This window comes from Emys orbicularis, chromosome 5, assembly GCF_028017835.1.
Source record: "Emys orbicularis isolate rEmyOrb1 chromosome 5, rEmyOrb1.hap1, whole genome shotgun sequence".
NCBI lineage: Eukaryota > Metazoa > Chordata > Testudines > Emydidae > Emys > Emys orbicularis.
In genome coordinates this window covers 99,759,063-99,903,241 of record NC_088687.1, presented here as the reverse complement: position 1 = coordinate 99,903,241, position 144,179 = coordinate 99,759,063, and the positions used below count along the sequence as shown (strand labels likewise).

Here is a 144,179-nt window from a genome sequence, read left to right as displayed (position 1 = left end):
CATATCTGGTTTCTGAAAGATATTTCTTCCTCATTCCTTCTTGGCTGTATGTTGCCTGATTTGTTGGTTCTATGCTGCTGTTGCAGTGGACGGTATGCAGACTTACTCTGATTGTGTCCTTTTCCTTGTTGGGAACTTTTCCCCTTATTTTCTGATGTTACTGATACAGCATACACCTTCTTCTTTTAATGCATGGGAAAAGCTTCCTTCTGTATGTCATAAGACTCTCTTAACTTGTCCTCCAGTTCTTTCAAGGTAACTGCGTTTGGATCAGTAGCTCCCATGGTAATTCACAGAATGGGGAGCAGACCTTGGATCACTGACTCCTTGAATTCCGGTGTGTCACATGAGACTGCTCCTGCCATCCAGTATAACAGTTTCTTGAGGCTTAGGTATACTTCTGGCCATTCCATATTCCGTTGCTTCTCTGAAAAGAACTTCCCAATGATGTTACATTGAGGAAAATAAAACTTCAATACTTCTTCGAACATCTTCATACAGTTATCTATATCTGCAAATTGTATGTTGACAGGTAGTGCCATATAATCTTCATGATGCATACGCTCTCTTAATAGGACTGCCACATCGTCTCTCCCTATACCAGGTAAGGTGTTTACTCTTGCCATCCAATCCATGGCTGCCTCTCTGTTTAAGGGGCCAAGTGTTCATCCCATTGCCTTGGCTTGTTCTGATGTATATGCTTTTATTTCCTGGCAGGTCTCAGGTGGCTTAGATGATCCATAATTCACAATAGTTGTGGTTATTGGAGCCATAGGTACTCCTTGCTGTGTTCTCCTGTCAGTGTTGTCTTCCTCCTCGGTGGGTGCTGACTGTAACACTACAGAAGCAGGAGGTGGCGCTCTGGATGTGGTGCAGCAGTTATCCTTCTCTCCCTGCAACCTTTTTACAGCAGTACAATTGTACTCCTCCTCTGCAGCTTCTAACTCAGAGCTATTGCTCTCTTCCCCACTTCTTAGTGCATCTCCATCAATGGCAGCTAAAAGTCCATGCACTTTCTTTAACGTCTCTCTTAGCGATTCTAATTGCTGGTGGTACTTAGTGTGGTTCACAGGCTGCTGCTGCCTATCCTGTAACTTTTTAACTAGTTCTCTAATAGCAGCCTGAGATTTCTCATGCGGGACACAGAGGGTGTTACACTCCTTTTCCCTTTTGCTAAGGAGGGTGTTAGTCTCCTGCAGTGCAAGCTCTAGTTTGCCTAACTGTGTTACATGACTTAAATTTTGAGCAGACAGCTCTTCTATTTTACTTTCTGCTCTTTCTAGGCTTGTAAGTCTTTCACTAGCCTGGATTTTTTAACTGGGAGAACTCTTGTTCTAACATCCCACATTGCTTAGTTAGTTCCTTAGCCACTAAAGCTAAACCATAGATTAATGCTTGCTTCTTAGTTTTATAACAAGGCTTAGGCTTAGCTGTTAAAAATTCCTTCCATTTTAAACCCAAGGTTTGGTAAGCACCAGTTCCCGCAAACAATCCTGGAACCCACAGAGTTTTCCCTTTTCCAAATAATTCAATAGTCTCTGCCAATTCATCTTTATTTTGCTTCCCATCCACTGGATTCAAATAGTTTACTCATTTCTTTTGTTTCAAAGCCCGACTTACTCCGGACTGAATCTTAATTTTCTTTCGGTGGCACACAGACCACTCACTGCTGGTTTTGTAAACCAGGAGAGACTCCCTTCTGCTTGACTGGTGGGTAACAAAGAAGTACTGCAACTCCTGTCAGGACTACTGCTGCTTGCAGTCAGTTCCTATATCTCACAAGTGTCACCACCTTTTATGCCAGCACTCTGTGAATCATAAACAGGGTAACCGTTCTGTCAGTGCCTATCCCAAAGTTGGAACTGGATATTATCCTCTCCTTGTCACCCGGTTGATCAGACCGGTGTGACTGTGACACCAAGCCACTTGCAGAACTGATCTGTTGTGTCTAAGTCTGCCTGGACTGTTCTCGTCCAGACTCAGTAGGCCGCTAAAGGCCTGCGGTACTGAGTGCGCCTTCCAGCCCGCTACTGGACTCTCATGTCCGCAACCGGTACTCACTCTTCCCGGCACGCTGTCCTCCTGCTAACACTCTTAGGGTATGTCTACACTACGGGATTACTCCGATTTTACAGAATTCGATTTTTGGCAACAGATTGTATAAAGTCGAGTGCATGCGGCCACACTAAGCACATTAATTCGGCGGTGCGCGTCCATGTACCGAGGCTAGTGTCGCCTTCCGGAGTGTTGCACTGTGGGTAGCTATCCGATAGCTATCCCATAGTTCCCGTAGTCTCCCCCGCCCATTGGAATTCTGGGTTGAGATCCCAATGCCTGATGGGGCAAAAAACATTGTCGCGGGTGGTTCTGGGTACATCCTCCCCCTCCCTCCGTGGAAGCATCGGCAGACAACCGTTTCGCGTCTTTTTTCCTGGGTGAACTGTGCAGACGCCATACCACGGCAAGCATGGAGCCCGCTCAGCTCAAGACAACAGTCATGAACGTTGTAAACACCTCGCGCATTATCGTGCAGTCTATGCTGAACCAGAACCTGAAAAACCAGGCGAGGAGGAGGCGGCGACAGCAGCGCGGCGACGAGAGTGATGAGGAAATTGACATGGACACAGAATTCTCTCAAACCGCGGGCCCCGGCGCTTTGGAGATCATGCTGTTAATGGGGCAGGTTATAGCCGTGGAACGCCGATTATGGGCCCGGGAAACAAGCACAGACTGGTGGGACCGCATAGTGTTGCAGGTCTGGGACAATTCCCAGTGGCTGCGTAACTTTCGCATGCGTAAGGGCACTTTCATGGAACTTTGTGACTTGCTTTCCCCTGCCCTGAAGCGCCAGAATACCAAGATGAGAGCAGCCCTCACAGTTGAGAAGCGAGTGGCGATAGCCCTGTGGAAGCTTGCAACGCCAGACAGCTACCGGTCAGTCGGGAATCAATTTGGAGTGGGCAAATCTACTGTGGGGGCTGCTGTGATGCAAGTAGCCAAAGCAATCACTGAGCTGCTGCTACCAAAGGTAGTGACTCTGGGAAATGTTCAGGTCATAGTAGATGGCTTTGCTGCAATGGGATTCCCTAACTGTGGTGGGGCGACAGATGGAACCTATATCCCTATCTCGACACCGGAGCACCAGAGCAGCCAGTTCATAAACCGCAAGGGGTACTTTTCAATGGTGCTGCAAGCACTGGTGGATCACAAGGGATGTTTCACCAACATGAACGTGGGATGGCCGGGAAGGGTTCATGACGCTCGCGTCTTCAGGAACACTGATCTGTTTAAATGGCTGCAGCAAGGGATTTACTTCCCGGACCAGAAAATAACCGTTGGGGATGTTGACATGCCTATAGTTATCCTTGGGGACCCAGCCTGTCTTAATGCCATGGCTCATGAAGGCAGCCTGGACAGTAGTTCAGCTGAGTTCAACTACAGGCTGAGCAAGTGCAGAATGGTGGTAGAATGTGCCTTTGGACGTTTAAAGGGTCGCTGGCGCACTTTACTGACTCACTCAGACCTCAGCCAAACCAATATTCCCATTGTTATTGCTGCTTGCTGTGTGCTCCACAATCTCTGTGAGAGTAAGGGGGAAACCTTTATAGCGGGGTGGGAGGTTGAGGCAAATCGCCTGGCCGCTGATTATGCGCAACCAGACACCAGGGTGATTAGAAGAGCACACCAGGAAGTGCTGCGCATCAGAGAAGCTTTGAAAACCAGTTTCATGACTGGCCAGGCTACGGTGGGAAAGTTCTGTTTCTTTCTCCTTGATGAAAACCCACCCCCTTGATTGACTCATTCCCTGTAAGCAACCCACCCTCCCCCCTTCGATCACAGCTTGCTTTCAAAGGAAATGAAGTCACTATCGTTTAAAAATCATGTATTCTTTATTAATTGATTATAAACATAGGGAGAGAACTGACAAGGTAGCCCGGGTGGGGTTTGGGAGGAGGGAAGGAAAAGGCCACTTCAAAAGTTCAAAATAATGACAGACTTTTGCTTGGGCTGTCCACTGGGGTGGAGTGGCAGGGTGCACGGAGCCTCCCCCCCCCCTGTGTTCTTAGGCGTCTGGGTGAGGAGGCTATGGAACTTGGAGAGGGGGGAGGGCGGTTATATAGGGGCTGCAGCGGCACTCTGTGATGGTGCTGCAGTTCCTGAAGCTCCACCAGACGCCGGAGCATGTCCGTTTGATCCCGCAGTAGCCCCAGCATTGCATCCTGCCTCCTCTGATCTTCCTGCCGCCACCTCTCATCTCGAGCGTCCCTCCTCTCTTCACGTTGGTCCCTCCTGTCCTCACGATGGTCCCTCCTGTCCTCACGTTCATTGGCAGCTTTCCTGTACTTTGATACCGTGTCCTTCCACTCCATTCAGATGAGCTCTTTCATCGTGGGTCGATTGCATGATCTCTGAGAACATTTAATTTCACATGTGGTATTTTTGGCTGCCTTATCTGAGATAGCCTTTGGGACGGAGGAGGGAGGCTTGAAAAATTTGCAGTTGCGGGAGGGAAAAAAGGGAGAGAAGTATTTAAAAAGATACATTTTACAGAACAATGCTTATACTCTTTCACATTACATAGCACACGTGATTTCGGTACAAGGTAGCATTTTGCATCTTAATATAGAGTGCCTGCGGTTTTGGTGTTAGAGATCACAGACGCAGGGCCGGGCAACAGAATTCGGCTTGCATGCGGCCATGGTAAGCCATTGTCTTTCGGCTTCTGCAACCTTCATAAAAGCAGCCCCCTCCTCTCCCATACCAAGCAAAGCCCGTTGAGTGCTGCGGTTTTCGTGTTAACGTGCAGCAGCAGAAACCAAACTAACTCTCCCCCATCCAATTCTCTGGGATGATTGCTTTACCCCTCCCCCCATCGCGTGGCTGGTATCAGGGAAGATCCCTGCTAGCCAAACGCGAAAAGCTCAGCGCCAGTGTCCCCCCCCCCCCCCCCACCGCTTGGCTAACTGCAGGGAAGGATTTCTTTTCAGCCCACAGGCAAACAGCCCAGTAGGAACAGCCACCTCTGTCCCCTTAATTAAATTCTCGTATTTCAACCAGGTTACCATGAACGATATCACTCTCCTGAGGATAACACAGCGAGATAAAGAACAGATGTTGCTTGAATGCCAGCAAACACCGGGACCATACGCTGCCAGGCTTTGTCATGTAATGATACCAGATTACTTGCTACTGGCATGGCGTGGTCAAGTGTCCTACCATGTAGGACGGAATAAGGCTGCATTGCCCAGAAACCTTCTGCAAAGGCTTTTGGAGTACCTCCAGGAGAGCTTCATGGAGATGTCCCTGGAGGATTTCCGCTCCATCCCCAGACACATTAACAGACTTTTCCAGTAGCTATACTGGCCGAGAATGCATCCCAAGTCCTCAGGGCAAATTAATCATTAAAAATGCTTGCTTTTAAACCATGTTTTATATTTACAAAGGTACACTCACCAGAGGTCCCTTCCATGGCTTCATTGTCTGGGATACCGCCTTGGGAGGGTTGGGAGGGTACTTCAGTCAGGCTGAGAAAAAGATCCTGGCTGTTGGGGAGAACGGAGTGCTGTGTGCTCTCCGCAAGCTCGTCCTCCTCCTCCTCAACTTCCCCGTCCGGAAAATCCTCAGGCATGGCTGAGAGTACCCCCTCCTTGGAATCCACAGTCAGGGGTTGTGTAGTGGTGGCGGCCCCCCGAGAATTGCATGCAGCTCAGCGTAGAAGCGGCATGTGTGCGGCTCTGCCCTGGACCTTCCATTTGCTTCTTCGGTTTTCTGGTACGCTTGTCTGAGCTCCTTAACTTTCACGCGGCACTGATATGAGTCCCTATTGTGGCCTCTCTCCATCATGCCCTTGGAGATTTTTTCAAATGTTTTGGCATTTTGTCTTTTGGAACGTAGTTCTGCTAGCACTGAATCCTCTCCCCATACAGCAATCAGATCCAGTACCTCCCGTACGGTCCATGCTGGTGCTCTTTTTCGATTCTCAGACTGCATGGTTACCTGTGCTGATGAGTTCTGTGTGGTCACCTTTGCTCTCCACGCTGGGCAAACAGGAAATGAAATTCAGAAGTTCGCGGGGCTTTTCCTGTCTACCTGGCCAGTGCATCCGAGTTCAGATTGCTGTCCAGAGCGGTCACAATGGTGCACTGTGGGATAGCTCCCGGAGGCCAATACCATTGAATTGCGGCCACACTAACCCTAATTTGAACCGGCAATGTCGATTTCGGCGCTACTCCCCTCGTCGGGGAGGAGTACAGAAATCAATTTTAAGAGCCCTGTATGTCGAAGTAAATGGCTTCATTGTGTGGACGGGTGCAGGGTTAATTCGATTTAACGCTGCTAAATTCGACCTAAACTCGTAGTGTAGACCAGGCCTCCTGGATTCCTTTCCAGAGGGAAACAACAGCTCACTGGCCCGTTGCTAGCAGCCGCACACTGGTCTGCTGCTTTGTGTCCCTTAATCCAACTGGAGGTTACTGATCTGGCTTGGGTGGCTCCTTGCCTAGTGTGCTGGCTTTGTGGATCGCATTCTGAGGCTAGGTCTACACTGCAGCGGGGGTCCGACCTAAGATACGCAACTTCAGCTACGTGAATACCGTAGCTGAAGTTGCGTATTTTAGGTCGGCTTACCTGGCGGTGAGGACGCGGGAAAGTCGACCGCTGCCGCCGACTCCGCTGCCGCCTCTTGCCGAGGTGGATTTCTGGAGTCGACGGCAGAGCGATCAGGGATCGATTTTACCGCGGCTTCACTAGACGCGGTAAGTCGATCCCCGAAAAACCGATTGCTACCCGCCGGATCGGCGGGTAGTGAAGACAAAGCCTAAGACTCCTGTATCTCCCCATTCATTGTGTAGGGATCCTAGGTGCCTAACTCAGGCTTTATGGATCTCAGTATTGCTCTTTTGATTTTTCTAGGTGCCTAAAGTTAGGGCAATGCCTAAGACCCTTTGTGGATCAGGACCTTAGTAATTGGAAACTATTCTGCATGTCATCCAGTTTTAATCTCTGAAGGCTTCTTTCTAAGTAGTGTACAATAAAACCTACTTACACAATCTCTAACGATTAAGTCAACAGTAATAATGAAAGTTTGCTGATCTACATAGCTCATATAAATTGACAACTAACATAGCTTCATGAGTAACTCTTTCATCCCCTGAATTGCACCTCAGGAAAGCTATATTAATGTTTGAAAAGGAAATGTACAGTCAAGAGATGCTCACAAACTTGTCAAAACTTTTCTTACCACTGACATTTGCCATATAAAAAAACCTAAGTAAGAGATATTCCGGATAATCGTGGCAATGAAATGAACATAAATATACAAAAATGGGAGGAAAATTGCAATATACTATATATACACTTATTTTATATTTTGTATTTGAGAAACAGCATGCAATTATGTAAAGACTGCAACAATACATAGCATAACTATTTAGGCTAGGTGGAAGGATGAACAGAGTTAAACTTATGCATGCAATCCTAACTTTGTCATTACCAGGCTGAGACATTTAAATATTCTCTTTAACATAGTTATTTTGATATATTCAAAGTTGTGCAACATACCTACATAAAGGTTTTGATTTTGTTTCCCCTTCCTAATTGCTATAATTTCATACATCCAAACATGAAGGCTTTCTGTGTTTATTATTTGCTGGAAGTAAAAATAATAATGTAGGTTTTTCAATTGGAATGTGCTGGAACTTAAGTCAGTGCACAGAGCCAATTTTTTGCACATAATTTCATGTATTTTTGGACTTGAAATGCTTCTAAAATGATGATAAAAGAAACCTTGCATTAAAGAACTCTGTACTATATTTTATCTAAAATTGGCATGAAAATGTAAACCTATGAATTGGGGGCGGGGAAGAGTTGGGTATCATGTAGCGGCAGCAGAGAGATTTTTGATGTTTATCAAACCCAGAACATAAGATTATTAAAACATATTCTTTGGCAAGTAAGAAGTAGATGTTTAAATTAAAAGGAGTAAAGGAATTTGTTGCTCTTCTCCCAAAGGTCATGAACTGAGCAGGAATGAGTCCTTGGCGGGTGTAACTATTTTGCTTTTTGCTTTTGGGAATTTGGTACAACCGTTACAGCTACTGCCAGACCCTCAGCCCCCACGGGCAGTTTTCTTGCATTTTTTGAGGTCCACCTACAGCAGCTGCAATGGATAGAGTGCGGGCTTGGTGGCAGTCAACTCTGTGGCTGTGTAGCGCAATGGTGCCTGTGGTAGCTGTTTGTTCTCATTGCGCTGAGTATAGTATTAGTGTTGGCCAATCATTGCTATTTATTGGCTTTAAATGAAAGATAACTTTGCTTCATTTGACAGGAAAAAGAAAACACAAGATGTAAAAGAAAAGAGAGAAATAATATAATCACATTAATATCAGCTATGTTTACAAGAAGCTGTGTGAGACTGCCAGCTGGCGACAGTCTGTTCATTTTCAAATGTTTCATGTGGTGCTGATTTTTATTTTTAAATGTCTGTTTCTTTTGCATCCTCATAGTTGAAACTTTTTAAAAAATGCTAAACAAAACTCCAGCTCTTTCTCAATCCTGGGCATATGCTCTTCTGTGTTCAGTTCCCTTAATACAGTGGTGTGCAGCAGAGACTCTGTTTTAACAGTATGTTTTAATAAAGCCTTTTTTTCATTTTTATACAGTGTGGTTAAAATGCATTTCTGTGGTTGAGCAGCAAGACAGCTAATAAAAAACGGGAGGAAATAAAGACCAGGGGTAACTCCAAAACAGTTTAGTTTCTTAGAACAATATTGGGCGGGTGGAGGGCAATTATTGTGTGATGGATTAAACTCACTCTTGTATGCAGTGTTGTTGTAGCCATGTCGGTCCCAGGATATTAGAGAGACAAGATATTATCTCGTCTCTATAAACTCACTCTCTGTATTTTGGAAAAACAACATGAAAGTCTCACTAATTCTTGTTCCCACTGTCCTGGGGCATACACAAGGAGGGGCAAGCAGGGGCATGCCCCCCAATAATTGTTTTGGGGACAGAACTCCTTCAGCTCCTGGGTTGCGGGGGAGGGGTGGCAGGAGAGTAAGCTCCTCCCGGCTCGAGGGCCACAAAGCGGGGGAAGGAAGAGCAAACTCCTGCTGTGCCAGGGCAGGGGAAAGGAAGAACAAGCTCCTGCCAGGGTGGGGTGTAGGGGAAGGGAAGAGTGAGCTCCTCTTGCGGACAGTGCGGGGGGCGGGGAGGAGCAGAGAACATGCCCCCCCAAAAGGTGTCAAAGTTAAATTTCTGCACATGCCCCTGGCACTGTCCCTGTACAATACTTGAAAGCAAAGGGAGAGGGAAGGAGCACTAATAAGGAATTCATAGTGTTGATGCACATTGGAGCTCTTTTTCCAAGTAATCATTTTGAAAAACATATATACAGCACATGTCCAAACTGCTTAGATTAATTGATAGTACAGTACCTTGGCCAAGTAATTACCTCATACAGATTTTTGAAGGCTAGGGGAAGGTGGGTGGTCTTCAGGATTTCCCCTCTTGCTTCCCCTCCCACCCTGAATAACTTATCAGAGAGCAACTTGTTTCAAAAGAAAGATGAAGGTTGTTCCCTGGAGTTAGTCACTGCTGCTCTAGCTAGAGAATAAAGTATTTCTCTCCCCCTGCTTCCAACTACCACTGTTGGAGTGAAGAGTAGAGTGTAGGCTGTTTGCATTCAGGTAACACAATCCACAAGTATCATGTGTGGCGTAAGGGCCCAATGAGTGTTAGATTTGACTGTAAATGTCAGTAGATAAAGTCTATTCCCTATCACACAACCACAATCTAGCACAGAGAGACTGTCTCTCACACACTGCTTCTGACACACAACTGTGCTATAAGTATGGGTTAAGCTGTGGCATAAGTCAATAGAAGCAACATGTAAAGATATATATAGCCATCCTTGATTGCCATCTTTAACGCATGAAAGATTTACAAATGCAATTTGTTTATATTGGAGTTTAAATTATTACTATTGTTTCACTTGAATTATTTTAGGGGCTATACCTTTTTGATCTATGGCTTCAAACATCATTAAATTATATGCAACACCTAAAGTCATTGTTTAAATATATTAGCAATGCATCTTGTAAAAACTGTACTCTAAATTTGAATGCTAAATATATGTCTGACATTTCTTTGGTGGTCCTATTACTCAGTAGTCTCTGATTAATAGGATGTTTGGTTTTTAGTAACATCTACTGTAGTCATTTATGTGAATAACTTAGATTTTAAACTAGAAATATTTTTCTTAGCTATTAAAACGCTTTGCCTTAAACAGTAGATTTTGGATGGCTGCCTTTGTTTAAGATAGCTTAAGTGGGTATTCATGCTCTGTTTATATTTTTTCGCACTGTGTGGTCTCTTAATTGTTACACATAAATACAGTGTAAACTTGTAAAGTAGCTTTTTTTAAACTGTAGAGCTTATTCATTTTTGTATTTTGCTGTGAAGGTCAGTTGAGGGGCAGCAGATATGATCATGCTGTATTGGTGTGTTAAGTAGATGGCTTTGGGAGTGAATGCCCAGTTTCCTTCAAAACAATTCAAGTGCACAAAGGTCTGAGGACAATGGTGTCCTAGAACACAAGGAGAGTAAAAACAGAGCATGTTTTCAGTGGTCCTTGAAGTCTATATTAAAGATTTTATAGTACTTTTAATACACATAGAATAATCCCAATTTTTAAAAAATATAAATGAAAGTTGCATTTTTCTCTTTGCAGCATTTTGTTCAGATAAAGTATTGCCGGCTCAATGGATAACGAGGAGATACAAGATAAAGAGGAGTGTTGAACCTGGATCCTGAGCTGTTTTGTATTAGTAACAATATGATGTGATATGACATTTCTTTAAATCTCTGTCTTGTCATGAAATTTTCTGCATTTTCTGGTAAGATTTCATAACAGCAAATGTCATAGTCTCTTACCAAGAAGGAAAGAGGCCAAATGACAGTCATTTCACAGGCAGCATAAGGATCCAAGCTTCACCTGTCTCCATCTCTGTCCCATAGGCAGCTGGTGAAAATATTCTTGGGGGAAGGCAAGATTTGCGGAGTGGGGGAAGTTTCCCACCCACATTTGGAGAGAGCCTGCTCTCTGTGTGGGTGGGTGTGTCAAGCCCAGCTCTCTGGTGTGTGCGTGTGGGGGTCACTGTCCCTATCTTGGCCTGGTGTGGAGAGGAGGCCCCAAGGTGGGGAGGAGGGGTTGGAAAGCGAGATCACCCTGCAGTGTGGCAGCTCCTGTTCTGCAGGGTTGGGCCAGGGCTAAGGATGGTTAGTTAATTTAATGCCAAATGAAACGAAGTAAAATGTGGCAAAAGGAGTAGGAGATAAGATGGTTTTTTTTGGAGGGGTGGAGGGTGAGGAATGAATAACTCCCTGTGATCTAGCAGAGCTAGGGAAGGGCAGAGGGTTGTCCCTGGTGTCCAGAAGGAGCCTGCGGGGTGTGAGAGCAGTTTGCCAAGGTACCAATACTGATCAGGCGAAGCCTATACCCTTGAACTAGGGAGTCGCTGCTGACATTGACACAGTCAACCCAGCTTGCATGCACTGCTGCTTCCCTAGTGTGTAGCCTCAGCCTCCTGCCCGGTCTTGTGGAAGTTCTAATGTGCAGAGCCCAAAGCCAGCTGGGTGGGGCAGGGAGCCCAGTCCCTTGGCAGACTACAAGTCTCAGGCAAGGTCGGCAGGTGGGTGCATGTGCACAGGGAAGCTGGGAGTGGAGCGAAGCTGATGGGTAGGGAGTGTGCTGTGACTAGTTCTGAAATGCTGGAGCGTAGCTTTGCCCTCTGTTTCAGGTGCTGGAGCAATGCTTTGGATCACTCTGGTAGCACTATGGTCTGGCAGCAGAGACAGATTTGGGGTGCTGAGCCCCTCTAGCCCTAGCCATCTGTACTCTGTCCTCCCCATAGTTTTAGCTCCTTTGCAGTTAGGGTGACAAGATCGCAAGTGTGAAAAAATGGGACGGGGTGGGGAGTAATAGGCACCTATATAAGAGAAAGCCCTGAATATTGGGACTGTCCCTATAAAATCGGGACATCTGGTCACCCTATTTGCAATGGAATCATGGGGTGAACTCCCACTGACTTCAGTAGGGTCTGGGTTTTACCAGGGACTCCTTACTCAGGTATCTGCTCACTAAACATAGCCCTGTTCTTTTCCCTTCTCCTTCTGAGGTCACTGGTCAAAAATAAAGAGGGTTGTAGAGAAAGTCAGGAAATCATGGAGGCCTAAGTTGTCAAGCAGATAAATAGTGGGGACTGGATGCTGGATAGCTCTAGAAGGGGTAAAGGATAGGGATGGAAAGGAATCTTGTATGTGCTGTGAAGTGGCTGCTACCATATCTTTGAGGTGCCAGTATCCACAATGGCATGAAGGCACCCCATGTCCAAGGAGAGGTGAAAGCAGGCATATGGCTATGATTATCCTGGTCTCAAAGTCAGAGCATGGCCTGCGGAAGTATAGAGTCTGCAGGGGACAACCTGGCTTATGTCTGTAGGCAAACTAGTCTACACTGGTTGTTTCCCAGTGGTGGCAAGTCAGAGAAATGTCCACTGTTTGAGTCTTACCCTAATCTTTGAGGAGGGATCAGTTGATCAGTTTGTTTGAAAATTTGTCTTGTCCCTACAGAGACAAAAACTACACATACGTTCATACATACTGCAGAATGCTCCTCATTCCCTCCCCAGCCCTTTGTCTGTAGGGATAAGCTATAGCATCAATAGTCTAGCAGTGACTACTACAGGTTGCCCAGTTCACAAATTCTCCCAGTGAGGAAATTTGTACTCTGCAGGGGGTGAAGGTGGGCACAGAACACAACAGAATTTCCCCTGCACGGGAACCAGAGACCTGTCAAAGTTTGAGATAAGGAGAAGTGAAAGGGCACTAACCTGCTGACTAGTCTTAAAGATGGAGAGCCTTGTTAACCAGGTATTTGGGCTCATGTCCGCACCTAACAGGCATTGGCAGAGATCAGACGTGATGACAGGCATCCAGGGCACGTGCAGCCTCCTCCCACCCATATCTCCAGTCGTGGGCCTGTGAAAAAAGATAAACTCTGGGTGGAGTAGCCCCAGGAACAAAGAAACTTTCCTCCCCTGACAGGAGCTGTGAGCTGAGGCAGCCAGCTGCAGGATATCTTTGGATGGCAGTGATGTCATAAGGCTCTGTTTTTCTTTTGATTCTGGATATATATATCCACTTCTTTCACATAGTTTTGCCCCTGCATGGTCTCTTCTTTCTCTCCTTTTCTCCTCCTCTGTTTTTCCCTTCTCTCCCACCCTCAGTATTACCCTTTTCCCCCTACTCTTACGGTCCTAATAACTTATCCCCTCCCCCTTCTGACATCGTTCCCCGCTATAATTTATAAAACAAAACAAATTTTTTAAACCTGCAGAATTAACATTTGCCACTCATCACCCACCTCACCGCACTTGCATGTTGGATACCCTTCCATCCCAACCCTAGATCCGTCTTGTCTGTCTGTGTTGTAAGTTCTTTAGGACTGTATTTTGTTGTGTGTTTGTACAGTGCATACCACATAGAGCCCAAACTTAATTACAGTTGCTGGGTACCACCAGAGTACAAATAATTAAAAAATGTGCTAGACAAGATATGAGAACACTGATTAGCTTGGTCAACATTGTGTTATATGCGACGTGCTTAAAAAGCAGTTCAGTTGGTATGTGTATTACTATGTAAGGAGAGATACAAAAAAGTGATCTAATTTGTTTGACTGGGGAGTCTATTATTGGGCTTCTGTTTTTTCTTAGAATTGAAAGCTTTTAATTTGAACAATGTGTGTCTGTTGATATTTGAGAAATAAATATGCTTACGATGTGAATTATTTAGTATGTGTCTTGGGTTTCATTTAATAACCTTTGGGGGACCTTGGTTTTTGTTTTTTCAGGTTTTTTCCCAGAAAAAAAAATGTGGTGGTAAATCATAACATCCTTGTCCATATTAATGGAGAGTGGGTAGGATCATACAATATAAGAGCCTGTTATTTGGGATTGACGGTAAAACATTTTGCTGGCTGCCAAAAACACTAAGGCCAGCCCTGAAAAGACAAGAGGAACTGGCATCTGGGCAACTGTTCCCTCTCCATCCCCAAAGAACAAGTTGAGCTGATATTAAGCCATTTTCCTATATCGTATTGATCCAGGCACTCCTAGTTTCCATACCTAATCCACTTTTTTTGTTGTTGTTTAGATCTGTGCTGGATACTACTCTTATCTTGTTCTGCTTGTTGTTCTTGTTCTGCTCATGCTGGGTTCCTTCTTTCTCTGCACCACTCTTGTATTCTTATGCTATCTTGGAAGGTATATGGGAAAAGTTAATGATTTTAAGATTTTTTTTTTCTCTCATTAAGTGGCTGAGTGTCTGCTGGTAGCAGGAAACTTTCCTCCTTGATTAACAACTGCCAATTAAGTGCTGCAAAACCAAATGGTAAATAAACATAAGAGAGTCCAGTTATGACAGAGGACCTCATCAGACCCATTTACCTTTACTGGGGTTTTCCTTTTGTTTAAAAGGTGGCTGTTAGTTTTTTGTTGGATTGGGTTTTTTGTTGTTGGGGTTGTTTTTTTTTTTGTGATCCCTTGAGAAAGAAATCCTTTCTTTGCTTTCTTCCTAAGTGATCTTATTATTTTACCCTTTCCTCAGGGAGGCACATAAGGGCACTGATATTGAAATACCCTATCTGCAGGTGTTTTGGACAAACTTCAGACTCATCCAGACTTCTCCTCATCCTCTCACAGCTTTCCTTCCTTTGAGTCTTACAGTTCTACCTTCATTCAACCAATTGTTTTTCTAGGGTTTTTTCCTCCTCCATCCTAATCTAGTTACTGCTGCTCTCATTTTCTAAGGTTCACTTTTGATCCCAAAATTCTATAGGGTTCCATGCTGAGTAATTCCTCCTCCTTACCTTCACACAGTACTTCATTTGTAATGAAAGAGCTGCTGGGGCGCAAGCAATTTTTTTACTTTCATAACTGATGCAGCAAGCCCAGAGGTGCCGGGGCTATGAAAGGCCAAGCCTAGAGGTGCTGGGGCTCAGCCCTGGCACAAATTAAGCACTGCCTGCACACTGCCCATTTCCTTACTGTCATGAAATCTCGTTTAGGAGGGGGGAAGAGCCAATAACTTTGTGGTAGGCTGCTCATTTTCTTTTCCTGCCTTTCCCCCTCCTTTACTTTCTTTCTTCACTATTCTTTGTATTAAGTAGGGTGGCCAGGTACCCGGTTTTCGACTTGACAGTCCAGTCGAAAAGGGGACCTGACAGTGTCCAGTCAGATCTACTGACCGGTCAACACAAAGTCCGGATACTGCGAGTGAGTGAGGGGGGGAGGGACTGGGTCATCACCTGCTCCAGCTCCTACTCAGCCGGGGCTGCCTCCTACCTTTATCAGGCAGCTGCAGCTACCAGCCCTGACTCCATGGACAAGTCCCTCCTGACCGGGGGGGGGGGGTGGGGAGAGGGGAAAAGCAGCAGGCGGGGGGCAAGGGGGAAGATGAGTGGATGGGGCAGGGTCTCAGGGGAAGAGGTGGGTTAGGGAGGCTTTGGGAGAATGGGCAGGGGTGGGACCTTGGGAGAAGAGACGGGGCAGGGGAGATTCCGGCACTTCTGCTGGAGTGTCCGGTTTTTAAATATCACCAAGTTGGCAACCCTAATATTAAGGCCTTGACTTTTTGTCTGCTTTCTAAGTTACTGAATGTGAGTGGGTGAAGCCTGGATATTGTAATGTCTGTAAATAACAATTGTTTAGCTTCCTTGCCATTTGGGTTAGATAGGGCTATAATTCTTGCTGGTCTGGAATTCTGTGGTAGGAGGAGAGGAGAGGACTGGGTCAAAACTGACTTACCAATAAGTTTACCTTCTGCTTCCTTCCTCACCATCTTACCTTCTCTTTTGCTTTCCTCTTCCCACAGTATGTAACACTTATTAAAACAGAGAGCAAATGAGTTTTTCTGTAGCAAAAACAATTTGGACAACATTCACCCAGTGTAATAGCCTTTAACTCTGTGACTTGGGGTATTTCCTTCAGTTCTGGCTGCGAAATAGCTCAGAGACTAAATAGAGAGCTGGCCAGAAATTTTTGGACAGAACTGAAAAATTGAAAAATGCTGAATTGTCAAAAGCAAAATGTTTTGCAGAAACATTGTCTTTGACCAAAATTGATTTCCAAGTGAAAATTTAAAAAAAAATCCAACCCTTTCAGTAAGGTTGAAATGTAATATTTGAACCTTAATGGGACATCTAGATTTTTCTGTTTCAAAATGATTTTCTGTTCAAATGTTTTTCATTTTATATTTCTATTATAAATTTTTTAAAAAGTCTGAATAGGAACAAAACATTTTTGATTTTTGTCAACAAAATGCAATTTTTTTGAGAATTTTGGTTTGTGGAAAACTCTGTAATTTTTTAGTTTTCTTCCATTCGGGAAATTTCAAAATTGTGAAACTCCCTCAAACAGAAAATCAGGTTCCCACATAGATCTTCTCCCAAACATGGTAATTCTACTGAGAAGCTTTCAAATCTAGCCAATCTTTCAAATGTGTTTCGACGTTGTCTGTCAGCATAGCCCCTTCATTTCACAGCATCCAGTGTTATATAGATTATTTTTTTAATGAGTTCATCCTTATTCCTGTTCTAGGCCATTCAATAATTAGTCATGGGATCATATCTAACTATTGAGCAGTTATTCTAATGTGCTGTACTGTAAAAACGAGTGTGAATACTTTATTTTGCTGCTGTGAAAGATGCAATGAATGGAGATAGTCCAATTCAAGCTGTTTGCCTTTGCATCTGATCAGCAAATAATAGGGAGGGAATTTGCCTGCTGTGAATGTTTGATTCACACTAGTCTGTCTTATTTTCAGAGTTGGCATTGCTACTGTATGAATGTACAGTACAGTGATTTTACAGGTTGGCTATTCTAAGCAAACATCAATTTCCATTTTCTGTGAGAATAAGGATTTTGTGATTTATGCCAGTCACACTGCGTGTGGAAAATGTTATCATAATACTACACAAGTAACTAAGATTTTGTCTTGTTCCTTAAATTTTAAAAGTTGCCTATATTGAATTTCAGCTGAGAAAGCCTGTAGTGTTTCATATACACTATAATCTTTCCAGCCTGAAGTTGTCAGTTTTAGCACAGGATTTAGACCAGTAACTTTTGAATTTGTAATCTTTGTAAGCAAGATAGGTTTGCTTGTATGTGACTGCTAATAGCAAGCCTAATGAGTTCTCTCAGACAAGTGTCAGACTGTTTAATGCTTAAAATCATCGTATGTTTCTATCCTGTATTTGTCATGGTGTTGACATATTTCTTTGGTGAGTGGCCAGTTATAACTTGTAAAGTTTTACCAATATTAGACCTCTTCCAAGTTTAACATCCAGAATGTTAGTAAAAGAAAATGAAGAGCTTAACCCCTAAAGTCATTTTTTCCTCTACATTACATATTACAAGTACAGAGGAATGATTGAAATGATTCTCTGTGTTTGTTTGCTATAAACAAAGAAATAAAAGTAACAATCTTTAGACACCATTGTTTTTCTTAAAGGAGCACAGGAAGTGATGTGTCTTATCAGATGACAGTTTCTCCATGCAGTGCAATATCCTGCTTGCCTCCATGAGCAAGATCGTTCATAGGAAGGCAACCTCCTGCCCACTTAATGCACCACACTAATTATGCATTGCTGCATATGCAGGATCTGAAAGGAATTATTTTCTGAACCTCATATATATATATATATATATAAATTTGCAACTTTTTGCTGAGTGTTTCTAAATATTAAGATACTTGGGTGAGCTTGAAAAAAAGAAAATGGGTTGTCTTTCCACTTAGTATCCATATACTACATGAAATCCTTCATATAGTTATGCAACTAAAAAAAAATTGGATCACCTTCCATCAGCTGATTTCAAAGCAGTGAAGATATTGAATTGAGCTTCACAGCACTCCTGGTGAGATGGGGGAAGCAAGGTCTCCCTTTATTTTAATAGCTGAAGAAAATGGAGCCCAGAAAGTGACTTTGCCAATGAAAGTTGTGACAATCCAGAGAGGGAATCTTGGTCACTTGATTCCCAATCCTGTGCTTTAATAACAAATCCCCCCCCCCTTGTGGTTTAGCAGGATAGTTTACTAGTATGTTAAAAAAACAATAAACACAATTTTAAGTAGTACTGAGCCAAACCAGAAAAGCTTCATTTCAGTAGTACTGTTGGAAGCATTCTGGTTTTGGATTGGCAGCCTCTAGGAATGTGAAGCATTTTGCAGGTCTACCCTGTTCATCTGTCACTTTCAAACATCAATTTCTCTTCCTTAAATAAATGTTGCTATGCTTCTAGGGCTTCCAGGAACTGAAAACCATAAAATTGTCAATATTTAAAAAAAAAATCCAACCTCAGTGATGAAAAAACATACCTTATAGTGGTCACCATTTTTTAAAAATCCACTGTTATCCCCTCTTTATCACGCTTATCTATACTTAAAATAGGAAATAACTATAAAGTAGGAAATAACTCATGATACTGTGTTGTTGTGACTGTGTTTTCAAATGTTGACTTCATTGTCACAATCACTGCAACAGCATATGCAAAAACTGCTTTAGCATTGTGAGAGTGGATTTTTTTTTATATGAACACTTGGCTGTTAAGTGAACTGGGACCCCACTTCATGTAGGCCACCAAACAGCCATTGTGTGGTTACCAATTTTGATCACTCTTGACATAGGTTGGATTGGAATTTCGGACTTAAAGGGAAGAGGCACTGTTAAAAATCCCTTGAGCCATCCTATCCTTTGATCGTTTCCCAAGTCTATTAGGTCTGTTTGTCTTGGATATTTTGTAACAAAAATTACTTTTTAAAAACGCTTCACACTTAGGTAACCAAACTTTTATTAGAGTTGAACCCTGCTCCACCCACCATTTGTAAACAAACCATATTGTGCTCCTTCAAAGGCAAAACACAGTATTGTTCATGTTTCAGTTGGAATTAGTGTGGAAAAATTATAATGCAAATAGCAAAACAGATGGGAATTTTACAAGAGTCTTTTCATGTCACAAATGAGACTTCCTCTCATGGTTGCAGGCTCTCTGTTCTCCTAACTGATGCTGCTTCTTCTCTGGCTTCCCTCCATAGCTATTAAATTTTAGCCAGGGGTTGGAGGAAGATTTGTAGCACTCTAAATTCTTTGAGCCCAGATTTTGCAATGTGGCTGCTGACAGCAAGCTTCTTTTGCACTGATGTTGGTATGCTGAATGCCAGAGCGATTAGTGTGCTGATCACTGCACACTGAAAAAATAAACAGTGACGTTCTTGCAGATCTGTGCAAGTGCAACATAAACAAAGCCATGGGAACAAATGTAGTGATGGTGAGAGTTCTGTTCTGTAACTGTTTCCCTTCAAATAGGGATAGATGAGAAGGGGTTCAGGGAGGGGTGAAAAGCTTCAAATGTTTGCTTAGCCTCCTACTGAAATTATTTTTGAAGTTCTAAAGAAAAGAACCCAAAACTGCTCCAGCACACTTTATGGCACTACTATTCCCCACCAACTGGAGGCAGTCATCTTCAGAGGGAAGAAGAGAGGAGGGCTGGAGGGAGCATGGGTGAAGAAATTTGTGCAGTCCGCTACCTCCTGCCCAAACTTAACTGACTATTCCTAATGCTCTGGCAGTTCCTCAGAAGCTCGTAGACCCTGATTGTCACTTGTTCCCTGTGACCTCAAGACTTGTCTACAGGAGAAAGTTATACTGGGTCTACAAAAGGTATCAGTTCTTAATATAGTTAAATTGGTGCAAACCATATGTTGGTGAAGTGTCCCCGGTGATTCATCAATGCTTGCATAACTACAGAAAAGTAGCCCTTTCTGTTGATGTACTCTATGGCCAGGTGCCAAAATAAGGATATGAGCGCCATTTATCGCCCCACTGCAGTCCAGGAATCCTGTTGCTGCAAATCCATCTGCTATGTCTTGCATGTTATTGAGAGTGACAGTCCTGTGTAGCAGAAGACTATTAATGGCCCTACGTATTTGCATGACAACGGCCTTCACTATGGATTTTCTAACTCCAAATGACTTCCCACTGACCAATAGCAATCCAGCGTTGCAACCTTCCCTAGAGTGATCGCCACTCATTTCGCCACTGTCAGTGCAGCTCTTGTTCTGGTGTCCCTGCGTTGGAGCCAGGGCTGGAAGGTATAAGTGGCTTGGGGAGGTTAAGCCTCCACAAATGGGGAAAGAGATGCTGGATGTGGCGTGCCTCCCTTCCCGCCCCCGCTCCACCTCTTCTCACCTGCCGCTCGCTCCTCTTCCCACTGTCGCTCACCCTGAAGGCAGGAGGGGACAGAAAGGAGTGAGCGCCAGGAGGGCTTGCGGGAGGGGGCAGAGAGGAGCGAGCAGTGGGTGGAGGGTCCTTGGGGGAGGGGACGGAGTGGGGGCGAGTGGTGGGCGGGGGTGGCCTTGGGGGGAAGGCCTGGGGCTGGAAGAGGCAGAGTAGGGGTCGGGCCTCGGGGGAAGAGGCTGAGCAGAAGTAGGGCATCTGGGTGGAGTGGGGATGGACTGCGGACAGAGCCTCGGGCAGAGGTAACCGAGTTGGGGGGGGGGCCCGGTCCAGGGGCCGGGGACCCCTCCCACTTTTAGGGAGCTTCCGGCGCTCATTGCTACGGTTTTGTCCTGCGACTCTGCAAATACCAGAGGATCGTTCATCCTGTGCTTGCAACACTCATGACAATAGTGCAGAGCTGTGCAGGCTCCACACTTCTGTCAGAGATGGCTGACAGTGTGAAGTGCTACCTGGGTTTGTGGGATTTTTAAGATAAGGCATGGATATCGATATGGATATGGATGGTATTATGGAATTGCAAAAGTTGCATGATAGGAACTTGACCCCTTGCTCCCAGTCACCCCGTGTGACTTGTTTCTGCCCCACCATGGCTTGCCAAAATTTTCCAAAAGACAATGTGCCAGATCACGGCAAGTTGCACACTGGGATACATACTCATGGTTTTACCACACTGTGCATTGATACAAGCCCTCCTGATGCGTACACGCAGTGCCGATGCTAGGAGCCAAGTCTACACAAGTGATATACTAACTGTGACCGCTTTATGCTGATGTAATTTATGTCTGCTAACTTCAGTCGACTCTGTCTTAGATTGACGACAGAAAGGGTTTTTCCATCACTGTAGAAAAATCCACCCCCTTGAGGTGATAACTAGGTTGATGGAAGAATTCTAGCAGTGGATATACTGGGGCTTAGGTCGTCTTAGCTAGATCCTTGAGGGGATGTGACATTTTCACACCCCTGAGCAACATAGCTAGATAGTTATGTTTTAGATGTAGACCAAGCCTAAGCATGCATATTCCTGTGTGGACACTGATTTAACTAAATTAGTGCATCTTTCTTGTGTAGAAAAGGTCTGTTGTTTGAAAAATGTGGTTTCACATTTCCAGCTTGAGGAAAAGAAGAGAATGACTGTCTTTCTCCCCTCCCTGCCCCCCACTTTTGGCTGGCTAAGGAGGGAGGACAGCAGAGTAATTAAGTACACTAGTTAGAAGTAATTGGCCAGTTAATGTAAACCTAACATTTTTGTAGCACACTAGAGTGGTGAATTAATATATTATATACCTGTGCTTTTTGACTGGTTCTGAAATATGGCCATTGGCCTCAGGACTTGCAGTGGATCAGAGTTGTGCAGATAGCTGGCATAACTTTAGATGGCATATCAGCTGTTTTTATATATTAAAAAAAATCTTGCCATGTGACTTCTGACAAGGAGAACTGAATGAACGTGGTGCAGTTATGGATTTCAAAGATAAAATGTGTCTCTTTTCCCCTCTGGAATCTTCAAAGTGAAATTTTATTATATAATTGGCAATATGTTAGTCCTGGATTTAGTGGATTAAGTGATTGGATGATCCAGTAATTTAGGTAAACCAGAGGAGGGGTTGATTCATTGAGATAATCTTCTGTAATAAAGAGGAGTTAAATTTTGTTTGCCTCATTTCAGGACAACACCATCTTATTCTTAAGAGGCTGCAAAGAGCTGGGGCTTAAAGAATCTCAACTTTTTGACCCGGGTGACCTTCAGGACACATCAAACAGAATAACAGTCAAGTAAGTACAATACCAGTTTATAGTTAGGGCCTTAACACTGTGGATATGTGTAGTTTAATTGTAAATGTTTAAGGATGAACAAAATGGGCTGTAGATACTGACATTCATGTAAAATAGAGAGACAAGCTAAGCTTTCAGAATCCACGTTGCTGCCTAGACTAGATGTTCTGTTCAGAAATTCCCCCCTCAGAGGAAGAAGCTAGTTTTCTTTATTTTCAATGATATCAAGCACAAAAGCTTTCAAATGCCGGGGCAATGCTAATAAAAGCATTGTTCAAAGAGCACCCTAGATTGATAACATTCTCTTGTATCTATTTTGTTAGAGCACTATGTGAACTTAAAAAATCTCAAGCCTTGTTATTGCAGATTAAACTGTTTTCAAGATGCTTTATAGGACTCCGATCAGTAATTTTGATCTACTAATTGAAGGCTCTTGTGAAACTAAGACCTTTCAGGGTAGAGAAAGCTGCAGTCTGTTTATTCTTCAAAATTAACGATGGATTGTAGAGCAGTCTTGCAAAATATTTCATTTGAACCTGGAACTTCTGTGTAAACTGTGAGGATGAGGTATCGCAGCTGAAACCCAGTTTACTGCATGCAAAAGCTTCTTGTGGCAGAGTGCATAGATTATTGTTGATTATATTATCAATATATACGGCCTCCATTAAAGTTGTGAGGTGCTCAGACACTAATTTTATGATCCTCAACACCTCTGTGAAGCAGGGACTTATTATTCCCATTTCACGGTTGGGGAGCTGAGGCTGCAGGAGAGTAAGTGACTTGCCCAAGGTCACACAGGAAGACTGTGGGAGAATGACTTGAACCTAAGACTCCCAATTCCCAGGCTAGCACCTTAGCAACTGGACCACTGTGTCTTTCAAGGATGGTCCCACCAAGAGAAATTAGGGGAATGAGAGGTGTAAAAGCAAATCATCTTGTCATAAATTTGACTAAGGGCTTGTCTACACTTAAAATGCCACAGCAGCCCAGCTGCAAAGCTGCAGTGTAGACGCTACATGTGCCAACAGGAGGGGTTCTCCTGTAGGCGGATTACCCACGCCATCTTGAGAGGCAGCAGCTAAATTGACAGAAGAATTCTTCTGTCAACTTAGTGCTGTCTACGTTGCTCAGGGGTGTGGATTTTTTACACCTCTGAATAGTGTACCTGGGATGACTTAATTTTCTAGTATAGACCATCCCGTAGAATCTCCAGAAATGTAAAAGGGTGTGACAACCAAATGTACATGATGATGTGTCACAACTCTGCCCACACTTCATTGTTTATATAGCGTGACCTGTACACCTAATGAGAGCAGCATGTTAAGCTGGGTAGTGAGCAGCAGGTTGCTTGTAGCACCCCCTGGGGACTTTGTGAGCCTGATTTCCCTCTTTCTTAGCCTGATTTCCACTGGTGTTTCTGTTTTTTACCAAAACCAGTAGGATTCTGCCTACAGCTGCCTAGAATAGTTTGTGGAATTTTGGGATTGATGCAGTGTTCAAATGAGTTAAACTAAAAATTAGTAATAAACTGGAGAACGGGGTTAGCCCTCAATTAAACGTGGTGGTAGATGGATGTGGAGCTACTCGTTGTCAGAAAATCTTTTCTCCCCTCGACTCTTCAGAGAAACCCACCTGTGGAAATCTAACTGAAATGCTTTTTCTGTACAGTCCAAGTTCATGCAAAAGCCAAATCTGAGTCTTGTAGTGGAAAAACTCCATGGCTGTTTTTACTAAATAGACACCATAGTCTACTCATCAATCTGCAGCCATTTCGAATGCTTATTTATTGTAGCAAAGACTGTTTATTCTGTGCTACAAAATCAAATAAATCTTTGGTATTACTACACATGATTAAAAAAAACTTTTATTCTTTTTGTGATTTATTTTTGTGCATTTTAAATGGAATGTGCTTTAGACATACGGTATTTTTGATCATTCAGCTATAAAAGTTATGATCTAATGCTTTAAAGAAATAGGCTGACTTTAATCAGGTTACATACATTTTTTCATATTAAAATTGCAGTGGAAAAGAAAATATGAACAATATTTTTTTAGGGTGCAGGTACTGGAAGAAGAATGTTTTGGGAAAGTGGCAAATTATTTGAAGTTCCTTTATTTTTCAAGCTTTCAGTATTTTCATAAATGTAAACAAACATTCTGGTTTCTGGCAGTCGGATAAATTTATTACCAGAGTGCACTTGCGTAGTTTGAAGTGAATTGGCTTTTAATTTTATTCTGGGGACAATCTCAACTAAACATTTGCAGTACATTTGTTTTATTTGTCTAATACCCAGAAGTGTCAGACACATTCCTTTTATCCTCAGTTCTCCAAGAAGTTTCTTGGCTAAAAATAAGTTGAATTTGAAGCGCAGTCATATAATTTCCCTGTTGTTTGTGTTTTCACAACCTTAAACTTTATGTAGGTTCCTAACTTATGACTTCCAGCCATATTGAAGGAATGCTGGCCAAGAAATAGATTGACTTTGCCCAAAAAGGGTGTTAGTCTTCAATGGAAGTGCTAAATATACATTCACAAAGCCGAACAAAAATCTTCTACTACGAGTGCACTAGAGGAGACTGTAGTTCACAATATCATCTGTATTATTGTTTCATCTCCCTTCTGGTCTCTGCATGATGTTTATTTTCTTTGTGAGACTTGCTGTGGGGCAAGCCATGTTTATTTAAACATTTAGGGCTAAATTCTTCCTTGGTGTATGCATGTTCAACTCCTATTAAATCTGTTGGGTATTCATGACATATTGGAGAGCAAAATTTGACCCTTGGACTACAATAGAGTAGATTTTAGGGTTTAGGACTTTAGTCTTCCTTGTGTGTACAAATCAGCAGCTCTATATTTCATTCTTGGCACTGGGATGTCTACAACATATTTTCTCTTTGCTGTTAAAGCATTGTAATTTAATGATTGCAGTAATGATTGCAAAATACTCCCACATTATGAATGAATGTACTACATCTTCCTAGCTTTCTTGTGTTTCCAACAGCAGAAGCATCCTGCAGGCTTTTGTTAGGGGAACCATGTGACCTCCTGCATATACGCTCTTGGAAACAGTGTCTGCTTTCTGATTTTTCTTTTCTCTCTCTTTTTTGTGGGTGCATCCAGGAACATTGACAACAGTAGGAAGCTGAAAAATGTAAGTATTTAATTTGCAGTACTTTCTTCTCTGGATAATCCTGGCTTTGGACTGAGTTAGAATTTAGATTGTAAAAGCTAGTACTGTGATGCAAATCTGAAAAGTTCTTTAGTACATTAACCATGCATAGTTCATTGGAAACTAACTATAGTGCTGCAGAGGCAGACCATCTCTGCAAACGAAATAGAACTGTGCTAGTGTTGTTGTCTCTGACAAAATAAAGAAGTAAACAATTTAATTTCTTGACTACCAGTCTAATTTTGATTAACACTATTTAACACATCAAAAGCTAGACTTTTTTTGGCCTTTCTGAATTTACTGGGCATACAATGATTATAATTTGGTTATAAATTTGCGCAAAGCATATCAAGAAGATAATACAATCCAAACTGCATTCACATTATGTGGATCTAAACTGTTGAATTGTAATTTCCCATTTGACTTGCTAGCTTTCTCTTTGAGTTTCCAAGTAGTTTTGTGTATGTTTTCCAAGTAGGATGCGTTGTCAAAAGCACAGTAGGCTTAATTCTATTAAGTTTAACTTTTTGTTGATTTCAACCAGTGGCAGTAGTAATGATTTTGTAATGGTAAAGTGGAAAAAAAGAAAAGAAAAAGAAAATGTCTGAATTTGGCTAATCCCAGAGTTAGTTACACTATTAAAGGCCAGGCAAATCTGGCTTTACTGTCAGCTGTAAACTACTGTAAGTTCAATTTGTATTTGGCTGACATCCCCCTACAGTGTAAGGGAATGCCAAGACCTTTCCCTTATAATTTTTCAAGCCAGCAATCCAGATTACAGGTAAAAAGGACAGAATTATTTCATCCTGTCTTTCCTGTCATCAGCAGAGTAATATCTTTGTTTTCCAGCACACAAAGATACATGGGAATGTTTTCATTCAGTGGCATTTGGGGTGTCTGTCTCGCTTGAAATTAGCTAAAAGGTTTTATGTGGATGTGGTGTTCTTAAAATTAACATTAAGAAGGATTCATAAAAGTGTCTTTCTATGTAATGTAGACATTTCAGATTCATTATTCTGTACTCCAGACTGGCAGCCAGTCAGAATTGCTTGCAAAGGTGATATTTGTCTGGAAATGTTTTCAACCCTGCATAAGGAGGGGAGGAGGAGATCAACTGATTGAGTGCTTTCAAAAATAATTGAACCTAGCATAATCCTCATCTCATCACATAATTGGGTAGGAAAATGAATTAGACAGCTTCTTAGTTCTGAATAGTACTTGTCTGCAAGTATTTTTACTTTACTTGAGAGCATGTGCTGTGAACTGTTTTCACATGAATTTGTTATTCTGTGTTTAGTTAAATTTCAATTGCCATCAAATCTGGGGTTATTAATAAAACTGAAACACTTTCTTTAAAAGGTTTAAATTATAAGACACAAAGGGGCCAGAAAATGACTTTTTGTCTTTCTAAAAATTTAAGAGAATTTTAGCATTCATGAAAGGATTTTGATAGCCTTAGGCAACTGAAATTCTCTATCCCCAGGACAGATACAGTTCTGCCAGTGCCAGAATCAGTTTCTCTTCTTGGTTCCATCACTGTATATATTCTTAACCTGGAGCAACTTCCTCAAGGGATGAGTGTGCATATAAAGGGTCTATAAGCTTAGGCCTTGGCCTTAGTTCTGATGGTGGTGTTTTCATTGGGGTAGATGTCAGGTTGAAAGTTAGGTGAAACCATCAACTCATTCCGCCTAAACTGCCGAAAAACTGCCAGATGGTCCAGGCTTTTATTTTTAGTATAGGTCTGGATATATTTTGAGCCATTAAACTAGAGGTGAAATGCATTGAATCTTATCAGTAATATTGGGGTGGGTAGAACTAGCCTTTTCTCTTCTTCAAATAGGCCCTGACATATTTGTTACAAACATTTTGTTGTTTATTTCCTTATGTATTTTAATTAAGGAACACCATTATTAGTAAGTAATATTTTCCTGCCACCCTTAACTTTATTTTAGCATGAGATTTGGAAGCCTTCATTATTGGAAGGTAGTTCTTTTGAGCGCTCTTCACTTTGGGAGTACTTTCGAATATTGTACCTAGTTTTTAATATTGAGGTTTATTTTTGCTGCTTACTTTTCAGCCAGACGTGACACAGCAGTATGTTTTTATTAAAATGTCAGCAAGCTTAGTGTATCTTTTTAATAAGCTGCAAATTCTATAAGATTATTTAACCTTTAATAGATGCTTCATGTATTTGTTATTAACCATTTAACCACCCTCCCTTCCCACTCCCCAGAGGGGAATACAGATTTAGAACAAATTCTCAAATCCACCAGTGATTCAGAGTTCAAAATAAATGAAGAGGTCCTTAGGAAAAGTAAATTTAGCAAAGTAATTGTGTAGATTTTCAATTAATGTTTACTGATTTCTGCAGGTACTAGTTACCATTTATTGGCTGGGGAAAGCAGCAAACAGATGCACTTCATACAGTGGAGCAACACTTAACCTGAAGGAGTTTGAAGGATTGCTGGCACAGATGAGAAAGGTATCTTTTTTGTTAGCGTGTTTGGGGCTTTTAATTATTGAAGTTGGAAGTCCCACAAAAATTCTTTCTGATGTCTGTTGTAATGAAAGCTAGAGGTGGATGGTGGGCTGGGGAGTGAGCTACTTAACTTTTTTGTAAAAGCTCCTGCTGATACTAAACAACTGTAAATACAGGCTTGGCCTTTTTTGGTAGCCAGTTTTGCAGGTGGTACTAGTGATGCAGAAATTACCAGCAGTAGGACTTTAAAATGGTCATATAGCATTACACTTAGAGCTGAGTGAATAAGTGATGATTTGGTTCAGGAGCCAAACTGAAAAATCTGGGGGGTAAAAATTAGGTTCAGTTTAACCTGAAACAAACTTTTTTTGGTTTGTTTTGGGTTGAATGAAACATATTGTAAACATATTGAATTGTTTTCAGGTTTTTCACCCTTTTATTTGTTTGGCGTTTTTAATTGGCTACATTTTGAAATTAAATGCCGTGCCAAAACAAAAAGTCTAAACGTTTTGTTGCTAAATGGTTAAAATGAACCATTTTGACTTTTTTTTTTTATTACCTTTTTTTTTTCTTCTTTTTTTTTTGGCCAGAACTATTCACTGAATTTGACCCAAATTTACGAATACTTTTGGTAGCCTAAAAATGCATATTTTGGGGAATTTACTATTTGCTGAAAATATGTTGCCCAGCTCTTCTTAAAATGGTAGAGTAATGTTCATAATTTGGTTTTTCTGCTCTTTGCTTATGGTATACTGATCGACTGTTCTCAATAGAGAGACTTGCAGAGTGAGTCAGTGGACCTAGGGAGCATCAGATTAGAGAACATATTTGAACACACAGACTGTTATGAACAATATTTCCCTCAGCCAGTTTTCAGTTGCACCACAAGTTTCATATCAAGATATATCATTTCAACAGGTGAAGAAAGGCAAAGTGGGTGGGGGAAGGGATTGTGTATGCACTTCACATGTAGCAGAACCTTGATAATCTGTATTTTGTCAAACTCTAAATCTTGGATGAAAATGGATGTCAGGGTTTACAGGCCACTGTAGAGCAGACCAGCCAGGTTCTGCTGCTGGGAAGAGGCCAGTGCAGAGGGTAGCACCGTTCCCATGGCCCAGTCAGGGCACTTATAGTAGGCTGCAGCGGATGTTGATACTCCTCAATTTGCTGCTCCTGTGGTTCTGCTGGGGTCACCGGGATAGTGTATTCTGTATATGCCACATACCTGATTGTGTCTGGAGGTATAAAAGTTTATTGGCATTCATTTGGAATGACCTGAATGAATCATGGCTTTGCAGTCCCAACCCCAAAGAATTTGCAGTCTGAAAGACAGATGAAGGGTGGGGAGATGGGCTCAAACAAAAAAGCAGAGTAGTAAGGGTGCCATTTGGTACATGGGGGTGTTTGCTCCACATGATGCATTTTTCATATATTTTTGAGGCCCTACTTGAATTGCAGGATGATTGTCAAAAAATTGCAGCTGAGTTGCAGACAAGCCATGGAAAATTGCAGAAAAGTAATAATGGACCTTATTATTGTGCTAACTACTTATGCCAAACAATCTGTTCCACCTTGCATTTAGCTGTGACTCTGGGAGTATCTTTCCCAGACCTGAATAAGAGCTCTGCATAAGCTTGAAAGCTTGTCTCTCTTACAGGGCCGGCTCCAGGCACCAGCGCAGCAAGCAGGTGCTTGGGGCGGCCAACGGAAAGGGGCGGCATGTCTGGCTCTTTGGCGGCAATTCGGCGGCGAGTCCATCAGTCCCTCTTAGAGGGAAGGACCTGCTGCCGAAGAATGAAGCGGCGGCGGTAGAGCTGCCGCTGAAGTGGTGCCGATCGCGGCTTTCCCCCCCTTCCCCCCCGCCGCTTGGGGCGGCAAAAACGCTGGAGCCGGCCCTGCACTCTTACCAACAGAAGTTGGTCCAATGAAAGATATTACTTCATGCACCTTGTCCTTTTATGAAGGGGACAGATTGGAAGAAAGTCTAGAGATACTGTTGTGGGATAAGGGGATAAATGGTGTTTAAAAGCTGGCATTGTTAGGAGGGTGGAGATGATAAGGAGGGAGGGGGCAGAATTCAGCAGGTCAAAGACAAGAACAAGAAACTTGAATTTGCTGCAGTGGAGGAGGGGGAGCCAATGAAGGGAATCTCCTAATGGTTGAATGTTTGTATCGTCATAAACTTTTCAGTGCAGTAAACAAAGATATTAGTTGGATGGTACTATTATGACTGTTGCTAGACCTGTATTTCTTACCTTGCCTTCCCACTCCTCCTTTATGCCACACATCAATTCTCTTGGAGTTATTTTGTGGTTGAATTTTAAGAGGTTTGTTGTTGTAATTTAGAACATTTGAACTATGTTGTGCAGCACTCCATTACTTTAGCTTAGGCTGGATGGCGAGAGCACTTCTTTATAAATGAAGGGTTACACTGGCACAGTTCCATTGAATTTAACAATGGCATTGACAGCAAGTGACATTTCAGTATGTGCTAGTACTACCTCCATTGAAATCCTTTTTTAACTTTATTCAGTCAGTTTTTAATTTTATTTGTTTTAACCTACTTTACTGCATACTCATCCAGTTTTCAATCTGAAAAATGTAAACAGTTAATCCATAGTGCACTTTGAATATATTCAATAGTTTGAAAAGGAATATATAAAAGTGGCTGGGAAATAGGTTTATATTTGGCAGTTGTATCTACTTTTACTACCGCAAGGTTATGCATTGATTTTTACCAGATGGGCATGAAAGACCAGTGCATTATGGTATGCTATGGGATTATCTTTTCAAAAAATGTCACAGTACAGATGTAAATGATACTTAGAGTGGTTACTATCCAGTAGATAACACACACTCAAATTAGAGCTAGTATCTGTCATAGCCAGTAACAGTAATCTTTTGGGAGAATGAGGTGCCAATGGGAAGGCTAAATAGTACATGTTTACAAGAGAATTACTACAGTCTATTGTGCCATCTCTTGTACACTTCCCTACTTTTACCTGTAGCTGCCAGTAATTAAAAAGTAAACTAAATTAAAGTTAACGGGTTAATAAAATAGGGAATTTTGGAATCTGTTCATTCACACTTCATTCAGGGTTTTAAAGCATGAAACAACTGAAGAATGGTTTTTTCAGCCTGTACTTTCGAATAGTTCATCTGATTTCTATCCCCCTTGCTATTGAGCGTTTCCATGACTTTCAAACAGGGCCGGCTCTAGGATTTTTGCTGCCCCAAGCAAAACCAATTTTGGCCGCCACCCCCCCATTTTTAATTACCCCACCCCCGGCCCCGCCTCAACTCCGCCCCTTCCCCAAATCCCCAGCCCTGCCTCCTCCCCCCAGGCTCTCAAGCCTAGGAGGGAGGGAGGGGGAGAAGCGGCGCCCGCGCCGCGGCCACTCGGAGTCTGGGAGGGAGGGCGAGTAGCGGCGCGCAAGCGGCAGCAGCAGCAGCGGAGGTGAGCTAGGGCGGCCGGGGCACATTTTTAGGGGCGGCATTCTGGCGCCGGCCATGCCGCCCCTAAAAATGTGCCGCCCCAAGCACCAGCTTGTTTTGCTGGTGCCTAGAGCCGGCCCTGCTTTCAAACATATTATTTTAAGAAAATGGAAGTCTGCCAGAGGATTGAATATAGCTGATTGGTATGTAGAGATGGGGAGCTTTTTCTGAATCTGGATTTGGAAAAGATTTCAGATAGTTTTGAAGAAAAGGGTAAAGAGGATTTTGAGAGGATGTAATCTTTATTCTTGGAGCTGTATACTTAATATAGATTTTAGGAAGACAGAGGTGGTATATGTTGAACAGTGTTTATGTGTGTGTATATACACCATTCCTAAACAAGCGATAAGGGAGGAAAACGCCATTGAATTAAATCACTACTTGTTAACATATTTTAAATTAAAAAATAAAACAAAACTTGAGTATAATCCCAGTTTGCGTACTCTGTGACTATTGGCATTACTGTGATTTTGCTTGGCCTTAAGGAACCTTTGGTGCTGGACATACTGTGGTATTTTGGCAGCAAGTTATTTAGTGGCTCTAATTAAGTCTTCTTCCTGGAAAGTCTACAAGACACGAGTTTCTAATCTTTCCTTTTCCCTCTGAGCCTCTCCCTTTGAATATTGAACTTTTGATTGATATTATGATGCTCCCCTTCTCAGCTGCTCTTTCTGCCGTAATTCTCCTTTGCTAAGGAGGTTGTTGACTTTATTGTACCATGATGTTGATTGATATGATCACTGGCAATACTAATAATGACAACAGTAGCTGTAGAGGGCAGTGGGAGCTACTCTCCACTCAGTTATTGAGCTCCAATTATCTGTAGCCCATAGGTGTTTTTTTAATTGGAAAGTTTAAAATTAATATTTAAGTGTGTCAAGAAAAAGTTTCACATTCCAATCTTTTCAGATTGAAAAATGTCAGTCTGATGATGTCACCCGCATCTCTTGAGTTTTTTTCAGTGACAGTCTGGCGGAGAAAAAAAACATAGAGGTTTATCTTTTGAGTAAGAGAGTAGTTATTTTTGCTTTTCTCAGCCTGTGCTATTGTAATTAACGTTAAGAAACTGGCTGAAACAAGGGATTTATTATAATGCAAGGGTGAGGATGGCTTCCATTGACCTTTCCCTCTGCTGGAGTTTTAGAGTTTTAGTATGTGCTGCTTGCGCTGGAAAGAATTTATAATCACAGGGCTGTCAAAGACAACCATTGTTCTCACTGCTCTGAACATGTGGGTCAGCTACAAGTGCTTTCATATCCCCCAGAGCCAGGAGCTGGCAAAGAGTAAAGAGCACGACTGAATTCTTCTGAGGCATCAGGAAAAGCATTTTGCATATTTTTCATTGCTGATTGCTTTAGAAAGACATCCCTCTTTCATAACAGGAATTTCTCTTCAAGGTACAGGGAGACTGGGACACACTGCTTCATTATTTTGCCGAGCTCAGGCGACGACAACAAATGCTGCCTGCTGGTGTCCCAGTCAGATACAATAGAAAGATTGGGGGAATTAATCTGGAGAATAGTGAGTTTATCCCCCACTCAGCCATGAGGTCAAATTTATAATGCCTTTGCCAGTGTGCTATGGACTATGGAAGACAAGTCAAGTTTCAGGTTTATTTCAATTTTGATAGTTTTATTAACCTGCCTATTGCAACTGTATTTCAAATAACTATATTAATCCAAAGCATGTGTGTTCCTCTTAATTGGTATGAAATGAGGTTTTATTGCAATCTCATGCTTTTGATTTGAAAGCAAAAAAAAAAAAAAGCTATGATTGAGGGAAGAGATTTTAGTGCATTAGAAAGATACTTTGTACTCAGATGCATAGTGGATCTCATTTTTGTGTCACTGACTTTTTTGAAGAGGTACGTCTGTATTTCCATGTAGGAAACGGAAGATATTGAGAGCCCCAAACGCAACATTCGTGACAGTGGTTATATTGATTGCTGGGACTCTGAACGCAGTGATTCCCTTTCCCCCCCTCGCCACGGCAGAGATGATTCCTTTGACAGTCTGGATTCATTTGGTTCCCGCTCACAGCAGACACCGTCTCCAGATGTAGTGCTCAGAGGAAGCAGCGATGGTAAGTTTTGGTCACGACAAGACACATGCAAAACACTGAATGTGTCACCCAGTGCTTTCAGTGCAAAGGCAGCCATTCAAAAGCTGGATGCAATTTCTGAATCATGATGTCTCCTGTGAATTGGTAAAAGAAACTTTCTTTGAATGCAGATTTTTGTTTCTCAGACCTTTAGATAATTTTGCCAGCAATTTATTTGAAATCTACCTCAGTTACTATAACGTAGTATAGTAAAATGAGTTATACCCTACAAGTGTAATTTATGACATAGTGTTTCTCTGGGTTATGGGGTAGCAGACACAGTGTGCAGATGCACATCAGCTCATAAGCTAGGCTGAAGCAAGAACTAAGAATGCAAAAGGGGGGGAAATGTTGAAAAACATCAAATGCCGTATAAATAAACTGGTCGTCTAAGAGGAAAAGGAAACCTCTTGGAAATTGTTGATACCTAGGAGAGTTTTGAAGTGCAGGCTTATGAAAATACAGTTATGGCAATTCTTGGCAAGATATTCAGCATTTAAGAAACTGAGTGACTTGATAGTTGTCCTTGCACCCTCCTTCAGCCAGGGCATGCAGCTCCTGACCTTCAGCATGGCTGCTGCTTCAGTCTTTGCTCTCTGTATGTGTCCAGTTGTGTCAGGATGGGGTACTGTGAATATGAGCAAGTGTCCTCTAGGAAGTAGACTTCGAGCTTGTCTTAAGCCTGATTCTTGCTCAAAGCTTCTAGGACAGAAATGCATTCTCTTCAGCCTGCCGCACAGAATGCTCTAGGCTAGCTGCTCAGTTACTTCCGTGATAAGCATGATGTAATTGCCTGGATAGTATGTTCTCCAAATCCATCGTTTCTATTCAATCATCCTCACTATTAAAAATAATAATTTTAGTTTTCAGACAAGGGGGGCGGGGGCAGATTCTGAGGTAAAATCCAGCCCCTTCACTCCTCTTGGGCAGCACAAAAGAAACTGGTTCTGATTCTAACTGGCCAGCTGAGATTCCCTGTGGTGTTGGGAACTCTGTGCTGGTTAAAGCTAGAAGTCAGTTCTTACACCATTAAAACATGTTAAATAGAACCAGTAAGCAGTTGCACTAACGGGGCCTATGGTTAGCATCTCCATTTGGGAGTTGGCTTGATATCCTCACCCAGGCACTGGACTCTGCAAGAAGAAACAGAGAAGAATATTTAGCAGTCTCTTAAATTTTATAGTAGAACTATAGACAGACTGACAGACATAAGAGTACAGCTACCCCTTGTGTACAAATAAATAAAATCCCTTACTTGGCCATCTGTGGCACTAGACATGCTGTTTGTTCCCCTCAGTTCCCTTCATGCATCCAGAGAGGCCCCTTGAACCACTGCTTCAAATGTCAGGAGCAGGGAATACTGGTCAGGCTCATCCCCACCCCACCCCAGAGCCCGCATCCCCCCGGAGCCTGCAACCCTTCCCGCACCCCAACCCTCTGCCCCAGCCCTGATCCCCCTCCTGCCCTCCAAACTCCTCGGTCCCAGCCCAGAGCACCCTCCTACACCCCAAACTCCTCATCCCCATCCCCACCCCAGAGCCCACACCCACAACCAGAGCTCTCACCCTCTCCCGCACCCCAACCCCAATTTAGTGATCATTCATGGCCTGCCATACAATTTCTATTCCCAGATGTGGCCCTCAGGCCAAAAAGTTTGCCCACCCCTGCACTACAGCCTTGTCCTGCCGATGTAAATGCCTTACTACGCTGACATAATAACTCCACCTCCATGAAAGGTGTAGGGCTTATGTTGGTGCAGTTAGGACAATGCAGTGTCTGTGTAGACACTGCATTATTTACATTGGCTGTTGGCTGTCTTGTCAAGAAAGCTGGGCTTCTAGAGCCAGGCTGCCCCCTGCTCCCAGCTGGCTGCTACCCGGAGGCTCCCCACTCCCTGATCAGGGAGGCAAGAAGCCTGGGCAGCTGCCCCGTCCACTCCTGGCCAGGAGCAGTGAGGCGAGAAACCTGCAGGGGGGGACTACGCAGAGGGCTCTCAGCCCCCCACACTGCCCCTCTTCAGTTGGTGGAAGCACTCTTTGTGAGGATGCACACCACTGACAGAAGGAGGGAAGTGTGGACATCAGCCACCACAATAATTACTGCGGTGGCTGTAAGTTGACCTAACATAGGTTGGCTTAGGGCTGTAGTGTAGACATGCCCTGAGTCTCTTGGTTTACAATTGTCCAAAGTCATGCCTAGCCTGTGGGTATCTAAATTGGCCTAGCATAATTCTGAAAAGAGATGGCATCTGCCTATTCCTGTAGAAAGTAGAGCTTGCTGGGAATTTTTTGGCATAACATTTATTTGTTGAAAAATTCAGATTTGTCAAAACTGAAAATTACTGTTGGAACATGCCAGTTTCATTGAAATGTTCAGCAGGAAAGGTGTCTCAGGTCCAGGATGGATTAGAGCGAGCGAGAGAGAGACAGACCTCCCACTGCACCTGGCCCCAGAATAACCAGTAGCTTTGTGGTTAGGGTTGGGATGTGGCAGACCCAGGATCAACCTTGAGGTCAGGTAAACTTGAGTTTGGGTTTATACAGCTGGTTTATATCATTGGATACTGGTGTAAATCTGACCCATTACGTTGGACAACTGATGAAGCCTTTGAAAAAGCAACTTGCTGTGACCTTTTTCTTGAATTAGATTAGTTTTGTTTTTTTGGCTGCAGAAGTTAGGCCACTGGAATAGACTTCCATTTGTTACCACTATAGGGAGTGTGGCCAGTATTTCACTGACTGATTTAAAATAGCAATATAAATCCACTATAACTAGCTGTGTGTGTTTGAAGTTTCTATGGCAAATGTTATTTCAACAGGGATTGTCTTCCTTATTAAAAAAAAATAATAATTTGTAGAGAAATGTCTGAAGATGCTGTAGTAAACTGTAGTATTTTGGACCATTATTATAAAATACTGTTGTACTTTTAAGTAAGGATTTTGTTTTCATTTTGGCAAGTTAGGGTAAAATTACCCTTTTTTCGTATTCCTTAATAGGGAGAGGGAGTGACTCTGAGTCTGACTTGCCACACCGAAAGATGCCAGATGTGAAAAAAGATGATATGTCTGCAAGGCGGGCGTCGTATGGCGAACCTAAATCAGTTGTGCCTTTTAACCAGTATCTCCCGAATAAGAGTAACCAGACTGCCTATATACCAGCTCCTCTTCGGAAAAAGAAAGCTGAACGAGAAGAGTACCGGAAGAGCTGGAGTACTGCTACTTCACCACTCGGAGGAGAGAAGCCTTTCAGGTAAGGCTTTGGTCAAGACCATTTGTCCCTCCAATTATGTTATTTTTTAACCTTTAACAAATCATGACCTTTAAAAGTACACAGTGCTATGTAAAATGGGCAAAATAGATCTTACTTAGAGCTAACTGACAGATTTTTACCCTATTGTTTCAAACAACAGAAGAGCAATAATCCCATGAGTGGGAAGTCAGGTAATACAAGACTTAGGTAATTATCCTGATGTCAATGTTGTTCACTGTGCAGTGCAATGTTGGCTGTGAATTATTCAGTGTTACAGTACACATTAACTGTTTAAAACTGAAGTGTTTGACAAAATATTGGTTTATTTAAATGCTACATTTAAATATTAAAATAATTGTCAAAAGTACAATTTGTTGCTCTAATGTGGTCCTTGATGACGAGAGTCAGTTTTCAAGAGATTCTTAATTTTCAGTGAATAAAAGTCTTTATGTGATATATATTAGTCAAAATAGTTACCATCTTTCTGTTCTTGAATTTTGAAAATAAATCTATTGTGCATCAGTTACATAAATTTAGTGTGGTACATGAATGTGCTTGAAGATTTCCCATATTTTATATCAGGTGTTTTGTTTTAATTTGGCTTCAGAATAGCCTGCACTACATAGTACGATTAGTCTTCTGTGTCATTCATCAAAATATTGTTTGAAATGTTAGTATCAAGCAAAATGTATAAAGAAAGCAGTGTATTGTACAGTAAACTACCTTGTATAACTCAATAGCAAAAACCATCCTGAAACCATAGAAGAAGAACAAAATGAGGCACCAAGACAACATGAAGAGGAGCAGGTGGGATGCATGGCTTCCAGGACAAACCCCAGTAAAAGTCAAGTAGATTTGAATCAAAACAAAGGAAAGACAATAGATCAGTTTCCTTCAGGTAGTGCCAAAGAAACTGCAGTGCACAAGTGCAAAGAGAAAGATGCAGAGGAAATCAGAAAGTTAAGAAGGCTTGAACAAGCTGGTATTAAGGTCATGCCAGCGGCACAACGCTATGGCAGGTTAGCTCAAAAGTATGTGATATTGTGCACGCTTCACATTAAAAATTTTGCGAGTGTGTGCGTTTTTCTCATTCTGCCATTACTTCACTTTTTATAACTAAAAAAAAAAAAAATCTATTAAGCACTTGCATTTTCTGCTGTTTCACTTGCAACTAATTAGATTTTAGAAAAGGTTTAGGTATGAAAAAGCTTGTGACATGGTAAACATGCATTGCAAAGCTATATGGTGTTAAATGTGTTTGCTGCAATTAGTAATAGTGCTACACCCTAACTTGGATGGAAACGAAGTTCAAGAAACAAACTACCAAGAACATTTTCAAGCTTGTAAATCTTCCATTTTATACCATCTTAGGTTCACACAAAAAAACGGTTTTACTACATGATGCCTTGTTCGGGCAAGGGTTTTAGAAATTCTTTAATACTCTTCTTAGTGATGGAACATTTCAGTAACAAGTGGCTGAATCACACCTATATTTGTAAGTGTTTAGTATTTTTAACAATTATACTAAAGGATGTATTTTATTTTAAAGACAGGAACTATAAAAATTCATTGCTTGTGAACACCTGCACCAAGTAAAGCATGTCAATATAGTTCAGCAGTCATTCTTTGACTATAGCTATGCACAGAATGACCATATTTATTCATCGTTTCACCGGCATTGTTTGTTTTTTTGTTTTACTTAAGTTGGTTATTTCCCTTTCTTTATTTCAAAAGTCTGATAATGGATGGATTTAATTTCATCAGACTTTCAGTCACAATGGTGTGGTGGTCCCATGAAAACTAGCTGTTTCTCATGAGGTTATGTCACTAAGCAAAACTTTTAACTGGTATGACCAGGGTAGTCCTTTCAAAGATTGTGAAATGGTTTGGTTAAATGGTAAGTGTCCAACCTTCTGCCTGCCCAACCTCTTAATTTCTGGAACATCGAGGAAAGCTATTCAGAATTGTATTTTCAAACAAAAACTTCACTAAACTTGAATTAAAGTTGTAAATTATAGGTAGGGATGCTGGCAATATATGGACAGCACCTAGCTCAATGGGGCCTTGACTTCAGATGGGACTTCTAATGTTGTTGTAATACAAATAATAGCTAATATGAAACCGTCTATAGGCTTAATGAGGCTTGCAGGCTGGGGAGAGCTGTCAAATGCAGTTAAATAGTCAAATCAAAGTAAGTATGTGTGTGTATTTTCTGTTTCAGACTGGTTTTATTGTTCTAAAGGTATGCTGTCTTATTACAAGCAATAACATACGTTTTGTATATCAGTAATACACATCATAACCAATGCATGTATTAGCCAAGGCACTGAAGAGCTATACAAGGTAACAGACAAACTAAGTGCTACCCTAGGACATGAGCCAAAATACTAATAAAAAGAATTTGCAATCAGTCATAAATCACAGCCTCATCCTGCCTCAGTTAATTGCAGGCCGCCGGTCAGTAGTTCATAAACCAGAAGGATAATAGTGCAAGCATAGTTTGAGTCCAAGACAATAGTATTGTGTTTGGCAATCCAAGGTGTAACAAACAATATTTATATCCCATGTATTATTTTTGGAGGATACTTACAACCTTTGGCTGTCAGCCCCCTGCTCCAATCTTGCTTTGATTTACTGATTTTAATCTCTAAGACAGATGCACATGTAGACAAGCCTATGGTTCAGCAGGGATTCTGATCTCCTCCTTTCACAAAGTGCCTTTGTGCAGGAGGAAAGAGGAACACTAATAATTAGTGATTCTTGTTCCCTGCTCCCACCAGAAGAAGCTCTCTAACTTGTCAACCAGGTGCAATTTGTACAGATGGCAGCAGGGGTGATCTGAGGAACTAATGACTCTGTACACCAGCTAAACAGCTGAGGTGCAAAGAACCAAGCTTGCAGGAGAAGCTCAGTCTTGCAGCAGTTTCCCTCCTAATACTGGGAGAAGATCTCTGGGCCTAGTGAGGCAGGAGAAAGGGGAATGAAGGTGCAGAGCTGTAGGGAGAAATTTGTTACAGCATGTGTGAGTGGGAAAGGGAGAATGGGGAAGGAGGAGAGATGGGGCAGACTTCAGGGTAAAGCGAGGGAGAGGGGTCGACTTTGTCATCTTTCTTGCCTGTTCACTGTTGCCCCATCTTTGAATCACTCCGTTGACTCCCCTTCCTCCATTGGCTCTCATTCCTCCTCTACATCAAGTTCAAGCTTCTTGTCCTATCATTCAAGGACCTACATAACTCTGCTCCTCCGTACTTTCCTGTTTTGGTTTCTCTTTGCTTTCCCTCCCATCCCTTCTGCTCTGCCCATGATGCCAGCCTAGATGTTTCTCCCACAACTCTGATTTCTTCCACACTATTTCTTATCCATGAAAACTCTTTCTGAGATAGTATGCAAGGCACCAGCCTTTCCATATTCCAGTCCTCTGATGACCCAAATCTACTGTGATGCCTACAAGATATTAGCTCATTAATAATGGCAAACCTGAAGGGCACTGGGGATACACTCTGGCCCCAGTCTAGCTAGCACTTAAGTGTTTAAATGTGTTGCTCGTTCACAGCCTATTATTATTTATTTGTATTACCATAGCACCTAGGAGCCTGTGTCATGGACCAGGACCCCATTGTGCTTGACAGTCCCTGCACCAAGGAGCTTATGATCCTGTATATAATAATAAATTGCGTTATCAAAATGTGACCAAACACCTTGACCATTTCACTTACACCTTGTACCCTTTTGTGTATTGGTCAGTCTGTCTGTCTTTTTATATTGTAAACTCTTTAGGGCAGGGACCTGACTTTCTAAAGTCAGTCTGGATTGAGGGGGAGATCTGGAGGTGAGCTTGCATTCCAGTAGCAATTGGGTGGTAGGTTTTCTTTGCCCCAGCCTCCCTTCTGGGGTGCAATCAAACTTTTTGTCTGGGAATCCCCAGTTTTTACTAAATGGTATGTACATTAAAAATCATTTTCTGAAGATACTGCTTCTGGATCCCCCAACAAGGGCTTACTTCTTTATCTGAAAATAATTCAGGGAGACTGATGGAGGGAAGAAAATGAGGTGGGGTAAGTTGGAGGGACCCTCAGCGAGACCCCTCGACTGGAATGTGTCCAAACATTTAGAATACCACTGATAGCGGTGGTGGTAATAAATGTTACGGGGACTCCTGCATTTCACAAGGCATGGTATACGTTTATTTTATCATGCACTTGTGAGTATAACTCCACTTCACCCATTGCTGCTTCTGTAGTATCTTCAGGAAGATAACAGCATTTAAATACAAAGAACTTTCCCCAACTCATGCATCCCAAAAATAATTTGTGATATTGTAATGTGGTATAAATTGTATTGTTGCTTCTTTGGGAAAACCTATATAACACACATGGCTCTGTCACCCATGAGTAATGTAATCATGCCGAGCTTGTGGCAGTAAAACCATGTTTATATTACTTTCACATCCTCTCATACTGTGCATTCATTAAATACTTGGATTGCTAAATGCCTCAAATTTGACTAAGAACATCTCCTTCCCATGAGGTATAAAGCATGCTGTTGGCTAGGTGGTGGTATTTTTTTCATTCCCTTCACTGGTCTGAAATTGGTGGAAACAATCTGACACTTGAGTAGCCTTCAGAATGTTACCAATCAAAATTTACTCTCCTGAGGAATTTCTGTTTTTCCTTAGAGTGGAAGGTCCAGTGATTAGGGTGCTAACAAGTAAGCTAGGATTTTAGGAGACCTCTGTGTTCAATCCCTGCTCCACCAGACTTTGTGTGACCTTGGGCAAGTCATTCAGTACTTTTGTCCCTCAGTTCCCTATCTGCAAAATATTTTACCTCACACTGGTACTGAGGATAAATGCATTAGAGATCGTGAGGTGCTCAGATACCACAGCAATGAATCTATATAAGTGCCATGGATCTCTAGATAGATTCCACCACCTTTGTGTTTGCTCATTGTTAATCCATAAAACACAAAATAAAAAGAGCTAAATGTGGCATTTCCTGTTGCATGTCCATGCAGGAAATGCCTAATGGTGCACAAAATGCTCTTTGAACGAACTTGAACTCTGTTACTTCACAAAGGCAAGAACTGCTCTCACCCCAATGGTGCATAAACCATTGCATGACTTTTAGTTGATGCTACATTCCTTGCATAACTACATTAGCTTCCTTAAATAAACATACTAAACAGTCCTGATCTACTGACCTATTAAACTATTCATAATCACAGGAAGGTGTAGAGCATCTACTTTTTAAACAAGTATGTGAATCATCTATGATGCATAAAACTATAATTGATTCCTCCAAACTTTTCTTGGAATTATAAAACTGGATTTGGACAATCACTGCCCACTGAGTGGCCTTGGATTTGAAGGACTGGAATACTGGATAATATTACCAATATAACAAGAAGCACAGTAACTCTGTGCCAACAAATAGACGCAAAACTGAAAGTGACTTGGACACCTACTAGCATCTCAGGGAAAAGAGAGGCAGTTTTAAACTGTTTCCCTTCATTCATGGACCTATGCCTGGCTGACTTTTCAGCACCATTCTGTGGCCTGATGGAAACCTTCTATTTCATCTTTGTTTTAAAATCTAAATTGGGACTGTTAAAGTTTTGCTGAAAGGGCAGCTGGGACTATAGATAGTCGGAGATAAAAATGGGTTTGCAATGCTTAGAAAACTTGCATTTAAAAAAAATTACAATAAACAATTTTAACTATTGATTGTAAAATGGAGGGGAAACGTGTGGACTCTTGAGCTGTTGCCATTATTTTAAGTGTCTTCACTTTACCATATTTTCTGACTTAGAAGGTGTGCAATATGAAAAATAAGAGGCATGATGTCTGAACCTAGTAATATTACTATATTGACCTATCTTGTAACACTCAAGTCTTCATGTCTAGTTTTCTAGTGATTTCTAGAAAACTAGAAAAATAAGCTTTTGATTTTTTTCCCCAGTGTGGATAGAAGTATGTAAATTATTCTTCATTATCTTCTCTTGTAAAAAGTAACTCAAATTGGATGGGCATATTGCGTGATTTAGAAATAATCTTTTTCTGGTGTCCAGAAATCAAGAGCCATATTGCCATATTATTAGTACATCAGTATCGGTCTTAGGTGACTGAAGGCACTGTCTCCAGAATGCAGGCATTAATGGACCACTAAAACACAGCATTATGTCTCAATGCTGTAATAGACCTGTTTAGAAGGGTTAGATTTTTATTGATAAGTATCTGTTTCACCGTACACACAAAAACTGATGAAAATATTTCCATAGATGATAATCGAAATTTACAGAGAGACAAAGTAAGAAAATTGCTTGAGAACTTGTTAGAGTTTGATTTAAGGATTGATTTAAGGATTTTGTATATTTTGACATGTGAGGTTGGCAGTTCGTGTTTTAATGGTTATAAAATGTTAACTTTTTGAATCTGTGTCTACTGTAATTAAGAAGTTATTAATATATGGAGATATACCTATCTCATAGAACTGGAAGGGACCCTGAAGGGTCATCAAGTCCAGCCCCCTGCCTTTACTAGCAGGACCAAATACTGATTTTGCCCCAGATCCCTAAGTGGCCCCTTCAAGGATTGAACTCACAACCCTGGGTTTAGCAGGCCAATGCTCAAACCACTGAGCTATTGTCTGACACCCTCCATTATCTGACACCCCCATAATTTCCCACAACTGTGAAGATTTAAATTGAAAAAATGCTTAAAAATAAACATTGATATTATCCATCAAAATTATAAAAATCGAAGTCTGCCAAGTCTAGAGAGAGAGGGGCTCATTTCTGCTTACTTTTCAAAAGAAATTACCTGCTTCTTGCTTTACAAAGTGGGAAAATCAAAGTGTGGGGGACAGGAGGGGAAAGGACCAGTCTTAAGGACTGCCCAGGATACAGAAAAATTGGCAGTCCCATTTAAGAGCCAGGGTGGTGAATTCTAGGTATCTCAGGATTCCACAGTAATGATCAGAAATGAGCTTGGTAGTTTTATACTAAAGCTATTTTCATTTACCTAAAGTGTGTAAGAATAATGTCACCACTTAATGGCTGAATGTATAATTTGGAGCCTGTGTTCTCTACTTTTCCATCTGTGGCTAAAATAATAGCGTAAAGGCCTGATCCTTCTAACTGTTCATGTTTGGAGCTGCAGTTGACTTCCTCGGGCTTTCCTCGTGGAGGGTTTGCAGGATTGTGCCCTAAACAAATAAATGAAGGCCTCATCTAAACTAACAGCAGCTTTGAGCACATTTGACTAACAGCACTTATTTTATGGCCTGGAAAGAATGTTGACATTTTTCCCCTTTTCACATCTGGAACTCCATTTAATTTTGCTCTGTGTCAGTCAAAAGCAAATATATGAAGATAGTGAACCTACCCCAGACATCATTCTTCACAAGGAGAAACCCTCTATGATGCATTGTCAAGGGAAGGATTCTGGATCAGAAGATGAAGCAGTGTTCAGAGTTCCTGATCTAGAAAAGGATGACTTTGCAGCCCGGAGAGCAAGACTGAATCAGCCCAAACTTACAGTGTCATTTAACCAGTTTTTAGTTGGGCCCTGTACAAATAAAGATAAAGGTAAACTGGAAGGTGCTGAAAAGCCATTACAGAAGGAAAAACAGGAATATGCCAGGTGTGCAAACTACCTTTCTCTGTCTATTGTAATATTTAATTCTATGTGAAATACTGTTGTTTGGTAGCTAAAACAAATCTGGCCCAAAATTTCAATAATGGATAAATAAACATCCATAAAAATCAATACAAATTCTCCATTATCCTAGTGTTTGCAGTTGAGACATTGTAGAATTGCACTAGAACCTGAGAACTGGAAAGTGAAACTGATTAGAAACTTACAATTTAAAAAAAGAAAAGCACACTGCATATTTTCAGTGTTCAAAGTGAGAGAAATCCGGCAATGAATATAAATTGTGAAAAGTAAATTTTAGAATGTGAACTCTAAAGAGAGTAAATTCAATAATCTAATGAACATTTGTGATATAAATAAGGAAATGTTTGTTTTAATATATATGGTTTTTAATTTAACACTATTCTTTGAATCTGTGTAAAGAAAGGGCCAAATCCTCTGCTAGGTTATACATATACAGCACTCTGAGAACTAAATGGGATATGGGACCATGTAATTAGTGGCAGAATTTGTTTAACATTATTTTGGAAATAGACGGATTGGTTCCAATTTAACACTCCATGTATTCCAATCCAGTGCTATACTGGGATTAGGAAAAGTTAACTATGCTATAGACACTTCTGTTAGGCAACCATCTTCTGTAGAACATAAGCACATCTGCTTGTGTTTGTTGCTATTACATGAGGCATTTTTAGATAGTATGTGGGGGGTGTGTATATAAAATACATGGAGGTCTAGTGTAAAAACCCACTAATGAAAAAATGAAACGAAATACAAATATTTATTTTATATTACTCTATTTTATCATTTGTGGGTTTTCACACTAGATCTCCAGATCTATATTTAATCCTAAATTTGAACTAATACAGGTAACATTAAGCAAACCTATCGTTAGAATCGGTCTACCTACAGCTGAGATGTTCCGAACTTTTTTTTAATTAGTTCATGTTGTTTTCAGTTTTATAAAATGTTCCTTCCAGTCAGTAACAATCTGGCACATCCACATTTATAGTAAGCATTCTGACATGTGAGTAATATCTTGGAAGGGCATCTGGAGAATATACCACATTAGAATTCTCCAGCTCTGGTACATTCAGGAATGAAACTTGCAATCATTACAATAACTTTAATAGGTTATGATGTCCAACTCTCATACTATCAGAATGAACCTCATTACTGAATTAAACACTATTGCAGTGATTCCAGATTTACTTGTCTGGGTTAAACTCAAAACTATAATCATCCAATGAATCTGTCTCATTAGAATTCACAGGGTAGTCTACATGAAACAGTCCCAGTTTCAACTGAGTGCATGCTTGCTCAAAGAAACCCCAACCTTTCTACTTTATTCATCATTTCAATTTGTTCTTATACTCTGAACCGCCATTATTGACATTCCACTTATCATTGTCTAACTCCTCAAAATGGCTTTTTCTTGCTGATTTGGAATGTGCATTAAATTAGAGCAAACCAGGTACATATGGCATCAGCGAGGCAAATTGTGACACGTAAAGAAAACCCATTCCTGCAGTCTCAGGATAACGAGTCGGAGGAGGAAGAGCAGGTGAAAGTACCTGATATTCAAAGAGATGACCTGGCTAAACGAAAGACTCAGAGTAACCTTACCCAGCAACAAGAGTCTCCAGTATTTGTGAAAGCTTCTATAACACAAGCAGATTTGGAGACGTGGGACAGACTGAAAGTGTCCGAGGAGCTCAGGTATATTGTTTTCCAGGGTCATGGGTGAATCTGGAATGGCAGTGTGGGAAATATGAGTTCATATTGTTTGAATGTCTTGAGTGGCTTTTTTTTTTTTTTTTTTACTTGAATAGTGCTGTGTTGAAAATGGTTCTTTAAATACAAAACCAGAGCTTAACAAATATGCAAAATAAGTCCAAGCATCTTACTAATGCATGCAAGTGATTTGGAACTCCTCCAGCAAAGGATAGCAACCCCTCACCTGCCTAGTGGTAGGCATTCCATTTTCTAGCCAAATGTAGTCATCTATACAGGCATTCTTTTCATTGACTTGGTTATTGGGTGATTTCAGTCCTAATATAAACCACCACACTAACTGTCCTTTCTTCTCATAGAAGCAATAGTGGTATATAGTACTACTTAGGAGCTGAAAGTTGCAAACTGATTTGTGATAGGGTTAAAGTTTGAGTGTGATGATGCCAACATCCTGCAAACTCTGTTCACATTTTGGCCACATCCAAAATATCCCCCTTCTGCAATTTAGACTCAACTTAGACCCTGAACAGTTAAGGTTAGGCAAGGATTCTGGGTTTCAGCTCAAACCCCCACTTAAATTTGAAGGAGTTCATATTCCAATTTCATCCTTGGCTTCACTGTTAACACCACAATATTTCAGGACCAAATTATGGTTATTTTCATGGCGTTGTATTAAGGAGAAGGCGTAGGGAGCACCTAATGCTTCACTGCAGGAAGCAGCTATTACATGGTCATCTGCATTCCCTGAGGATAACAGGGGTCTGCTAGCACTTCCCAACAGCACATGGGGACATGTCCGATTAGATTTGGGCATGGCTATGGATCCACATCTTGTGCTTAGGGTGTGTTTGTATCATATACTACACTCCTAAAAAGTAGGAGGGGCCACTAGAGAGCAAGCTTCCCACAGTTTGTCTGGAGGAATTATGCTATCTCTTGGCTTCCAGCCCATATGGACAGTTCACCTCCTTCTATATGCTCTGGCTTTGGATCTAAGAGCCCTCAGTATACACTAAGCTGTTTGCTAGGCTATTTGTTATTTTTGTTCTTGGTTTTTCTTTTGTCTTGTAACTTCCTTTGATTCCTTTGTTTCTGGTTCTGACTAGTGAAGAAGACCTCAAATGCTCCAAGGATCCTGAACCATCCGCTGAAACTGCAGTGGAAGCAGCCATTCATGATGATTTTGCTAGCTGTAAAGCAAGAGCATACAAAAAGGCTTCTAGCCCCAAGCAGAGGTTTGTGCACTTTGGGCCAGTGACTGAGATTGATCAACAGAAATGGGAGAAGCTTAGTATTGCCAGGGCCACATCCAACAGTGAAACCACAGAGGAGACTGGGAGGGAAAGTGCTGAGAGACAGATTTGCCATGAAACCTTTGCATCTGCCACTGCCTGCAGCCTCACTACCATTGGACATAATAATGAAGTCTCCAGGCCACAAAATGATTCCAGGTATTTAATGTTGTTGTCTAGGAAACAGATTGCTGAATCCAAAATGAAGCTGCTTCTTGCAGGATGCTGACTTGCATGGGGAAGGATGGCAGGATGTAGTTAGGAGCTCCTTATGCACACAGGCTCGTTCAGCATTTTGGAGCTGTAATAAATTATCTGATGCCTTCACAGAATCTGAGAGAGAGAGATCTAGGGTCATGTAGAGCAACATTGTGCAAACTTATTCTGAGAGTCACACTTGAATTTTTGATCGGTATCAAATCACTAGTTCCACTAGGAATCTTATTAGCTATGCCTGCTTCTTTTTTGCATTCCAAGGCTTTTGCTTCATATGCTACTTATGTATTTGAAGTTGTAGTGCAGCTTTCACTCCAGGTTCTGGCAATACTGATTTTTTTCCCCCTTGAAGATTATTTTTATTTTTCCCTTGAAGAGCTCTGAAATCTTCTGAAGTATGCTTATTAAAACTGAGCTGTACTGGTTATGTGACTCTGTTTCTGGCATTTAACTAGGAAAGACAGTGCTAAGAAGTTACACACTTTGACCAGAATTTACATGTAATTGGCTTCAGTTTCTCTAATCATTCAGCCTGTCATCATAGCAAGAAACTGCTAGTTGACACCACTAGCAAACTACTCAGTCAACTAAATTCATTTATTCTGAAATGTTAGTAAAATTAGATATAAAAATGAAATGGATCTCTCTTCTTACCACTTTCATATGTTTCACTTCACCGTGGACTAATTTTTCATTATCCATCTCCTCTTTTTCCCCCTGCTCTCAATAATCTTGTATTACTAGTGAGGTAGCACGGTCAGGTACAGATGAATATTGCCAAGGAATCCAGTTGGCTGCCTGTGTTGTCTCTCAGAACCAAACTCCATGCAGATTGAGTGAAGGGCATGAAAGCAGGGAGGAAGAGCTTGATGGGAGAGATGATATGATGGCTAGAAGGATGGGAACCTTTCAGAGGCAGACTAGCCCGGTTTGTATGCCATATTCTCCCATGTCAGTTGCCCATCATCCTCTGCAGCAACAGAAAGGAGTAATTCATAAGAGAGACTTGAAGACTCCACAGAAAGCAGAAAGGTCAGAGAATGGAAGCCAAAAAACGGAGCTTTCTGCTTGCTTTGTGTGTAACGCTAACTGGGTCAGTGTGTAATGTTGTCCCACTCCTTTAAAAAAAAAAAAGAGAGAGACAGAAGCTAGGATGCATTTTACTCATTTCATATCCAATTGTGGCATGTATTCAGCTCATGAAATTACTTACAAGAATGCACCCTGTGAACATGAAACAGCTTGTTTTCTTCATTACACGTAATGACTTGGATTGCTAATTGCAGTTTAGCATGCACATGGTTATTCATCTTTTTGGAGGGTTTTTTTGGGCAATCCATAGTTCTTCATCCAGATTTTATTAAGGCTTCTAAATGAGTAATTGCTTACCTGTAAATATGGGCTGCATAAAAAAATCTAATTCCTCATTTGCTTAAAAGAGTAGTGTATGTCATGCTGTTCACCATAATTGCCTCTTGTTCACAGTTCCTGTGCTGCTGCTGCTAAAAATGTTAGTTTTCCATCTTTTTCAATGGTCTTCTGAGTAATGGTACCCAAAATTGCCTCAGCAGCAGTTTGCCCTTGAATTGCACAATGGAACAACATCATGGAACAGTTTCACCTGTCTCCGTGGGCTGTAATGTGACAAGGGACGAGAGCCATGAGAAACTGAAAGATCCTGACCAGAGTAGGGGTGGTTCAAAACACCAAGTGAGAATTCCAGATCCAAGAGATGACATGATGGCAAGAAGAACTGGAGCTTTTCTAAAGCAGCCTGGACCAAGTGTTAAACAGTTCCTTCCAGTTCCTTTTTCAAAGCAGCAGAGTAGCCAGGAGAGAACTAAGAAACTTGTAAAGCCTGAAAAGAAAGTGAAGAGGTAAAGTTATTTTGTTCCAATAGTTTCTTTCCTCACTATAATTGCATCTTAGAGGCGAGTCTCATGTTTCACTGAAACATGTTAGTTATGTTATAACCTTCTGTTTCCAAAATATATCCACAGTTACACTAGATAGGGTTATTTATAGAAACCCTCATGTTTCAGGGCATAACCAACCCCTAACTGAGGAGGTTAAGCAGAAACTGCCCCCCATGGGTAGATTGTTCTTCCATATTTATCCACTTCAGGATTCTTGCATCTTCCTATAAAACACTTGGAACTGACTACTGTTGGAGACAGGATACTGGACTAGATGGATCGCTGGTCTGATCCAGTCTGGTAATTACTATATCCTGGGAATACACTAATTATATCTAGATAAATTATAATTAATTATTATTAAACACATGTTTTCCATCAAGAGAACCAGGAAAGTCCATACTGAGGATACTGATTTGAGGAGGATAGATGATGTTCAATAAATTAGGTGGCTGTGCAGGGCTGGCTTGCTATCAGCTACCAAGCAGAAGATGTCGACTCTGGGACTAGATCCCTTCTAATCAGGCTGTGGTGCCTGTAGGCACATTGCTCCCAATGGATAGGGCTGTATGGGAGGAGTGGAGGGTTAGCCTTGTGAGTGACAATAGTTACACCTGTTGACAATCAAGCGCAACTCCAAACTGAGTTTTGAAGGGATCTTGCTGTTCAGCTTCTGGATGGTGGTTGAAATGCAAAGTTTGTGGTTGAAAAGGAAAAGATACACAAGATTACAAAAATGATGGCTGCATCATTGTCCAGATTCTATCCTGAGAGTCCATTTCCCTAGTCCTATATCTAGCTACTATGGGAAAGGCTTCTCCCCCTGAGTGGAGACAGAGTAATTTGAGGTTGAAAAAACCTGGTGCTGGTGTAGCTTAGTTAAAATAAACTGTGGTACTTCAGGTTTGCATCTTTGGATGAAACAAAGAGGGCTGAAGTTCCTTCTAGGTTGGTGGAGCAGAATTACAAGCTCTTACCTCACTATCAAAATTCCACTGTGCATGCCCCTAATACATTTAGCTTGTGAAATTCTATTTATTACTTACTGGTTCATCTGACTTTATATCATATATGTGTATATAAAAAACCATTTATCATAATTATAAACTAAAATTTTAAATTGCTTTCTTAGCACCACCACCACTGGCTCATTCATCCCTGAAAAATGTCCACAAATCTGTGCTAACAGTCCTCAGAGACTGGCAGTGCAGCCTCAACACAGAGAAGAAAAAGAACAAGAAAGACAACATCTCCCTGATACAGGACAAGATGTGGCTTCCACTGTTCACATGAGTAGTCATAGTCTTGATCAAATTCACTCAGATCAAACTTCACAGCTTCAGGAAGTTCCTGAGAGAAACAAAGTGTTGTCATCCAGAGACGAACACCTGCAAACGTGAGCTCCTTACTAAGTGAATCTCAGCTTATATTGTGCAGCCCTCTGTATCTGTTAAGAGTGTGTGCACACTACAGAATTTAGGTTTTGCACTTGCCTGGCTTATTTTAGGCTGGACTGCAAACACTGTGTGTCAGTAATGTACTCTTTTGAAACAAATAAAATCATTGCAAGTGGGGCGTTGATTTCTTTTCTATAGTTAATGGAAGAAAATATTTGACTAATGAAAGTATAAAATGCAAAAAAGGCTTGTGGAAAAGATTTGGAAGAAGTTCTGTCTGGAGCTTCCAGGAAAAGCAAGTTACTGAAATGTGTGGCATCTTTAGATTTGTATAGTTTGCTTTTTCTTGAACAGAAATTGAAGCTGGTAAGGATGCTGATTGGTGTTCTGGATGTTCTTCCATGATTCAAAACAAATACACGTCATATGCATGAGTCTAATAGCAAACTATGCACTTTTGTGAATAACACTGGCATATGTTGTATTTGAATTCAAAGGATGACTTTTTTTCTCTTGCGAAAAAGCGTGGAATAGTGTGGCTCACTCACTGTGCATGATACTTGTTTTACCTGTTTTCAGTATTGATGATTCTGAACATTGTATTATGGAATGTTTCAATAGAGTTTTTATGTCAAGACTAATTGCATGTATCTCTAGCTAATACAACAGTTAATCTAATACCATAGTCTCCATCAGGAGCTACTTTCTACAAACAATTTTACATTGTATTTCACCACAGTTTTTATATTTTGGAAAAAATGGCTTTGTTTCTACATAGTTTCCTTCGTGTGACTGGGTAAGTCTCATTTGTTGTTTGTATAACCTCTGAGTGGCATGTTTCTTTTTCAGCCCACTTGATTGATGAAGAGTTTTGGGATTCAAATGAAAATTGCCCAGCTGTGTGGCTTTGATTGCAATTGATACTTCATGTTTTTACCAACCATCTAATTTTATATTTGGTCTTGTAGATTCGGCCCCAGAACTGCTGTGTCTGATGACGCAGAGTAAGTTGTCTTATGCTCACAGGGTTGCTTTAAACAACTTAAGCTGCATGCTTTCCATACTTACTACTAATTTAAAATGCAGTTGATGCATTATTATTTTGCTGTGTTCTGACACATAAATGTTTCAGAATAGCACTTGAAGGTGGAATGCAATATGTGTTCATATTGCAGAAAAGAACTAAAAAACCCAGCATGACACTAATATGCACTGCTGCTTTAAAAAACGTGGTGTGATCTTTTCTTCTTTTTTACTTGTGGGTTTGCATCACCTCTAATCCATTACTAGTAAGGGAAGTTAGAACTAGATCTGGGAAACGTCTTGGAAAGTTTGGATTCTGGAGTGGTAAATTGAGGAGGTATGTATCTTGATTGGTTGAAAAATAAAGTCAAAAGTAGTGTAAATGAAGTCCTTTGGTAATCTCCAAATATTAATTAGGAAAGTAAATCTTAAATTGCTAATTAGTCATGCCTTGCTAAAACCATCTCTTAAATCCCTTCGAGGTTGGGCCTATTATAACCTATACAACTTCACTGGATTTCCTAGTCCCTCACTTTGAGATTTGTCTTAATTTAAGGATAGAGCTGTGATGTAAGGATTTGGTGCTTAGAAGAAAACTCAAGCACATTTTAATCTCAAACAAAAAAACTTCATTTAAAAATAAGTTTATTAGGTGAAAAGTGTAGTTACTTATCACCTCACTTACGAAACTCAAACATTTAAAAGCAAAGAAATGAGTTGTTAGGGACATCTTATGCTATCCACCTAATAACTAAACCACATTCTTGTCATGTCAACGAAATTCACACAGCCACCTGAATTCCGACTCAAATTAAATGCTGTTCTTTCATGTGTATAAATATCAACACTACATAGGGTTTTTTTTTTAAAAAACAAGCAAATTACATGTAGCATGCTATTATTATGCTAGAGAAAGACGTGTTAAGACAAATGTCAGAATTTCAAGTTGTGTATTTTTTTAAATGATCTGTAACTCAGAAATACTGTGAATTTCCTTCTGACTTTGCAGAAAAATTCTCTTTTCATCTCAGAATAAATGTGTCAATTTTTAAGCCACATCAGTTTTTAAAATCAGTTATTGGAGTTGTTAAAAGGGGCTTTACAATGGAAAGTGGTTGTACCTAGCCAAGTAGTTTTCTGCCACTCCATAATGTTTTTGTCTGTGAACACCCACATATGTGCATATATTCATATGAATAAACATATGAGAGAGACTACATGAAGGTGTTCTATGAAGGCTTTATTGGCATGGGTTTGAGATGGTCACATTACTTGAGAATAGCAGTGTTATAAATGAATTATGCTGTTCATTCCAAACTCATGCAGATAAAAATCCTTTATACTTCACTATTGTCGATTCCAGATATGCCACATTTTACAGGATAACTATTTTACCAGTGTTTTAAGAGATTTTTTGAAAATTTGATTGCATCCTTCAAGCTGAAAGCTAAATGTCTTGGCCAGCTGGAATCCAACAGTGCAGGGCTCAGAAGGAGAAAAAAACCCTCAAAAAACAAATACATCTGAAACACTTCTTAAAATGCACGCTTCTATACATAAATATGCCACAGCTTTTAAGTCCCATTACCTTGAGACCTGTCAGAGAAGCAAGTGCTGGGTGTCCAAGTGGGAAGCTGGAAACTCTCCTTCCAGTGGCATAAAAACTCCTTTTTTCTAGACCTGGTGGGTTGATAGGTGTCAGACCTTAATCTTGTCATTGGCCCAAGACTGAATATTCCCTGTCCTGGTCCTCAGGACAATGTGGTTTGGTGGAAAGAAGGAGGCATTTATCTTGATCTCCCCAATAGCCCTACCCAGGTTAGTAGGAAGGACAATACAGCTCTAGGCAGTTGATATCCTCTCTGGGTATGTCTACATTACAATTAAAAACCCACAGCTGGCCTGTGCCAGCTGACTCAAGCTTGTGAGGCTTGGGCTGTGGGGCTGTTTAATTACAGAGTAGACTTCCGGTCTCAGACTGACTCCCAAGCTCTGGGACCCTATAACCTTGCAGGGTCCTAGAGCCTGGTCTCCAGCCCAAGCCCAGACGTCTACACTGCAATGAACCAGCTCCTCAGCCTGAGCCCCAGTCAGCTGGCACAGGCCAGCCGTGGTGTCTAATTGCAGTGTAGACATACTCTCTGTGAAGACCCTGTGTTGTGTTTCTTGAGAAACCTCCACTTGTTAGTAGAGGCCCTAGTAGTGCAGCTCTATTAGGAACTGCCAAGGATACTAGAACTGCTGTGGAGGAGCAGGGCCGTCTTTGGATGCCCCAGTCTTCTGTAGACTTGCTGGGTTCTGGGCTGGACAGCTCCTTCTTTGGGGACAGAGGTCAGCATCATCCTCACTGGAATGGTTTGGGGAAAATTCAGTGTGGGGATATTCCTAGATTTTCACTCTTCTACCAAAGGAGTTGCTCTGAGCTATTGGCAGAAAAAAACAAGCCTGCTTTCATTCTCTTTCACTTCTCCCTCCCCAGATTCTTGCCATGCACTGGGATTCTCTTCCCCAGGTGCTCTTCCTTCTCTCTCCCACTCACCAGACTTATTCTGCCTATAACCTCATCCACAGTGGAGAAGCGAGGCCTGTTTCAGGGCAGAAGGAGGAAGTGTGAATATCTGTGCTGCTTCCTCCCCCTGCAGGCTTTGCTGGCTACAGCAACCCAGGAGTTGGCTGACACCAACTGAACAGGTGGAGGGAGACATAGAGAATGGTTTGATCCTGTATTAAGTGGTGAAGAGCAGTAATGGCAGGGCATCGTGTTTTAGGGGAAGGTGAAGAGACATTTCATTGTAAGTGCCCAGGCATTAGAGCTGTCAGATTTTGGCTATAGGGTGGAAGTTGGTAAGGGTATGTCTACACTTAAAATGCTACAGCAACGCAGCTGCAACACTGTAATGCTTCAGTGTAGACACAACTTACACTGACAGGAGGGGCTCTCCCATTGGCATAGGTAATCCACGTCCCCAAGTGGCAGTAGCTAAGTTGAAGAAAGAATTCTTCTATCAAACTAGCACTGTCTATGCCAGTGGTTAGGTCAGGATAGCTATGCCCTTTCAGGGGTGTGGATTTTTCACACCCCTGAGAGAGGTAGCTATTCCATTGTAAATTCCTAGTATAGACCAGGCCTAAGACATTTCTCGTCCCTGCCTTTCCCCTCTGCCAGGTTTGCACCAATGCTGCTGACCAGTCCCATCTCCCCTGAAAAGAAGGCTGACACTTCTTGGTAGCATGACAGTTTAGTGTTGATTTTAGGTTTATGCTTCACCATGAACCTGACAGGCCCATGTGAGCTGAGATGTGCTTGTTTACTTCAATTTTACTCTCTGGCGGGCAGCACACTTTATTTAAAAAAAAAAAAAAAAAAAGTGAGTCTTGACATGTCTATAAAACTATAATGCAACCACATAATGAGTATCCTGTCTACACATTTCTAACAGATAATCATTTTCTTTCTTATAAAATGTTGTTATTCACCATATTCTCATTTAAATGGTGTTCTATGAAGTCATTGGGGTTTGTCTTACCAGAGATTTATGATGATCCTGAATTAGCTATTTCAGCCCTTTATTTGTGTTTGTGGTATTTGGGCTTCTTTGAAGCAGATGAAAAAAAATGTGGTACCATTCTCAAGAACAACTCTAAATTAGGAGAATAACATAAGAGGCTTGAAAATAAGTGACGTCAATGCTAGGACACAGCCCACCAGAAAATATCTGTAGTCTAGGCAAGCTCTTGGCAGTGATATGTCCAGGTCTGTGAGAGAACACCAGATTCAATAGAAAGGTCAGTCTGCTCTCACTGAATCCCAAACTTCCAAAAATAACTTGGGCTACTAGCTACAGAACTTTCTTACAGGTGGAGAACTCATGACCGTATGTATTTGACTTTGCATGATCCAATGCTCCCTCTTCTTTGCACCTTCTTTTCCCCCGTTCTCTTTCCAGCACACAGTTGCATGGCAGCCAGGAGTTAAGTTAGCTCCATCGAATAGACGATTGAATGAGAGATGCCACCCATCTACTTGAATGGGGTGTTTGATTATTTTTTAAATTATAAATGAGGAGAAGAATGCTGTGGGGAACTTCTTCCCTAATGGCCATTTTCAGTTGATGAGAGAAAAACGTTTTATCTTTGAACAGTAGTTCATGGTCCAGGTTTCTTTTCCTTGCTTTCAAGATAATTCTTCTCAGGAAGAGAAGACTATTTATGCCAATCCAGGGCCTGTTCCACTACAGCAAGGGGGATAAATAGCTTTCCTTAAATATATTATGTGTGGTGCTATTAGAGCAGAGCACAATACCTTAAGATGCAGCTCCTCCATACTTCTCCCTCTGAGAACCTGACTAATGCTGGGAGGGAAAGCTAGCTTCTCCATTATGTCTCCCTGTGTAGAAGTATTTGCCCAATTGCCATATGTTACAGGACTTAATTCCCAAGTACTGTGTGACAGAGAAGCTGGCAGAATTAGATACTGTTGGCAAGGGGGCAATTGGAATGACTAATCAGGCGTTCGGGGGACTCTTTTTACTCCTCTGAATGAGAATTATTCTTTGTGTCTGCAGGACTTGGGAGGCTTATGAAACTCCTTTGGACCACTTGCCAGAGATTGCTAATTTCTGTTATCTAAGGCCTTATTTGTAAGAGTTCACAAACTTCTTAAATTGTAGTAAATCATCAGAGGTGACAGTATTTCCATGTTAAAATTTTAAAAATCCTCCACACTCCAAATTAAATTTTTGAAATGTCCCTTAGTGCATGGCATTTCTTTAGTTAGTTAAATAAAACAAACAAACCGTATAGCCTTTTAGACTTTAGTATTTAACAGTGCCCCATTCTGGAGTAACACAACCCTTAAGTTACACTCAGTGAGGAATCACTAGGGTTTCTGCTCAGCTCTCTGTGCTTTTTTCAAAATCGTTAGTAAGCTTAATAATAACTTATGCTCGCTGTACATAACTAAGGGTTATAGGGTGTGTTCTGTGTCTATGGGTAACTTCCATTAATGTGGATAGGAATTATGGGTGTGCCCTCTCCATGCATTAATGGAAGACTATTAAAACATTTATTTATTTTTCCTTGGAAAAAGGTTAATTTGCATCTTGGTTCTTCAGATATAGATTTGAACTAAACCTACACATACACAACAGTCTTCATTACTGAATTTGTAGACTGTTTTTTAAATTGTATACATAGATAACTATGTGCACTGTTGCTTGCAATTTTAACCATTTTATCTTCATTCTGCTTCTGCTGCTGATTGGCTCATTCTAGCTATAGATGGTTTTTTTGAACAATGCTGTGGAATTACCTCATGGAACTGCATGGCTTATTGTTTTAATGGCACAAATGAGGTAGTGTTTTCCAAGTACCAGGCACTGCAAAAAATAATATACTTAGTATCTTCATGTGAATGTCTTTAAACAAAATTAATATACTGTAATATGTGATGTTCTGTAATATGTAACTATGACCTTTTAACTCTCCAAAGATAAGAACAGAAATATAAAGAAATAGTTGTGGACTAGATCATGACTGTTGTACAGTGTTTGTACCTTTCCTTTCTTAGAACAGATGTATTAATAGCTCATTGCTGATAATATTGTGGTTCTTCATGAAAAGTAAACTATAACATGCCCATTCATACTTCATGCACTTTCCAGGGCAGACTCTCACAGCTTACTTACCATTGGCATTTAACCTGCAATGCTGCCTATAATACCGTACCTCTCAAACCTCTCTTGTTTTGTTATAAAATAAAATCCAATCTCTGCTAGAGAGAGAGAAATTGGAGGTATCTTCTCAAAAGTGATTCAGGAAGAGAGCTTCAGAAAGTTCGGCATTTTAAAGTGGCTCTGAATAGAGCATTTTTAAGACATTCTCAAATTTTTAATCCTATTAATGGAGGACAAGTGATAATGGAAAAAAAAGGTTCTATCTAATATTAAAAACAAGGGATAATTGAGAAGGGTGGTGCTAATGTGCCTGCAGTTGTACATGGAACTCATGTGGAAACCGATAAGTCCTTTTGATATATACTCTGATTTTTGGATGTTTCCAAAGAGAGATGTATTTGATTTTGTTCTAGCACCTTCACGTGAGCTAGGTTTAAAACATTTAATCAGTGTAAACTAATGATCTGCTTATTGTTCATCCTTTGTTTAGGAGTGTGAGTATGTTTGACATGAGGTGTGAAGATGAAGCTGTGATGCAGCCTCACAGCAAGGCTCGCCATGAAAAACTACAGCATATTCACAACCAACTGAAAGAGGATGAGGATAGATGGCAAGATGTGAGTACAGCATAATGTTGCCTCCAACAACAGCACTTGTCACTCCAGTAAGGTATAAAATGAACCTGCTAAATCCAGATTCACTGTGTAAATCTCTTCAACAAAACAATCTGGAGTGAGGTTTTCAGGATTAGGATTGCCGCTAAACATAAGCGCCTGCAGTTCATCTGGCATTGGATGACATGAGGCTCTGTCAAGTTTTTCTGTTTGAAAAAGCTGCTCTTGCTTCCTGGAAAGCTTTGGAAAATGCTGTGGCTGGGAACAGTTCTGCTTATGCTCTTATCTGTTTTTCTGAAGTAAAAATTCTTGCTCAAATCCATAAATAACAAAAAGCAAAACTAAACAATACAGAAGGACCCCAGAATGGGCACAGTCCTAATAAATCTGAATAAATGAAGTGTTATGCTTATAACACGCAGACAAGATAATGGTGGATGATTCAAATTTTTCAGTCCAATCCCAGGCAACAAAATTCCCCCCCAAGTTTGATTCACTTAAAAGTAAAATGCAACTCCCCCTCCACCCCCATAAAAGCCCTCAAAACATCCCCGTGCGCTCCCTCGTGTATTGGTGCTGATTTCAACAAATCACTGTAAACTCAGACATTCAAGAAAGCATTGAAACGGTATAAGTAAATCAGCACCAAAGGGTTTAATACATATTCACTTTAGGAGCACTGGTTCTAAATGATTAATTTTGAATATCCTGTTCTTAAGATTTTTTTTCATTGTAAAGCAATTGGTACAGTCACTTCCTTATATATATAAAACACTATTTGTAAACATTTGAGAGACTGCTTTTAGTAAAAGTTTAATAAATACTAAAAATAGTTGGTTTATAAAACTACGGACTGATTAGTGCAATAGATGCAGCATGGTAATAGCTTACTGATATCAGAGTGGGGGTGTAAGTCCATATCAACTGGGGTTACCCAATAAAGATTTAATCCTTCTGACTTGTATTTTTTCATTTGAGAAGTCTTGGGACTCTGACTGCTGAAATACAAAGCACCCTGAGCTACTGTATATGAATTTTCTGGACTGTCTCTTGATACTGCATACTACAGCTCTAATATTTGTTAAGAACTACTATAAATTCCCTTATTCAGTGTCCTTGGAATCCTAAGAACAGGGTCAGGACATTGTTTGTATTCATGGTGCATTATTGTTCTTGATGAATCCACTTGCTAGTATATGCCCATGGAGTAAGTTTGCTAGAGATTTGCAGTTTCATAGATTTCAGTTGCTTTCTTTCTAGCTCTGCTGATTTAAAATAAAAAAGCTTAAAACAAATTATATCCATTTTTTCTCTGTTGCAAAAAGAGGAGGGGAGGCAGTTATGTTGTGAAATTTGCTAATGGAAAAACTAATTTCTAAACAGACAGTACTGGGAGTACATAAATAAGTAAAGGTTTTACTGCTTCAACAGGAATAATTAGTAACAGGAAAACGAGAGTACCACGTTTGAAGAAAGGGATTACGGACTGAAATATATGTGGATCATGTGAAGAACTGCTTTAATGAGCGTTCCCTTGAGTATAACATCAGTATCTTGCTGATTTAAGCTAAATTAAAAGTAACAGTGTGTATTCTTGTTTTTAATAAAGTAAATTATGCTTATAGGACCTTCCGATAGTTTACTGATAAATTCAATTAAGAAATTTTTTCTTTGAGGGCTTGCTCATGTCCATTCCATTGTTGGGGTGTGTGGTGCCGGAAGTTTTTTCCTCATGGTATCTGTAGGGGACTGTTTCTGGCGCCCTCTGGAGTGGTGCACGTATGTGCCAGTATAAGGGGTGCTGCCGGCCCCCTCTGTCCCTTAGTTCCTTCTTACTGCCAGTGACAGTGTTGGAATGTCTCCTTGCTTTGCAAGCTTTCCTCTCTCTGTGTCTAGTAGTGAATTTGTTGTATATAGTTGTTTAAAGTTGTGTAGTTAATAGTTCCCTTAGTGTAAAGTTAGAAATAGTTAGTCCCATACGGGACTCAGCCTAGGAGCGGGACATGTATGTTGTTCGACATGCAAGATTCAGGCTGCCTCCTCTCCATGTGTGGCTTGCGTCAGTTACTCCCCGGCCAGACATTACCTAGACAAGGTCATCACAATCCCTCTGCAGGTACTTACCTCTCTTCAGTGGTGGTCTGACCCAATTCTGGTGTTGGAAGGTGTGCCGTTCGCGAGCCCATGACCCACGGTCTCCCTGATTTCAGATGCATCCAACCTCGGTTGGGGAGCACATCTTGGTATGCTGCGGACTCAAGGGTGATGGCTTCGAAAGAAGCTTGCATTGCATATAAACATCAGGGAGCTCAGAGCCATCCGCATCGCTTGCAGTGTCTTCCTTTCCCAACTATCCGGCCGGGTGGTGCAAGTGTTGACGGACAACATGGCTCCCATGTTCTATGTCAACAGGTAGGGGGGAGCTTGATCGTCGGCTCTGCGCCAGGAGGTCCTCCATCTGTGGGACTTCTGCATCCAGCATGCAATCCACCTGGAAGTCTTGTACCTCCCCGACATCTGGAACATGCTGGCGCATTGCCTCAGGAGGTCGTCTGTCTTGCACCACGAGTGGTCCCTTCACTCGGAGGTTGTCAGAATGCTCTTCCAGAAGTGGGGAGCTCCCCGAGTGGATCTATTTGCCACCAGACAGGATAGAAAGTCTCATCAGTTTTGTTCTCTGCAAGGCCTCGGCAGAGGCTTACTATCCAACGCCTTTCTCCTGTCTTGGTCAGGGGACCCGATGTACGCCTTTCTGCCAATTCCGCTCATCATCAAAGTCCTCTCAAAAATCAAGAGGGACAAGGCACAGGTCATTATGATTGCTCCAGCATGGCCTCACCAGCATTGATTCGGCATGCTCATGGACCTGACTGTTGCAGCCCGATGGCCACTTCCCAGTCACCCAGACTTCTACTCTCACAGGATCATGGTCAACTCCTGCACTGGAACTTCGCCTCTCTCCACCTCACAGCTTGGATGCTGCGTGGCTGAATCCAGAGGAACAAGCCTGCTGTAGTCAGGCACAGCAGGTTCTCTTGGAGAACAGAGAGCCCTCCACCAGAGCAACTTACCTGGCAAAGTGGAAGCGTTTCTCCTGCTGGTTGTCGGAGGGGAATATCTCCCCGACCCAGTCGTCTCTGCAGTCCACCCTGGATTACCTGCTTCACTTAAAACACCAAGGTCTCACCCTCTCTTCGATCAAGGTGCACCTGGCTGCCATATCGGCCTTCCATCCTCACATCCACAGTAGATTGGTGTTCTCGCATGAGATGTCAATCAGATTCCTGAAAGGCTTGAAAGACTCTTTCCACCGGTCTGGGACCCGGTTCCCCAATGGAACCTCAACCTGGTCGTCTTCAGGCTCATGGGTCCGCCCTTTTAACCTATGTCTTCTTGTTCCCTTTCCCACTTGTCGTGGAAGGTTGCATTCCGTGTAGCTATTACCCTGGTGAGACGTGTCTCCGAAATGAAAGCCCTCACTTCGAGTCCCCGTACACGGTATTTTACAAGGACAAGGTCCAGTTGCGGCCCTATCCGGCCTTCCTGACAAAGGTGGTGTCGCACTTCCATGTCAACCAGGATATCTTCCTTCCGGTGTTCTGTCTAAAGCCTTAAATGACCAATGCGGAGAGGCGGCTGCACACTCAGATGTCAGGCGTGCCCTGGCATTCTACCTGGAACACACCAAGCAGATCGACCCAGCTCTTTATCGCGATAGCTGACAGGATGAAGGCCTTCTGGTGTCCTCTCAGAGGATTTCAAATTGGATCACCACCTGCATCCCTACTTGTTACAAGTTGGTGCAGGCTGTGCCTCCACCGATGGTGAAGGCTCACTCGACTAGGGCTAAGGCGTCTTCGGCTGCCTTCCTGATACACATCCCTATCCAGGACAGCTGCAGGGCTGCGACCTGGTCTTCAGTACACACATTCACCACACATTACGCCATCACCCAGCAAGTGAGAGATGATGCTGGATTTGGCAGAGCTGTGTTGCAATCAACACATCCATGAACTCCTACCTGCCTCCGGTGGCACTGCTTGGGAGTCACCTACAATGGAATGGACATGAGAAAGCACTCGAAGAAGAAAAGACGGTTACCTTTCATAACTGGTGTTCTTTGAGATGCGTTCATGTCGATTCCGTGACCTACCCTCCTTCCCCTCTGTCAGAGTTCCGGCAAGAAGGAACTGAGGGAGCAGGGAGCTGGCGGTGCCCCTTATACCGATGCCTATGCACGCCACTCCAGAGGGTGCCAGAGCCGGTCCCCTATGGATACCACTGAGGGAAAAACTTCCGGCACTGGCGCGAACACACACACCACAATGGAATGGACATGAGCGAAGCAACGCATCTCAAAGAACAATAGCTACGAAAGGTAACCATCTTTTCTGGACTAGAGTGCCAGTTAGAAAACTCTGTAGTTCATGAAATAATGTTTGAAACAAGTATCTGCATAGTAATGCTGATTTTCTTTTAAACTATAACTTGCTAAAGATACTTGAAATATGTTCTGTACACTAATTTTGTAATGGTGTTAAACTAGTTGTCAAAGTGACCAATATGTCCTTCCTATTGTTTATATATGAATATCAAGCTGTTTTCTTAAAATAAAATTTGGCTGTGTAATATTTGACCGCAAAATAGTTTTATAGCTTTGTAACATTGCCTTACTGATTTTACAGTGTTGATAACATTCTAGTATCTAATATAGGGACAGATCTTCTTCCATAGTCCTCTGTGGCCACAAAAGGCTCTGAAGTCATGAACCAAAGAGGATGCAAGGACCGTATGACATGGGTTGTGTTCTTTGAGGTTTTCGTCACCCCAGTGCATGGCTACTTTGTTCACAAAGGGATGGAACAGTTAGTGAATCTTCAGAGTTGTGGATATACTAACCAACTTATAGGTGGAGAAGTTGCAAAGCAACAAGGGAGGTTACTACCCTGAGGCTGCAACAGGGGGTAGAAGAACAGGCCTGCTGACCTCCTGTGATGCAGGAGGAGGATTTCATTCTCTTGAATCACTGTGATTTCCACCCTCCAACACTCGCTCTATACCAAATCTGTTTATTCTTCATGCTGTAGCTACCAGGGTTTTCCCCATAGTCATTAGGATGAAGACTAAAGATGAATATGCTGATCTTTGGATAACTGGACTTCTCAATGTTTTCAGTTTAATACAGGACTGCAGCACCAGAAAGTCATAACAGGTCCATCACAAATTAAGATTAGTGACATGACCAATAGGGAAAAAATGAACTGGCAAAGATGTGGAAACTATAGTGAAACCCACTGACAGAAATAGTCAACCAATTTTTTTTTATTTTTAAAAAATTATAATTTCCTTTATCACTTTTTTAAAATTAAGGATTGTTACACTGTTGGCCATTTAGGTATGTGAAATCAGTCTACAGCTGGAGTCATTCAATTATTGAGTAGTCAGCTGTCGATTGAGGTGTTCCGCTATTGGTTAAGTAACAGCCTCACAGCTGAACATTTCTGTGACTAGTGTTCTAAAGCTCTGAATATGCACGTGTCTTCCCTTCTGGTATAGGATCTGGCACGGTGGAAAAGTCGGAGAAGAAGCGCTTCACAGGACCTAATTAAAAAAGAAGCAGAGAGAAAGAAGATGGAAAGATTATTGAGTGGCGGTGATGGAATAAGTGAGCGAAGGAAAAGTATCAAGACTTACAGAGAAATTGTGGAGGAGAAGTAGGTTGTTCTACGGAAGTGCAGTTGCATATTTAAGAACAAGGGAGGTTACTACTGTGTGCTTCGAGTGTTTTGTGTAGCTGTTGCTCTTCTTGTAGAGGGGACATCATGCCTGAGGAAAGAAATGAGCTACTCTTACAGTTACACATAATCATGGTAGTGTGGATTGTAGAGGAGAATTTGGCCCAAATTTCACCTCAGGCTTGGTGCACATGGGTAATTCTCTCTGTGTTAATCTTTGCATGGTAATCTTTCTTGTGTTGCCTCCCACACAGAGAGAGAAGAGAAAAGGAGCTGCATGAAGCCTACAAGAATGCCAGGTCACATGAGGAGGCGGAGAGCATTCTCCAACAATACATTGAAAGGTTCACCATTAGCGAAGCTGTCCTTGAATGTTTGGAGATGCCAAAAATTCTGGAAAGAAGCCATTCAGTGGAGCCAAATTCATCATCGCCACCGAAGGACCCAAATCCTATGAGATACTTACGGCAACAATCGCTGCCTCCTCCAAAATACACTGCCACGATTGAAGCAACCATTGTTCCCATCAACGAATCAGAAGCCACTGTTTCAACAGGCCAAACATCTCCAAGCAAAACTGTTGTCTCCAAGGCTGTGCCTATGCTGACACCCAAGCCTTATGCACAACCCACGCAGCAGGTCTTGAAAACATTTAAGGTAGGATGCCTTGCACTGGTCAAAATCAATTAAATGCCAAAGGAACACCAACATACGTCACGTGAATTCATAAATGTGAAAGGCAATTTAGGCTTAAGGAATATGGGAAGCAACATACCCATACATTACAAAATTCATCATTTTGGTTTTTTGTGGTGAGAGAAAAACGGATGGGGGGTATTGGCAGCTTTGCCTATTATTAAGGTTGCCTCACACTTACATTATAAGACCCTGTTTTTAGTTGCTTATAACTTTGTGAATCTTTAACCATTCAGACTGAAATTTTGCATGCCAGATGTGTGCCTCAGGCTGAATTTTTTACCTCGCTGTATTCAAACCCTGCTCTGAAGACAGGCGTATTAATTTCCTTATAGGCTTTTTTATGGCTTTTCTGTGGTGCTGTACTGTCCGAGTGTTTCATGAATATTAGTGGATTTATTTTCACAACACCTTGTTGAGATGAAGGGGTATTATTATCCCCATTTTACAGATGGGGAAATGAGGCACAGAGAAATTTAAGGTAAAATATTCATTAATTCTGAATGCCCAAGGTGAGATGCTAAGGACCTGATTTTTCAGAGTTCTTAGCATTATTGAGCACTTTAAACATTCAAAACACTAGTGACTTGTTCAGCCACTTGAAGTTTGAATTTTACAGCTCCTCTTGCATGACACATGGATCTTTCTCTGGCTTCTGATCCTGACTATTTTTAAAAAAATTCATAGGATGAAAATAAAGGGAAGAAGCAGGTATATGTGGACAAACTAAAGAGAACACGCTAAGTCTGCTCAGAGCTTAGCTGCTTGCTTTATGCGGGACAGTGTGATCTATCTCAGTAAGAATTATCCAAAAAAGAATTGTTATACAATTGCTTTACCCTGTTTAAATTAAAACACTGATATATTTATGATGCTTTGCCATGATGACAGTGTGTTGACTAGCTCCAGATCAGGAGGAGGGGAATATGTTTGTTTAACTCTGCAACCAGGGCATCTGTTCTGATCATTCAAACATTTGCTTTCCCTCCCTATGTAAATAGAGAAATGTTTTAGTCTAAACAGAGACATGAAAATGGATGGCTCAACTAGCCAGTATTTTTCTGGCTTTTTTATTTTTAAAAGCTTTCATGAGCTGTCTAGTAGATAATACAACAAAATCCCAGAGGACTTGTGGGTTCAAGACCTGCCAACATTTGTATTCAGAATTAAACTGTGAGTAGTAATGACTTGGGCAGACGATGGTGGTGGTAGGAGAGATGGGGAGATTGTCTTTTTTTATTGTATAACGAAAACATTTGACATGCACACTAAAATCTGCTGGGTCGCGCTGTTGCTTTTCCCCATTTAAGGCCAATTTTTGTAAGGTGCTAAGCACCTTCAACTCTAATTGCTTTCCAATTGCTGGGACTTGAGGGCACTGAGCATCTCACAAAAAAATACCCACTCCCTGGCAGCATTTGGCCTTTAATGAATTTCCCTAATATACAGAGCAGAGCCTTGACTGATCATACAAACAGGAAAAGTCAGCAGAAAGAGCAGTTTGCTCTTGGTCCAGAGTTGGTTGTGTATGCCAAGTTGAGTTGCTATCCGGGAGGGTTCTACCCAAACTGTTGACTAAAAAAAGTAAACCAAGGGTAGCTGAATGAAGAAAGATTGAGAGGTGAGGGAAACTATGCCACTTTAAATGTTTCAGTTTATTGAAAAGACCTGTTCCTTGTCCTTCACATTCTTTGCATCAATTTTGAATAGTATTCTAAAGCATAGTGTTCCAAGGAATGGCTTGCATCTGACTTTGTACTTAAATTTTTATTTATATAGTACTTATAGATTAGCCATCTCAAAACATTTCACATGGCCCATGCTACCCATCTCTTATGTGGCATTGATCTGTGTAATCTCTTTGCCAGCAGTAACAGCCTTTGTTGCCCAGAAGTCCAATTTTCCCTCAAACACCTTTTCACTTTCTTCCCATGATGCTCCTTATTGATGGATGGAGTTCCCTTTAAACAAATCTGCAAAACCACTACATTATCCTCCTTCAAATCTCTCCTTAAAACTCAATTTGCCTTAATGCCTGCAAAACACTCAACTATAGCTAAACAGCTGATGTGCTGTGACTGCTGCTTATTACGCTGATCATAACATCAGCTCACTGTTACCTTGCACTTTCCCTGTCTACTGTATCCATCTGTTGTGGCTCATCATACTTAGCTTGTAAGTTCTGTGGGGCAGAGACCTTCTTCCCTATATGTACGTACAGTGACTTACACAATGGGGCCCTGATCCTGACTGGACCCTTTAGGTGCTACCCTAATTCAAAATCTAATAGTGGTATTAATAAATGTGAACTTGGTTTTTAAAAAGTCATGAGTTAAAGGAAAGTCAGTGACATGCTCAAGCTAAAGAAGATGCGGTTAGAACTAGCTTGATCCCTAATTCATTGCTCCTCAGTGTAGGGTTATGAATGCTGGGAAGGGGGACCAAGATAGCTTGAACTGTAACTACTTTACCTTGAGAATGGAAATAGCTAACTCTTTTCTGACGTGTATTTTTAATAGATATTGTCCGTTTGACATCTAGTGAGGAAGGCAGAGTGACATGTCTCTTTTCTTCTCCGGGGAGCAGAGGGGAAGCCTTTGGGGACTTCGTTTCCAAACCCTCGTTTGATGGGGTAGGGAGCTGACTTCAGGCTTGCTCCCTTATGAGTAGTGGGGCAAAGGAATACTCGGCTGAGTTCTGCTGCTTTTGACCTTTTAAACATAAAGCTACTGTGCTCCAGAGTGCACAGTGCACCTAGTATTAAGATGAGACCGGCTGATTACATAGCAGTTCAGCGGTATAGTTTGTAGATGCTTGAGCATTCTTGCCTCTCTGTGATGCTCTCCATAACTAAAGGATTCAGTATAGGTATCCTTTAAAGTTTGCTGCAGTAGCTTGAAAATGTACCATGAAGCCATATTTCTAAACCATCCTGTTTGTTGAGAACTCTGCCTAAAATTTGCAGTATCCTGTGGATTTTTAATTATTTCATCACTTGTGAATTAGGATCTACTGAGGTCTTGAGGGTCACACCTCATTAGTTTCTCTCTCTGTCTCTCACTCTCCTCTTTTGCTTTTATTGAAGCTTCCCCATCCCTAATATTCCCTGATTTTCCCTACTGACTGAGCCACCACCCTGATCTTGTTCTCTTTAAAAACAACAACAAAAAACAACAACAACAACAACAACAAAAACACAACACTTTTTATGTTAATGCCCACAAAAGTTATGGGGGAGAAAAAGTTTATCTTCTCCTCCTGGATTTCCTAGTGATCCTATCTCCTGAGTGTCGTATTGTTGTTGTAAACTCTTCAAGCCCGGAACTGTCTTTCATTTTGTGCTAAACCATTGTTAGTATTATGTAGATTCTTTATTATTTTATTATTGAAAAATACATGTAACCTTGATCTTCTGTGTTATTTCCTCAGAGTATTTATTTATTGTTCTGCAGGTAGATGGAAAAGTCAGCATGAATGGCGAAACTTTCAATGGACTTGAAGAGAAGGATAAAGAATGTACAACAGTGATATATGCTCCTTTACTAAGAAGATCTCCAAAGTTTGAAGGGGTGGCCAGAGTGGATGGATACCCGGTGGAACTGAAGCAGGACACCACTAGCATTGAGCTCAGTTTAAAGAGGCCTGCCACTCACACTGTGCCCAGAGAGCTGACAGTAAGAATAAAAAACCCCCACATCAGCTGTGTTTTCTCTGCATGTTTTCTTTTTGCATAATGGATTTAAGCACTAGCTAATGGAAAGCCAAGGGGCTAAATTTGTTTTAATTCCAGGATCTTCCCAGGTCAGAAGCATTTATACTACTTAAGATTTAGTGTTTCTGCTTTAGGAAGGTAAAGGAACATTGCAGTTGGCTTTTGGTGTTGTATACCATGCAACTGATAAGTGTGCTTTAAATCAGCTGGCATGTTTCATTCTGTCCCATTGAGAGATTGACTGTCTGTCCCAGCTATTGTGCAAATTTATTCAGCTCTTTTACTGATGTTAGCTGATTAGATCAGCAACATAATTAGTGTGTGTGAGCCATTATAATTAGTTGCAGTTCTCCAGATTCAAACAAGAGGATGTTAATGTTTGGCAATTTTTGCATTCAGTCTCTATTCCTTTATCAAAAAGGGGATAAATTATTGAAATACATTGGGTCAATTTGCTTCCCAACCACCTAAACAAAGAGACCAACTGTAACTTTTCATCTCTATTGCTATTTTGAGGGGCAGGGCAGAAAACAATGGGAGCATATCACAACAGGTCTCTAGATGCTGCACAATGTAAAAAAAACAAAACAAAGCAAGGACTATCCTACATAAAAAGCACAAAAAATGAGTGTAAACAAATTGGGGGTTGGGAGAATCTGACCTTTCTCACCATGTACCAAAGATACAAACTCAAGAACACCACAAAAATAACAAAAGCTAGGAATGGTGCTGTGCTACTTTTTCCTAAACTTTGTGGTATTGGCCAGACCCACTATGCTGGGGATGGGGTTTTGATTCATCCCACTTCCCTGGGATGGGAAAGTCTGCTTCATCCCTGACTTGCATTCTTGGCAATGGACCCTCTTCTCCTAATGCTGGTTCTGAGCCCAACCATGAGGTCAGGAACAAGCGTGGGAAGCCAGATTATGTCAGGAGCACAGACCTGGGTTTGTCAGAAGGAGCTGGTTTGAAGCCAAGAGTGGTGATAACAGGAAGGCAGGCTGGTGGCAGAGTGAAGGTTGGTTGGGGAGTGATAGTGAATTGGACCTATCTGAGGATGAGGATTACCACTGTCCTTAGAGAGGTTGAGGTGAGAATGTTTGACAGACCTAGGGGCCTCATTTTATTGGAGGGAGCAGCAGATGAAAGGGAGTTAAAGGTACAATTATAGTCAGAAGAGTAATTATGTGAATAATGGCACCTGCTCCTGTTAGCACTGCAAGACCAATATAGCTATGGAAGAGTGAGCTGGATACTATTCTGCCTTGGTCTTCACCTCCTACAGCGATGAAGGTGATATCATATAAGTGTCTAAATTGATGTAGCTTGAAATTTTCTGTCTATTCGGTTCCTGTTTGCAGAATTGTATTGCCAGCAGTGATGATGATATAGAAGGCAGAACACAACTTGAATTTTCAGATACCAGGTTGAGTTTGCAGCACTGACGTTTACAAAATAACTTTTTGGTTTGTAAACTGAGTAAACATATGAGTCTTTGCAACAGAATAAATATGCACCCACACAATGCCATTTTTAGAGTTTCTTCTCAGTAAAGGTTTTGTAATTTCAGATTCATGATTGAATCAGCAATGTAATTAGATGGTATAAACCATTATAATTAGTGTTAGCTTTCCAGCTTCAAACAAAAGAATGTTAGTATTCTGGAGTGTTGTGTGTTGTTTGGCATTTTTAGTTTTCAGAAATTCCCTGCTCTATTGCATAGCTATAATTGTAATAGGTAATTTAGATGCAGTGGGGTCTGATGACTAGATATATCTAGTGATTCTGATGTCAATCAATTATAACAAGAACACCAGGTCTGTGTGGGGCACAGTGGTAAATTAAGGTGTAAAATCACTGTCTTAATATTCTAAGAAACAGCTGAGAGGTATGAGGTCTGCTCTTTCAAGATTACGCAGCTTGGTTATCGGTGTCCAAGAGAGAAGTACCTTCAGTCAGTATTTGCATACAGATGGCTTTTGTTTTAATTTGCTTCCTTGTCTTGCTAACTTCGGACCAGACTGAAATGGTGCTTTTCATTTTTGTATTGCAGATTCGCTGAAAAAGAGTCGAGGGGGAGAGAGCAGACCTTTAGAATTTCTTATGGCCAGTGAAGCTAATAGATGAAAGGGAAGGGATCTATAGAGAATTACCAAAATGGCCTCCAAGATAAAAATTCACTCCTAAATAATGACACGATACATTATAATCCATTACCACATAGAAACAAATGAAAGTAAAATATTATAAGAGCAGAATCTACTAGCTTCACAATTCTTAAGGTTGAGGAAACTCTTCTGAGAGGAGAATCTATTTTCAGGGACTACTAACATCATGAAAAAACTTCCTTCGGGTCTGAAACTTGATTGAAAAGATTTTATTCTGCTATTGTTGGCTTTTTATATAGCTTTAACAATTTGATTTAGCAGTTTATGAATCAGAAGGTTTACAAAAATTGGCAATTTCTGTTTTTGTTTTTTTGCCTGGTCAGTTCCAGTAACTAAAACTTTTGAGATGCTATTTCCCGGTTTTAATTAAATCAATTTTCTTATTGTCCAGAAAAATGCAGTTTTAAAATAATTGCTTGTCTACTACACTTTATAGAGCTGGAAGAAATTAGAGAGAAAATAATAAAACCTAACACTTGCATTTCCATTTTCAAAGTGCTTTATAAACTTTAACTAATTTATTCAAATAAAACTTTTTTGTGATGAATTATCTTCATTTTGTGAGTGAGACTATTGAGGTTGAGGAAGTTAAATGGCTTAGCTAAAATATCAGAAGGTGGCAGTGTCAAAACCTGGATTCGAATTTGGATTTTTTGTTGGCTTTAATCCTGTTTAGACAAATAGATTATGTTTTCCTCTTCTAAATCACAAGTGGTCTAGGAAAGAGACCTGGGGGAAAGGTTTCATGAGACCTGATAAGAAGGACAGACAGTGTATGGCAACTGCAAAGAAAATAAATAAGATGCTTTGATAGCTAACCTGGGGAATTTGGTTTTAAATGGAGGTAATAATGATTCAGACTTTATTTGGAATGTTCTCTATATTATTAATCACTGATCTTAAAGGATGGTGTCCAGAGGTTAGAAAGTGGCCAGAGCAAAGTAACAAGACTAGTTTGAGAATGTGGAGGGAATATTGTGTGAGGAAAGGGACTAAATAAATTGAACTTGGGGAAAAAAAGATGTCAGGAGACTTGTTTGTTATTTAGGGTTGGGGAAACAGAGGGCTTACGTTTACATGTTCTAATCCTACTATACATCTTTCATAACCCAAATATTTCTTTGTTCCTGTTTCCATTGCCACCAGGACTGGAATAAGGCATGAGCATGACAAGTCTGTTCCTAGGACTTTAGCTCATGGAGTCATATGATCACATCAGAATCTCATCTTTCATATGACTCCCCTTTCCTCCCTCTCCCCCACCATCCTCTTGGTCATGGAGAAAGTTTGAAAACATGAACCAAGTGTAACTCAATGCAGTGATGTCTGCCTGAGTCTGCAGACAGCCTGAAATAATAGCCCCTAAAAGGGGTGAACTGCCCCATGCATCTCAGTAGGGAGTTAATTACATGCAAAATAGGATGAGGTAGCCTCCCACATCACGCCAGAAAAGGACTGTGGGTGAGTGGCCAGAGAAGAGTCTAATATGCTTAGCTCATGCACCAAAGAGACATTGCAGCTGATGAGCTAAGTACTGAGTGTTATCCCCCTCCACCTGTCCCCCGCACATGCACTTTGCACCGTCTTCTCAGGAGAAAGAAGAGTCTTCTGCTGCTCCTGAAGGAAGGGGGGTATCCCTGCTGCTCTTCCTGGGGGGGAAAAGAGGGTCCCATGCTGCAGTCTCTACCACCAACACGTCAAGTAAAGGGCAGGGATGGAGCCACATGGGACCCCATGTCATCATATTCCTAGCGCATAGATTGCCTTAATGTGGTCTGATTGACACTACCTGGCTGACTTACAGTGAACACTAGCAAAAGGAGCTACTAGATGTTTCTGACAGCACAACTTGTGTGTATGTAGAGGGAAGTGGCACAGGGAATAGGATGGGAAATCAAAATGGTGTTAATAGAGATTGTCAAGGTTTATATTTAAAATGAGTATAAAGCACAGCTGAAGCACAGGTGTTTTCATGGTAGAGAAGACTACGGCCTGGATTTCTGTGATAAAGTAGTAACAAAGCATGGATCTGCAAATATGTGTAGGCTCAAGGTTTTGTAAGACTCCTTTCTAACTAATTAATGGTGGTTCTGGAATGCCAAGGCAGCAGTTCACCCACTTCTATTCCTTGTAGAAGATGACTGGTGTGGTATATAGTTCCCAAAAATAAGGGGAGCCACTTTCTGTGGGCCTGATTCAGCACAATATGTACTTAGTTTCTGCACTCTCAAAATGAATTGTGGTCCCCTTATTTGATGTCTGGCCCTAATGCACATTGAAATACGGGAGGAAAGAGAGGCAGAAAAGTAGGCAAGAGGAGGCGGTAGACTGGGGAAAGAAAGAGTTCTCTGGATTTTTCCTGGGAAAAATTTTCAAGTATATAAAATCAAGCATATTTTTTAAGCATTGAAATTATTCTATTCTCTTGCCTTCCACTGCTTTTCTTGTTTTTTGTATTGTTTTTGTTTTTACTTTCGGTCGAGTGATTTAGGGCTTTTGGTCTATTTCTGCCACTTCCCAAGCTTTGAATAAGGAAGCATTTTTTTCTGGAGGCAGCACTTCTATCTGCCAACAATAGGTGCTGTTTCTAGTGGGATGGGTTTTCTCTCATCTTCTTACTCTCCTAAGGTCCTTGTTTGCTTTTCTCTCAATTGTCAGTTTCAGTCACCTCCTCTGCTTGTGTTTTTTGTTATGTTCCATGTTATCTTTGGCCTCTCTCCCCTTTTCTCTTCTTATTATTGCTCCCCTGGTGTTTGTGTTCACTTGTCAAATTGACTAGTCCTGTCTTCAATTTGCCTAGAATGTTTTCCTTTGATGCAGCATATTGTTGTGCTAAAGCATATCAGCTGGCCCAAGGCATCATTTACAATAGAGGAAAATGCTCTACTTTCAATATGCCGCTTTCTTGCCCGAACATGCAGAAGAGTTTAGTCAAGCTGCACCATATCATAGACCAATACGATCTTGTCTTTGTGGGTTTTTAGAGGCATGGGGGTCCCTTTATGAGCTTTCCATTCATGTCCCGGCTCAGATCCAGGCAGCATTCCAACAAAATAATTGAGAGGGAAAAAGAGAGACCTACACGGTACTGGTAACAACCTGCAATGGGAGAATCATTTGGGGTGTACATGGCCATTGCCTAGACTTTTTTGTAGATGCCGAAAATTACGGCGCCAGTCCTGGCAGCCATTGGAAAGGAATGGGTCTCCCGCACCAGAAGTATAGTAGAGAGAAATATTTCTAAGCATGTATGCTTGTGTCTGGTATATAAGTGGAATTGTTAGGCAGATCTCTATTCCTTAAATCTGAACATATCTTTCTCCAATTAGTATTGAAAGTGCTGGTAATTCTGTAGTCTAGTTATGCAGCTGGCTGATATCTTTACTAGCCTGTTATCCAGCTGAAGATCTTAAAATGCTCTATAAATATGAATAAAGTAAGCCTCAAAACATGCCTGTGAGGAATAGTATGTATGGCATAGCTCTAATTTACAGCTGGAGAAACTGAAGCAGAGGCCCAAAGATTAACTAGCCCAAGATCACATGGTGTGTCAGTGGCAATGCCAGGAATAGAACCAGGATCTCCTGACTCCAAGTCCCAGGCTTTAGCCGTTATTAGTTCAAGGTTCCTCTCCATTATTAATGGTAGTTGTGCACGTAAATCCTCGCACATAGTGAGAATTGTAGCATTAGTTCTTAAAATTAAAAATTAGAGAAGGCCCAAAAATACCATAAATTTTTAATTTTAAAATTAATCCCATTTCATTAAAATCCATATGAATATAATCTGTCTGTAAGTGACATCATTGTCTTTAAACTGCCCTCTTCTATGGCTATCTAAGAATAGTTAACTTGCATGTTGCTCTATTTGAGGTTGTGACGTAAAGAGCTAGAAAAAAAATTCCAGATCTAAATAGCAAACTAAAAAAAAAATGTACTGCCACTCCCAAAGGTATTCTGTTAGTTTCCCCTCCGTTTGTGTGGCACAAAGTAAACAGTTTTTCCATCCAAGTAACACTCATTCTCTCTTTAGAAAAATGAAATTGTTGAGCTCAGATTAAGGAGATATAGTGGATTATTAGACTAACTGCTGGAGATAGAGTTGAATTCTGACTTGTACATATGTGGAGATAGGATGGGACCAGAAATCCTCTTTGTGACTCATCATGAAAAGCACATGCAGAATTTGCAGCACTCTGCAGAACTGACAGCTGTTATTCAGATCACATATCTCCAGCTGATGGTGTCCCCTAAAATTATTCTGTGTGATTTGGAAGAAGAAATGCCTGTGTTTGGCTTTCCTTGGTGGTTTCCCATCCAATGACTGACCCTGGGTTGTAATATCTGACTTGATTACAACACTTGGTGGCTGCAAGCAAAAGAAGTTCAGGATTTAGAAAAGCAGGGATGTCGCAGCAGGTGGTATGGCAATGGTGCTGAACTGTCATGGCATACAAGGCACCTACCTACGTTAGACCCTGCTCATGTCATTCGTTTCCTGCTCAATTTCATTAGTACTATGAAAGCTTTGTTTTGATTAAAATACTACAATGTATGTATTTTAAGGATGTGCTTTTAAGGTTTGACAAAGCTGTTATAATTATGTTCCAAATGGAATTCTATGTTTAAAACTGCAGTCATAGTAGGATAAAAGCATTTGAGCTGATACTAGCTTTTTTGCTATTGAGATCCTCTGCAGCTAACTCATTCTTTTACAGAGTTCAATTTTCAGTAAAACCCATTGCTTTTTAATACTCCTGGATATTCCTTTTGAATATCTCTGCATTCTTGTTGGCTCCAGCCAGCTTGTTTTGCTGCATTTCATTAAATTTGCAATGTTAGTATTTTAATTGCCATTGTGCACTAGCAGGAGTAAGTTAATATGTAGTTTGAGTTAATTTATATTAGGAATAAATAAAACTGTACTGTAACTTTTTTTGGTTTTGGATTCTCCCAGTAGCTTAGTCAACTCAATAAGATTCTTTCCTAGCTTTGGTTATGTAAGCTCGTATGTTCGTATGTTTTTTACTCTCTTACAAACAAATGTTTCTGCCATGGGGGTAGGTGATATGGTTAGTTGTTGCTGACCACAGATAAAAGCATACATGGGTTGAAATCCTAGTTAGCCAGATAGTAGTCCTGTCTGTCACGAAGAGAAAAGAAATTAGTTTATTTTAGTCACAAATGGACATTTATTAACCAGTTGCTCAATTCTCTTCGTGAAATGTATGACTTGGTTAAGCAGGACTGAGGAGTTGGCTAACTCATACTATGACTGGCTCGTTCACAACTGCAAATTAAACTAAAATATAAAATAGCTTTCCAGCCTCACCCACAACTTTTTAACTCAAGGGTGATTAACTTTAACTACTGTACTGTTTTAACTACTGTTTAACTATATGTACACACAAACATAGTGTAAAAACACCATAACTTGCTGAATGAAATTCACCAGCCTCTGAGAACTGTGCTGGGACAGAATCATCATTCCAGTGCACAGGTAGGGTCTAGAGATGCAGCATGGCCCAGCTACAGCAGCTGGTAGAGTCAGCCCCTCTATGCCTCCTCTGGGAGGTTTTTTTTGTCACTGGCTTGGAATAAATACTTGCCCAGTGGCCTCTCTTCCTGTGCATCTACAGTGACTCCTTTCTGTGCTGACCTATTCAGGGCCTACTTTGAGGCCATCCTGCATGGCAATTTTGCCCACCCACACTTGACTAAAGTTGAGCGTAAGTGGTACAGAGAACATTGCCTAGATGGTACCCATTGCAAGATAAATGAAAACCATATCTTACTTGAGAGCTAGTTATACATTTTCACATGCAGGTCAAAATACACTGTATAGAATATTTCTTTAGATACAGTGGAATATATTGGCATATTTTAAGATTGCTTCAGTTTCATGCATAGTGACAATATGGAATGACTTATGATAAAAATATGTTTGTCATATGTATGAAATGTGGCATAATATACAGCATAAAGGGAGGGACATTAGTTGTATTAATAATTCAAGAATTTCTAGTACAAGATGCAATGTCCATGTGAACAAAATACAGTAACATAATAGTGAAATACCTTATTATTTAGCATCATACAGAGTGTCAGAAATACAGGGTTTCTTTCCAGTGAACTCGACTAGTAGTATGTATATTCTTTTTTTCTAAAACACTTTTCAATTTGCAGTATTATTTAGCTTGATGTTGCAGATATTTCATTGTTCAGCATCTGAAGAGAATTAAGTCTCACAAGCATGAACAGATGACATCAGCCGAACACCATTACAAGTTAGTTTCTCTGCACCACATAGTTCTTTTCTCCATTTTTAAAGAGTTGCAACAAATAGTGTCTTTGTCAATACCATTGCTCAGAATGAAGAAATCTTCTCTGTCACCAATTCAATCTGTTTCTTTCTTGAATGCAAATATTATAGGTGGAACTGGCAATGACTCTTATAGTTATGGTTGTCTAACACTTTCCATAATAAGACCCTGTTTTCAGCTATTTATAACTTTGCCAAGTTTAACCGTTCACATTGAAATTTTCTATGCTGGGTGCCTGCTTCAGGCTGAAATTATTTTGCAAAGCTTCAGTTAAAGCAGTTCAGCAGTTTCCAAGAGTCAGGCTAGGGGGAAAATATATTCTTTTAATATTAGCAAAACAATTTTAATGAGAGTGTCACTGTGAACCTCATGTTTGGAGCACTCGGGTCAGAGGTGGCCTGTTGCTTTCCCCATGAAAATCCATCCAAATTTGCCAAATTATAAACTGCTGAAAATCGCTGTTTCCGTATGCTCATAGAGGTTTGTTAGAGGCTGGCAGTAAAATTCTCCAAATACTTTCTCCACTGAGCATGCTCCACTCCCACAGAGTTGACTGAGCATGCTCTAGCATTGGGCTGAGGATGGGCTTTTCCTTCAATTGCTCTTCCTTGCTGCTATGATGCTAGGAGCCAGAACTAAGAACAAAGGAGACTTTCCTTTGCTCCCAGTGCCCCCGGCACACAGGCAGGGTGGAGGAGGAGAAAGTTTCCTGCCTCAAATGCAAAGAGTCCAGGGACAGGCTTGGGGAGAGCGATATGTGAAGAGTGAACAGACACATGCTGGAGACAGGAGCGCTGGGGGAACAGGGAAGGCTGGAGGAAGTGCAGACTGGGGCACAATGGCAAAAAGTGTGTAAAGGATAGAGCAGTCTTCCCTGCACAACCTGAAATAGACCCATGATTCCTGAGTCCCAGCATTACTCAGCTGCCTGCAAATAGCTGTGAAACCCACCGGCAAAATGTGTCCTCATCCTTCTCTGAGTGATTGGTCCACATAGAAGATAACAGTCTACTACTGCCAGATATTCCATTAGCTCAAGTGGGAGAGGCCTCTGTAGTGGATCTAACGCTTTCACTCTGCTGATGCAGGGGTCAGTGGCCATGGACTCATAGGGATCCTCTGGGATCTGCCAACTAGGCACAGCTTTTGTGAGGGCGGAGGGATGCAAACCCTGCCCCATAAGAGCACAATGTAGAGGGATCGTTGAGAGGGAATCTCATGAGGTTTCCTCTTGTGGATTTTGATTGGGAATGGGGAAAAATCTGGGTCCATAATAGACAAATAATCTTGTAAAGTACATTTTTAAAAAGAGCATCTTATCTTTTTGTTCTACTGAATGTCTCTATTTATTGTTTATTACATACTAGAAATATTGCACAGATGTATAATCAATATATTGCCGTTTTTCTTGCCCCATGTAGTGGGGAAATTAAATATATTTATATATAAAGTAGAAGCATGTTAAATAATGTAGCTGTGTCGCTGTTGTTCTTTTGACAGTTTGGGTTTGTTCCTGCAATGAGATTTGCCCTAGTTTAGGAAGTTGTCGTTTGCAGTAATTAGGATTAATGGCTTGATATGGTCTTATCATATTTGTCAATCCTCTCTTAATAATGTGCCAAGTGCTTCACGCTTTTTGATGATAACCATGGGAAGTTTCATTTAGACAAATACAGTATTTGTGCAGCATTAGGATAAGGGAAATACTTCATTTGTTTTGCCAGTGTTTATACCCACAGAGTTTTGCAGATTCATTAATAAATTCATCAGATGAGCTACAGGTTATTCCATAGAGTCGAATGTATATTCCACTCCAACTAACTCAACTCTAGATATTTTCCATTTTTTGTTTTTTGCAGATTACTCCAAGGCCATTATCAACAGTAGTGGATGTAGGGGGTGACCAGATGAGATGAAGAAAATATCAGGACACCGGGGGGGGGGGAGCAAAAAAAAAAAAAAAAAAGCTGAGTGCTGCCGGCCGGCCGAGAACAAACAAACAAAAAAAGCCGAGTGCTGCCAGCCGGGAGCAAAAATAAATAAATAAATAAAAAGCTGGTGCAAAATATTGGGACAAAAATCGGGACGGTTGGGACGTGGGACAAACAGCTCAAAATCGGGAAGGTCCCGATTTTATCGGGACGTCTGGTCACCCTAAGTGGATGATAGTGAGCATTTAGAAGATATGTGGTTAGCAGAGGAAATTAAGGCTAAGTACTGTAGCTCAAAAATAGTCCATGCTGTTCATAAACTCGCTGTTCAGCATTACAAAGAGGAAGCCAAAACTACAAAATGGAAATGACTGAAACTGTATTTTTGCTCTAGCCATTTTATTTCAATAAAATTGTTCTCTGCAGGCCTCCTTCACTGAAGAAGCTAAACCAGCCAACCAAAAAGCTGAAACTGATTCTGGAGGGCCAGAAATGATGAATTCGGGGTTTGCTTCACCAGGTTTGTTGCTGCAAAACTGCTTTAGCCTGGTGATATTCCCCTACAAATCCATTGTGTTGTGGATTTTTCTCTTCCTCCCTGCTAAATGCTCAAGAAGAGTGCATTCACAGTGACATCTAGAGGTTTCAGGAGAAAATGCTGAGCTTGTATTTGTCCTGAAATGGTATAATTACGGTACATTGTTTTCAAATCTATCTGATGACTATTATGTCCATTTTGTAACTTACATGTCTTTATATGAATAACTCTAGATTAAAGTGCAGCATGCCCAGAACGTACTAAAAGTAGAAACTAGTGATAATGCAATAATGGTTTCGGTTCAAGAAATGATATTTTTTTCAATGCATAGAGTTTAAGGCCAGAAGGGACTACTATATCATCTAGTCTGACCTTCTGTATCTCACAAGCCACCAACACCACTTGCACACTAAATCCAACAACTGAACTGAGACCAAAGTATTACACCCCACAGGAGTTTAGCCTACACGTTGAAGGAAGGGGGGGAAATATATCAAGAGGCAATTCAAGCCAATCTTTCTAAGGGTTCATAAATATATATGTATGGCATCAACAACATTGCACTCACCCTTGAAGTTCTATTTTAAGGCTTTTCATATGGTTCCTGGTCAGACTGTTGTAAAATTGACTTTCTCAACTAGTTGTCAAATTATGATGCTATTTTTCCCTAATAGCAATGTTGCTAAAAAGCAATTTACATTCCAACATATCTTTTGTTTACTGCTTATTCATAATAAGATCATGTTAACTTATTTTTCAATTTCTAAAATGTGCCGATCACCATTTATCTTGGTGCAGGTACATACAAACAATATGAGGTAGATATTTCAGTAAATTACATACTTGCCTGTAATAAGAGTATAAATATACCCCTCCCATCCTTCAGGTAAAAGCATGACTAACCATTGGAGCTTTTCAGCACATCCTGAAGGTTAACCAATTTGAGCTCCATCATCTCAATGAAAGAAGCACATTCTGCCCTGCATTGAAAACCCTCTGTCTCCAACTCCTAGCTGTTCAAATGCAGGGACTATTAACGAGGACTCATAAGCTGATCTCAGCTGCTTTGGTGGTGCACAGGGAGGGGAAAAAGAGAGCCCAGACTTTCAGGTAGATAAATCCCAGTCAAGGTTATTATCAACATCTTGAATTGCACCTGGCAGCCAATGCAGTGCATTAGTGTAACATACCAGTGATTGAACAACTGGAAGGCCAAATTCTGCACCAGTTGAAGTTTCCAAGTTGTCTCCAATGGTAGCTCAGTGAAGTTCATTTTATTAATGATCTAATCTGGAGGTAACAAAGGCTGAAGGTAACTGTGCCAAGATCAATATCTGAGAGAAATGGTCATACTAAGTGTAGGTGAAAAGAGTACTTTTGCCTCTCCCTTAAATCCCTTTGGACTTAAGGAGTAACTGGGGATCCAGAGGTATCCCCTAAATTGTGTACAGTAGAATCTCAGAGTTATGAACAGATCAGCCAACCGCACACCTCATTTGGAACTGGAAGTATGCAATCAGCCAGCAGCAGAGACAAAAAAAAGGGAAATACAGTACTGTGTTAAACATAAACTACTTTAAAAAAAGGGGAAGTTTAAAAAAAAAAAAAAAGATTTGACAAGGTAAGGAAACTTTCATTTAAATTAAGATGGTTAAAAGCACCATTTTTCTTCTGCATAGTAAAGTTTCAGAGCTGTATTAAGCCAATGTTCAGCTGTAAACTTTTGAAAGAACAGCCATAACATTTTGTTCAGAGTTACAAACATTTCAGAGTTATGAACAACCTCCATTCCCAAAGTGTTCGTAACTCTGTGGTTCTACTGTACCTTTCTGAAGGATGTACAAGCCTCCCCCTGCCAGTCTGTATAGATCCTTTCCCAAAACAGCCAGCATCACCTCTGTTTTATGTGAACTGAGCCTCAGTCATCCATCTCTCTGTCTCAGCCAGGCCCTGGGAAAGCAAAGACAGTGCACTTTCTTGTTTTAGTGAAAAAAAAATAGGTAAATCTGAGGTGCTATCCACTATTGATAATGAGACAGTTTGAGCTGCAATATCCTCATTTGAATACAGACCTAATGTCTGTTTCTTTGAGAGAATAAGTTCTGCTTACTCTGAGGGATGTTTTCAGCACAGATCATCAAGTTTCCAACCCCATTCCACAGTCACTCTGATTTTATTTTATCCCTCTCTTTCCCCTTCCCCCCCAAAAAAGCATTCTTAAAATTTGCAATTCTTACATAGCTGGGATTTTTCTAATTTTTTTTTATGTCATGCTAAAAACCATATTTTGATTCTTGTGTTGTGTGGATTAGCTGCAGAACAGAAACAATTCAAGACAACTGTTACTTGTGCACGTCCTGCTGTGCCCAGCGTGGAGTTCCCTCCTAGCACCCATTCTGAAGAAGCAGCTTCAAAAGATAAAGATCTGAAGAAACCTGAGACACAACAACAGAAGGAAGCAGAGGTCCTAGTTACAGAGAAGGTAGTGTAATACAGAAGAGCATGGGAGGGGGAGGGAAAAGGACCTGCCATGCAAATGCTTTCAGTGTTAATGAGCTAGGTTTTACTTTACCTTATGTAATACTAAACTAGGAATTTAATCAAAGCAGCCTGTTAGTGAACAATCTTGAATCATTGTTTTAGTACAAAATTTTCCTCTTTCTTCCACACGGAAGAACTAAACTATGGTATTCCTATGTGCACTGAACCAAAGGTCCAAGCTTGCGAATTCTGCAAACATGGTATTTTCTGTTGCAAGTGGGCTAGTTAAAGTTAATGGGACTAATTGTGATTTTGAACAGTGCACCCTATAGTGTTTGCAGACTCATGACTCAATTCAGTTGCAGCTCCCTGATTCTGCAACACCTGCCCCGAGCAGTAAAGTGGCTGGAGCAGACCAGAGAATCAGACCTGAAGATCTTGTGTTTCTGTGTGTAGGGAAAGTAGAATATCTGAAGAATGTAAAAGAAAGAAGTTTGCCCTTAAAGCCTTTTTGAAATGTTCAGTGAGTGCATGTGGTTGAGACAGTGATTGTGTCTGACAAGACTCTGCCGTGAGGAAATGTATATCACTGTATATCTTTGGACTAGTAGCAGCCTTGGTATCTAGGGAAGTGCTAATATCACATAGGGGGGCAGTAAACAATAAAAAAAAATCCAGAATTTAAAAATTACATCCAAGTGATGTAAGTAAAAGTTTAGCATCATAATCTTGATTCAGAAAATATGTGAAAAAACTTCATATAGCGGAATTAGGACCTTGTTAATTCTGTATGCTAGCATTTTATTCAGTCAGACATGATGCTTTCTGGATGTTAATGTCTGTTCTTAAATAATTGTATAGGTAGTGAAGTCAAAGGCTCCAGAACAAGAAGGGAGTATATTATTTCCATCTTTGAAGAAAGTACCTGAGACCAGCCAAGTTATTCTGCAGAACTCTGATGAACAAGGTAAGCAAAAGAAAACAGGAGTATTCGGTAGCTTTGTAGAATTTAACTGGGTGGTATTTAAACATTTGTTAGAAGGGTCAAAAGAAAAATAGCTGTCCTTTGACCTACAGTTCTTCAAGTAATGATCTCTAGCATATTCCACTCAAGGTGCACATGTGTTCCATGTGTATGAGACTGGAATATTTTTCACTGGCAGTGTCCATTGGTCCCTGCCCCATGCCTTTCTCCTCCTCATGCTCCCAACTGAAGGCATAAGGGGCAGTTTAGACCAGCTACTTTTCCAGTTTTTTTCTACTGCCCGTGGTCTGAGACTGCACTTCTTCAGCATCCGCAGCTTTAGCTAGCATTTGTTTTTTACTAATTGTAGATAATTGTATATAGTTTTACCTGTCTTATATAGTTCATTCAATTGCAAGTGTAGTTTTAGTAGAGCCAGGGGCCCCCTGACCCCCTCCTGGGGTGGCTACCATGCCCAAGCCCTGCCCAGGATTCAGAATCTCTGTGGTCTGCCCATGGGCCTTCCCAGTCAGTGATGATCACGATATTTGTGTATATTGCCTCAGTGAAGCTCATATCCCCTCCAAGAGCAATGTGTGCTGGTCATTCCCTTGAACAACCCATCAATCCCATGAATTCAGGCTTAGAAAATTCCTGGTGGATTGTTCAATGAAACCCCAATCTGACCAGGCTTTTCTGACCCCCCACTGTACATTGAGCAGAGGCACCAAAAAGTTCCTCTTTGAACATGGTTGCCCTGGGCTCCGTGACTGCTGGGAGCAGAGCTGAGGGCTCTAACAAACAAGGCAGACCTGAGGGGGGTGAGCAAACACTCTCAAAAGAAATGTGAGAAATCCCCCTCTAAATGCTCATTTGGGAAGAGCTCCTCTCCAACATCCTCAATGTCAGGTAAGACTCCATGCCCCAGTACTGGTGTGTTAGGGAGCACAGTATCGGTTCTGTGACACCATCAACCAGCCGAGTCATAGTTAAGACCACCAAGATTAATGGCACCACCCATCGACACAGGGGCCTTGTACTACTCCGATGAATCTGGGATCAGTGGGAGAGTTTCATCAGCCTTATCAAGACAAGAGAAGTCAGCCCTGATAGAGGCTCAAAAATCTTATGGGCACCTTCCCACTCCCACAGAAGAGACTATGTGGCCCAAGGACAGTGGCACCCTTCTCTGTGGGGACCACCGTTTTACCCCTATGATCCCTCACATTGGACTTGGGGTCCTTTGGATCTATGTATGAGCCATCCAGAATACAGATGGACAGAATGGGAGTTGAGACAGGCATCCCCGCATGGAAAAGAACCTCAGCCCACTCAGGAGCACTCTGAGGAAGAGGATCAACCAGGTGGAGCCAGTTGTCCCTGCTGGATTATCATTGTCCTCACCAGATGAGGTGGTCACATCACCACTGGGTGACTATCGACAATTCCAAGATCCCCTCCTGAGGAGAATTGCAGATATGCTCTAGATGCCCCCTGGAGGAAGTACAAGAAATTCCTCAAGTTATTGGATATCCTCCACAGTGCGGGTCCTAATCAAGTGGCACTGCCAATCAATAAGACCATCTTAGAACCTGCCAAGATAGTCTGCGATTCTCCAGACACTTGGCACTCCTACTCCAAAAAGAATGGAGAAGAAATATTTTTGTACTAAGTGAGCAGAAGATACTTCCCGCTAGTGAGCAGAAGATACTTCCCGCTAGATGGCAACATTTTTGGTTATGAGATGGGGTTCCCAGTTCCAGTCCTCCCAGAACTCCCACAGAAGTTCAACCCACCATGAATGATTTGCCTTTCAAGGGAAATAATCTATTCAGTGAGAAAACAGATGAATCGTTACATTCCCTCGAGGACTAATCCTCTCAGTAGGCACCATCCAGGAGTGCAGAACACTCTGTTAGAAAGCCTCAGCAGACATTTTTCCACAGACCACAAGTGGGAGCCACATGACTTGGTGATATGGTGCATCTTTCAACAGTGGAGATTCTCACTGTGGGATCTCTTTGCATCTCAAGAGACCAAGAAATGCCCGGGCTTCTGCTCCTGAGCAGCCAGGAGCCACAATGCCAGAGGGGATGCATTTCTGTTACGATGGTCAGAACTGCTGATATACGTATTCCTGCCCATCCCTCTCTTACCTCGAATCCTGAGGGAGATCAAACGAGACAAAATGTCAATGAGCCTAGTTGCTCCTGGGTGGCCGAGGCAGTTCTAATTCACCAGTGTTGTCCAGGTGGCCTCTCACTGTGCATCTGTATCCAATTCTTCCTGGATCTATTGAGCTGGCGGCAAGGGCAAGATCCTTCATCCCAACCCTTCATCTCTCCATTTAACAGGTTGGTATTTGGATAAATGACAAATTTAGGGAGGTCGTGCTTGAAAGCTGTTCAATCCATCCTTAGCAATAGCAGAAAAGACACCGCATGAAAGTGCTATACAGCAAAATGGAAAAGATCCTCGATATAGTGCCAGCATCATTGGATATCCCTAGGGTTCCAAGGTCATGGCTATTCTGGACTACTTCCTCTTTCTAAAAACGTCAGGGCTGCCTCTCAGCTCCTTGCAAGTGCACCTGGCAATCATTAGCATCTTCCATCTTCTGGTGGTCAACCATTCAGTCTTTGCCCATACTGCTACAGTAAGGTTTCTGAAGGGAATTGTCAGAATCTTTCCTCCAGTACTACCCCAATGGGACCTCCAATTTACTCCTGTCAGCATTAACAAATTCTCCATTCGAACCTTTAGCCTCATGTTCCTTGCTCATCTGTCTATGAAGGTTGTGTTTCTAGTTGCAGTCATCTCAGCCAGAAGAGTAGGTAAGCTGGGCGCCCTTCTGGTGGATCCTCTCTATATATGGTCTTCCACCAGGGTAAGATTTTCCTTGAGGTTACATCCTAACTTCATTCCAGAAATCTTGGAATTCCATCTGAAGTGGGTCATCCACCTACCTGTCTTCAAACCAAAGTACCATGCTGCCAGAGAAGCTACACTCTGGATGTCAATCCAACCTTGGCATTCTACCTGCCGAGGACAAAATCCTTCAGGGAATCTCATTAACTCTCTCTCTCTTTTTACTGAATGTATGAGAGAGGAAGCAAAGATGGATTTCAGGATGCATCGTGCTTTGCTATGACTTGACAGTGACCCCTCACAAGGTGTGAGAGCCCACTCAATCAGAGCCCAGGCACCATCAGTAGTTTCACTTCATGATGTTCCCCTTCTGGAAACCTGTAAAGTGGCAACATGGGGTTCTGTGCATACCTTTGTGAAACATTATGCCCTGGCACAAGCGTCTCCTGTAGACACATCCTTCAGCAGAGTGGTCTTCCAATCTGTGGTACAGCAGGGTTCCTCATATCTGCTTTCTCAACAAACACTGCTTGTGAATCACCTCAAGTGCAATATACACAGGGACCTTCACTTGAAGAAAGTCCAGTTACTTACCTTGTACAGTAACTGGAGTTCTTCAAGATATGTGGTCCCTACATATGTTCCACTACTTGCCCTCCTTCCCCTGTGCTTCAAGTCCTTATCCTAAGGTTCTTCACAGTAGAAGGAACTAGAAAGCTGATCAGTCCACATCGCCCCTTATGCCCTCTGCTCAGAGTACAAGAGGAGATGCGCACCGGCACAGACCAGGAGACGCTGCTTATGAAAAATCTTCCAGTCTCAGGTTCATGGAGCAAATGCGCTCATTGAATGAAATACACGTGGGGACCACACATCTCAAAACTCCAGTTACTATACAAGGTAAGTAAGCAGACTTTTAAAAAGTAAATAATTATTTTTCACCAAAACAATTGCTTCTGTACTAGTATTGTTAGTGTACTTCTGTGGTGATAATTACACTATTATCACTACCTTCCTTAAATACAACAGCAGATGTATGGCGCAAGTCAGGAAGACCAGGATGGCACGATTATATATCTGACATTGAGTTAAAGGGCATATTATATTTAAGGGTATTCTATTTTACTAGTACTGCTGTTCTAAGATGAAAATAGCTTAGTAATCGCTTTGATGAAAAAAAGGTTTGGAGCTAAGTTCTGTCCTCATCTGCTCATGTGTGGCTCTTATTAAAGTGAATGATAACAATGCATAGATCTGGCACACACTTCAACTTACCTCACAAATATTTGATGAAGTTGATATAAATCATGAAAATTTCCTTTTTATCCTCATGATATGCAGATTTTAATAGTGTGCAAAATAATACACATACCATGAAGAAATCATAGAGCAACCCCAAGAATTACCTGACCTTCTAGTGTCCCCTGAAACCTTTGGTTAAATGGGCTTCGACGGAGTGTATAAGCAGTGCAAAGACTTCTCCCCCTTCTTGCTGTTTTCAGGATTGAAATTGCTTTAGATGGCAGTTGCGGAAAACAAAACAACCCTGAGTGGAAGTAGAAATTGAACTTGTAATAAGTTGGGAGATTCTTCACCCATAATACAACTTAAGTGTTAACTTAAACTAAACAAGAGAGCAGCCATACATTGAATTATAAAATGTAGATATTTAATTTTTTAGTAATGTTGAAATTCTTCATGTGCTCTAGAGCCCACATGTTGCTGAGAAGGTCAAACAATACAAAATAACTTTAACATGTGTGATATATGTAAAAGCTCATGATGAGTTTGAGATTAAAAAATGTAGGATACCGACTGGGAGAAAAATGTCTTTAATTATGCACCAGTGTGTTAGAGGACATTTAGATGAAGTATACCACACCAACAGCTTTTAAATACTAATAGCATTTCATTAGCATTTTAAATACTAATTAGGTTTCAACTAAAAACCCTCTTAATTTATCACCATGGAAAATGGAACTCAAACTAGCTTTGATCAACCTCCCTTTAAAGCGATTAATGAATTAATTTAAAAATCCATTTGGTCACTGAGTTCACTTCTACCTGGTAATCAGTTTTCTTTTCACAGTGTCATATTTCTTGTTTTGTTTCTATTCTGCCATCCACTCTAGAGTCACCCAGCTGTGCCAGTGTTCCGCTTAAGGTTCGGAACTCCTGGCGACGCTCACAGTTTTTCTCACAGTCAGGTAAATGATGCGCTGGGAGTAGCTGCATCTTTCCCGCTGCACTGAGTAGTAGGTGTCTTAAAATGTGTGCTGGGGCAAAAGCTGATGATCACTGGTACTTATTTCCACTGTCTGCTTTCATAGAAAGTGCCTATTCCTGTTGCACAGTTGGCAAAGAGCTGTTGGATTACACGCAGATGTAATGCTTTGGTTTCAGACACCAAAATAATAATTTTCCTTTAAATTTATTTTTACTTTACATCTGTTTTTAAGCAGTTTAGTGCAAAGGCACTTAATAGAAAATGGCAGTGGTTCTCTTGGTAACTGTGACACTTGAATAGTGTTTTCCCTTGACATGTCCTACCCTTGCTATGCTTTTTTTCTTTCCCCACATTGAATAGTGAAGGGAAAGTTAAGTTAATTTGATAACACTCTTTTCAGACAATGCTAATGACTCTGACCAAAAGTAGTTGTCAGTAGCTAGTGGTAGCTTAGAACCTACTGTTGATGTTATGCTCTTTGTAGCCAGATCAAAAGTATTTTTGGTGGTGGAGGGTACAATCTATTTCTCTGATCTGTTGTGTCGTAATTTTTCATTGCTACTAGTTGTGGGGCAGGTATTGTTATAAAGTTGAATTGATCGTTTCCTCTTTATACAGCTGTGACTAGGCTTTTTATTTCAAGTTAAGATAAAGCATATTTGACAATCTTAATATTTTGGGGAATTAATTTTTGTTTGTCTCCTTTTGCAGCGGATTCTGATAATAGTGACAAGTCAAATGTAAGTAACTTCTTTGCACTGTTCTTAATAGCAAAATATTAGTGTGTTTAGTGTAAAGATTTGCATGATGGTACAACTAAATCAGTGATTCTTTCAAAAACCCTTTCAAAATAGACTCAAACAGGAAGGAGAAAACTCAGCTCTTTTAACCGAAAGAAAAGAAATCTGATCCAAAACACTCCATACACTTTTAAACAAATATGGGGCTAAGTTCTGTCCTCAGTTACACCTGTGCAGTCCCATTAGCATCAGTGGAGTTGCACAGGTCTAAACTGAGAGTAGAATTTTCCCTTTAACTAGGAGAAATGCAGTATTATGCTGTGTGGATTCACTTTGGCCTGGATCCTACATACATGCTTAACTCTGAGAATGAATAGTTCCATTAGCTCTAGGGTTCTGTGACTGTTTGTTTGTTCCTTCTGATTACTTGCAAAGAAATTATTACATACAAGAAATGATCAACAGATCAAAATCCATTACCCCTCTAGGAAACCCATATGTATTTGAACACAGCACATCCTGTATTCCATGTACTGCTCGTCATCTGAAAATAGATATTTTTCTCATTTGAGAATGCATAGGACTCATAATGTAGAGTAATTAGATATTTTACATCATAAGGCCTCAGCTTCTGAAGAAAAAATTTTAGCACATCACATAATGGGTCCCTTATCTGACTGGGGCCCGTGGATGTTATTGCAGTATAAATAATATCTTAAGCCAAGACTTGAGATTGGATGTTGTGTCCAAGATCTGAAATGTGTGAACATTGTTCTGCTGTGATAATTTATTTTGATAGTTGTGGCATCAGAGGATTATTTTCAGGAAAAATAAGCATTTGGTTATTTTTCTTTACTAAAGTGGTATATTTGTATATGTAGATCAATGCCCCTTGGAATTTCTTTTCAATTTCTTCTTTTCTCCTGTTCTACCTGATGTTTTCCTAGTTCTTATTTGCAAATCAAATGATTTTTCTATGACATATATGTTGGCTGCCTAAGGGCTCGAGGGGACAACAATGGTCCGTGGCCCGGTGTGCTTAGCACTAATGAAGACACCGAGGGGAGAAAGCAAGCCAAGTTTATTTCAGAGCTCTGAAATGGCACTAGGAGACCAGCATGTCTCAAATCCAGTGCCACAAATACAAACAAATTTTACCTTTTATACCCCAAACTGGTTGCATACATCTCTTTGTCTGGCTGTTCCCCCACCCCTCCCTTCCAGACTTCTGTTACAATAAGCTCTACATAAGCTTGTGAGAAAACTTTCCCCGTCTCTGCGACCTTGGGTTAGACGCCTGCAAACTAACTACCCCTCCTTTCCCCCGCTCCTTATCTCTATTATTTCTGCTAGTGTGAGTGAAACTGCAGCCATCTGCTAGAAACGCTGACCAATACATTTCTGCTTCAGCCTGCTACAGAGCATGTAAGCAGTGAGCACAGAAGTAGGTGAGAGTTCACAAGATGGGGTTTGGGGGTTCAGATAGGCCCAGAGCAAAAGAGTTTCATCGACACTTTGGCCTTCCGCTCCCCCGAGTTACCTGGTAGCTATGCCTAGTGGACCCCAACAATCCCTCCTTTGAGAACACTCAACAAACCTTTGTCAGAGTTTTCTCATACTCTAAAGACAAAATGCGATTAAGCTCCATACAATCAGGATTATCAATGAGAGGGTATAAGGGAACTTCTGGGGAGGGGGAGGTACAAGTCTTACGTATGAGCACTTTACAGCAAATGAGCAAAAGAACAAGAACAAAACATATCACCACACCTGTGAGCAAGATGCGAACAATGCTTCCCCCTATATCCCCTAGTTCTCCTAAACCAGGTATCCAACCCCAAAGGGAATCCAAAATAGTGGGTTCCCCTTCCTGGGCCTTCCACTGGTTAAAGGCCCGTTTGGCTGACAAGATGTGCTTGTTAATGTCCTGTGAAAACTCTGGGACATAGGTACAACACTCTTCTCCTATAAGGGCACGGACCCCGCCTCGTGAGGCTAACACATAATCTAGGGCCTGTCGGTTCTGCAAAGCCAGCAGTCGAAGCTGGTACAGCTCAGAACTTATGCTTTTCTCTATGGCCAGGGTATCATTGGCAAACTGGGTGAGAAATTTAGACAGTCTTCTGTAGAGTTGGGTTAGCCATCCCACCCCATAGGAAGGGAGGGCTATCATCCCAAACCTGTCTCCTTCACTGATGGGTTCTAAGGTAGCTCTCAAGGACCGATAATACCTAGGGACGACCTGAGGGAGCCTTGGGTAGAATGCGGAGGGGAGGAGCAAGATAGCCTTTGTAACAGCTACCATGCCAACCATTAGGAAGCCATTTGTAGGCACTAGTACCACAAACCCAAAAGGCTTCCCCATAACTAGCCTTTCCATTGTTACCTTGTGAGTCCCGTAGGGTGGTTTGTGGGGAAAGGGTTACCACAAACCCAAATACCCAGAAGACAAGAAGAATTATTGACACTAAACAAGTCAAAAAATAACAAGACCAAATACATAGGCCAGGTCGGCCTTCTGTGAGAAAATAAAACCAATGCTCAGGGTTTTCGCAGGGAGTATGCTGTGACTGTTCAGAAAGATCACAACGCATTCCCAGTGACCCTTACTGTCTTTTGAATAACAGCTTAAGTCCCAAATCGTCGTTCGCAGTCTTCTCCGCAGGCTGGACAGTCCACTGTTTAGGAGCGGGCACTGCTTTCAGTCGGGAGTGATGAATCCAGTTCTTGTGTCCTTCGACCTTTGCCACTGTATGGGTGACAAGCAGGACGGTGTGGGGTCCCTTCCACTTCTCTTGGAGAGGCTCGTCCTTCCAGGTCCGCACGAGAACGGAGTCACCAGGCTGCAGGGAGTGGACCCGGGGTATCCAGCAGAAGAGGCTGTGAATCTTTGGTGTACCTGTGAAGAGAAGAAAGAACAGCAGACAGAGGGCACATGTACTGAGACAAGAAACCATACCCCACTTCCCATTCCCCTGCCAGAACTGGGGTACCATTCATAGGCCATGCTCTTCCAAACATAATCTCGAAGGGACTAAGCCCTATCCTACCCTTAGGGAGAGCACGAATGCGAAGTAACACAAGGGGCAAGGCATCAGGCCACTTAAGAGAGGCCTCCTGACAGACCTTTGAGAGGTGTCGCTTGAGTGTCTGATTTGTGCGTTCCACTACTCCACTGGCTTGTGGTCGCCAGGGTGTGTGGAGTTTCCAGGGGATTTTCAGAGCACTTGATATCTTTTGAACAATTTGAGATGTGAAGTGTGTTCCATTATCCGATTCCATCCACTGGGGAAGGCCGAAGCGAGGAATGATCTCCTTGACAAACTTAAGAGCCACTGTTTTGGCAGTGTTGTTGCAACATGGGAAGGCTTCAGGCCATCCGCTGAATCGATCCACTAAGACAAGAAGGTACCTGTACCCTTGGGTCCTGGGAAACTCAGTAAAGTCTATTTGCCACACCAATCCTGGGCCTGGGGTAGGTTCCAGGGTGGCTGGTGGCACTGCTACTCCTGGTCGAGGGTTATTCTTTTGGCAGATTAAACATTCAGCTTGTACCTGTGATGCTAGGGGTTTAAGTCCAGAGGTTAGAAAATATTTATTCATGAGCTGGGTAAGAGCCTCTCTGCCTGCGTGTGTGGTTTGATGCAGTTTCTGCAACACTGGTTGAATCAAGTCCTTGGGCAGGAGGATTTTTCCCTCTGTGGAATAAAGCCATCCCTCCTTTTCCTGGAGACCGAGACTGTCCTATTGGGAGTACTGAGCAGCTGCAAGCTCACCCACTGATGGGATGAGGGCATGCATTTGGGCATTTTCCTCTGTTGGTGATTTCAGGGTAGCAGCTCGCTTAGCTTCCCTGTCTGCTCTGGCATTGCCCTTGGTTACATCTTGATCTTCCCTTTGATGGGCTTTGCAATGCACCACTGCTACTGCTGAGGGGAGTTGTACTGCTTCTAAAAGCCGGAGAATTTGAGACCCATGCTTGACCGGAGAGCCTTGGGCTGTTAGCATTCCCCTTTGCTTCCACAAACCAGCGTGAGCATGCAATACCCCAAAAGCATACTTTGAATCAGTAAAGATATTAACCCGTTTGTCTTTTGCCAGCTCGAGGGCACGGGTCAGGGCCACTAGTTCAGCAAGCTGGGCAGACGTTCCTGCCGGTAAACTCTCAGCTTCCACGGTATCATGAAGTGTCACAATAGCATAACCAGCCCTCCTTTGCCCATCCACAACAGTACTACTTCCATCTGTATACCATTCCAAGTCAGCATTTGGGAGTGGCTGATCTTTTAGATCTGGGCGGCTAGAATACTGAACATCTATGATTTCTAGACAGTCATGTTCCTGCTTTTCTGACTCTGGTAGCAGGGTAGCTGGATTAAGGGAAGGACAGATCTGCAGGGTGACTTCTGGATTCTCTAACAGCTTCGCCTGGTACCGAGCAACCCGAGCCAAAGACCACCCTTAGTGTCCAGCAAGGCTCGGACCATATGGGGAACATAGACTTGCACAGTTCCTCCCAGTGTCAGTTTCTCAGCTTCCCCAAGCACTAGAGCAGTAGCTGCGACCGCCCTCAAACAGGCTGGCCATCCCTTTGAAACTTGATCCAGTTGCTTAGAAAAGTATGCCACAGGACGTTTCCAGGCACCTAATAGCCGAAATGCCCTGTCCGCTTCTAGGGACCAGTGAAAGGGGTCATGTTCCGCTCCCTTAACACATTCATACAGAGGTTTAGCCCACAGTCCAAACTCTGGAATCCATATTCTGCAAAAACCTGCCATGCCCAGGAATGCCCTAAGCCGTTTATGGTTGCTGGGGATGGGAACTTGGCAGATAGCCTCCTTCCTTTCGTTTGAGAGCTGTCTCTCTCCCTGCCTGATGTGAAATCCCAGATATTGAACCTCTGTAAGAGCAATTTGGGCTTTGTTTTGAGATACCCTGTATCCTCGCAGTCCAATAAAGTTTAGGAGACTCACAGTAGCTCTGAGACAAGGGATTAGACCCACAGCAGCAATTAACAAGTCATCTACATATTGCAGCAGGAGGGCTCTATCTGAATTATCCCACTCCTCCAAGTCTCTGGCCAAAGCCTGGCCGAACAGAGTGGGGGAATTTTTAAATCCCTGGGCCAATACGGTCCAGCAAAGCTGCTTCTTAACCCTTCGTTTGTCTTCATTATGCCTTGCAGTATTTTGCAGATCTCACAGTTGCTTGGGCACATTCAGGCCCCCCTTTCTCTTGGTTGTCAGCCAAGTCTTAGCTGTGAACACTGTCCTTGGATGAGCCTGCTAGCTGTATTTTCCTCTCAGTTAACTCATTCCGTGCTTTTTCCTCTTCTCCCTTTCTCGGCTTCTTCTAACTTCCAAAGGAACCTTCCACTCTTCACTCATACACCTTTTCTCCAACCATTAACACATACACATTGCCATCATACACCTTTCCAGTAACATAACTTCTATACAGAGCTTTGAAGCAACAAACCAAGACGAGCACACTCACTTCTGAGGATTCCCTCTGTACAACCTCTGGTGTCCAATAGCTTTCCCTTTTAAACCTTAAATGCCTTCCCCGTCTTCCTTCTTAGCCTTAGCTATAACCTGATTCCGCTCCACTTCAGACAACAGGGTTTTCATAAGTATATTGCAGTCATCCCAGTCAGGCTTATGGCTAGCTAGACACCCTTCAAAGACTGAAATAAACCTGCTTGGATTCGTCGAGAATTCTCCTGCCTCTGCCAGACGTACAGGGTTAAAAGCAACTGAGAATACACAGACACTATCTGTGCTGGCTGTTCCTGGGTTCCTGGACGGGCTACCACACTCTCAGTAATCAACGGATACAATCCCACGGGGAGGGGGGGGTACTCTCTAAAGCCTGTGGGGGTGGAGGAGCCGAAGGGGACACCGATTCTGGCATTACAACAGTGGGAGGGTTCTGGGGTTTAGCAGCCAATACTACCGAGCCTGTCGGAGTCAAATGGCACTTGAGCAAAATATCAGTCCTATTTCTTAACACCATAAACGTATACGCATAGAGATGTTCATTCCATTTACCTGTTCTCTGACAAAACAAAACAACTGAAGGATCATGCTGTAATTAAGTGATCCTTCCGGTGGCCACCTTTCTTGGCACTCCAGCTGGTACTGAGGCCAATCAACTGTACAGAACCTTTTCAATTTACTTTTAATCAACTGATCAGATCCAAACACTTTCCAGTTCACCAGAATGCATTCTAAGGGTGTACACTGTACCCTGCCGGCTGTACTCTGTCCCTGCCCCATATTCTAGGGAGACTCTGGGCGTCCCCAGGTCAAAACAGGTAAAGTCCCCACTGGACTGTTCCTACCTTATCCAAGGGTCCGGTTCTGCACCGTCGCCCTATCCACGGGACCGGTTCCCCACCGTCGCCCGCAGCTGCTTCTCCACTGTCTGTGTGCGTTGCACCGTTGTGCCCTCCGGGGTCGAGCAAACCACGTCTCTGCCGAGGCCCCCGATGAAGTCACCGGTGCGCGCTGGGCGTCGGTCGTCGCCGTAATCCGTCGGCCACCAGGAGGGATCCGGGCAAGGCTAAATTTCAGCCTCGAGCCCACCCAGGGACGCCAAAACTGTTGGCCGCCTAAGGGCTCGAGGGGACAACAATGGTCCGTGGCCCGGTGTGCTTAGCACCAATAAAGACACCGAGGGGAGAAAGCAAGCCAAGTTTATTTCAGAGCTCTGAAATGGCACTAGGAGACCAGCATGTCTCAAATCCAGTGCCACAAATACAAACAAATTTTACCTTTTATACCCCAAACTGGTTGCATACATCTCTTTGTCTGGCTGTTCCCCCTCACCCCTCCCTTCCAGACAACTGTTACAATAAGCTCTACATAAGCTTGTGAGAAAACTTTCCCCGTCTCTGCGACCTTGGGTTAGACGCCTGCAAACTAACTACCCCTCCTTTCCCCCGCTCCTTATCTCTATTATTTCTGCTAGTGTGAGTGAAACTGCAGCCATCTGCTAGAAACGCTGACCAATACATTTCTGCTTCAGCCTGCTACAGAGCATGTAAGCAGTGAGCACAGAAGTAGGTGAGAGTTCACAAGATGGGGTTTGGGGGTTCAGATAGGCCCAGAGCAAAAGAGTTTCATCGACACTTTGGCCTTCCGCTCCCCCGAGTTACCTGGTAGCTATGCCTAGTGGACCCCAACATATATATATTGAAAAAATAAAACCATTTCCAGTTGATGGTGTAGCTAGGAATACTGGTAGCTAACCATGAGAAGTACTGTAAATTGAAGCAATTATAAATCTGAATTCCACTTGTAGCTTAACATTTTCACTTGATTGGTAGAATAGTTTAAGTGACTACATTGTGCAACTTTTTAGGATTGTCTTGTGATGTATATTATTAGATCCTAATAACCTCATTCAATTTATCTAAGCGTTTCAGTTTCTGGTCCTGGGATCCAGAAGAGGAACGAAAGCGACAGGAAAGATGGCAGCATGAACAGGAACGCTTGCTTCAGGTACTTGTGCTACTAAATTTCTTCCCGCTATTGCTTACTTGTTTTTCAGTTGAATTGTCACTCTTGTTAGACCTTGAGCAGCACAGTTCACTTCATGACTGTTTTAATTTTAGTTTCAAAACTGAATATTTTATATTTATCAAATAAACCTAAAATTGTTTGAAGATACTGAACACATGAAAGAATTTAATTGGTTAAATGTAAAAAATATTTAAATTTACTGTTTAAAAATATTTCTGCCCAATTTATGTACAAAAAGAACAGAAATGAATAATTTAATTCTTAATTTGTGGCAAATGCTTGTAAAACTTACTGTTTTGTCAAGCATGTGAAAGAGTAAGTTAATTTTATTTCTCAAAGGAGAGGAATTAAATTTATTGGTATAAATCAAAAGTGATTTTTTGGTTTATGAAATACCTTATCATGCCTAATAGTTTTAAATGATAGAATTTAATAAATATATACTTCATGAAAACATATTATCCATAAAAATACATTTGCATTATTTGTTTTTCTTTAGCTTACTTCAAAAACATGCCATTGTTCAGTATAGGATTTGTTTTCAGAGGCATGCTGTTTTTTAAAATACAAAAGTAAAACATTGTGAAACAGCATCTGGCTTAATGTGAGTTGATGTATGGCTATCCACATCTATAATGGCAACTGTCTTAACTCTTTTATGGGTTCAGTTCTCAGTGTTCTGTTTTGTTTCTGTCAAACAGGATTGTGTACAATATGTGAACTTGTAAATCAGCCTTTCCTAATCAGCATGTGCTCTGTGCTCAGATCATACTTACTGTTAGAGATGGGCTAACTAGTAAATCCCTGTACACACATGTGTACAGCTTTGACTGATTCCACCCTGTTCTAAACCCAGTCATAAGTTATCTATGCCATGAACCACCATACTTGGGTGGTAAGATGGTAAAAGAAAATAGAAACACATCTTGGATGGGGATGGAGGTGGACACTGAACGCCTCTTGCTCTTTGGTACTCAACTTGGTTCCCCTGACTACCTGCTCATTGAATCTCTCCAAAACTTTTCCACAAATCCTGGGGGAAGGAGAGAGAGAGAGAGAGAGAGGTGGTTTGTTTTTTGTTGGGTGGTTTTGTTTTGTTTTGTTTTCTGGCATCAGGTGGGACTTCCACTTTTATCTTGTTTTTAACCAGAACATTAGTTCAGGGATTCAGGAATAGCCACCAAATACATACCATACAGTAGGTCTATATTTAAAGCACGCAAAACATAAGCTATGTGTTGATTAATTGCTTTGGTAGTTTTTCTTGAAGACTGTGCATATGAGAACACTGTTTACAAACAATTACTTTGTTAGATTTTGTAGATGATTGTTTACAGTTGTCCTAATTTAAGAAGACCAAGCTAAACTTCTCCATTATAAAGTGGCTTCTGGAAACTCTCTGTGTACAGCTTAGTAGTATAATAAGCAATGTAAGAGACCTGGGGGGCCAATTTCCTGTCCTGGCTGAGCGAACCATAGTGGCACTATTTTCCAATCTGGAAAGAGAGAAGTTGAAACTTCCTCATGTCACTCAGCAGTGAGCCAAGAGAGCAACATTGACTGGCTCCAAGGAAGTCTTGTTTGTTCTCTTTCCTAACAAGGATGATGGCACCAGGAGAGAAGCTTGGGATGGAGGGTAATAAAAATGCAGGTTTACATATTTAAGAATGGATTGCTTTTGACCAGTATTTCATTCTTGAGCTTAGTCTCTTTATACCTCATAGATTGCCTGGTTATCAAATTGCTAATAAACGAATTTCTTATGGGTCAGGGTTTTGTGTTCTTGGTATTTTTAACCTTCGTTTTGCACAATATTTTGGAGGAAGGAGGTTGCAACCAAAGTGCAGAGGAAACAGTGTGACTTGGCTGTTCCAATACAGAAAAAACAGTTTTGACACCACAGCATTTTAAAGAGTTCTTTAAGAGATTCTCTTTTGATTCAGAACACATGCAGGGCTGGGGAGATTCAATTCTCAAGAAATAATCCCATCTAGGAAGAAAACCTACTACTCAGCTAATCATCATCTTATCCACTTCAGACCTTTATACATTGTCTATTTATCTTATGAGCCTACATGGTTTTTCATCTTTCATTAAATTGTACTAGTAGCAGCTTATCTTTATTAGATTAGTGCCAAAGCTAATATTTGCGAAGCCAGTTAAATTCAGAAGCTATTTTAGCCAATGATTAATGCAAAATATATGTTTTAAATATATTGGAGTGTTTTGATAGCTTTTTTTCCGAACTCTTCAGCTCTTCATAAGCTATGGTTGTTTTTAAATGCTGAAAATAAATTTCATTTTGAACAGCATCTAGCATTTGAAAACTCCTAACTAGTCAGACTTTAAGTGTCCCTGGTGCTTTACAATAAGCTAAGAGTACTAAACAATATAAAACTCCCCTGCGGGGGGGGGGGGGGGGGGGAAGGGGAAGGGAAGATAAGTTTGTTCATGTTCTTGTTTTTACATTGCATGCCTGTTTTCTGATGAGCCAGTTTCTAGTGGGTCCTGTTTCCTGATACATAGCAGATATTGCAGAACATAAATACTGTCTTTTAACCATTGAACTGAAACAGATAAAAAGAATCCCCTATTAAGTTTCCTATTGAATAAATTGTACTGAAATTCTGTACAGGAGAGGTACCAGAAGGAGCAGGACAAGCTGAAAGAAGAATGGGAAAAAGCACAGAAAGAAGTTGAAGAGGAGGAGCGTAGATACTATGAGGAGGTATAACATTCAAAAGAAGCAAGTTTAAGAAGTGATCTTGCAGTTCCAGTGCAGGTGTATCTTGCTTCTATGCATTTTTAAAATGTTTTACTAGTGGGACTGTCACTTAGATACTAACCATTTATGATGATCCTTTATGTGAGAGAATTTACATCTTGTCAATGGAAATGTCAGAAGCTCATGTTAGTTTAATGATTTTTAATTTCCATGCCCTTGTTTTGTCTTGTGCTCAAGTCATCCCTTCATCCTGTTCCAGTGGTGCAGTTAGCTTGGAAAATGTTTGTCTCTCTTAAGTTGTCTTGTCACATTCATTGCCTGTTTCTAATCATACTTTTATGTACTGTAGTTAAGCAGATTAACATTGGATAATCAGTGCTTGAGTAGTAAATGGCATACTCATGACCCTGATGAGAGGTAACGCATCTTTCTGAACTCTCTCTGCATTTCTCATGCACCCATCACCATAATGTCTAGCCACCGTGCATTACTTAGAAAACAATTAAATGTTATTTTAGGAAATTTGTCTATTCTATAGATGCAATGACATAGGAATGTAGGAAAGAGGAGGCAGAAAAATAGGTTTAGGCGACATTAAACAGGCATTCCCAATATGAATGTGCATATCAATAAACACAAGCATGTACTTGGCCAGCAGCAGCAGTTGTGACTTCCCCAGTTTACCACCCATGATACACTGGCATTCATAATCATATAATGGGGCTGGTGGCGAAGTACACCAGAGAAAATTATGATGGACTTTGGAGACCTAGCAAAGCTAGGCAAATAGGCAGCACAGTGGCAGATGAAATTCAGTGTTGGCAAACTTAAAGAAATGAACATGGGAAGGAATAACTTCAGCTAATTCTATAATAATAATTATGTCCTAGTTGAAGAATGGAATAGAAGATAATACTGAAAAATATTACAATGCCATTATATAAAATAGTAACACATCCTCACTTGGAATACAGGGTCCAGTTCTGGTTAACCCATCTCAAAAAAGATACAGCACGAGTACATAGTGTTCAGAGAAAGGCAATGAAAATGACTAGAGGCATGGAGCAAATTTAAAACTGAGAAAAGGAAAAACTTTTACGGAATACACAACTATCAATTAAAACGCCCTGGCATTTGATATTGAGTCTAGTAGCTTAGTATTGCATATCCAGCAACTTTGAAGCTCAGGCCATTTACCTAGTGATCTAAATATGGATTTTTAAGCCTAACTTTAAACTCTTGCTTTTGAAGATCTTAATCCTGGGGGAATTCTGCGCCACTGTGCATGCAAAGAATTCATGTGTCCCACAGAATTTTATTTTTTTCTGCAGAAAATACATTCTGCCCTAGAAGTGCTGCTGTTCCACCTTTCGCGCACCAGAGACCACTGTGGTGCCAGAACAGCTAAAAGCATGAATGCAGCAGGCTGTTCTGATGCCACAGCAGCCTCTGGTGGGCAAAAGGTGGAACTGCAGCACATCTGGGGCAGAATGTATTTTCTGTGGAGGGGGAAAAAAAGTCTGTGTGCATGCAGTGGCACAGAATCCCCCCAGGAGTAAAAGTTCATCACAGCACCTAGCCCGTGGAGCCAGGTTAGGACAGAGTGGGGCACATGGGGCTGCTGGGGGGTCACAGACTGGGGTTCAGAATGCTAGTGGAGGAGGACAGACAGGGGCATGGGCTCAGGAGCTAGTGGGGTGGCAGCATTTAGCCAGGGACTGAATGGGAGTGGGGGTGCGTGTCCACATGGGGTGGGGGAGGGGGACTGCGGGGACAGGGATAGATGTGCCTGACTGAATGGGAGAGGCTTGGGATCAGCCAGGGTCTGCATGGGGGAGGCTCCCCAACTCCCTAAAAATCGTGCCCCTCCCCCCACAAAAAACCTGTTCCATACTTCTCCCCACAACAACCCTCCAGGTTCACTCCAGGGTCCTTCCCTCTCCCTCACCACCTCCATTGCCCCTGACACTCCCAAGCCTTTGCACTGCTTCTGACAGGTGCAGGAAATACAATTCTATATTGTAATTTAAATGAATTACTCAAAGTTCTGTATTAATACACTAGTAAGGAATCTATTTGTCCAAAAAAATACCAGAATATTTTTTTTTTGGTCTGCATTGTTACAGACATACTTGCTGCCAGATATTTTGAAATAAATTACCAAAATAATTGAAACTGGCATGCTTATATTGTATTATTTTGACAAATAAAATATGCAGAAATTTGCAGAATTTTAATTTTTTGGCACAGAATTTTTAATGTTTTGGCACGGAATTCCCTCAGGAGTAAGATCTTATCCAATGTTCCTTTGGCAAGCTTCATGTTTTTAATCTCTCCTCTTCCTCCTGCCTGCTCCCACCTCTCCTTTAGGAGCGCAAGATAATTGAGGATACTGTAGTTCCGTTCACTGTTTCTTCAAGCTCTGCTGAACCCCTCTCCACTTCTTCCTCTGTCACTGAAGAAAATGGGACAATGGTGAGTGTCTGACAGAATTGGAATGTAAACTAGGAGTTAATGAAAATGAGGCAGTAAAGGCAAAACTATGTTCAGTGGAGTTAGATCATTCCCTTAAGATCAGTAGGGTCTAGGAATAGCATGAAAGGCAGTTTGTTTCATGAAACACCCTATCTAACTTTTAAAAGCACTTCTCAATAAAAATGTGCCCAGTTATATGCCTCTGAGCACTATACAGTGTGTAAATAAAGTGTATTATTATAAATACAGAGCCACACCCCAAAGCAAACTACCACCATCCTACATTAGACAAGAGCAGGGTTAAGTAAAAGGGGTCAGAAGTTGCACAGCTCCCCATTAAAAGCAGATGGAGAGTTCCCCTTCCTCCCCCTGTCTTCGGTGAGCATTACTCCCCTCATTGCTTCCCCTCTTCTTTGGCAGGCAGACGTCACCCTTGTATTTCAATCTACTTTGACCACCACGCGAAGGCCTAGGAATTCTAAAATTTGCCTTTAGAACATGGGACCACTTCTCTCTAAAGCAAGATGGAAATAACACAGGAATGTTCAGACTCTGATCCTCTCATGGCTCCTGATGCATCCAGTGCCCAGCTGGAGAATGCGTTTCACAAAGGCTAGCCTGACACATTCAACTAGGCAATGTCGCCACTGCCCAAAACGGGGTGTGGCTACTGCAAAAGAGCTTGCTGTAAAATTCTAATAGAGACAAGGCACACTTCGTTTTTGCCTCATTGAAGGTTGTCAAGATCAACACTTTAATCACCCCACATGGCTTTGACCTGAGCTAGCTACTTTGAGGTAAAAAATAGTGGGTTGTCTCCACTAGGATTTTACAGTGAGATAGCTAACTTGAATTTGCCATCCTGCTGTAAAAACACCTTTTTTGGCAGTGGAGACAGCCTTGGGGGCCTGACTAAGTTCTGGCAGCCTCCTTGGGCTGCACAAATTCTCTGCAGGGCTGTGGACCCACCCCAGCACACCCCTTACACCAGGACTTGAGGTGGTCTTCAAGAGGCAGCCTTATGACTACTTACCACAATACCTGCACTGGGGGGATCCTCCCATGGCTGGTGACAGGGGTTTTAGGACTCCTTTATATGGTTTTGGCCCGTTTGCAAGGCATAGGGAGGCCAGACTGGGGGTGAGGAGTACATCACTGGTACATGACAGAAATCAAGAATAGCTATGTTTTGACTTCTGGGAGACTAGCAAAGTCTAGCTTGTAGTTATTGGTAAACTCTCAATCGGAGCCCCAGCGTGGCTTCTTCTCTTTTCATTCTAATGGAGAAGGAGATGAGCATTTGTCATACTGAAGGCTCTCTGCTAGACAGTACCTTTAATTTATTACTGTATTTCAGTACTGAAGACCACATTCTACTCAATCACTGTATTGCTCAGGCAATGGAGCGTGTGAATAAATACTCATTTTGTTTCCCATGGGATGTCTCAAAAACACCTCAGCAGTGAACGTGTATTAACCAGCTTTGTTTTTGAAGCTTAACTTTGAAGGCCGAGGAATTTTGTAACCGTGTTTTGAATGTCACATTATCTTTCTGTAATGACAATCTTCCAATTGGCACCACGTATGGCTTCTGTGTTGAATAAATGCTGTGCTCTCTGGAGAGGAAATGCCCTTCCATAATTTCCTTGTTATGAGTTCAGTATAATCATGTTAATTTTTCTAAACACTGTCCCAGTCAAATCCAAGGTCAGTGTCAGTAAGGTCAAATAACTTTTGTTTTATGTAACATAGTTCATTTTTCCTTGAAGGCATTTCCTTTATGTGTAACAAATACAGTACACTGAGGGACAGCCTGTATTGTTCTCATGCATGTTCTGAAGTTGGGTTCACGAGAAGATCTTCACTATTCTCTCACTTTTTTTTGTAGAACATGATGGAACTGAGCGACTCTCAAGAGGAAGAGAAACAAAAGGAAATTAAAAGACAGGAGAAATTACCCTGGGAGCAGGAGGGTGCATCATTAGCCAAAAACAAGAAAAGTGAGCCATGCCTGGAAAAGAAAAGGTGTGGGTTAAATCAAGGAATTTTAGACAAGTTAATGTACTTGTAAGGTTGTCATCTGGGCACATAGCAAAATTGTTTTTATGTACTGTGCTCAGACTGGGTGTGTGGAAGTGCTTGTAACCTCCATTCCTACACATTACACAGCTACTCTGGCCCGCAATCTCTCTTCAGCTGTTCTTCAACTCCTTCAATCTGTAATCAACCCAGAGATCCCTCACCCTTACCAAGATTCCACTTGCCCTTTTGAGGTCCCTCTTTTCTACTGGGAAGATACAATGGAATGTATCAATTTTTATACTTTTAAAACAATATTTGGTTATCTTTCCTTGCTTTTACCTCCTCTCATTTGATTTATTTATTCTTTTCCCAGTGTCTTTTCCACTTTCATCTGTCTTCTCACTTCTTCTCTTCCCGTCTTTCCATTCCCCCCCCCCCCCTTACTCTTGAAATCCTATCTGTCTCTCACTCTCCTCTTTTTCCGGTTCTCTATGATCCCTTTCTAAGGCCAGAAGTAACACTGTGATCATCTATTCTGACCTCCTGCCTAGCAGGGGCCATAGAACTTCCCCAAAATAATTCCTAGAGCATATATTTTTAAAAACATCCTATCTTGCTTTAAAAATGGTCTGTGATGAAGAATCACCATGACCCTTGGTAAGTTGTTCCAATGATTAATTACTTCCACCATTAAAATGTACACCTTATTTCCAGTCTGAATTTGTCTAGCTTCAACTTCCAGCCATTTTTTTTGCTAGATTGAAGAGTCCCTTATTAAACATTTGCTCCCCTTGTAGGTACTTAAATACTGTAATCAAGTCACCTCTTAACCTTCTCTTTGCTAAGCTAAATAGGTGCTCCTTGAGTCTATCACTATAAGGAATGTTTTCTAATCCTTTCATCATTCTCGTGGCTCTTCCCGGAACCCTCTCCAATTTACCATCAGACTTCTTGAATTATGGACCCCAGAACTAGACATGGTATCCCAGCAGCATTTGAACCAGTGCTAAATACAGAGATAAAAGAACCTCTCTATTCCTACTCGAGATACCCCTGTTTATGCATTCTAAGTTCATATTAGCTGTTTTGGCCATAGCATCACGCTGGGAGCGCATGTTCAGCTGATTATCCACCATGACCCCCAAATCTTTTCCAGAGTCACTGCTTCCCAGGTTAGAGTCCCCCATCCTGTAAGTATGGCTTATGTTCTTTGTTCCCAGATGTATACGTTTATGTTTAGTGCCATCCCTCTGCTTTCGTCTTCATCCCTTCAGGAAGTTACCAAGGAAGAGCAGTGCCTCCTTCAGGGAGTTACCGGACCCCATCCCCCTTACTAGCTATTCTGTATAGTTCTGGAACATCATACTCACTCATGCTTGGGGTAGAGGGTGCTGGAAGGCTGATGTTCCTACTGAAGCAGGGTTAAGGTTCTAATGTGTAGCCTGTGTTGTATAGTGGCTGTTCTAGTGGTGAAGTGGGCTTATCTGGGTAGAGGAGTAAAAGATATTGTACTGCCGGGGCCATTTACTGCCTGCCAAGCACCCCTTTGTGGCCAGAAGTCGCTCCACAGCACCCTGTCTCTATGGCTATCCTGTCTCTTCAGGGCTCCTTGAAGAGCGCACAGTTCAAAAAGTAATTCAGACAATCCCAAGGGATTCCATTTATTTAGTCTTCAGATGCACACTGGCCCTCCAGGCTCCAATCCTTGTCCAGTGTCTCTCTCCCAGTAGTCCAACACAAAGTCTTTCAAAACAAAACACAAACTCATGCAGACTTCAGCTGGGCACAGCCCCCTCCTCTTTGAGAGTGTCTGTCTGTCTGCTTCCCAGTGCCTCCTGCATGGAGTTTGTCCTTCTTCCAGTCCCCAGGCCTTTCCAGGTAGGCCTCTCTCCCCTGCTTCTTGGGCAGGTCTCTCCCATGCCTCCCTGGCTGGAGAGCTTTTTTCAGCTTACTGTCAGGCTTCCATCTACCTCTGGCAGTCTCAGCTACTCTCTCACCAGGCCTTCTCTGCAGGTTCCTGCTGCCTTTTAGCCTGTATTTAAATTACTTGATTCCCCTCCGGTGGGGCTCATCTGTAATCAGGGCTGGCTGAGACCCAGGCTCTCCAGCCCATGGGGAAGCCGCCCTGTTGCGGATATGTTTAGATACCTTCCCTTTTCATTTCCTGGCTTTTATGGCTGTCAGGTGTGCTATGTATAGAGCAATCTTAACTCACAAGTACTGTCGTGTGTTTATGTACTAATTTCCCAGGTTTCTTAGTTTAAGAAAGGATCTCCAACTTAGCAATAGCTCCTTTCACAGAGAACCAGGATCCTCATTCCTGAACTGGCCAGAGGGTTTGACAAGGAACAGGATTTTCAGTGCTGGTAGCCGTTGCTTTCACAAAGACAAGGCACTCCTGAGCAGGCTGAACATTATACAAAGGCAGGGCTGGCTCCAGGCACCAGCCCAGCAAGCAGGTGCTTGGGGTGGCCAAGGGGAAGGGGCGGCACGTCGGGCTGTTCGGCGGCAATTCGGCGGCGGGTCCCTCTTGGAGGGAAGCACCTGCCGCCGAATTCCTGCTGAAGAAGAAAGCAGCACAGTGGAGCTGCCACTGGAGTGCCGCCGATCGCGATTGCAATCGCGGCTTTTTTTTTTTTTTTTTTCCCCGCTGCTTGGGGCGGCAAAAACCCTGGAGCCGGTCCTGTACAAAGAGCAAGACCATTGACACAAGAGCTGTTGCTTTGTCTAATATGCTATTCTACGTGATGCTGTTACAGAAAGACCTTCAGGGCATGTATGTGGCAGTATGTCAGGCCAGCAAGGAGAGTCAGCATAGATTACCATCTCAATTTGTTGCCAATTCATGATTATTACCCACACTGATCTATTATTGCTAACACACGGAAACAAGTATTTGTTGTGCATAAGAGGTTCACATACAAAAGCACAATAATGAAATGACACTCTAGCTAACATTCCTTTTAGCTTTGTGTATACAGTGTGATTTGTTTTTATTAGCAGTGTAAATAAAGTGCCCACAGAACATCCAGAGACTATTCTTCAGAGGGAAAGTGAGCAGGATCACCAGGTGTCAGTGACGGAGCACAGCTCACCAGTTATACTGAATCTACCATTGACTCAGGGTAAGATTCCAAACAATCCAAAGAATTGGTTTTGTTCATTTGCGTTTGTTTGTCAAGGAAATTTCAGAGGTTCATAAAGTGATTTAATCAAGAATATTAGTCAAATGAAATTGCAAATTTCCAAAATAATTTAATCAGTGTTATTGCTGCGGGATTTAAACTTTTCCCAGGTTCAAAATCTGTTTAGTACAAGCAAAGATAAATGAGTTTAAATGATAAGTGAACTTTGGATCCTTGGCATTATATGCCATGGAAGGCTGAGCACTTAAACTCCAGCTGAGAAGCTAAATAATCGAAGTCTATGTGTGCACAATAGTAATCTAAAGTATATCCTACAAATATTATTTAATGACAAAAATTAAGTAACACAGAGATAAGGTTGCCTAGTGATAGCTCGATCCCTTCCAGAACATTGAGTTAAGCAAAACTGAAACTTCTGAAAACCAGGAAATACAGAATGCACCCTTAACTCTGCCCCAAGGAGCAGGCAATAGCCACTGGGAATTAACTGCATGAACTCCAGCTGTAGTCACTATGTTAGGTGTAGCTGTATTGAATAGCAGAGGAATAAGTTGGAGCAACTTGAAAGATCGGTGATTGTGATATGAGGAGATCTGGGGATTAGTTTGAGGAGCATCATAGAGCTGTGATTGTGATATAAGAAGTTTATTCTCAGATTTCCGCCGAGGATGGCTTTCACACTTCAGAGTTGCTAGAATCTATGAACTTAATGAAATGCTGTTTTTGTTTTCTGGGGTCTGTATCTCGGGAGCCCCTTGATCAAATGACCCCACATTTGGATCACTAACCCTACCCTACACTACACTCCCATGAGGCACTGCAAATTTCAAGACAATTCATGTAAGCACACAGATTTTAGAGCATTAAGAAGGATTGTCCTTTTAATAAGAAGAAGGGCTTCCCAATCTTAGCTAGAGTAGAGCTGGTGCACCATTATAATATTATATGACATTAGAGGGAGAATCGAAGGGAGGACCTCTACACATCCACCAGCAACATCAGTCTTACTGCAGATGGTATGGGGAAGATCCCCATCCTGAGTGATTTTTTTTAGGTGACAGATCTTAGGAACTGTCCCAGATTGAGGTGTTGATAGAAGCAGTTTTGGAACAAATTGATAAATTAAGCAGTAATAAATCACCAGGACCAGATTGTATTCACCCAAGAGTTGTGAAGGAATTCAGATATGAAATTGCAGAACTAACAACTGTGGTATATGACTTAAACTAGCCTCTGTACCAGATGACTGGAGAATAGCTATTGTGATGCCGATTTTTTTTAAAAGTCTCCAGAGGTGATCCCGGCAATTACAGGCTGGTAAGCCTAACTTCGGTACCAGGCAAATTGGTTGAAACTACAGTAAAGAACAGAATTATCAGACACATAGATGAACACAATATGTTGGGGAAGAGTTAACACGGTTTTTGTAAAGGGAAATCTGCCTCACCAATCAGAATTCTCTGAGAGCGTCAACAAGCATGTGGACAAGGGTGATCTACTGGATATAGTCTACTTAGATATTCAGGGCTGTGGTCTACACTACCACGCTAAATTTATCTAAGTTTCGCAACTTCAGTTACGTGAATAACGTAACTGAAGTCGACGTAGTTAGAGCCACTTACTGTAGTGGCTACACTGCACTATGTCGATGGGCGAGTGTCTCCTGTTGACTTCCCTTACGCTTCTCGGGGAGGTGGAGTACACAAATCAATGGGAGAGTGCTCTCCCATTGATTTAGCATGTCTTCACCAGACCTCCTAAATTGACACTCGCTGCACTGATTGCATCAGTGCCGATCTACTGATAAGTGTAGACATGCCCTCAGAAAGCCTTTGACAAGGTCCCTCACCAAAGGCTCTTACACAAAGTAAGAAGTAATGGGATAAGAGGGAAGATCCTCTCGTGGATCAGTAACTGGATAAAAGATAGGAATAAATGGCCAGCCTTCACAGTGGAGAGAGGTAAATAGCAGGGTCCCCCAGGGATCTGTACTGGGACCAGTACTGTTCAACATATTCATAAATGATATGGAACAAGGGGTAAACAGTGAGGTAGTAAAATTTGCAAACAATACCAAATTATTCAAGATAATTAAGTCCAAAGCTGACTGTGAAGAAGTACAATGGGCTCTCACAAAATTGGGTGACGGGGGAACAAAATGGCAGATGAAATTCAGTGTGGATAAATGCAAAGTAATGCACATTGGAAAACATCTCAACTATACATACAAAATGATTGGGTCTAAATAAGCTGTTACCACTCAAGAAAGAGCTCCTGGAGTCATCATGGATAGTTCTCTGAAAACATCTGTTCAATGTGCAGTGGCAGTTAAAAAAGCTAACAGAATATTAGGAACCATCAGGAAATGGATAGAAAATAAGACAGAAATTATCATAATACCAATATATAAATCCATGGTATGCTTACGCTGTGAATACTGCAGGCAGTTCTGGTTGCCCCCATCTCAAAAAAGATGTACTAGAATTGAAAAAAACTATAGAGAAAGACAAAAAAAATGATTATGGGTATGGAACAGCTTCCATATGAGAAGAGATTAAAAAGACTGGGACTGTTCAACTTGGAAAAGAGATGACTAAAGGGGATATGATAGAGGTCTATAAAATCATGAATGGCATTGAGAAAGTGAATAAGGAAGTGTTATTTACCCCTTCATTTAACACAAGAACCAGGGGTTACCCAATGAAACTAATAGGCAGTTAACACAAATATAGTGAAGTATTTCTTCACATAGTGCATAGTCAGCCTGTGGACCTCATTGCTAGGAGATGTTGTGAAGGCGAAAAGTATAATTGGGCTCATGGAGGAAGGGTCTATCCATGGCTATTAGCCTGGATGGTCAGGGATGCAACCCCATGCTCTGGGTGTCCTTAAACCTCTGGCTGCCAGAAGCTGGGACTGGATGACAGGGGATGGATCACTTGATAATTGCCAAGTTCTGTTCATTCCCTCTGAAGAATCTGGCACCGGCTATGGTCAGAAGACAGGATTCTAGGCTAGATGGACCATTGGTCTGACCCAGTATGGCCATTCTTATGTTCTCTGATTAACCATTTCTCCAACTCAGCTGTTTTCAAAAGCTATTCCTTCAATTATAGATATAGAGGTCAATTTTGTGTTCAGATATCTTTTAAAAAACTCAGGTTAATGGAATTTAAAAATATATATATATTTTTTTATTATAAGCATTGCAACCCAAACAATGAAGGGCAGTACAAGGTCCGGAGAACTGGAGAGTGAAAACTTGCCTGTAAAGAAAAGTGAAATTGGCTAGTGTATTTTCATTGTTTAATCTGAGATAAAAGAAAAAAGTAAACAATGTGATCAATGGTAAAAAGTAAATTTGGTTTATGAATTTATTTAAGTTTGACCTTCATGTTTTGATGTAACAAAAATTTGGTTATCCCTAAAAATGAGGTAAGAGAATGGGATTAAACTATTTAAATTATTATATGCTCGCAGTACAAATTCACAGTTTAAATTTTGTAGGTTTGTATATCCTATGGGAACTTCATTGTATGTTTAATATTTTGATTAAAGGCTTCTATACAGATAAAAACAGAAAACACTATCCTGTAGCGTATCTTTGTACACATAAATAAAAACTGACTTTTCAACTAATACATTTTAAGTAGAGATCAGCAAACTTCGGAAGGTTTGACAATTTAAGTTTGGGTAAACATCCAACAATTCCGTTGTTTATCTGAACTCTAACCAGACTTTTTGAGGTTCTCCCCAACTTGTCCACCAGTGGTCTTTCGATAGCCTTTCTCTTGCCTTTGATCCTTTAAGTTTCCCAGCTCTCTCGCCAGTGCCTTGATGGCCCAATGCCCAACAGGGCTCTGCTTTTCTTGATGATGAAGATAGGTTACCTACCTTTTGATATGATCATGCACTTCTCCAATAACATTCCACCCCTAGTTGCTTGGATTGTTCATATGAAAGTCTGCATGCCTCCACTGTCCCTGCCTTTCTGAGGAGTGGAGACCAAAGGCCCTTTTTCTCTCTCTCCCTCTAATCCAAGTAGTTGGTGTCTTCAAGGGGAGGCCTTTCCAGCCTTTCCTAACCTATGAGTAGCAAAATTCTTCAGGAGAAGCCCAAGCAGTCCTCTCCCTTCCACTCAAAAAATAAGAGGTATCTGGTGTGACAGGGTCTAGCAGGCTCCCTAGACATCTGAATTCACTGAATACTGGCCTAAAGCACATTCACTGAGCATCCCATGGGCCACTGAGCGGCTGTCATAGCTGATGAGCCTTATGAGATGATCCAAAAGGCAGAGGGGAGTCACAGGGAGAAAAAACTGTTGCTGGGGCTACTGGGACAGTGGGAGTGAATAGCAGACATGAACAGCCCACATTCTTTTTATTAATGCCTAAGTTAGTTCTCCCCGGTGCTTGTGGGTCAGCACCCTGCATACATAACTCTTGTAGTTGTCTGGAAGCTTGGATGCACCAGGACCATTGACGAGAAACATTTTGTTTTGGCTGTCTGAACATATTTAAGTAGCTCAACTGCAGTGCTCCTGTATTTATTCCTGACTGGAAAATATACTGAACATAATCTGGTGTCTCTTCTTACAAACATTAACAAGATTGTATTGGCCTTATTTCTCTATGTGCAGTAGCCTGTTTGACTTCTGTGCCTTACTTCTTCTTCTTCTTCTTCTTCTTCTTCTTCTTCTTCTTCTTCTTCTTTTTTTTTTTTTTTGTATTCACAAGTTATATTGGTTAAAAATAATCTTCTCAAATGGTTTTTATCTCAAGTATTCAGTTTACCCCACTCTGTAACTTCAGATGTGTCGTGGAATCAGCAGTTGTTAACGAAACAGTCACCACACATTTCAGAAGAAGTTAAACAGAAAACATCTCTGGATCAGAGCATAGGCCAGCAGGATAATTCCCCAGGCGAAAGGAGAAGGTGGGTCATGGGCGTTTGCTTGATAGCCTACTTTACCCGTGATGAGATGTCTTTCTAAATGCATTATAAATAAAATATAGTGTAAAGTTTGAGAAGTTTTGTTAACTCTGATTTTCTTTTTGGAGCTATCCAATGTGTTTCATAAGTTACTTTAAAACATGCTATTTTGTTGGACCAACACTGATTAATCATACCATGTATAAATGTTGCTAGTTCCTGGCTTTCCTACAAAACACCAACCTTTATTAATTTCAGTTCCTTGACCTGTTCTCTCAACTCACTTCTCTGTTGAAGCCCATACTCCAGCTGCCATTAATCCTGTGACTTCTCTTTAGCCCTTTAACCCCTGGAACATATAGAAGTTAATATATTATGTTTGTGTTAATTGTATGCTGTAAATATATACAGATTATGCAAAGTGGCAGAGTTAACATTGCTGTAGACACCTGGGGGGAAATTCTGACCCCATTGAAGTCAATGGCAAAACTCCCATTGACTTTTGAGAACCTAATTTCCCAATCTATAATGATGTAATACTCATCTTTGCATTTCATAAGAAATGCAATCCGAGTGAAAGAAGTCAAGTTAGTATCAACTAACTTTCTTCTGATGCTGAAATAGTTTCTGGCTGCTACTATCCATTTTCATATTATTTGTCTTAAAAGATATCTATATAGCAGCATTCTGAAATTTAAAAGAAAAGATATTAAGATTAGTAATTTTTTTCTGGATCTTCACTTTGGCTTCATTTTGTTTCTCTGGTACTTTGCCCTGTGTTTCTAGATAAGCATTACTAAAGGATAGCTTCTGCTCTCTCAGTAAGGGAGACATTTTGACTTAAGTTTCACAATTGAAATATCAATGTTGTATGTTAGAGAGAGAAATATTTTAGAGCTCACAATTAAGCATTGATGAGGATCTGTTTGTTAATATACATTAACACAAACTTTTATACAAATGAATGCCTCATCCCTCACCTATAACTCTTGTTTCACCTCTCTTGGTTTTTTCTTATTTATTATTTTCATTATAACTATTTGTGCTATTTGTTAAGTCTAGGAGTAGAAACATACCATGTGAGTTGTATCCTATCAAAACTAACCAGCTTAGTTTGAATTTCAGCCATCTAATACCTACAGCAAATTACTTGTGAACAATTTACATGCTGAGAATTAGCATTGAAATTATTCAGTTAATAATTAGTACATATGAGCAAAACATGATCTGCTCACACACAACTTTTGAGCAGAGAGAGGTGAAATTGGTCTAATAATTTTTCAGTACAAATTATTTGCTCAGCTCTTCCTGCATCTCTTCTTGTCCAGTTTTTTGGGGGGCTGCAATGAAGCTACTGTTCAGTATGAATAATTATTCTTGCTAAACCGACACTCCAAAAATTATTTATTCTTCTTTGTGTCAAAATAACAGTGAGTGTTTATATTATAGTTTACTAACTCTAGAGATTGCATTTAAGCAGCAGAGCTAAATTTTAGTTCTGGATTATTTTTACCTCATCTGTATGAGACTGCTAGGATTTTTATTTATTTACTTTTAATCTTACTGCAACTTTCTCTTCTGTATTTTAGGACAGGCTGTCATGAGAATTTCAGGCCTGGGTTGTCATCTCCATGTTCTCCTACACCTCAAAACCACTCACCCAACAGGTATCAAAGGTCAATAAGGAATTTTGCAGACTGACTAATTCTTTTAAAATATAACTTTAAGGGAAACTTCAAAGATAAATTGTAGCAGTTCAATTCTATTAATATTATTTTAACGTTGGTATTTTCAAATGTCCCCTGCAATGCGTAATTTTCCATCATCGTACATTTTGAGATTTTTTTGCCCATAATGCAGTTCAGTGCAAACATTAGTTTATGGGACTCAACATTGCTATACAATTCCAAATATAATATAAGCCCTAGTCCAACAAAGCATTTAAGCACGTGCTTAACTATAACCACAAGAGGACATCCATTGGCTCAGGACTATTCACATTCTTAAAGTTTAAGCACATGCTTAAGTGCTTTGGAGCAGCAGGATCAGATTTTTTGGGAGCTACCACTTCTGTTATTAATGTATGTTACTATTCATTTGAAACACACATAGCAGAGCTTTTCAGCAGCACAATTTAAGTAAAAAACAATTCAGGCTTTGGTCTATATGTCCAATACCTCCTGCATAAAACTAGAAAAGAGACGGAGTGTGGGGGTCTTGATTATAAATCGCTCTATTCTCCTCCTATATGCAACATTAATCTTGATTCACTAGTATCAAAATATCACTTCAAGTGTTTTCAGCTGTATTTAGGGTTTTCAAATTTAATCCAGCTTTTAGCTGGAGTAGGGAAAGTATATTTATTTAAGATTAGTTGGGGAAGCTCTTCATGAGACTGACATTTCAACACTTGTTGACAGAAATCCTGTCCTTAATTCCCAGACTTGAAGCACATGTTGGTTCCTTTGATATCCCTACACTCATGCTAATCTCTTAGGGTACGTCTACACTACCCGCCAGATCAGTGGCTAGTGATCGATCTATCGGGGATCGATTTATCGCATCTAGTGTAGACACGATAAAATCAATCCCCGATCGCTCTGCCGTCGACTCTGGAACTCCACCGTGGCGAGAGGCGGAAGCGGAGTCGACGGGGGAGCGGCAGTGGTCAACTCGCCGCCATCCTCACGGCCAGGTAAATCGACCTAAGATACGCCAACTTCAGCTACGCTATTCGCGTAGCTGAAGTTGCGTATCTTAGGTCGACCCCCCCCTTCCCCAGTGTAGACCTAGCCTTAGAGGCCTAATTCTCTCACACAGAGAGCAACGCAGCGCCCAGTGAGACATAAGTGCCAACCCAAAGCAAAGGGTTGGTTGAATGGAAGGTGGTGTTTTATTCTAATATTTATTTATATTGGATTAATGTCTGATGAAGGTCTCCTTTTTGTATGATTTGAAATAACACAGAATATTTCTCCTACAGTTCATTACGCAGTATGCCCTCTTGCTAGTGCTATTTGCATTGGCAGTGGAACCACTGGTGCCTTTATTTTCAACCTCTTCTCTTGTTTTTGCTAATGCTAATAATCTAATGGCAGATGGGATCTTTTGTTGTTGTTGTTGTTGCTTGCAGAATATGTCGTGGTCCCCTTTTTGATCCAAGCCTGCATCCCTGACCTAAAATCCTCATTACAGGTTTCTTCCAAGGTTGGCCACGGTGCTTTCAGCTGTTCCTTCAGGCTCTCTCTGTGTGTCTTACCCAAGGTCTTTATTTTCCCCCAGTCTGTTCGGTCTTCCCATACACCATCTCACCACTCCCCAAAACAGTACTCAGCAAAGGCTCCTGGACAGGTTCACATACTCCTTTTTCTTAGGCGGGGCTTAAGTTTACGGTTATATTAACAGAAGGCGAAGTTCACACCTGTCAATCTCAACCCATAACAGGTTTCACCCAGCTCATAACTATATTTTGCTTTATTTAAACTCTGGATTATTTCTTCATAGTTTTAGCAGTTGTGCCCTGGTTTGAGTCCCTTTTCTGGGCTCCAGATTAATTGGACTAAATCAACTATGTGTATGTTGGAAACAAGGGACTGGATGCCAATGTCATTACTCCCATTAAAAACATGAAAATACCTTTCTTTTAAATATTCTGGGATTATTATTTTCTAACACACTTAATTTATAGAATTTAAATATTTTACCAGTTGTAATCGATATACAGACCTGAAAAATTGGTCTAGCCTCATTGGTTTTTGTGGTGGTTGTCTGTGTTATGGTAGCACTTACGATATTCTAAATACTGTCAACACACACAAAAAGATATAGTCCCTGCCTGAGAGTTTACAAGCTAAGAAGATGGATGAAGGAAGGGTAGGAGAAGGGCATTAAAACATACAGTACAAATATTTTTCAATATCAACCTGCCAAGTACCCCTGTACATAGCATTTATTAGTTGGCTAATTTCTTATATGCATCACAAGGCCTTAGAGGGGTTTGAAGGAAGAGGATAGTGGCGTTACTGATTCACTCAGCAAGGTCATTCCATGTATAAGGGATGGCATGGAAGAGTCTGAAGCTGCTTGTGAGTTAAGCGTACAAATGGGGGAGGGAGCAGGGTAAAACAATAAAGTAAGTAGAGGGAAAAGTAGAGCTGTGTGGCCTTTGGTGGTGATGGTAAGAAGCCCGAACTCGATGTGAGAGAGAATGGGAAGCCAGGGGGTTTTTCAAAGAGTGGCCAACAAACTCAGAGCAACAGACAAAGATGATCAGACCACCATTTTTTATGGGTTTGAAAGGGATAATGTGGGTATCTGGGAAGCTAGAGCAGGAGTAATCAAGATGGAAGACGAGTGTATGGATGAGGGTTTTAGCTGTAGGGACTGAAACAAAAAAGATCAGATCTTACAAATGTTAGAGAGCGAAGCTGCAAAGTTTGGATGTGGCCTGGATGTTCATGGCAAAAATAACCCCTATTCTTCCAGGTTATGAACCTGAGTGACAGGGTGGATGGTGATGTCGTCAACAGTGACAGACAATAGGTGGCAGGATAGGGAGAGCTTGGGATAAAGAGTTCATTTTGGCCATGTTGCGTTTTTAAATTAGTGGCAAGACATCCAGGAGAATAATTTGAAGAGACAGGGTGAGATGCAAAATTGGATAGAGAGAGAGAGACAGATTAGAAGAATAAAAATGGATTTGAGTCTTTGGTGTAAAGATGATAGTTAAAGCCATATGAGAAGATAAGTTAACCTAGGAAAAGAGTGTGATGATAGAATAAGTGGGTCCCATGATGGCCTCACATGGGATCCCCAGGAAGAATGGAGGGGGGAGGGGAGGAGAGGAGGGCCCTTTGAGAGACACTGGATGAAGTCACAGAGGTAGGAGAAGAGCAAGGAGAAGAACTAGATGTGAAAACCAAAAGAAGATAAAACTTTGAGAAAGAGCTGGTCAGGGAGGATAAAAATTGAATAAATTCACCAAGGTTTGCCAAGACCTGGACAAGAAGAGATCTTTGAGGAGTGTTGTAATAGTAGTTCTGGTGGACTGATGATGGTGGAGGCTCCATTGGGCTTTATCATTGATTGGGAGAGTAAAAGTACAGTAAATGAAAAGTGTTGCCATGTTTACATTACTTACTTTCATATATTCCAATTAAAATTCCTATTTCCTTGTTTCTCCAGGAATAAAATGTGGCTACTTTTTCATTTTTATGGACAAATGGGGCATCTGGAATGAATCTTAAAATATTTTTGTCTATATAGGAAAGTGGTTTAGCAGTACCAAACTTTAAGGTTTATTGTGTAGCCTCTCCGTTGCATTTTATAATACTTTGGTGTAAAGGGAGGAAGCTTACTGGAAGCTTTTTAGTTCGTATTCCCAAAGGTATACCAAAGTGCAGGGAATCTAACTACTGCTTAAATTAGCATTTGCTGAGGGGAACATCGTGATTTCTGGCATTGGGGATCAAATTATCTCTTGAGAAACATGATAAAACAGTGTGGGTTACATTTTCAAAAATGCATTTTTAGCTTTTGTGATGAATGTACTGGAAAAAGGAGATGTTTGCTTATGTAATTGCACAAAAAACCTCCTCACTTGCAGAGCAAAATCTAAAACCATAGGAAACAGTTTTTGTGCATATAGTTGCAGTCTAAGCAACTTAGGAACCTAAGTCACATTGACTTTCTATAAGACTTAGGGTCCTAAATGCCCAAGTCGCTTTTGAAAATGGGATTTAGTCTCCTAAATCGCTTAGGTAGTTTGGAAAATTTTACCCACAGTGCCTAAAAGTGATTTGTTCCTTTGTTCAACTAGCTGCTTCTGCAATCAGAAAAAAATCACTGGCAAGTGAATGCTTTACTTTACCACAGTTGATAGAAACAAACACTTTTTAATAAAATTCCAATCTTCTCAACAAGTGTTTGTTTCAAAACTAGAATCGTGCCTTTTTTTTTTTTTTTTTTTTTAATTCTTCCCCTGGAGACCCAATTTGCAGAGTAAAACAGTCTGTTTTTATTTTCACTCTTTGTACTGAAATCCATTTTAAAATGATTTTTAATCTAAGGATTCCCTCAGCAATTGAATTTGCAGACAAATGAGAACTAAGCGTTGCAACCTAGGTTTTTGTTATTAATTGAACTTTTAGTGAATTTCTAGGACTCCTGGGAAATGTCAGATTCACACTAGTCATTGGAGTACTCTATCAGCAGTACTGGAAGTGGTAATGAATGCCAAAACACAGCAGTCTGCACCATTGTGACTCAGTCTTGGCCTGGATGTTCTAATCTCCAGAGACCTCTCAACCCTAATACTTGGCCTCTCTGCTAATCCTCCTAGTAAGGGTAGTGATTATGATGAAGCTTCTTTCTAGAGACGTAGATTCAGGTCTTTTAGGAACTAGATTTCCAAAATATTTCAGGTACAGTAGGCCAACAAAGAATAGCTATGAAGTGGTAATAACGTATGATCACTACCAATAATAGACTAGATTTGACTTTGTGACCAAAAGGAGAATGGTGTTCTATCCCACTGAGCCACCTTGTACTAGGGATGTAAAATGTTAACCAACTTTAACCGTTAATTCCTGGCCATGCCGTGCCAGACAGATCCCGGCCCTAGCAGCCGGATCCCGGCCACACCATGCCAGACCCCGCCCTCGCTGACTGGACCCCGGTCCCAGCCATGCAGCGCCGGACCCCGGCTCACCCCGCCAGTTGGCCAGCCGCCCCCAGCCCCATGGCCAGCCAAAGCAACCCCAGCCCTGGCCTCGCCAGCTAAAGCAACCCCAGCCCCTCTCCCTTTAATTGGTTAACCGTTTAAACGATAGAATTTTAATCGTTTAAATGGTTAACTTTTTAAATGATATTTACATCCCTACCTTGTGCCCTGCAAAATGCCTTTAAATAAATCAAAATTAATTATGTTTGCATGCATAGACTTAATTTGGACACAATTAGAAGACTAAAATGGTTAAAATGCAATTACACTTTCAGAGTTTGCCCCAGGGCTATCCCAGTGTTGCTGTTTTCTCAGTGAGGCCCACAATAGCTTCTGCACCATTAAGAAGAATGTGAAAATTGAAAGCATTATAGTAACCAGATTTTGATTAGTTTTGGATTGTTTTTTAATGTGTGCGCTCTGTGCTTGGATGCCTCTTTGTAAATGTAGTCCTGCAAGTCTAGATGTAATATATTTTGAGCAATTGCCCGCAGTGTGCTTACACTGTACTAGACTCGCAGCAGGAGATTCCACGCTGTGCACAACATGGAACCCAAGCGGTGGTGGTGCTGAGGTGGCTTTAAGCCACTTTTATGCCTTCCCAATCCTAGGCTGTTGCAGAGGGCAGAGCAGCCCCAGTGTAATTTGGATAACTCTGTTGGCCTGTCCCTGGCCAGCAGAGCTGCCCAGAATCATTCCAACACTACCTACTGCAACCACATGCCCACCCATCCCTTACATGCCCCTCCCACCACCAGTATGCCCCCTGTGACAGGGCTTGTATAGGAGTCTTTGGAAGACACCTGCAGCTGTCCTCTTCAGTTCCTTTGTTGAGGGAATTCTTCCCCAGCTGGAGCAGAGGCTTTTAGAGCCCCTTTAAGACTGCTCCTAGCCCTTTTTACCCAGCATAAAGGGGCCAGGGCAGCATGTGAGACTCACCCAAAGTGAATATAGTCCTTGCCCAAAGAGTCTGCAAATGAGTGACCTAGTTTTCAGAGATGCTAAGCGCTTGCAGTTCCCCTTAAAATCAGTGAGAACTGCATGTTTTCAACACTTCTGAAAATCAGTTCTCTCTGAAGATTAAAAGTAAATAATGGATTTGCCAGGTATCCTAAGAAAAGATTAACTTTGATCATTTTTTTCTTTTATCTATTGCTACTACTTTTGATCACTGCTGGAGAACTGATTCTCTGAAGGATTTTAATGTAGAGATTTAAATGTCTTACATCTTACTGTTCAGTGCTTGTAGTTGAGAGCACTACATCCTAGTGATTTATGAATTGCAGCATCTTAGCAGCAATTGGTAATTCCCAGTCACATTCACCTAAAATGGTATTTGTTCTAAAAAATGGTTTAACACGTGCAGATGTGACATCTGTTTGAGGATGTAGTGTACTTTAAGACTAATTTACAGTACTTGAGATGACTTTCATCTATGCCCCCTTGATTCCTCTCTATACTGATTGTATGGGAATATTCTGAGATGATCTTATGCCCATTAACACAGCATCCTTCTGTCATGAATATGGAGATATTTGACTTTTCTGCTAAGAGACACCTCTTCAAAGATCTCCTGATTTGAGTTCCATGATGTTTTTCATGTATAGGTGTGGCTACTCATAGGATGTTAAGGCCAACTTTTCAAAACCAAGCACAAAACACTGTTAGTTTTAGACTTCTGCCTGCCTATTGTTGCCAACATCTGGTTGTTGCTTCTCTTTGGGAAGCTAAAAGAGAGATGGAGGAATGTGTTTGTTTATAACCTTTTCCCTATTACTTATTTATCTTTTTATTAGGAAGTACCTGACATAGTGGAAGGATATATTGCATAAACACCCAAAACTATATTTTAAGGGTTTTTTTAAAAAATTTAACAAACCGTATTCCAATAGCAATGACCTAGTGCAGGGTGTGCATTAATGCACTTTTCTGGTGGATAAAGAAGAATTTGCCTTTGTTCTCTTATAATATAGCCAAGGTATACATCAGTGGACTACAAATGCACACTCTTTTGTGGCTTATTGTTATGTTGTGGCACAAATAAAGGTAACGGTAAGTACTGTATGTTGTCTTATCACTGCCTAAGCACACATCAAAGCATTCATTTGAAACTCATGAATCATTGAGAAATTTCTCTCCTACCTCTACCCAATGGCTGATTTATTATTGTTAATTCACTAGTGCCACGAGACAAGGTCCCTTTCAGACTCAGGGCCCATGTTGCTAAGCACTGTACAAAGACAAACAAAGTCACATACTCCCTGTTCTGAAGAACTAAAAATCTAAAAACATACTCAGCATGTGGAAGGAACGAGGAGAGAGGAATATATTCAAGCATATACAATTTTACATACTTTATTTATAATAATTTTTTAAATGGCAAATGTAAGTTCCAGTTGTCCCCCAACAATCACTATTGTTAACTGGCTGATTTCTTACAGGCATCATGGCAAAGCTCAGCCTTGAGGAAAGATTTAAAACACACTTAAGTAAATTGTTTGAAAAAATTCCATGCTAACAGTTTGGTTGTAAATAATTCAAGAAACTCAATGGCTCAGTTTTCCCTGATGGAGAAGTGAGTTTCTGCATTATTTTATTATTTGAAACTTAACTGTTAACACTGAATTTTTTTCAAGTAACTTACCTAAAAGTGTGCTATGCTAGTAACACTGACAATCCACATGTATTTCCAGTTGGATGTTACATCTTCAGTTAGGGTAAAAATAATCCACAGTAGTAATTCCTTTTATTTAACTCCGTCATATTTAAGCAATTTGCACCTTCTCTTTTTGATTTGGCTTGTAGATGCGGTACATGTTCAAAGCACTATACAGACACTTAAGGAGTGGAGACTATCAAAAGCACTTCAAGTCCCAGTGAAAGTCCATCTCCCCTAGCTAATGAATCTTCACAGCACAACTGTGAGATAAGTTGCTAAGCATTATTCCCATTTTTACACATGGGGAAACTGAGGCAGAGAGGTGCAGTGGCTTGGCCCAGACCACACAGTGAGTCAATGGCAGAGCCAGGATTATAACTCAGGATCACCTGACTCCCAACACTTCACTCATTCTTCCAGACCACTCTTAATAAAACTGCATAAACATTTGTTTGTACTCTGCCACACATTGCTCTGACATTTTTAAAAAATATATATTGTCTTTTAGGTCTGTCAGTGGAAAGAAACTATGTTCTACCTGTCGGCTTCCTCTTGGGAAAGGAGCTGCCATGATTATTGAAACACTCGGTCTATATTTTCACATTCATTGCTTCAGGGTATGACTTCATTATTATCTTGGTTGTTTAAAAAAGATTTCATGCTACCTGTGTCATGGTTACTGTGGGAAGAAAGTATGTTGTAATTAGGGATCATGAACACTGGAAATGGAAGGAAGAGGAAGTTGTTATTCTGCACCACTGTTATGCATTTGTATTGAAGAGGAGTTAGAATGGTCTAAATTTGTTTCTTTCCTATCAAATGGTTACACCAAGGGTTATATTAATTGAACCAAGACCTGTGATTTATTAGCAAGTAAGTGCGCAGATATTATTCCACAATCTCAAATAACAGAAGTTAGGGACACTTAGGGTGACCAGATGACAAAAACAAAATATCGGGACACATGGGGGGGCAGGGCGCTGCCGAAGCAAAAAAAAGCCGGAGCGTCACCGAAGCCAAATACTGGGACAAATGGCCTCCTGACAATACTTCCGTCGGGACGCGGGACAAACAGCTGAATATCGGGACAGTCACGATTTTATCAGGATGTCTGGTCACCCTAGGGACACTGGTTAATGTCCAGTTTACATGTCATTTCCCAAGTATAAAATATTTGAATGCTGGTATCTGATGAACTGTGCTTAAATAATTTACCAAATGAATCTTTCAAAGTAATTGTGACCAACTCCCCCGCCCCACCCCTTTTCAAGTGATCAGATTCATCTTCGAGAGCTTTCACTGCTTAGCATCTTAGAAAAATTATATAGTATATGAATTATACTCTGTCAGTTTAGAAATGCTTATAGATAAAGTACCTGTCACTTTAATTTCTGTTCTTTTACACATTGTCTTGTGAAGTATGTTTGCTGTTCAGCACACCTGAGATTCAGATGCAAAACAAACCCTACATCAAGAAACATTTTCTGTGACCCAGTCACTGAGGTTTGAAACTGTGTTGACACTTTTCTAGAGAACTGTATTTTAACAGACTTTCTTACTAATTAGATGCTAAACAGTTTAAGATCTCTGTTTAGATAGAATGTAAGTGTTGAATGGCAGGATGACGGGTTAAACATTCCATCACTTGCTCCCATTTCAAATGTTTGCGCTAGTACAGTGTACTTGGTACTTTGTGACCTTTGTGTTACATGCAAATGATTTTTAAATTTTGCTTCTTCCTACTACATATGGGAGGAAACAGGTAAAACTGCAGTGCCTCCATGATTATATTGACCAGGTAGCTGAAAAACGATTGCAGAATTTTTTAACCAACATCTTAATCAAAAATACCCATAGATCCCAAATTGCTGCTTCTAGCTTTTACTTTGTAAAGGAGGCAGCATATAAGTAAAGGTGGACAAAAAAAAAAAGGTGTTCCTCTAAAACTAAAACCAGAGCTAACCTTTGCCTCAAACTGAAATTTGCTTCTGCCTCAGAAAGGGATATGCATGCAGGCATTTTCCAATGTCTTCATGAATGTGCTTTTCTGATTTTCACCAAGCCCTCAAGTAGAAATAGTCTGAGAGAGACTGTTCTTATGGTATTTCTCAGTCAGCTAAGCTGGTGATTTCTAGAAATCTCAAGAGAACACCTGGTCTCGCATCTCCAGCCTGATTTACACAGCATACATTCAGATAAGCGTTCAATAACCATCTTCATCTTTGCAACCTCTGACCTTTCTGAGGTTTGCCTGTCACAAAGGGCTCAGTTCTATAGTAATGTCTTAGGCAAAACCCTCATTGATTTTAATGTGCATTTAGTTTAAGTGAAGACTTATGGGATAAAGCCCTAAATATAGCCCACTCTAAAAACCCTGCTTTTAGACGACGTGAAATCTTTTTTTCACCTCACAAGGAACTCATGAAATGAAAATCCAAACCTTGGAAAAAATGAGATAGAGAAAAAGAAACCTGTCCCATAAACCTTACCCTCTTCATTCTTCTTCAACCAATAGTGTGGAATTTGCAAGGGACAGCTTGGAGATGCAGCAAGTGGAACAGATGTCAGGATTAGAAATGGTCTTCTCAACTGCAATGATTGTTACATCAGATCCAGAAGTAAGTACCAGATTGCATTTTAAGATAGGTGTCCATGATGTTTTTCCTTCCACACTACATTCTAGAGTTAATCTTGTCATTCTTCTTGGAAGATGTGTAGGTATTTACTAACTGTGCATACGTTCATATGTAACATAACAATATTAAGATGTACCCTGTCGGGGGGATATGGAGGAGCAGCGGGGCTGGAGAGGGGGCGAAGGGGCAAAGCAGGGAGAGGACAGTAAGAGGGGGAGCACGTAAAGGGCCAATGGGTGGGTTGCAGTGGCGACATGTAACCGTCCGCAGAGCCAGTGCAAGGATATTTCGCGCCCTAGGCGAAACTTCCACCTTGCGCCCCGCCCTCTGGCCTGGGGAGCCAGGGCCGTCCCTAGCTATTTTGGTGGGGGACGGCGGTGAGGGGGGCTGGCCACTTCCTGGGAGCCAGGGGAGCGGAGCAGGCTGGGGCCCGGTCACTCCACTTCCCGCAGGAAGTAGCCAGCCCCCTGTCCCCCGCGGAGGCCTGGGGCCCCAGCCTCTCTGCTCCCCTGGCTCCCAGGCTTAGGGGGAGGAGGATGGGGGGAACCGCCCCCCCCAGCACTCGCTGGCGGCGCAGCTGGGAGCCAGGGGAGCGGACCAGGCTGGGGCCGGGTCGCTCCACTTACCATGCGGTGAGTGCAGGGTCGGGCCTGGCTGCAGGGGAGGGAGTGGTGGCGGGGCTGGAGCGGAGCAGGGGCGGGAAGAGGCGGGGTTGGGGCGGGCTAGGGGCTGCACTGACGGACCAGTGGGGGAGCAGCCGGCCCTGTGCGCTGCATCTTCACCACGCCACCAGCCTTGCACACCCATTGCTGGCCACTGGACCACCCCCACTCACTGCTGGTCAGCGGGAGGCTGGCAAGCAGGGATCCGGCCAATAGCAGGACCCACCAGTACTGATGTGGGGGAGACAGAAAATACATGATAATTTGCCCGTTTTCAAGAAAAAGTTGGGACATCTTTGGGAGGGCTTAAATATGAGACTGTCCCTTTAAAAACGGAATGTCTGGTCACCCCTACCACCACCCTGCCCCACTTTGCTCCTCTTTCTGTCCAGAAAGACTTCAGAGTCCATGAACATTGCTCTTTAATTGGCAGAAGGGTCCCTGCTAAGCATATTAGACATGCCATCCCATTGAATGTCTAAATACCTGGCCCCTGCAGCACACTCGGACCTTGTATGTCCTTGAGATTCCTGTTCATGGATCTCTCACTTGTCATTGGAGAGTGTAGGACGGTACTACCACTTGGTGTAGTCCAGATTTTGTTCCTATCTACTATGCCATCTACATGTGATCGATATCAAATTACTATAGAATTTTTAACCCCTTCCTTCCTTTCCCTCCTCCCAGCACATGGTCAGATACATAGGATATACATTGCACTTTTATTCTGCATGAAAGGAAGGGGGTGTGGAGAAAAACACAGATCACCACCCTAAACTTGATCTGAAATTTCTGTTGAATACCGAATATCCCGGACATGTTTGCTATTGATGGGACAAAACACAGGGTCCTCTTCCTTCCCCCATATTATTTCCTTCCCTCCCCAAAAAAGTCTGGCTCTATAAGTCAAGGAACAAAAATACTCTGGTCCATCCACAACTTGTATTCAGTCCTAATGTATTGATTTTTGAGTTTAGAAATATTTCCATATTTTTAGAGATAGAGGGTGCTGTTGTATAGCCTCTCATTCATTTGCACAGTTGCTTTTATTTCTGTTATGAAATGCTTTTAAGCACTGTCATAACTATAAAGGGAAGGGTAACAGCTCTCCTGTGTACAGTACTATAAAATCCCTCCTGGCCAGAGACTCCAAAATCCTTTTACCTGTAAAGGGTTAAGAAGCTCGGGTAACCTGGCTGACACCTGACCCAAAGGACCAATAAGGGGACAAGATACTTTCAAATCTTGGGGGGGGGGGGGGGAAAGGCTTTTGTTCGTGCTCTTTGTTTAAGGGGTTTTTCGCTCTTGGGACTGAGAGGGACCAGACATCAATCCAGGTTCTCCCCATCTTTCTAAACAAGTCTCTCATATTTCAAACTTGTAAGTAAAAAGCCAGGCAAGGCGTCTTAGTTTTACTTTGTTTTCTCAACTTGTAAATGTACCTTTTACTAGAGTGTTTATCTTTGTTTGCTATACTTTGAACCTGGGCTAGAGGGGGGTCTCTGAGCTCTTTAAGTTTGATTACCCTGTAAAGTTATTTTCCATACTGATTTTACAGAGATGATTTTTACCTTTTTCTTTAATTAAAAGCCTTCTTTTTAAGAACCTGATTGATTTTTCCTTGTTTTTAGATCCAAGGGGTTTGGATCTGTATTCACCAGGAGTTGATGAAAGGAAGGAGGGGGGAAGGGTCAATTTCTCCTTGTTTTAAGATCCAAGGGGTTTGGATCTGTATTCACCAGGGAATTGGTGAAAGGTTTCTCAAAGCTTCCCAGGGAAGGGAATGGTGGCAGCGGACCAGAACTAAGCTGGTAGTTAAGCTTAGAAGTCCTCATGCAGGCCCCCACACTTGTACCCTAAAGTTCAAAGTGGGGATACAGCCTTGACAGGCACCTTATATCAAACCAAACAAAATTAAAAAATTTAGAAATACTTCTTCATATCTATAGGCTTGATCATGCAAACTCTTACTCAAGTAGGTGAGGAATTGGCCATAAATGTATATATCTGTGTTTCTAGCTATATATAAAAATTGGAAGAAAATTCAATATTTTTTTCTTCCCCTTCCCCGTTTTTTTTTTTTTTTTTTGAAAGAGGGTTGTGATCCCATTTACAAGAGAGGGCACTGTTGAGTATTATTACTCTGTACATGTGAGGTAGCAGTTGTCTTCTGCAATTTTATTACAACTTTGTGCCAGAAAGTAGAAGAAAATACTATGTATTATAGTGACGTCACTTGTGCATATGTGATTTAATGTTCTTTGTTTTCATTACAAATTCATATTCTGTGTTTGTACAGGGCCTAGCACAAAGGGGTCCTGGTCCATGATTAGGGCTCCTAGGTGCTAGGGTAATACAAATAATATTTTCAGAATTTCCTAGCACATCTTCAGGTGTTTTCTCTAAACTGAAAATTGGCCTCTTTCTGCAGTGTCTCTGCTCAGGAGCTTTTCTTTATATTCAAAACTTTAAAAATTTACCCACTTGTGCTTAAGTTCCAAAAGTGGACAAATAGTCCAAGTTTAGGAGTTCTAGAGGGATTGATTTTGTTGGCCTTCAACAGTTGAAATGGTTTATCTGTATTTTGTCTGGCTTTTATTTATATATCAAAAATTTGGAAGACAGTTTGTCTGAAATAGAGGACAGGGTACTACAATATTAGTGCTCTTACACTAACCAGAAGTTGTGCAAATAAGAGGCTGAGAGGGGTGTGGATACACTTGCAGAACAGCTGCCTACCAGAAGTTTGCCTGAAGCTCCAAATTACTTTATTTCATAATGAATACACCAGTTTAGAAACTTTAAATAAAAAAATATGTATGTCAATGTGTCTTCTGTTTTTCTAGGAGAAAACTAAGTGACCAGGGTATTTTTTTTAAATAAGTGACTGCAGTTTATGGATAGCTTATCTTTTTAGAACAACAAATTAATACAGATGAACTTTAAAAAAAAACAGAAATATTCTTGTCCATATCATTAATGTTATACATGTGACACTGACAAAGAAGTTCTAAGGCAAAGTAGTTAACCCTCTTCTTTAACTTGTGTATTGCCTGGCTACAGGAGGAGGCTGCTTCTGATCATTGTGTGCAGTCATATAATGCAAAATTGGCACAATGGAATTGGCTAAAGATGACTTATCAACCTCTGCCATGTTGTTCTACCATAATATTGTTTTTATCATAATTGTGTGTGTAAATTGACTGGAAGTGCATGCAGAATGTACTAGCAATACAAAGGAGATCATTTGTCTTTCAAACATAAAGGATATATTCCTGCTAGGCCAATATTTATATCCTCCCCCCCCCTCCCCCCCAGTTGGTGCCTAATTTATATCCTTAATTGACTGTAGAACTAGGGGCACTACTGAGTTGTAAAACTCTTGCCAGGATTTCTTGCATATAAATGTCACATGAGGGAAATCCTATCTACTCCATTGTTTCAAAAGTAACAAGTGTCAAGATTTTTCACCTTTGTAACTGTTACTGTGTTTTTATTTTTTAATTTAGCTGCTGGGCAGCCAACAACGTTGTGACAGGAATTTCAGTCCTAAAAACTTTCTGCAAGAAGGAGCTTTCCCATCATGTCCCTGGGGCTGCTTCCAGACAATCACTTGTAAGAGCTCGTATCCATGGACTTCATAGCTCCCATCTCATTTTGTAATGCTCATATAAAAAGCTGCATCTGCTACTTTAAAGCGCAGTATGATTTTTCCCTTTCTTAATGAATTTGCATAATGTGTATGAAGAACATTTGGTAATTCATATCTGAAATATTAAAAAAGAGGCTTTCCATATTTTCAGATATGTTTATGATTTAAAATCTGTTATTTTGGTCTTTTCAAAGTCAGAAAAGAGTCAATAAATCTATTTTGTTTTAATACTTCTAGGAATTAAAAAATTAAGTTTACAGAACATTTATGGAAGTTCTAGAATATGTCAATTCAAGATGAGAAATCATTTAAAGATAGCATCCAATTAGTGCATTTGCAAAACTAAACATCACAAGTGACTTTTCTGTTATTACTGAAACTATAACTTTTTTACACAAAGACACTAGTTTAATAATACATACTGTAATTCTGAAACATTTTGTTTTATATTACCTTCAGTGGAGGGTAGGAGTTATACAAATAAATTATTGCACCTTTAGCATTAGGATTTTTTTTCAGTGTGTGTATACACTAAGTAATGTTCAACACTATAGTTTAATAGTCTATCAAATAAAGATTTCTTCATTAACCTTGAAAGAGTGTATGCCATTAGCAATTGCAAAAACCCCCAGTAGGATAATAAAGAGGAAATCTTTTCTTAACGTGTACAGAATTATACAGTACTACCAAATTCTTGGGGGGCTGACGTGGATGAAGCTGAATCTACCTTCATCCAGAGGTGGGTTGGTGGTTGTTGGTACAGCTAAACGGATCTACTGGCTTGTAATTTTCTCATGGCCAGTAGAGTTGTTACAAATGAATTAGCAGATCTTATGAATCTGATACCTTAATGAGATTCTATATAGTAGAAATACATTTACAAACCAGACAGGTTGATTTGGGTCCCATAAAGGGTCAATATAATTAGAATATGTCAAACTATAAGCAGCTGTGATTCAGTGCAGTACATCAGTGGTCCTGAACCTGTGTTCCTTGTATATACAACTCTCATTGCACTCAGTGGGATTTGTGAGTGTATAAAGAATGCAGGATGACATCTAATCTGTAACACTTTACAAAAAAACCAACAAAACTATTAAGCGCATTTGGGTCAGTTGCACTCTGTGCATTATCATAAATATATTCTACCATTAGTGCATACCAGTAGCTCCCTGAAACAGCAACTGGAGCTGTGGGTATAGAAATCAAGAATATACCCTAGAATTTAGCTCACACATTACAGTTGTAAAATATTACAGTACTGATTTCTAACTGTACTACATGGTGAATTTCAGCAGGCTGATAAAGAGAAGTTATTCAAAAGCATCACACTCAGCAGCTTAAGATGCTCTTTAAAATGGAAAAAAATCTATTTATTCTGCCTTAAAACCATGATCAACTAAATTAAGAGATTCCTTATTGTATGTGACAGAATATGTACACATCCATTGTCTTTTGATGTGTTAGTAAAAGGAAATAAAGTGGATATTAGGTAAGCAATAATTTTTTTCTAAGTGTTTATATTGATAGCATCTATTTATTTAAAATGCTAGACAGTTCTTTGCATGCAAGTTGCGTGCTCATGCAGAAATACTTTGTCACTGAAAACATTTGTACAATGTTGTAATTTTAAGACATTGTTGCTGTCTAATAGAAAGTTACATTTTATTTCATTAAAACTGTGCCTTAGAAAATGCGAAGTTGTTGCACACAGTGGTGACTTATGGATGCAATAAATCCCAAGAGTAAAGCTCACAGGACTTCACATGGGGGTTATTTTATTTTAAAAAAAACCCTACAAAAATAATAAAAAAGAAACGTTTGGATATATAGAGCAACATCCAATGTTTTGATTAACCATTTGCATGATTTACTGTTAAATGTTTTGATAACCTTGATGTTTACATGTTTACACTTTGCATGTTGTCATCATAATACTTTATTGCAAATAATGCACAATATGAAAATTCAAAATACAGATTTTTATGAAGTACTTTTTACAGCTGTCTAACTCCAACTGTTACACTAAGGGTATGTGAATATATTATATTCTGGGCCTAATTTTCAAAACATGACTTCCATTTTTGCATGCTTGAGTGTGAACATTTGATATTAGTCATTAACACTTATGCACACAGGTGATAAGATTTAGATGTGTAAATCAGTCACCTGAGTGTACAAGTGTTGGTTGTCACACAGGTCTGGTCTGTTTCTAATGAAGTCAGTGGTAAACTCCCAGTGCTTTTAGCAGAAGCATGACTGGAGCCAAAATGCATGTGCAAGTTGGAGTTTTTATGTGCAGAGTTGCAAACGCACAAATGGATTTCTGATTGAAGCCTCTTGAAAATGTAGCCCTCCTTTCTCTCATTTTTTCATATATACATATTTTAGTGTGGCTAATTGTATATGTACCAAAACTAATGTAAAGCAAAACAAAGCAGCATTCTTAGACCACACAGTGTTTTTCCATAATGAACAACTAGTCACCAGCACAGAACATTTTCTAAATGCTAATTGCCAATGGTTTGTTTATATTTGATTTATTTTTTCATTTGGAGACTGTCACATGGCAGTTCAAACAGGCTAAGGCCTAGCTTTTTTTCCAATTCAAACATAAGTTTGAAATATTTTTCTTTCTTTTTTCTTTTTTTGTGGTTGCAGGAAAAATAATGCTTTACTACATTGAGCTACCACCTAAATGTGTTTGTTTCACAAAGTGATGTATTGTTGCTGAGCAAGTACAATGTAATGTTTTTTAGCTCTTGCAAAAGCTTATTTACCAGTCAGAGAACATGGATAACTGTCATAGCCATTTTATGTATTTTGCTACCAAACTTTCATCGTGGTTTTCCTTACTCCTGCTCTGTAGTGTTATTGATGGAATACATACTGTAGTTATCTATACATGACATAATGGTTGGTGAGCTAAAAGGGATCCACCTTATATGCAAGCCCAATCAAGGACAAGAATTACTGTCCTAGTTGCGCTAATGTTCCATACAGTTACACTAATCTTCACTTACAATATTTATTCTAAAATGCCTCTGGAAAGTAGGGAAAAAATTGTCTAAAATGCAACAGCTTTTATAGTTAATGTATGTTTATAAATAAAATGTTGAATAAATTGGGTGCAGTGTTGATTTGTCTTGTTGTAATTAACTTCCCTTGGGCGGGACAGTAAATAGCTGCTAAATTCTCTACAACCATGCCCCACCTAGCTGGGGGAGCCTGAGTTGGAGGAAGTCCTGCCAAGAGGGTTGAGCAGCCTGCGATGGAAAACGCTGAGCTGGCTGCTCCCTTCAGCCTGGCTAGTGACAGTCCAGGGGCTGGACTTGCTGAGAGCGCTGGGGGTGGGCCTGATCCAAAGCCCATCCACGACTTCCCATGGTCTTCAGGGGGCTTTGGCTCAACCCAGCTTCGGCAGCGCCCTGTTTGATGACTGCCCGAGTCCGTTTGTTATGCCAGCGGGCTGAGCGAAGTGGGACTCGCGGAGCTGGAGCTGCAGTGACGCAGTGCGGGGAGCTGCCTGGGACCCCCGCCGCAGTCACCCGGAGGCAGGACGCCTGCAAGTGCCGCTGCCGGCCACCGGAGGCCGCTGTGGCGCCGAAATTGAAGGCAGCCGGCGACAGCCGGAGTTATTCCGCCGCTCGCTGCCCGGGCTGCGGCGGGACGGGGGCGGAGGCTGCCCCAGGGCCCACGAGAGGCCATGCGGGGCAGGGATGGGGCGGCGGCGCAAAGCCGGAATGTGGCTGCCCCGGGAGGGCGGCTCTCCAGCCCTCCGCCTAGCCCTACCTGCGCCAGGCTCCCAGCCTCTGGGTCCCGCCCCATTGCTCCACCCCAGTAACCCTGGGGCGCCCCCTGTGCTTTCCCTCCGCTTCAGCGGCAGGCGGGCAGCCTCTGCCCCCTCCCCACCGCGCTGCTCTGGGGCGCCCTGTGCGGCCCGTCAGGGACTGGCCCCCCACTGGTCGGGGCCGGGGCAGAGGAGTGGGGCCTGCCCGCAATCCAGCGCCCTGAGGCAAGGGCTAGAGCCTACGCTGCTCCTTGACTGGGACAAATTGAAGGAGATACCGCCTGAGTCCAGCTGTTTCTGCAGCTCTTCCATTCCTCTCTTCGGACTGTCAAGTTCTTTGGGGGCAGGGACTGGCTCTAACAACAGCACCTCCTACCATGGGCCATAGGTGCTGGAACTAGGGCGGCTGCTGCTGCTGCACCCCCTGGCTTCAAGTGGTTTCTGTCATATACATGATCTACAGTTTGGTTCAAGGGCTCTGAGCACCCCCACAGTACAAATTGTTCCAGCACCCCTGCCATGGGGCCTTGTTGTCTATGTGGACCTCCAGGCACTACAATAATACAGAGAGAAAATAACACTAGTCTGCTTATTACATGAGCATTGATCTATACTCAGAGAACTGCTCTGGGTGATAGTTGAAAGCAAACAGTGCTACTGCTCTGCTTAGGTAGAAAACCACTGGTTCAAACCTTGCTTCCCCAAGGCCCGGCATTGCAAGAGAAGTGTTGTTCTCTTACAGGTTCCTCCTCACTTAGCCAGTGGGAAGCTGAACAGACAATGCTGCTGCCAAAGAAACTACTAGAAGGAGGACTCACTGGAGCCCTACCTAAGAAGCAGGGGGGTTGCTGGGCAGCCCAAGTACCTGAAGGCAAAATCTACACCAGGGCTCCATCTATGGGGCTTGCCTACAACCAGCCTTAAAAAGAGGAATTCTGCTTTCGTTGTGCCAAGTCCGATGACCATCACTTGGCCAGTGAAAGCAAAAAGGTGCCAGGAAAAAATGTCCCTTCTGAAGCAAAGCAGGTCTCACATCTGCTTAAATACCTCTTTTGAGGATGTAATCAGAACAGAAGTTCCTGATAAGAGGAAATGACTAAACTGAAAGCCACTGAAATTTTACAAGTAATAGGAGCTCAAAGATTCTCTAGTAATCATTTCAAAGATAGACAGTGGTTTCCTTGGCCAAGGGGATGCTTATCCCCATAGAAAGGGAGATTTTCCTAAAATATCATACAGACACAAAAGGTGGGAGGAACTCTTAAGTGATTCTGAGGCCTCACCTGCTAGTCTGCAGGCATCTCTACCCACCATATGCACTGCAAGAGTTATCACTTGTGATGATCTTATGGCTGTGGCTCACTCAAGTCACTAAAAGAAAAAAACATTCTATTTTAAAGATCTCATTAGCCATTTCTTTTATTGTTACCTCATCCATGGAGACAATGGGTGGGATCCACAAAGGGACGTAGGTGTTGCACCACTGAGCATCACAGCGCCTAAATTTTAGGTGCCTAGAAAAACCACAGGAGCAATGCTGTGACTCACAAAGCCAAGTTAGATACCCGGGTTCCCTCAACAATGAATAGGAAGAAATCGGTGACTAAGAATATGATTCACAAGAGCCATCATGCTAGGCGGGGAGCTGCCTAAGATACCTTCATCTCCATGGCCAGGCATTCCTCTTTTTGCCTTCCCACTAATTCCACTGAACCACAAGACAATACAAACATATATAATGAATCAGGGAAAGCAATAGTGATGATATTGATTCTGAAATTGCTGTTATTACATGGTAGGCAAGCTGAAGGCCTCAGACCCTGGCTACAAGCTGTTAAATAGATTTTCATGAGATGACAATGCTTTGGCATCACATTGTTGATTTTAAGGACACACTTTAATTTGTGTCTGATCTGGGTACTTAGTTTAAAAAAACAAGAACTCCCCTTTCAGATGATTTGGAACCAGTCAGTTGCGCAACAGTTGCAGAAATACCCTGGATTTCAGCATAGGATCTTTGAATTGGATTATGTGTTTATAAGAAGCACTCAGTCTGTTAATTTGTTTGGATTCATATTCCTTATTCACTGACTGCCCCTTCCAGCCATGCCTATGTGTCAGCTCTGAGCTGAAAATGAAGTAGAGCTCTCTGAACCACTAGTTGTGCATGCATCTTCTAGTAAGACTCACTATGATTGCACTAAGAACAGGAGTATTTGTGGCACCTTAGAGACTAACAAATTTATTTGAGCATAAGCTTTTTTTTTTTTATTGCACTAAGGCCTTTGGCACTTCGGGAATGGCTGTAGGCGGTGTTGATTAGTTACCTGATTGATTTTGTGTTTGCTTTATACGTTTTTATTTTGTTTCTATCCCACTGTAGGGGATGCGTGGGGGGGAGGGGCATACAGTGGTCCTCCCTTCCCCCCCTCCCCCCCATTTGCTGCTTGGCTTGTACGGAACATGCTCACACGGACTGAGCATGCTCAGTAACACTGCTAAAGCTGGCTGCCCTCACTCTGCCCCCTGCCCCACTATCAGCAGGCACGGGTTGCCTGATTCTTTAAAGCATATTCTACACTGAAATTGTTCTTGGACACAAGGTAACCTGCATTGTGTGCTCATCCTCATGAGAGCTAGAGGTACCACTAAGTGATTGCACTGAACTTTGCCATCCAGAAGATGATTCTTCAAACCAGAGCCCCACTATTCCAACCTATGACTCCTACAGCTACCACCTGCAGAAATCAGGATTACGCAAACATACAAATAAAAATCCTCTTAGACTATTAAAATGGATAGGTCATAACTTACTGCTTCTGCAAGTTTCCTAAGCCCCACCCCCAGTTATGTTCCAGCGATTTAAAAGTGTTTGTGTGTTGAGTGAGCAGAGAGGAAAGTTAGGAGTAACATTATAAGATGTATTCAGCTTTCTTATCCTGAGACTTGCACGGTGATTTTAGGCTAAGCTTTCACTTTGTAAAATGGTAACACCCTGTTAAATTGAAAAATTTGATGAATATACTACTGCGTTTTTCTCCAACAAAAGGCTATAATGATTATCACTTTGTCTTTGATATTTTCATGTCAAAGATTTTTAAACCTGTTAAAACTTCCTTAAATAAATAGATTAAATGCAGCCCCCCCCCAAAAAGAAACAAACAAACCCAAGACTGAAAAGGAGAACATTTATGTAATGATAAATAGCTAACACTGAACACGACCACTTGTCACACATCCCGCCAAGAGCACAACATTTACTTTACAGTATATTACATTGAAAAAGGCAGTATGACATTGGGAAGATAACTTCTATGATTGAGCCTGCTGCTGTCTGATATAAATCTACTTCTGTTCCAGTGAACCACAGTTGGATTCCTACATTAATTTGCCGCTTACAAAACCACTTTCAAACACTGACCTCTGGTTGCAACAGATATGTTTAGCATTCATACACATGATGACAGGAAGTATGTGGGTTACTAGTTGAACTAAATCAGTTGATTCCAGTTGTCAGTGTTTCCAATTGTTTTAAACCAAAATGTTATCTGTGGCAGTGTTTATTATATATACATGTGCACACGACAGTTGACAAAGCAAATATCCATTTAAAGGATGGTGAATAATTTGCCTCAGCAACGTGTAAATAACTTGCTGTGTTTGAGGTTTGTAGAAGAATTTTATTCATTCTCCTTGAATAAAAGCTGCTACTTTTTTTTTACACTTTATCGGAATAGAAATCTTGATTCCTAGCTATGCTTTCGCTAGTAGATTTTGTTGTTAAAGGTCATCCAGAACCATCAAATAATATATCATTCTCCATTTGGCCCATAGTCACCCTTTAAAGCTATTCTCTGAATAATATGACGGTTTGTTTGATTTGACTGGATGACATGGTCCTGATATAAATTGATTTATTTTGATAAAAAATGGAAATAAGTAACTTATTTATAGTAAGAGAATATTATCTCAGCTGACACGTGTATCTATAGTGGTGTGAGTTTAACCTGCTCTATGCAAGTATTGTCAAATGTTGGGGACTGGTGATTCCAGCAATGGTAATGACATTCAGAACTTTCATGTCTCCATCAGTGGGCTAAAATCAAATCAGTAACCAACCAGCTTATCTGATGGCTGCTCAGTGTTTTATGTGAAGGAAGATTTTGTTCACAGTTTAGTTCTCAAATGTCTGCATCACAAAACCACCTTCACAGCCGGCATGTTTATTAGCAGTCTCAGTCGAGCTGCTACAGATTGAGTAGACATTGAGACTAAACTACTTTTTTCAATCCTAGATTTTATCATTTCAGGTCAGTTTTGAGACTCATTGATTGGGCAGCATGGGGGATGCTTATGGTTTAGCCATGCTGCAACTCTTCTGTGTACAGTGGTATTTACGGCCTGGAAACGAGGCACAGGAAACAATGGTAACTACACAGTGTAACATTTACATTACATCTGTCACATTTCTTTTGATGATGATGGAAATTCACATCATCACTAGGTAACATCACTGTTGTGCAACAAAAAATGTAGCATATGAAAACAATTTATTTTTAGTCAGGTTAAATAATAACACCTCAAATAGGCAAAATAGTTGAATTATATGGATGCATGTAATTAATTTATGGATTGGAGAACATGTAATCCAATAGTTTGGCCTTCTCTGTGCCTTTTTTCTTCCCTGACAGCTAAAACAACAACTTACTTATTATGAATGCAATAAATGAGTTAATGGAATTCTGTTCTTTTGCCTCTTTGGTTTTTTTCTGGAGTGGTTAGGAACTCCGTTGCTGTATTCTCTGTAACACACCCCACTCTATCCCAGTTCCTCAAAGCTGCTTCTGATCCTAATGTGTTTCATACCTACCAGTTGGAGGCGCACAATGTTTGGATAAATTCTCAACTGACTGGATGGGAACAGCACATGCAAAATACAGAATATGCTGAAACAGTCTAGATCATCGAAACTTGAATCGTTCCTCCAGCAAAATTCATTTCACTTTAGCTAGCAAGAATCGGAAGTATTGGGAACACGCCTACTTACTTGAGCTTGAAGAGATCATCAAAAAGGAGGGCATCGAGCTCTGCATCAGCCAGCCTGGTGGTCTTCCTGACATTCTGTTATGCTTACTATTCAAACTGCTGGACAAAATAAAATTACAATACTTGAGTTAAAGAGCATGTTGCACTGAGTATAATTTCCGCTTTAAAAGAAATTCCAGTAGCTTAAATCTCCAGCAAAACAGCTGGTGAAATATGAACTTATAAAGCCACAGGCAAAAGAAAGAGGAACTTCTAGAAAACCAGAAAGTTAATGGAAGGCAGAACAGGCTCAAGAAAGGTGACTTGTGTTAGCCACTGCTATGATCAAAGGCATTAAACATAGAATGAAGACTGATACACCAGATGGAAAGTTGAGAATTGTCCAGAAACTCCTTGTAGAGAATTCATAATAAATGATACCCAGGAGTGAAAGTGCCTTAGTGAGAAAATGAGACTCTCAGATAGAGAAAAGGAGCTTGCATACAACAGGGTCAAATTACAACATAATGGGGGTGCAACAAATAAGGGTTTTGTTTTTTCCATTTACCAGCCAAAACCCTCTTCTAAGTCCTTTGGGCAGTGCAAAGAAACTCAAAAACATGTAAATCCCAATCCAGCTCCCATTCCAAATTCCAGCTCACCCTGAACCCTGTTTGACCATAGTCCAGTTTTGAAAACTACATAGAGTTGTCCTAAAAAGTTTTTGCATCATGTACCAGGGGTGCTGGAACTAGGGGTGCCGGAGGTGCTACTGCACCCCTGGCTTGAAGTGGTTTCCATCATATACAGGGTTTACAGTTTGTTCAATGGCTTTCAGCACCCCCACTACACAAATCGTTTCAATGCCACTGTCATGTATTGGAATGCAGCTCAGGACAAAAAAGGACACATGCTTTTATGTTGTATTTTGCTGTCCTCATCCATTGTACAAAGTTTTTAAGGATTATCCTTCAGAATGTCTTCACCACAGTCCTGACTTCTGCCTTTTTGCCCATGTTCTTCTCATTTGCTCTATAAAACGTTTCTGAATTAGTTGCTGTGCTTTTTCAGCTTGGGAGGAGGGGTTTAAATAAACATAGGCACTGCTCCATAAACTTTGGAAAGCTGGCGGGAAGTAGGGTTGGGACCCTTTCTGTTTATAGTATTCCTAAATAAATATGTAAATAATAACACAGCCCAGACACATACCTGTCTACCAGAGTGGTAGCAGAGACACCATAATTGTTAGTTAAATCAGAATCACAAACATTCCTGCTAGACACAAAAGTATTATACCTATTTTCAAATGGATAAAGTGGGACACGGAGACTGGGAGCTTGAGGTGCACCTAAATTACAACTCCCATGAGGCATTGTGGCAGCATTTCCAAATAACAATTTGTGGGTTTCGGCCAAAAATGTTTGGTATTTAAATTTCTGCTGAAAATTGAATGTGTGTGTGCGCGCATGTGCGCAGGCAGGGAGAATATTTTTCAATCAGCTCTAGTACTACGTCATTTGTAACATCTTGTTAATTACTGCAACTACTCAAGGTTATGTTCAAACATTACCTAATTTGTTGGTGAAGACAAGCCCCAAGTGAGCCAGTGACGGAACCAGAATGTAAGAATCCTGATCACAGTGTGCTGCTCTAACCAGGAGATAACATGCATCACCAAAATGACATACATGTATTTTGTCAGTACTATATACAAAGAGTTAACCGTACATTCAAGAAATGTGTCTGCTGTTTACTTCAAAACATGGCGCATACTGTCGCGGTGTTTTCTGCAGTCAGCTGGCTAACAGAGAAGGATATTAAAAGGTTAAACTGATTATATCATCTTGGTGAATATGCCACTAGATGGATAAGAATCTGTATAGCTTCCAAAGATCTCCAAAGGTGTGCTCCTATTTCAAATGATTACAAGTGCTGTAAGTAGAGTCACTGCTACCATCGAGCTAAAGGACTGCAAGGCACTTCAGAAATCAAATTTCAGGCAAGGAGATTGGTTTGAGAAACAATGAGCAAGGAGAAATCTGCTCTTTGCAGAGTCACAGGCTGTCAAAGCTTATTATCATTATATTACTGAAGTAAGAAAAAACAAATTAAGATATTTAACAGTTGAAATCTGAAACAAAATTGTGTTTAATGCTGAAAATCTAGTTACAATACTTTCAGGCTTACCTTTTCTCCAATATTAAATCTTGGTATGGGTTTGCAAGTATCCCTTTTTATCACACATAGAATAAACCTGTTATAAGTGGATAATAGCTGCTATAGGCTACATACAGTAAGACAGGATATTTCAGACTTGCTGTTGCAATGAGTCTCTGAACACCATAATCATCTCTGAATTCTAAAGGTTGTTCAGTGAGTACCAGACAGAAAATGTGCAGGTTTTAAAGCATAACTAAAAAGCCCAGCTGAACTCTCCATTTGTAGTGATGTATAATGTACTGTGGTGACAGCATGCATTAAATTAATGACAAAGGCCCCAGCTTTAACATTAAACATGTTCTAGTTTTTTTAATGTAAGGGGTAATTTGAATTCCCAAACCAGTTATTCTTTCATATTGGCTCCCAGAATGAAAGAACCATTAAGGGTTTTAGTGATGTTCCAAGAACTCAACTTCCAACAGAAAATTGGCTCCTTTTCCTTGGACACTGGACCAATTTTTAATTGAATTTCGATGAGATGATGGATGTTGTACTTTATTCCAAGTCTATATGCTAAATTAACAAGGCTGTCTGCTTAGTTTCCTCTTTTGAAACCACATTGAGATGAGTTTCTGCTAATTCGCTTACACAAAGCATTAGACATGTGAACCAAATTCATAATCAAGGGTTGAAATAGACATTTTTGCCAAGGTTAATACTTTGGATAATCAATTGGTACTGTGCTGCAGGGAGAATAATTTGCTTTTAGAAAGACTTACCAGTTGAATTCTTTCAAACTAATCAGTAAAAATAATCCTGAATGTATAATATACATTAATCAAAATAGTTTGTTTATTTAAAATGTCAATTTCTGTGTGAAACATTTAATTGACTCCATGTAGTTCTGATTTATCTCCATATTAACTCTGGTGATTTTACAGATAAATTAAACACATAAGTACACTAAACTATAGAACATATTTAGATTTATTTGGCCTTTATATATACAATAAGGGTCTACTTGTAGTGAAATGCTGTTAATAAATTAACATTTGCCACCCATAGTAGCTAAACCTGTGGCATTTCCTATTCTAAGTACACCTCTACCCCAATATAACGCTGTCCTCGGGAGCCTAAAAATCTTACCGCATTATAGGTGAAACCGCATTATATCGAACTTGCTTTGATCTGCCGGAGTGTGCAGCCCCGTCCCCCAGGAGCGCTGCTTTACCGTGTTATATCCGAATTCGTGTTATATTGGGTCGCGTTATATCGGGGTAGAGGTGTATATGGAAAACAGCAAATGTTATGGCAGTGAATGCTTTTCTTAATGCTGCCCACTGTATTATTATTCTTTTAGTGCCATAAGTGTGCTATATATAATATAGCATGCCAAACAAGGAAAAGAATAACAGCAATGATAAAACAACTAAGGATAGAATTTGAATCACAAGGTGATGTAACTTAGGGAACTGATCCTTATCCCAATTAAGTTAATACCAAAATATCCATGGACTTTAACAGAAGCATGAACAAGCACTATACATCATTTATTTAAATTATGAGCAGTTGTATAGTGTCTGGGCAAAAATATGGGTTGAATCTTGAAAATATGGGTGTGTATGCAAAAGGAGCTGGGGGGTGTATTTTCTAAAGACAGTGGACAATATTCTTTAAAAAGAAATGGATTTGTAGCAATAAGCAATTTTACATGTATTCTCTCTTTAAAAACAGAAGCATTTAAAAGAAATGCTGTGTATAACTTTAAAGTGACCCAGGGTAGCTATAAATTATATTAACAACTTCCTTTTGGCAGTAGAGCCCTCATTCACTTTCTTGCCTGGCAAGGAGCTTTTCAGATAAGTTAAACAACCCAGTCATGTGGATTGTCTCTCACACTTAATTTATCACAAAATGGTATTTTCTCATTGGAAAATAGTATTATGCAAATACAACTCTTGGTGCTATATAAAGGTGGGGATTAAAAACAGAGGTGGAGTTTGCAGGATTATAGGAGGAAAGTGCTCAAAGAAACCTAGTCTCTCATATTTTTCTTGTTTGACTGTATAATTTATTCGAGCAAAACAGCTGGTATAAATTCAGCTAGAAACCCCATGTAGAAACCTATTTCCTTTCTGATACTCTCCAAGCTTTCCTACCCCTTGACATTTAAACATAAAACACATCCCAAATGCTCTGTTGGACAATTGGGGCCTCATTTACTCCAGTCTATCTTTTCTCACCCCAGATTCCATTTATAGAATGGAGTCTTTCTTCACTGTTGTTCATGGTGTCTGTGATTAGAGTTGCTGACATCACTGTACACGTTACAGCTTCTCTGAAAGCTGCACAGTTTAAAACTCATTCTCTTCAGCTTCAGAAAACTTTTTTTGGGAAAAAATCATGACTGAAGTTGAAGTGCATCAGCTCCAGGCAGGCCACCAATGGCTGTGATCCTACCAGCTCTCACAAACCAGTAATGACTAGGATGAGTCAATCCTTCAGTGTTAGTCCTTTGAGGATCAGCTACAGTAGTTGTTGAAAGTGGTGTGATTCACTAAGTATTACTCTTTCCTCCTACCTCTGCATTGAACCAGTTGCTTCAGGATGATGATAGGGAGTACTTTGCTTCTGGGGATGCTGGCAATTAGGGATGCCGTGGCATTTTTTGTAAGGGGAGGGGTGCTAACCCAGGGGTGCTAACCAAATTCCAACTTGGGTACCAAAATTCCCACTGGCATTTACTTTTACTACAGTATTCTTTTCTTTCTTTCCTAAACTGTTGTGTAATGTTCCTGTGTGCTGTTAAACAGTTGCCACCTTTCACCCAAGAAGTGACTGTTTTTCAGTGGTGGTTGAAGTAAGGGCCGGCTCCAGGCATCAGCGAAGGAAGCAGGTGCTTGCGGCGGCCAATGGAAAGGGGCGGCATGTCCAGGTCTTCAGCGGCAATTCGGCGGTGGGTCCCTCATTCCCTCTGGGAGCGAAGGACCCGCCGCCGAATTGCCGCTGAAGAATGAAATGGCGCAGTAGAGCTGCCGCCGAAAAGTGCCGCCAATCGCGGCTTTATCTTTTTTTTTTTTTCTTTTTTTCCCCCCACTTCGCCACTTGGGGCGGCAAAAAAGCTGGAGCCGGCCCTGGTTGAAGTAATCCTCTATATACATTTTTGTACCCCATTCAAGTCTGCAAGGTGCTTGGGGATCTTTCGGAATGAAGGGTACTGTGTAAATAGAAACTATGATTATTATTCCCTTTTCCCATGATGAATTATTTCTGGTTTTGCAGAATAGGGTGTATTGTCTACATTTCATTCGTAAAGGTGCTTGGCCTAGTCCTAGAAATCTAACTACTGTTGAACTGCCTGATTTCCAAACATGTCTAAATTCTGCCTCTCCACTAGTTCATGTCCATCTACTGCCTATTGCTGTAGTATCTGATCACCTTTCATGTAATAGCAAAGTCTCTATGGACTTCATGGAATCTTTGGCACTTCTCTCTTTTTGGGTTAAAAACTTTTCTTGAGATAGGGATTTTTAAAATTTAATTAATTTACTTTTGTTGCATGTTTTTAATGTCATAAAAATGAAGACTGCCTATATCTATGTACAAGAAGTCTTAATACAGATCTTCGTCATGCAAGAGCCATATTTTAAGTTTTCCTTTAAAATGTTTGAGTGAATTTAGAGATGAAGAAAGGGAGGGACAAAGAGCACACATGGGGACATAATTGAATCACGTACTTCCTTGGGGCATTTTGAGGTCTCAGTGTCATTTGAAAAGCACTTTGAGAGCCTTAGATGGGAAGTGTTACAGTAGTAAAAAGTACTATGGTTTATTTTATTTAATTTTTAAGCAAATTTCGCCATACAGTACTGCACATCAAAATAAATTTCAGTGTCAACCCTGGTCTCCTTTGGAGCCTGCAAAAAATGGTGGGTTTTTTTGTTTGGTTTTTGGGTTTGTTCAAAAGTTGGAAGTGTTTCTGATATGCCAGAAGTGGAATGGAATGAGAACCAACAAATTATTTTTATTTGTGACTAGACTCCTAATGTTGTCCAAGGTCCCCAGAGGTGAAAGGCTAATTTATTTGTTTATTTATTTATTTATTTTATTAATTCAGGGTACTACCCAGTAGCATAGCTTGGGGGTAGCAGGGGTAGCGGCTGCTAAGCATGTTGTCAAAAAGTGACGCCTTAGGGGTTACCATGGCACCAATGACGCCAGCCAGGCCCACGCTCCACTCTGAAGCTTGGCGCTGCCGGCGATGGGCTCCTGCAGCAAGGCAGGCTTTGCTGGCAGCAGCCAAGCTCCTTCCCCACCTCTTCCCCCAGCATGCTGCGTACCAGCCCAGCCCCTCCCTGCCGCCGATCAGCTGTCTCCCAGCGGGAGGGAGAGCCTCCCTCCTGCTCCCTGGGAGACAGCTGATTGGCGGCAGGGAGGGGAGGGGGAAGAGCTGAGCTCCAGCAAGCTGGCTGCTCCTGGGAGGAAGAGAAGTGGGGGCCGGGCCTTGGGGAAGAAGGGGGTGGTGGAATCGGTCGGGGCATGCCCCTCCACTCCAGCCATAGGGGACAGGGGCACCCACCCACCAGTCAACTGTTTATGGGGCCCGTGGGGGCCCGCGAGCCATCAGCTGTTCGGCTGGGGCGGGGGCAGAAGGGTAGCTAGGGGAGTGCTGTTTAGCTGGTTTTTGGCCACCAGCCAATCAGCAAGGGGAACTCTGCTCCTGGAGCAGGGGCTGAGCTGAGCGACGCCACCGGTGCGATGGACCACCACCTCCTTCTCCTACCTGCTTCTTGTGGCAGGCGTGCTTTCTCTGGCTCTGCAGCTCCTAACCTCTCACCCAACTAAAGGCAGCCAGTAGCAGCAGCTGGTAAGTGTATTTCAAAGGGGGTCTTGTGGTGAGGGTGGCTGGGGGGGGACTGAAACCACGTCCCAAGTGGCTGTGCTGAGAGCTGGCACATGGCTGCTGGCGGTGTTGAGTCTGAACTTTTGATGAGCTTAAACTTAACCCAGACTTGATGTCTCTGTCTGAACTTTTAATCAAAGCTCTGACCTGCGAACTACTCATGACACCCTCTTCCCCTTAAGTAGCCATCTCCCCTTTTGTCTTTTTGAATCTACATTTTAACCTGTTTTATCCTGTAGAATCTTGATTGATTATGCATGACCATTATGATCTGTTAATCACTTTGTTTACTTCTGTGTATAAATATTGATGCTCACCCCTAATAAACTTGCCACATTACTCTGAAGCCTTTTAAGCTAAGGATAGTGTGAGCCCGTTGATCAACGAATTGGTGTCTGGTCTCTGACAGATTGTGAGCCCATACCAACTCCGCACGAACTCGGGTGCTGGAGAGGTGAGTAAGGACTTGCTTTTTACCTAACAATTTGGGGGCTCGTCCGGGATTTCCTTCTGGTGCGGTGCCTCTGTCCAGTGGTCAGACCACTCATATACGAATTGGCAGGCGCCACGGGAGATTTCTCCCAGCCAATTCAATATTGAGGGGTCGTGTACTGGACAGC

General features: G+C 41.4%; 1 protein-coding gene across 1 annotated transcript; it reads left to right on the top strand.

Annotated features, from left to right (window-relative positions):
- The first annotated feature begins 27,757 nt into the window (after positions 1 to 27,757).
- Positions 27,758 to 127,564, top strand: LIMCH1 (LIM and calponin homology domains 1). The gene is made up of 28 exons (XM_065405513.1): positions 27,758 to 27,781; positions 33,163 to 33,358; positions 36,373 to 36,625; positions 37,366 to 37,644; positions 43,974 to 44,264; positions 45,741 to 45,995; positions 47,117 to 47,461; positions 48,263 to 48,550; positions 49,090 to 49,395; positions 50,567 to 50,830; positions 58,020 to 58,146; positions 63,700 to 63,857; positions 64,133 to 64,535; positions 68,027 to 68,248; positions 79,134 to 79,227; positions 81,558 to 81,727; positions 82,588 to 82,693; positions 88,497 to 88,525; positions 95,947 to 96,030; positions 98,687 to 98,779; positions 101,147 to 101,251; positions 103,140 to 103,276; positions 106,274 to 106,398; positions 111,201 to 111,354; positions 112,941 to 113,027; positions 121,240 to 121,348; positions 123,247 to 123,349; positions 127,539 to 127,564. The coding sequence occupies exons 1-28, from the start codon at positions 27,773 to 27,775 to the stop codon at positions 127,562 to 127,564; spliced, it is 4,818 nt and encodes a 1,605-aa protein (XP_065261585.1). The 5' UTR covers positions 27,758 to 27,772.
- The last annotated feature ends 16,615 nt before the right edge of the window (positions 127,565 to 144,179 follow it).

Excerpts from the sequence above, each read along its gene's own strand:
- LIMCH1 (XM_065405513.1), top strand. Across the intron at positions 49,396-50,566 it reads CCTGAAAAGAAAGTGAAGAG|CACCACCACCACTGGCTCAT; the intron begins GTAAAGTTATTT and ends TTGCTTTCTTAG. Across the intron at positions 103,277-106,273 it reads CCATGCCTGGAAAAGAAAAG|CAGTGTAAATAAAGTGCCCA; the intron begins GTGTGGGTTAAA and ends TGTTTTTATTAG.